This window comes from Myxocyprinus asiaticus, chromosome 26 (genome assembly GCF_019703515.2).
Source record: "Myxocyprinus asiaticus isolate MX2 ecotype Aquarium Trade chromosome 26, UBuf_Myxa_2, whole genome shotgun sequence".
NCBI lineage: Eukaryota > Metazoa > Chordata > Actinopteri > Cypriniformes > Catostomidae > Myxocyprinus > Myxocyprinus asiaticus.
This window is the reverse complement of record NC_059369.1, coordinates 30,807,961-30,925,369: the sequence shown is the minus strand read 5'-3', so window position 1 is coordinate 30,925,369 and position 117,409 is coordinate 30,807,961. Positions and strand designations below refer to the sequence as shown.

Below are 117,409 nucleotides of genomic sequence, written 5' to 3'. Positions count from 1 at the left end.
TTAAATGGACAGTTCACCCTAAACTGAAAATTCTGTCATTGATTACTCACCCTCATGTCTTTCCAAACCTGTAAGACTTTTGTTTAACACAAATGAAGATATTTACAAGTACAGCCATGTCAATTTTGAAGGCAAACAGCTTCAGCGAGTAACAGAAGTAGAGATTAATGATGTCAAATATTGTGTTAAAGATGCATTTACTGTGGGTCACCTGCATGCAGAAGAAGTTCCATTGTTTTTTCAGATTAAGTACATTCTTAACATGGACACAGACTGGTTATTGTGTGGCAAGCTGTTAATTCCTGAATAATTTTGTCAACATTATTATTCATACTGTGTGAAATATGAGAATGAATGGACTGTCCTCTCACCAGGTGAGGAGGTTGATTACCAGGCACTAGATACCTACAGTGTTGATGACAAATTATTTATTAGCACTAAGTATTCTTGCTGGAAAAACAACTGCCCTATGCTGTAAACCTCAATGTGCAGCACATGATATAGCCTGTTTAATTAGCTGTATATCAATGTATAACATTTCTTTTATTTTTCTGATTTGATTTGTAAGGATTCTACAGTATAGACAATTTCTTGTATTCTTGTTAATTTTTTTTTTTTAAAGGCGTTACTGTTTAAAATACTGTTTTATACCTCTGATTATATTTGTTGAGTAATGACTGATGAGCTTTTATGTGCGATGAACAATTAATTGTCTTGACTCACACCTACTGTTGTGAGATGATGTAATGCATTTCAAGTAATTCTCTTTGTAAAAAAGTTTATAAATAAAATTGCATATTTGTAAAATCTACATATTTGTAAGCCAGTTTCTTTAAGATATTTTTTAGCGCCCCATAGGATCAAAACTGCTTTGTCATTGGGGCGTACCCAGGGAATTCTTTTAATAAGGTACAATTTTGTGCTTTCATTGCAGTATGCACAATTGTTCCTTGGGGTACAAAATTGCCCCTTAAATGGTAAAAAGTTATAGGGTACAACTTTGTACCTTGCATTACAGGTACAAAAAGTTACCTTTCAGGGTACCACCCCAGTGACGGCCACTTGTACCCTAAAAGGTACAGTTTTGTACTTTTTTTTTTTTTTTTTTCTGACAATGTGGGAGTATGAGGGCAGGTTGTTTATCTCTCCATATGCATTCTGTAATGTAATTGACGACAGCTATGTATTTAGCTTGAGTGGTATTAATGGCATGTATTGACTAATCATTGATTGTGTGTATTTATGATGAGTGGTATTTAATTATGTATTCTGTGGATATTTATGTGTTTTAGAGATTTGCTGTGTAAGGAGTTTGTGTATACCGGGTGGTCATATGAATTAATTTGGTGTATTGTACAATCATTTTTAAATTCCCCTAATGAATATAGACTCGTTTGTTAATTATCTAAATGTCCCAAAGTCAATCTACTGTGGATTTGTTAGCAATATGAAATGTTTGCCAGGATATTTGTACTTGTATTAATGGGATCAACCTGTAGCTCCCTCCCACCCTGGGGTTTTAATACTTACATTCTTTAATACTTAAAATACTTATTTATTTGTATTTCTATACAGCACTTCCAATGAAATCGGACTTCTTTTGTACATGGTGTCAGTACTATAGACATATAAATGGTCAGGACACCCGCGACCTTAACATTACCAGATGTACCCCTAACACTTCAAAAGGACAGACATAATAATAATTTAACATTCCTTCGCTTCCACCATGTAACACTGAGCAAACGGCATAGATGGTTTAGAAAGACCAACAATTACAAACAATAAAATAACTCCAGTTGTTACACGACAACGAATGCCATATCAAACATATGTAACTTGATTTTGTCTTGATTAAGGTTTGCAAACTTAAAAATAATAAATGTATTATTCAGCTATATAGCAACAGAGAAAACATTAAAAGCATAAGATTACATGTTTACTGATAGTGGCACCTGGTGGCCAAGTTTGGTACCGCATGCATTTTTTTGAAGAGACATTTTTTTAAAACTTAGGCTCAGGAAGGAACTGAGACACTTTTTTCACCGTAATTTATTTTATATATATATATATATATATATATATATATATATATTTTGTTTTTGTTTTTTTGTTTTTTTTTTAATTTTTTTTTTTTTTTCACCTTGTGGTTCAGGGCTTCCATACATCAGTTTCTTTCTTTCATATAATTTTCATAAAGTAACTTGTAATGTAATTACTTGTAGTTTTTTGGCAAACTACTTATTTACTCTTACTTGAGTCATAATATTTCTCAATACTACTACTTGTACTCAAGGGAATTATTTCTTCAGTAGCAGTACTTTTACTTAAGTAAAAAAAATCAGTACTCTTTCCACCACTGATTATTCTGAGTTGTCATGACAACCAACAACTGCACAAGCTGAGTCTGAAATACAGTTTTACTTCAAGTAACACTTAAATGTTTGTTGTTCACCTATGTATCGCTGGTTTTGGCAGTTTTTACTTGGCATCTCAAAACCAGAAACAGAAAACAGGCTATTAGAATTATCATGGCGCCTCCCAGTGGTTGCTCAGGAAAATTGTGGATATGATTCGTCTGTAACCACATGCCTGGATATAATAAAAAACGATGCATGGAAAAGAAGTCAACATTCTGAGTGAGTTTGATTTGTACAAGATCATTTATCTTACTAATGATATAATGCATTGAGCACTGCTGCAGGTTAATTAAAAACACTTTCCCCTGCAGAATGTGCATTATTAGTGACAAGAAAACTGAATCCTTGTCAAAGTAGAGTGATATCTTAATTTTACTGGCAAAATGTCTCATCTGTGATCAGATTTTCAAAAGACATGGCCAGACGTGCAGTCCACCAATAATATTATTGCGACAGCAGTAGGAACGCCCACTAGAGACTTCACAATACAGAGACTAGCGACATCAAGCGATAAAGTCACTGCATGTTTGTATGGGGCTTGATGCACGCGCCTGTAGAGCGACCATTAAAAATAGCGCAAACGGAATGTAAGAAGGCTTACTGTGAGAACTGGACACTTTGACAAACTCAGTGTAAAACAGATTTCTGTCAACTGTAGGCGTGTTCAGTAATATGAGAATAAAACATATTGAGTTCTTAAGCCACTTTTTGTATTGTCTAATCATTGTTTTATTCATCTGACACAATAATGCCATTTATTTTAAACTGAATTTTAATTTGTATTTATATATTCATTGTATTTATATATGTTTGAATTATAATGCATTATTTATATGAATTATTTTTATTTGGTGGCCTTTCTCAACAAATAATGTTGTATGTGATTTAATTAAATTAATTAATTGGCATGTTATGTAAAGTTTTGTTCAAGATGAATAAATCAAAAGTTTTTCAATAACCATTCAATAATTAAAATGATAGTATTTGGGGTAAAAAGCCCCTTGTTGCAGGGCCTAAAGCCACATTTTTATTTATTTATTTATTTGTATTTTTTTATTTTTTTATTTTTTTTTTGGATTGGGGTAAAATATTTTCTATGAAACATTTTCAAAGTGGGCTCACATTGACTGATCGAATCACAGTGGAGATTCATTTGTTTATAGAATACTTCAGATGTTATGAAATGCCAAATGTGATTGAAATGAAATGGTGCTCCATTTTCTGAAGTGGTTATTTTCAGTAAATATATAATATTGATTTGTTTCTCAAAAAAGCATCTTGTGGTCTCAAAAGTATTTGCATAAGTAACACAATATCACTATAACCCCCGGGGGGCCTTTTACCTAAGTGTGGGGTAAAAGGTTATACAGTATATGCCCTGGTCTGTTTTGATGCCCTACAGTCATATTTGACAAAACAATGCCCAGCGCCATCATGTCAAGTTGCATATAGCTTTTTTTTTCGGGAGAGTCTTGCTGAAAATGGTGGTTTATAGATCTCGACTAGCTGCACCAGTCAGATCTATGTGATCAAGCCGGTGAACTTTGTTTCCTCAGCCCTAACTGAAAGTCATACATAAAGTTAGAATGAAATGTGAATTTGCTGTATTTTCATTTAATATGGAACAAGGAGATGACTTGTCATCTCCTTGTTCCATATTAGGCTTAAAAATCCCCAGCAGTTCCCTGTTTCATTGGTGCTCTTAAAGAGGCAGGTTTTTTTACTAACATAAATTTCCATCCCTTTACAAGTGGACGTCTGTTCCTTGCTTCATTGAACATGGATGCGCAATGGAGATCTACAAATCAGTTGCATGTAAGGCAGTCTGTTTTTTTGTTGTTGTTGTTGTTGTTGTTGTTGTTGTTTTTTTTTAGTATCGGTTATATATGGAATATGGATTATTTTGTTTCTTATATCTTTATAATTTATTTTTCTAATCACAGTTTTAGTGACCACCTTATGCATATTCACCACATTCTCTGTGCAAGGTATGGCAATACTATGATTATGCTTTAGATATGGTGGCATGTAATCTATTACTGCTTTTATTAAGTCAATGGTATTTGTCCCAAAGAAAATGGATTGTTATGCGAGTCTAATTAATATAAGTGGTTGAAAGTGTTAACTTTACAGATATAGTCAATCAGGCTGTCACTGTGATTTCTTTCAGGAAAGTTTACTTTGTCATAAGATACTACTATCTTTCCTATTTTATTTTTGTGTGCTGTTTTTGATTATGTGGCCCATGCCCTGCAACAAACTGGTGAGGTAGTCTGCTGTGAATCTCATCTCAGTTCATAATTGTCATAGAGACAGTACTGATATTGTAACAGCTACTGTATGTGCATGACTCACAGCTTCTTTAAAATATATATATTCAGAATAAATGTACTTCTTAGTCCTGTGTTATTAAACAAATTGTTTAAGCAACCCTACGTTTAAATTTATTTGCAGACATTTGTTAGTGTTTTCTGCAGAACATGCTTTAACTTAATCTTTCTGTGTTTGTGTGTAACCGGAACTCTCTGTGTTCATGTACAATCACAAGTATGGCCCTTGGAATCCTCATTGTCTCTTAAAGTTTTCATGAATCATTCTTTCTTGTCTATAGTTTTGTAGTTTTTTTTTGTGTGTGTGTGTGTGTGCGAAAACCCAGTCAACGCATAATAAGATGGTAGTGAATTGAATTCTGTTGCAACCCAAGGTTAAGTGTCTTGCTCAAGGGCACAGTGATTATAGAGTATTTTAACTCAAGTTTACTAGTCACTTCTAACTGGGTTATTAGCATTGCAAAGCCAGATCAATAAGCAACCAGTGATATTTGTTGTCATATAGTCGATTTATATATATGATCAGTTTACAGTATATATTTAGTAATTTGTAGAAGAGTGATATATTATTATTATTATTATTATTATTATTAACAATTTGAATTAATTTATCAATCAATATACACCCACAACCTATTTCATTGTCACACACTATCATTCATTCTTTTCTGTCTAGAAATGATGTGTGGATCAACACCCTACAATTCTATAACAAATATCTGTTGCTCAGGGTTACTGTATAAGAGGCAATCAAGTCTTACTCAGGTCAGTATGCTGAAAAAAAAAGTTGTTACCTGCATTTGTTACCTAAAGGATATATTTATACTCTAATCCATAAAGATTTATTTTGTTGATGTTTTTATGGGTAAATTTAGGCAACTTGGTCTCATAGAATCATGTTACTAAACCTACATTTTTGCTAAATCATTTTTAAGTGGCTCTTTGTACGTATCGTTGCAGTTTCCTGGTGAAATAAACACTTGAGGCATTACAACAACTTTTATTCAGTTTCGAACAAACTTCCAATTGCACACTATCAGTTAGTAAACATTTATTTAGCATTGTGTGAGGAACAGAGCGATATCATATGAAATCAAAATACTTTTATAGCACATGACAATTCAATGTTTGCAATACATATCTTGCTACATTTACACATTTAAGCCAAAAGTGTCATAGAAGCAGCACAAAATGATGTGGTTGCTCCAACAATTGCGTTTTTATCTAACATTTGCTTTCTATAACACAGTCAGTTAGGTTTAGGTTTAAGGTTTTGGGTAGGGAGGTAGGTTTTGTTGGTTTAAGAATTAACCTTAAAAACCTCATCTGTTTGGGGAAACATTTAACTTGCTTTTAACTCCACACAGTGGACATTTCAACTCGAAAATGCCAGAATATGTGTACTGAACCATGTTATGTCATTTTAAAAATGTTGCTGCAGTTACGTTATTTGCATGAAATCAGGCTGAATTTAGATGTTACCACTTGAAGAACATTTTAGGCTACCTGACATAACATTTTGGGAGTATATTGTTGCATCTTGTTTGTACAGTAATTTACTTCATTTGATATTATTTAAAAAAGACATACAAAAAAAAAAAAAAAAAAGACTGAAAGACTGAAAGACCACAATGCATGCCAGATCAATATCCAAGACAAGATGCAATTTAACTTTCTGTAGACCTCAGATATTCTTACTGTAAATTTCAATACACTTTTTAGTGTTTTGATGTTTTCAGGAACATAGTGAAAAAATATAGATTGTTGTGTCACTTCATCAGTCGTGTTAGTCCAAAGCAATTACTGAGCAGATTGCAAGTTGTGGAAGAATCCAGAAAATTGGTGTGATACAAGTATGGGGAACATAAACTGAAAACAGCAAACAGCAATATTAAGGTACCGGTATACTGTATATTAGACAAAGAACTGAAACACCAGGTAATGACAAACAATAGCAGGAGAGTGCAATGAAAAATATGGATTTATTGCAATCATGTGCAGAATGCCCAGTAAACCTGTGTGTCTTTTAGTGCTGTGGTGAATATGTCTACAGTTTATCAGATGAGAAGGTGCTATGCTGCAATGGAATCCTTCATCGCAACTTGCCTGAACAGTCAGAGTGTGTCGGAGGGCTTATATATACTCAAGAGCAGATGAAGTTGACTTGTGGCTCTGTAGTCTACGACCACAACGACGAGTCCTGGAAGTGTTGCTCGGGTCATCTCTACAACATATTCTAATTGGACAGGACTGCAGAGTGCTGTGGAACCCATTTGCTGGAAGATAAAACAAATCAAGTTTGCTGTTCCTCTGCAAGCCATGCCATGCTTTATGAAACCCAAGGCAACCACTCGTGCTGTGGGCACTATTATTATAACACATCCTTGTGGAGCTGCTGCGCTGAACATCTCAAACCCACACCGTCCAAAACCAGCATTAGACAAACTGTTTTGTCAGGTAACCTAAAACTCTGCTTTACTATATGCTAACATTTAAATTAACTGGTTTTACATGTTACCACTTTTTACAGGGAAGACTGGTACCTCTACTCCAAAGTACAATCTTAAGACACTATTGGAGCTGATCCCTGACATGTGCAATAAATCAGGTGATGACCTTTGTTTAAGATATGATGTTTTGTAACATGAAATACTAAATATTTCAGAAATATTGCTTTATTCCAAATATTAAAGCAAGCAAAATGAATTAACTTGCCTGTGCATGTGTGCTTGTTTCTAGTGTTCTTTGGCAAAGTGGAGAGTGTGGCACTTCAAAATCAATTGCGTCGCATTGTGTTGAGAGTTGTTGTGAAATTCAGTGTGACAGAAAATACAGTCAAAACAGAGCCTATACTTAATGTGGCACTGCATCACTGCAGCTCTCCTGCCCTGGAGAATGGCATGATCTATGGGAGGAAAACAGCCTGACCAATGATTCGAAGGAGAATGTGAACTACATGACTCTCTCCATCCCTGTTGACCCAACTTTTGACATTCACTTGGTTTTTACTGCATGTAAAAAAAATCTCACACAGGCCTTACTGTGGAGCGTTACTTGAACAGATTACTTGACCAGTTTTATCGCTATAGAGTTATCAGATGCATTAGGAAGTCTGTTACACTTTGCCACCCAATAACATTCCATGTTGTTGATCATTGCTTTTTGCTACATTGGCAATTTTTATTTTATCCCAAGAATGCATTGATTCTGTTTGGAGTGATATATTAAGCTAGTATATTTGATCAGGAAGGTCATTTTTAAATTGTGTAGCTACTGTTTAAATGTGACCACATACCAAGGAATTTGTTCTCTTTTTTCCCCAATGTTTAATTTTTACCCTAATATTTTTTTTAATCTAAATTACATATTACTGTATTTGTTTTTATCAGTCTCAGAAGTGTTTCAATTTACAGTTCCACATTTTGGTATTTTTTTTTCAGTCCATCTATAAGCTAAAATGTACTTTCAGAATTGCTGGATTGTTGATCATTTTTGTTATTTAAAACTAAAAATGGCTTTCATCCTAATTCGTGATTTAAAAGAAAACGCCTTCTTACATAAGTTTTATGAATATGATATTAGCTCAGCCATAAGCTTGTTGCAGTTATTCTTGTTGCATTGCTTGACTAATTTATAGATTTACTATACTATTACTAACATTGTATACTATGCAAATACATTATCTAGTATCTTTAACTTATATAATCACAAAGACTCTAGTACTAGTACTATCTAGATACAACCTATATTTATAAACTAGATACATTTGCAAAGACAAATTTATAACACAACTTTTTTATTTGTAGTGTTGCTAATGGTTCGAGGATGAGTGTTATTGAGTGCAGACATGGATCTGTTAAGCAGGTATACTGCCACTTCCAAATGTAAATTAAATCTGTTGTTTCTAAATAAATATACAGTATGAGAGCTGTGCTTTTTTTGTCTCAAATCATTGCTTTAAAACTCAAGCTTAGCTAATATAGTGGTTATGAAACACATGCACTGATTCCAAACAATGACACACAGTATAACACATGAACTATGACCCCAGGGTCAATGGTGTGAGTAAAATGCTGTATAGTATAATTTTCCAATTTACAAAGATCTGCGTAGGAAGCAAATACAAGAACAAACTCTAGTAAATTCATGCAAATATTGACTATTGCACAAAGACGCGGGCAGAAATTGAGGAATCCTTCTCCACAGTCCTGGGCACCTGGTGGAGAGAGTGAATGCAAGCAGACAGGTAACCGCACCTCAATAGAAAGGCAACCAACAGATACTTAAGCTTGCTCCAACTACACAAAAGAGAGAACTTCACTGTAATCAGCACACGTTAACAGTAAAAGACAACAATAAACTGGCAAAGAAGGAGAAGAAATACGAGGAATAAGAAGGGAGTGAAATTAGGAGAAAGCAGGTGGAAGCGGGCATGAAACTCATCAAACTCAAGTTTCTCAGCTCCAAGAGACTGTCACTTGTCAGCGCGAATTTTTAACAGGATTCCAAACTCAGCTGATGACTCTACGAGCTGCCAACAACCATGTTACTCAGTATATTTGTTCATTGCCTCCTCCCAGATCTGAACCGGTAAGATTTGCCCTTCCTGATAAATTTGATGGCTCTGCTGAGAAATGATGGGATTTTTGCTACAATGTTTCATTTATTTTTCACAGCCAGAAACATTCACACAAGATAAAACTAAATCAGCCTTTGTTATGATTCTGCTTACCGGAAAAGAATTAGACTGGGCCATGGCCATCTGGCACAGTGACGAGCAAATTCAAAACTCATTCTCATATTTCGCACAGCAGATCAAGGACATTTTTGAAAATCCTTCAGGGGGAAGGGAAATTTCTGTTTAACTGCTGCACTTATGCCAGGGTAATCAATCGGCAGCAGATTATGCAGTACAATTTCGTACACTAGCAGCTCAAAGTGGGTGGAATGATATTGCTCTCAAAACTGTTTTTCGTGAAGGACTGAATCCTATGTTGCAAGCTGAACTCGCTTGTAAAGATAAATCCCTTAATTAGTCTCAATTCATTACACTGGCTATCAAGACTGATAATTTAATGCGTACACACCCATGCTCTAAAGCCCCCATTAATCTGCCGCCGCCTTCTGAGCCCCATAATCATCCATCAAGTGAATCATGTGAAGCCATGCAGATCGGTCATGCAAGAGTGTCACCAGAGGAGCGTCATTGACGCCTTCAGAATCAACTTTGCTTTTACTGCGGACAACCTATATTCAATATTATGTATCCAGATCAGATCAAGTGAAAGCCTGTTTGTGTGTGTGTGTGCGTGTGTGTGTGTGTGTGTGAAGAATAGTTAGCATCATTTGACAATGCAATCAATATGTAGTAGTTACACATACCTGAAGCAGATGTATCTTGCTGTTGAAGTGCTGACAAGTGCAAGTGAAACACCAGTTGCAGTGTTGCCAGATCTCACAAGAGAAATAATAATAGGGTTCAAAACTGTGTTACTATAAATGCAAACTTTAATACAGTGAAAAAGACACTCTATCAGCATAACATAAATATACATAAATATTAAAAATCCAACATTCTTTTAAATGTCCATGTACTAAAATAAAATGTTTGATGCCATGAGTGTACCTTTATTTACTATTACTATTATTTTGAATGGCCATGGAAAATGAAGCAATGTGATAACAATTTAACCTGGTCGCAAAACGTAGTCCGTTAATTTACCTGATGAACTTTCACCTTTTTCTGACCCTTTATGCTTCACAGAGCTAATGTGTGCTTCTAAATCACTTGCACCTTTATTAGCAACTGACACATAAGTGCCAGCTTTACATGTCATACATTCCACGGATCTCGACCTGGACGAAAGCATGGGAATTTTTTGTGCAAATCTTCTGTAAATCTTTCTTGTGTTTCCACTCAGCTGTCATTTGCTGCTACTGTCAAGCAACAGTTTGATGCCGAACACAACAGCACTTCACGCGTTCGTGGAGAGATTGACAGGTAGGAATTTGGCCAATAGCTGCTGCAAGCCTCTTATAATTGACCAATTGGTGTGCGAGAAGGCGGAACTTACAAAGAGGTGTTTAAGCAATGCAAATATGCGTGCACACACAATAAAGAATTAGACCAGATGCACATCATAATGCAACTAAAGCCGAATCCCAGACATTTTCGCAAATTAGAAATCCTGGCCAGACGTTTTTTTAAGGTCCGAAAAAGAGGACATGTCCGGAAAAAAGAGGACGTATGGTCACCCTAGGTTTTTAGATGGATGGCGAGGCTTTTTAGGTCGGGTGGGATCTGTTATCTCTGATCCAGTTCGTTTGCTGGCTTCCATGGCTGCAGCATGCAGTGTTGTTTGCCTGCAAATTTGTTCAAATCTGGCAACCCGGCGGTGTCAAAATACTATTGGTGAGTGGGCAGTGGACGGGATTACACAGGCAAAAACATAAACAGAAATTCCCCGGAATGGAAACTTCAAAGTAGAATATACTGTCTGTAGCATTGTTATCGGAGAAGCCAGTATTTCAACTTAGCATGTTTCCTAATTCTCTAATGACATATTATGGTCATTTTATGATTTAGTACAGTAAAAATATATATTTTTAAGGATAGTGATCATATGAAGCCATTTATTATCACATAGCTGTTTGGCTCCTTTTTAAATCTTAATGATAACAGAAATCACCTAAATGGCCCTGATCAAAAGTTTGCAAACCCTTGAAGGCCTTGTTACAGACACACAAGGTGACACACACAGGTTTAAATGGCAATAAAAGGTTAATTTCCCACACCTGTGGCTTTTTAAATTGCAATTAGTGTCTGTGTATAAATAGTCAATGAGTTTGTTAGCTCTCACGTGGATGCACTGAGCAGGCTAGATACTGAGCCATGGGGAGCAGAAAAGAACTGTCAAAAGACCTGCGTAACAAGGTAATGGAACTTTTTAAAGATGGAGAAGGATATAAAAAGACATCCAAAGCCTTGAAAATGCCAGTCAGTACTGTTCAATCACTCATTAAGAAGTGGAAAATTCAGGGATGTCTTGATACCAAGCCAAGGTCAGGTAGACCAAGAAAGGTTTCAGCCACAACTGCCAGAAGAATTGTTCGGGATACAAAGAAAAACCCACAGGTAACTTCAGGAGAAATACAGGCTGCTCTGGAAAAAGATGGTGTGGTTGTTTCATGGAGCACAATATGACGATACTTGAACAAAAATGAGCTGCATGGTCGAGTTGCCAGAAAGAAGCCTTTACTGCGCCAATGCCACAAGCCTGGTTACAATATGCCCAACAACACCTTGACATGCCTCACAACTTCTGGCACACTGTAATTTGGAATGATGAGATCAAAATAGAGCTTTATGGTCACAACCATAAGCGCTATGTTTGGAGAGGGGTCAACAAGGCCTATAGTGAAAAGAATACCATCCCCATTGTGAAGCAGGGTGGTGGCTCACTGATGTTTTAGGGGTGTGTGAGCTCTAAAGCACGGGGAATCTTGTGAAAAATTGATGGCAAGATGAATGCAGCATGTTATCAGAAAATACTGGCAGACAAATTGCATTCTTCTGCATGAAAGCTGCGCATGGGACGCTCTTGGACTTTCCAGCACGACAAAGACCCTAAGCACAAGGCCAAGTTGATCCTCCAGTGGTTACAGCAGAAAAAGTTTCTGGAGTGGCCATCACAGTCTCCTGACCTTAATATCATCGAGCCACTCTGGGGAGATCTCAGACATGTGGTTCATGCAAGACGACCAAAGACTTTGCATGACCTGGAGGCATTTTGCCAAGGCAAATGGGCAGCTATACCACCTGCAAGAATTTGGGGCCTTATAGACAACTATTACAAAGGACTGCACGCTGTCATTGATGCTAAAGGGGGCAATACACAGTATTAAGAACTAAGGCTTTTGCAGACTTTTGAACAGGGGTCATTTCATTTTTTTCATTGTTGCCATGTTTTGTTTTATGATTGTGCCATTCTGTTATAACCTACAGTTGAATATGAATCCCATAAGAAATAAAAGAAATGTGTTTTGCCTGCTCACTCATGTTTTCTTTAAAAATGGTACATATATTACCAATTCTCCAAGGGTGTGCAAACTTTTAAGCACAACTGTATATCACCTTTAAGCAATTTTGTTCTACTTTGTTCTACTTAAAATTAATCCAAAAGTGATCGAAAAGTAGTCAGATTAGATTACCATTTGTGTAATCCTAAATATTACGTTACTAACTACAATTTAAGTGGTGTTAATTTAATCAGTACCGGATTACATTTCAGAAGTAATCTGCCCAGCATTGGGAATTATAAACTGAAAAGGCAAATTTGGGCAATTGTTAGACAATTCCTGGGAAAGACATGTGGTGGTTAAACAAAGTTGTGAGGCTTAGAGAGATGTTAAAGATGTCTATTTTGAAGACATTAGTTAGTTGATTAGTTTCAATTATATTTGATGTAAATCACAGAAACCTCCACTAGATGGCATTAAATATGAAGCTGCTCCCGGAAATGTGTGCTTCTTAAAATGTGTCCCCCGAAACAGCGATTCGATCAGTTGTTCCCATCTAAGAACATATACTAAAAACAAACATGTCAGTAAAATGAAAATTATACTTAGTTGCAGTATTATATGCAGTAATACGATCTAATCTGGATAATGGCTGTGTTGTATTCAATTTAGTGTCTAAATCATTTTTGAAGAAACTGGATGTAATACAGGCTAGGGTTTTAAGAATCTGCTGTGAAGCAATTAGAACATCTCCAGTAAATGCAATGAGAATATTGATGGGAGAAATGCCTTTGGATTTGAGGAGGGAGAAACTAGTTATAACACAGGGTGCGGTAGATAAACATCCTACCCATAGAGTTCTAGAGGACTGTTGGGAGTATAAATGTAAGGGAGGTAATAGCTTTGGGTGGAAAAGTGGACAATGGGCCAAAGATATAGGAATTAATAGTGTCATTTTGTCCTGCGTTGCCTTTAGATGGTAACCCATGTTGGAAAATCCCAAAACCAATGACTGATATAAGTTTATTTGAAGAACAGAGTAATGGGAAAGAGATATGTAATTACGGAAATATGGTGAGTACAATATTGAGTGAGAGATTTCATTAATTCATACAAATATATACAGATGGTTCCAAAGATCCAATAAATCAAAATGTTGGCATAGGAGTGTTTGTACCTACATTTAAAATAAAGATGAGTCAAAAGTTAAATAACTGTTTATCGGTATATACTGCAGAATTGATTGCCATAATCGTAGGTTTGCAATGGATGGAGCAAAAAAGACCGGATAAGGTGGTTATATGCTCTGATTCAGTTTCAGTCCTGAATAGTATTTTATCTGCAAGATCAGAAAGGGAAGATTTACTCTTGGAAGTCTATTCTCTGTTGCACAGGTTAACGGTTAATGAAGTGATGATACAGTTTTGTTGGGTACCTGCACATGTTGGGGTGTTAGGAAATGAGGTGGCTGATAGATTAGCCAAAAATGCACTTGGGAAAAGAGAAGTAGATATTCAAGTGTCAATGGGGAAAGGTGAGATGAAAGCTATAATTCAGAAGGAATTAAATAAAGAATGGCAGGGAAGATGGGATAGTAGTAGCAAAGGTAGGTGGCTTTCATAAAATCAGGAAGATAGTGGCAAGTAAATGGTCTATGGGAATGAATAGAAGGGAGGAAGTATTGTTAGCTAGGCTCAGACTGGGACATACAGGCTTAAACTCAACTTTGGCAATTATGAGTAAGCACAGAGAAAGACTGTGTGACAACTGTAGGACGTTAGAAACTGTGGAGCATGTACTACTGGTATGTGATAAGTATAATGAATATCGTAAAAACTTATTTGAGAGCATTGAGGGTAGATCAGTAAGTGTAGAGGATATTTTGGGTCTAGAGGATACACAGGTGTATAAAGCACTTTTTCCTTTCTACATGACACAGGTTTAGATAGAAGAATATAATATGGCAATACTTGGATTGGGACTGTGTGGGGATCTGGTAAAGGATGGAGGAGCTGAACACGCAGCGCCAACTGTTGCCGGATCCACAACATAGCTCTATGATCTTGGCAGAGCATCGTGTTTTTAGGCAAAAGGTGGCGGTAATGCTCCTAGGAGTGAACGGCCAATAACAAGAAGAAGAAGAAGAAGAAGAAGAAGCTTGTTTATTTTTTTTACAGAGCATAAGTACAAAATCCGTGGTAAGGATCGCATGAGAGTGCACAGGTAAACGTATATACTGGTTTCCTGCAGAGCTGGATCCTGTTTACAAATGTTAGCTTAGCACAGTCAATGAAATGAAGTGTGTGTTGTGTGTTTAACAGATATCGACGTCCACAGAGCTGTAAAATAAAGATCGGACAGTCATGGATTCGCTGAATTTTGAGTCAGAGATGGAGGCAGACGGGCAGGGCAATTATTCTCTGTTTCCAGCTCTGGACAGTATGACCAGCTTGACTGGAGCAACTGAGAGTCTAGACTCGTGAGTTTGGGCTAATGCTAATGGGTTTCTGATATATCAAAACATCCTTTTAGCATGCACTCAAGCCTTTCATTGGACAACAACTGTTTTATATAATTTTTTATGTTGGACTACTAACAATAGTATAAAGTGCCATGGCACCTTTGGACAGAATGCCATGGTAATGCCATGTTTTTGTGCCTTGGGATACCATGTAAATACTAAGTATGGTAAACATTCAGTAAAGTCGAATGTCAAAGTTCTGTGGTGTTACTGTCTGATACCATCACTCATGGTACTACTACAGGGTTTCTGATCTATCAGAAATCCACTTCTTGACAAGTCTTTCAATTCATATATATATAGTGTGTGTGTGTATATAATATATATATAGTGTGTGTGTGTGTGTATATATATATATATATATATATATATATATATATATATATATATATATATATATATATATATAGCAGCCCCTGATTCTTTCATTTTCCTAGTGGATTGTTTAGACTAAAAAGAGAGCAAGTTGCATATCTAGACAGCATATTTTGGCCATAATAAACAGCATATGATGACCAAAAATGTCATAATGTTACTATACTGAAATCAATTTTATTAAAACCTATTGTAGTACTAGTATGGTAATTTTATATATATATATATATATATATATATATATATATATATATATATATATATATAACTAATCCTTTTAAAATTATAATAAATCATAGTTAAACTGATTTAATCATGGTGAGGAGCTGGTTAAATTGATTAAATGATTATGGTTAAAATGAACTATTTTATTGAATTTGACTATGGTAAATTTTCAGTAAGGATATTTACAGTATATATAACATCAATATAAAATTTAGTTTTTGAACTGGATCATATGTATCATATCTGCTGCTCTGTTTCAGCGAAACCCCCTGTGAGGTTACAGACAAACCGAACCTTACATGGCTCGACGCTGCTCAGGTGAAGCTCTCCCTTGCTGAGTTATTTCACATTATATGTGTGACATGAGAATTTAGGCACACATAGATGTCTTTACAAGAATTGTTGAAATCAGATTGCTACCTGATTGCTTTTAGATTGTACTAGAAGAGGCTGGACGGCCCATGCACATCAAGGAAATCAAGCAGAGGATCATTGATCGTGGATTGGTGCAGTCAAAGTACAGAAATAATAAGAAAATAACATTTGCTTTTTTAGGTTTAAATCTTCAAAGCCACAACCACATACACAAATGCAAAGATAATCGCTTTTTTTTTTATTTATTCTTTTTTTACCCCCTTTCACAGTGCAAAGTCAAGTCTTGAGGCTGTCATGTATCGAGAGGTGAGAGACTCGCAACATTATCGTGCTGTTACCTGTCAATCATATACCATTTGTCTACTTTGTTTTTCCATTCAGTACCAGTGTTTATTTGTATGCATGATTTTATTTGTATATGTCTTTTTTATTATGTTTACTAAAGTTTTAAAGATAATTCTAAGAAAGAAAGGCAAGGTCAGAGTAGTGTGTAGCTGAAATAGCTTCATGGCAAAAGTCATTGAGACCTTTCTGTAGAATTCAGCATTCAGAATGCAGCATTTGCTTTAGTCTCATGGTGTGTTACAGACACAAAAAGGAAGCAGACGCTTCAAGAGGATTGAGAGCAGAAATGGAGTTTTTGCCCTGTTGGTAAGTTTGTTCTGTGATAAGTACATCACCAACTTCAGCTATGTAAATGAGGGCCTGGGTGTGGCTATAGCTAGCTGTCAATTTTTTTGACTGAATTTGACTTTACTTTAATTGCTTTTATTAGGACTTACTAGTGCCATTGTTTTGTTGTTGTTTTTCATGTTTGTGCTGGGTTTATTTAGTCCAGTTATTGTTTAATTAAATTTTTTTTTTTCTTGTTTGGAGTCATTATCAAAGCATGTATCAGCCTCACTTTTGTCATTAACGGTGTCAATTTATATTTTGTGTGGACAGCTTTGAAGGTGAAGTGTGTCATTTCTGCAGGACCTAATTAAAAGGTTAATTCAAAAAATAATGTCTGTTCTATACAGGTGCCTTGTTGAACAAACAGACAGTCTCACCCTGAACTCATGACATCTGTTGAGCCAGAAGTTGACATGTTGGACTGCTCGAATAAACAGAACTATTGTTGTGCTGTTTTGAAGAGTAAAAAAAACCCAAGTGTTAACACTCTTCAGGAAGTACAAATGGCGTTCTTATATGTGTCTTTTAACTGGGATAGGCAAATGGATTTGAACATGGCAAATTACCCACTTCACCTTTAAATTGTGTTTTCAGCACTGTAATATTTTTCAGACCAATGATAGGTCATTTCCTCTGTGATGTTTTGGGATAAACTCTTTCATTATTTGTTACTTGCACTTGTAGACTGATGAAGAGAGACAGCAGGCATTGCAGGCATTCTCTGCCCAGTCAACCTTCTCAAGTTCAGGGTCTGGCTTATCCCTGGGTACCCTACCTTCCCCCACGAGCCATGCTGAGCCCAGGCCTAAGGTCAGGAAAGGTCCTCGCAAGAACCAAAATGAAAAGTACAGACTGAAGTACCTCCGTCTACGCAAAGCTGCACGTGCCATGATTTTTGTGAGTAAAAGTTTTTTAATGCCAACTGTTTAAATATATTATAACATTGGAACATGTGCATTGGGATGTAGATATCACCATGGTAACTGTGCTTGGTTTGGTGCCCTTTGAATCACAGGAAAATGCAGCTCTATATGATGAGATTGCTCACCTGGAAGAGAAGTTTGTCCGGGCAAAAGAGGAAAGGAGGTTTGTTAAAGCTGACCCAATCAAGCATGAGTAGCCTAATGACTCTGTCGTAATAGTTAAAAAGTTTGAATAATCATATTACTTAAAAAAATAAAATAAAAGGAAACTGTTTCCGTTAATATTTAATATAGATGGGTCATTGACAAATAAGGTTGTCCGAGGTGATAAAAATGTGAAATATTAAAAAAAATATGGTTAAAAACACGTGTCAAGTTCATACATGTAATCTTTGAGTTCATGTTGTTTTTACAAATTGTTTGAAAAACATTTATTGCATTTTGTACAAAAAATTTTGATTTAATGACTTCACAAATGTCTTGCGGTGCAACCATCAAGTAAAAGGTAGTAAAAAAGGCCTCAGGACTGTTGCACCACATGACATTTTTTACTGTAAGCCCAGAAAAAATATCAAAATGATTTTGAATTCAGTAATTGAAAACATGTTCATCATACAAGAGGTGTATTCAGATAATTGTTTGGTTTGAAATGCATTTGTAATGTATCTGTATATCTGTATTTGTATGTCACTGACCCAGATGCTAATGCATACAGTGTGTACAGCTTTATACAGTAAACCAAAAAAAAAAAAAAATGCTGATACTTTGTTCATAATAGGCAATTATAATAATTTGTTTAATGCTATTGCATCGATGTTTTTGTCAATAGGGCAAAATAATAAGGAACTTTTTTTCATTAGCTAAAAATTCAAATATATTTGTTTATAATTTTCAACCTATTCTAACTGTTTCAAAGAGGAGTCATTTTGTGACATTTAAATCAGCAGATTATTCAGTGCACCACAGAAAACCAAATGTTTATGTTCGCAAGGCCTAATGACACATGCATGTACATAATCAATGAAAGTAATATGAAGTGACAACACAGCCCTAGCCAAATAGGGTAAGTGACAGTTCTGTCTCACACTGGCCCCGGACCATCAGGCCATCCTTATTGTTGAGCAGATCGCTCAAATATTGGTCAAAGCAATCAGTAGTTGCAGCCCTGAGAAACAGACCCATTCCTCTTTCACCTATGTCTTTAGATTCCTGCTGAAGTCTTTGTTGCAGTACCAGTCCGTGGCTGAAGGCGAGCCAATCCCAACTCCCAGCTGCAGCACACACACTCCGGTCACGCCCCAGTCCAGCACACCAGGTGGCGCTGTTCTCTCCGGGAGTCACAGCCAAGGCTCTGGACTTTCAGGATCTGAAGAGAGTCTCTTGAAGAAACCCAAGAAAGAACGAAAAGAGAGAGGAAGGGAAGAACGTGAGTGTTTTTTGTTTTTAAAGATGAGGTCATCTCACCGCTGTATTTTACGTAGGTTTTTCTATCATTTTGAGACTGTCAGCTGTAGATTCAGTGGTTACTCTTGTGTTTATTTATTTACTCAACTTTCAGTCTTGAAAAAGATTTGTAAGAAGAGGAAGGTGACAGAGGGAGGACTACGCAAGCTTGTGAAGCCCATCTCGCTGGACTCTTCCGGGAGACCGGTCTTTCCCATTGTGCTTGGAGGACTCACGGTTTACAGCCTGGGGGAGGTCAACCAGTCTTCTCAGTTCTGTTGTGATAAAATGTGATAAAATGTCAAAAGGTCATAACAGTTATTGGTTTTGTCAATAAAAAGTAGCAGCTTAGTAAATATGAGTGTATTTTGTTTAAAACAGCATTAAAATGGATAGACCATCCAAAAAATTAAAATTCTGTCATTATTTACTCACCGGGTTTAGAATGATATGAAGGTGAGTAAATCAGGACAAAATTGGGTGAACTATCCCTTTTAATGTTATAAACAAAATACATTCATATTTACTATATGGCACAGATCGAAATCTTTCTTGCTGTGTTTTTTTCCTCAGATCATCACAGATAGGGCTCTGTTTCATGACGAGACCGCTATCTATCCTGTGGGGTTTTGTAGCACTAGAGTTTTCGCCAGTATGAAGAACCCGGATCAGAAGTGCCTCTACACCTGCCAAATCAAAGATGGTGACCAAGGACCACAGGTGCACACATACACATCTACAATACACACATGCACAGGTTTATGTGATATTCATCCCTGCTAATATAGGAAAAATCCATCACTTCAATCCACTACAAATCAGGTTAATTGTTGGTCATAATAACACTGTTTTTCCAAAACTTGTATGACTTTCTGTCTTCTGCTGATTAAAAAGCAGATATTTCAAAGGGTGCCCTGTTCACTGATTTCAGTACAATATTATTTGACAGTGACTCACTGTAAAGGGATAGTTTATGCAAAAATGAAAAATCTCTCATTTACTCACCCTCATGCTTCTCCAAGTATGTATGACTTTCTTTCTTCTGCAGAACCAAACAAAGATTTTAGAAGAATATTTCAGCTCTGTAGGTCCACAGGCAAGTGAATGGTGGCCAGAACTTTGAAGCTCCAAAAAGCACATAACGGCAACATGACATCTATATGACTCCAGTGGTTAAATCCATGTCTTCATAAGCGATATGATAGGTGTGGCTGAGAAACGGGTCAATATTTGAGAAATGGATCAATAATTAAGTCCTTTTTTTAATTTTTTTTTTAATGTAAATCTACTTTCGCACAGCCTTCCTATGCATGTTCAGAAGAGTTCTTCTGTTTTTTGCCGATTCGCATCTTTCGCGCTATCACCACCTGCTGGGCAGGGAGGAGAAAGCAAAGGAAAAGAATAAAGAAATCATATTTGCACAACAGCCCAGTAGGTGGCGATATGCACAACGAATGTGAATCGGCAAAAAACAGAAGAAGAACCCTCGTTAACGTGCATAGGAGGGCTGTGTGAATGTAGATTTATTGGAAAAAGGACTTAATTACTGATCCGTTTCTCACCCATACCTATCATATCGCTTCTGAAGACATGGATTTAACCACTGGAGTCATATGGATTACTTTTATGCTGCCTTTATTTTCTTTTGGAGCTTCAGAGTTCTGATCACAATTCACTTACACTGAATGGTAATGGACCCACAGAGCTGAGATATTCTTCTAAAAATCTTAGTTTGTGTTCTGCAGAAGAAAGTAAGTTATACACGTGGCATGACGATGAGTAAATTATGAGAGAATGAAATTGTTTGGGTGAACTATCCCTTTAAAGCTTAAAAAGGGCCCAAAACTGGTCCATGTATTCTATGTGGCTCGTGCATCATATTCTAAATTTTCTGAAAGCATTTTTTCAGCTATAGCTCTCCTTTGCATGAGTGCATTGAGAGAAGATTGTTCACAATGCCTAGTGCTTAAACCTCACGAAAGCAAAAATGCTGCAGGTTCTCACATGCAAGTATAAGTGTAAGGCAGAAGGGTTTCAGACAATATGAGGGGTAGTAAATGATGAAAGAATTTCCATTTTTGAGTGAACTAATCCTTTAAGTCATTTGAAATTGAGGTATGTAAGTAAAATGCCCCTCACATGTAAGGTTTACTATAGTTGAAGACATTAGTGCATTAGGGACAATAGTTGTACTTCTGTTAACATGGCCGTAAAAGTGGCAATATTCCATTAACCTTATGAGGTTGTCAATAGAATTTCATAGCAGCAATGGGACAGATGAGCTGAAAAAACTATTGTTTTACTCATTCTTCTTATGTTTAGTTTGAGATCGCGCCAGAGGACGACCCACAGAATGCAATAGTGGCCTCCTCAGCTCTAACCTGCCATACAAATCTGCTCAAAGCCATCGCTGGCCGAAGGTAGAGTCCTGTAGGATTACTCATTCATGAAATTGCTTTTATGTATTGCATATACTGTTAACTGAATGAACTGAAATTGGTCTCTGTATTGCAAACATACATTTATCATAGTATAAATCCACTTTTCTCAATGTTCTATACAGGATATGTTAAGAAGAAACAGACACCCGTTGACAAAAAATCTTCTTGCTAAAATAATCTCATGATTTTTTTCAACTAGGGGCAAAACCTTGGCCAGTATTGTTCCATCAGGAGCAGACTTTTTTGGTTTCTCTCACCCAACAATTCAGAACCTGATCCAGAGCTGTCCGGGGGCTCGCAAATGCAGCAAGTCAGTAGCAAAGAATTTTACCTCTGACACTAGAATAATACCAAAGATTATGTGATCGTTGCAGTCTTAAAGTTTACATTTTATAAGAAGCCACAATGACATGTTTAAGTCATAACAATGAGTAATTAAGTCATGACATGAGCAGCCACTGTAAAAGTTTAGTCACAAATGCTCCCTGTGTGCAGTACAAAATATTGACTAAGTATCGCTGCCTGACTTTAGTTACCAGTGGGTGCGTTTTGAGGTATGTCGACCTGGCGACGGACAGGTGGCACACGGCCTTTCAGAAGATGATGCATCTGTTAACTTTGAGTCCTTCCAGCGATTGCAGAGCTGTGAGGAGAGCCTGACCAATCAGAACATTATGCCAGAACAGAGCATCACAGGTCAGCCAATTTTAAGAGTACACCTGACTTCAATGAACATTGCTGGAGCTTTGATTTCGACTGATGGGACTTGACCCATATTGTTGCATAATGATGCTGTTGCTGGTTGTATCCATATTAGGGGAGACTGTGGGTAATTGTAAAAAAATCCAATAAATATATCACAAACTACTATATTTAAATGTGCCTGTAACATTGATAGATGTAGTACGAGTATGATTAAATAATACTAGTGTTACAGTTTCTCCTAGTCTTCCCTACTTGAGTATGGATTGATTGATTGAGGAAATAAATAAAATGTTTTTTGTTTTGTTTTTTGCAGTGCGAACCCAGCAGCCCAACATCTCATCTCACCTGCTAAGCTCAGCAGCACTCCAGACCACTGTTGTAACTTCTCTCTCCAACACATGATCGTATTCAGACACTTACCTGACATTGTGCTCAAACTACAATTAGAGAGAAGCCCTGTATAGAGTAAATAAACTAAATTGAGGATTGAACTAAATTGATCCTTTTATACTCAGTTGTCATTTGGAATTCAAATCTGTATTGTGCCAAGTGAGAACTCATGCTTGGATGCATCTCTGCATGCGACTGTTTAAAGTAAAATTAGTCTGACTTAATTTTCATAAGAATTACAGCAAAATAAGGTCCTTGTCCTTCCTATTGACATTCTTTGTACTGTTAATGTTGGTTATTAAAGTGTGATGATTCTAGACATCACTGTGAAATACTTGTGAGAAACATAAAAAGGGGATGGCTGAATTCAGCCTTAAGCTTTGTGTTTTAGGTTAAACTTTCAACTTATTAAGACAGTTTGCTAAATCCCAAAGACTGGGATGTATCTTCTTAACTGTGCAACACAACACAAGAAAATACAAAAATAAAACCCTTAAAGCCTTTTTTTGCATTATGTTTGTCATGCCATGTATACTGGACAATGAGAAGAGCTCTCGAATGACAAAATTAAAAAAGAAATCTTTAGACATGAGATATACCTCCTGGCATTTGTAATGCCATGTCATCCGTCTTTATTTACTATATGTAGTTACAGCAGAGTGAGAGATCGGAACGTATTAAAATCTAGAAGTTTCATGCCCTTGCAGACATGTGGTAATAATTATCTTATGGGAATATGATAGAAACCGGTGTTCTTAGAATCGTTGGAGGTTAAAATAAAATACTGTGGAAAAGTTGTAGGCACTTGTGAAAAATGTTGTCCTAAAAAAAGGATGTCCTAAAAAATAATGCCATAAATAGTTTTTATTTGTCAATTAATGTCATGCAAAGTCCAGTAAACATAAAAAAAGGTAAATCAGTATTTGGTGTTACAACCTTTGCCTTCAAAACAGCACCAATTCTCTTAGGTACACACGGACACAGTTTTATTTAGTTGTTGGTAGATAGGATGTTCCAAGCTTATATCTATTTAGGTTCTCTCAGTCGCTACTGTCTCATCATGTAATCCCAGACTGACTCAATGATGTTGAGATCCAGGCTCTGGGGGGGCCATACCATCTGTTGTAGGACCCCTTGTTCTTCTTCTATTCAGTTCTTTTTGCAAAGGGAATGTTGAAATCAAAAATCGATAGTTCCTACTGATGGACTAAAAGCACAATATATAAAGACAAATGTTTTTGTGAAAAATATAAAAAAAAATAAAAGACTTCTGCACAGTACTGTACCCCATACAACCAATAATGGCACTGTAGTGCTATGGGATTGAAAATTCCATCATATTATTCACCTTGCTGGCTTATTTTGAGCATGTAACAATACAGTAACTAGGGTAAAACTGCTCTAGTGGAAGAGTGCTTGGTTTAATGTACATCAAATGCACATTAAATGTGAGGGAAACACTTGCCTTACACAATGCACCATTCACTTTCATTGCAAGGAAGTGTATATTATATGCATTTGATGTATATTAAACCAAGCAGTCTTCCACTAGAGCAGTTTTGCTGTAGTTACTGTATTGTTACATGTATGGAAAAAAAAAAGTTCAATGAAAGTTAATAGTGACATAGAGTAACGTACTGCCTAAAACATCCCTTTTTGTGTTCCGTGGAAGAAAATCATACAGGTTTTGGAACAACATAAGGGTGAGTAAATGACAGAATTACAAATTTTCTGTAAAAATATTCTTTTTTGGGGGGATTTGTTGCTACTGACTGTAGGCTTTTGTAAATGTTGTTTGCCACATAGTTGATTCTTTATGAACATACACAGTCTTTGGGACTTCACCCAGAAAATATGCTCTATTATTGACTTAAATGTCAGCTAAGATACAGGTTTGATCTTAGTTTTGGGAGTACCAACATTCTGCCAGGAAAAAGACTAAATTCAGATACTGACCTACTAGTCTTGAGTACAATGTAGTTAATGAGGTGAGGGCTGGGTATCCTGAGACACAGCAGGTGTGGAGGGAGTGGGTCCCTGCTTCATCACCGGGAGTGTGTGTACGGTAATGTGCTCATTTACGTGTTTTAAAAGGACTGAACTTCCTACATTTCCTCACGGATGGGTGGGAACAGGAAAGCAAGACTTATATCTGCCCATTCCCTGTCTGTTAGGGGTCAAAGGTCACATTTGTCATATCCAGGAGTCTGGTACTCTGTTGACCTCTGACTCACTTTCCCTAACACAGTAATGTACTACTACACACCTGTACACACTTTATATCCGTGTACTCACCCACATAAGAGTGATATTTGATGCCAGAAAGAATCGTTCTTTTGAACCGATTCTTCTCAATGATTTGGTCAAACCGGTTTGTGATTTGTAGACCACACAGCTGTAAGGGTTGATTTTGTTAAGGAGTTAAAGGTGCTGAAAATGATTTTAGCTGTTCTGGAACTTCCACGAGACTGAGCCCAGTGAGCCATTGAATTAGACATGCACCCTCTTTCCAAAACCCCGCTCTCTAAAGATACGGTTATACCATTGAGACCATCCACCGCAGTGCGTGTTCTCAGGGTTGTCAAATAAAACAGTAGCAAAATAGGGTCCTCAACTGATGACTGATATGAATATGGCTGAATATTAAACCTGAATGATCAGCTTCATCAACTGCACTCTGAGAACACGCAAAATGATTGACAGGCAGAAAGCACATCAGCGTTTTCTGATAGGCTGATCAAAGAATGTGCTGCCTGCAGACACGTTTTATTTTGATGTTTGCACATTCTAGCGTTCACAAAGAACTGTGAGGTATTGTAGGACACTTATTAGGACTATTTTCTCCATACCATTCCATTTAAAAATCAGTAACACCACCTTTAAAGGGGTCATGATATGCCTTTTTTATTATTTAAATGTTCCTTGAGGTTCAGTTATAATATTAGTAAAATTCTCCTGCTGATTCTCCTTTACGACTTGACAGTATACGCCCACTGTTATGATTGGCTCTCTGCTCTTTACTGACCTGTCATCTCACTGATCACCACTACTGGGCGGGGCTACGGAGGTGATAAGGTAAAGTAGGCATTGATGTGTTGTTATGGAGGTGGTCAGATGCAAATGTCTACCACAATGTGACATCACAATGTGGAGGAAGTTGAGAATGAATCGGTTTGGCAGCTTGGTTTCAACAAATGCTCTTTTTGCAGTGAGGAGGAAGTTTTGAGTTTTGAAACTTACAGTATGTTTTTGTAGTACTATGAACTCTTTCATGTGAAAAGATCAAGGAAAACTGTATTCCTCATGTCATGACCCCTTTTAAACTTTGAGATGGAAACAATATAGTTAACAGCTAATCTAAGTATGAACTTTATTGTTAATATTGAGATGACCATTATTAGTGATGTTCTTATTTGAACGATATTGAACAATAAATAAAAATTTTAATGCACTATATAATGAAAACGAAGTTGATAAAACAGCAAGGAGCCGTTCAGGCCGAATACGTTCTTACGCTAAAAAGAGCTTGACGCAGCACAATGAATAAGACAGAATGCAGGTGTCTCAAGAAGCGTTTTTAAAAGTTGAATCTCTTTTTAACTTGCCACAGTCCTGTGCGACATGCTGAAAAAACAACGACAAAAAAAAAACAGACGCGCCGTGATCAAGGCGGCTTGTGCATATTTACAGTACATAGAAAAACAAATGAAAAACAGAGCTGACACGAACGCAAAAATGTGTTCGGTATGAATGGCCCTTAACTAAACAATGAATCGTGGATCTTTTTTTTTTCTTCTTTTCTTTTTTTACTGGTTCATTGAAGCAAACTATCTGAACAAAACCATTCTCTAAAATGAATCAGACTTCACAACACTTCACATGAGTTGTAACAGACTGTAAGACAACAAAAATGAAACTGCCCACAAAATCATCAACATTGTGTTGATAGTTTCATGTCTGCAGACACATACTACAATTTATTTTTGTATGTGATGGCAATGGAAGACCTAAAGTGACTGCTGACCCACTGACACATAAACGGGAGTTAAGGGCAGGACCCTCTGCCATCAAATATCCTTTTATTCACTTCACGAAGCTTACGGAACAGCAAGTACACAGTATATTAGTGTGCTGATACCCAAAACACACCCTAATATACAGACTATTCAACAATAAAGCATATACACACACAGAAACACTTATACTTTGGTTGATAAATGCACTTTAATTACAATTTGTTCTTGCGTCAAATAGTTGAGTGGAAAGCACGAAAATTAAAATGAAAAAAGCCACATTTCGCAAAGAGCCAGCATACAAAAATGGCAAAATTGCTATGTACAAAATATGTACAATGGCGCTATATACATCCAAGTATTATAAAAATCATACATCTTATACATCTCTAACATGACTATTAGGAATATTTTTAAGTATGTCAAGTGGCACTTTTTCAGTCTGTGCTGTAATTCCTTCAGTTACTGATACAAATCCTCTATTTTAATGATCCTATAGGTATCAAAAAGTCTGAGTTCCAAGTGATAATGATGTGCATGGCTTTGTGGAAAGTTATGGCGAATCATCCACAAACACGGTCATACAAACACACTTACATGCTCACAAACACCCACACGCTTACAATCATACAAATGTGTACAAATATAGAGGGCACAAGTGTAAACACAATAAAATACATTTAAATATGCAGGATTCAAGGAAGTTGAATCACTGGCCTTAAAACACTCGCTGTTCTTTTTTTTTTTTAAACTCATTTGTGACTTGTCAGTATAGTTCCTTCAGCTGGCAATGGAGTGGTCTTCTCATTCCCTTCTCAGTTTCAAACTTCTCGGGTCTCTATTTGTGTAAGGAATAGCTCAGAGGTCAAGGTCCAACTACAGAGATTGATTAAAGGTGCTGTAAGTGATTTATTTGAATTTTTATGAAATGGCAAGCAGAAAATGTCCCTATTACCTGACAAATTAAATCTGTCAAAGACAATATTTGTCCTGAAATATCACAGATGTGACTGCTTCTTTGTTTAGCCAATCAGAAGACTTTAAGGTGCCTTCTGCCTGTCAATCATTTTCACAGAACAGCCCAAATATAGGAAGCAGGAAGCCGAAAGCATGGTAGTTGAAGTCAAAGGCAATGTTCAGCTCCAAAGCAGTTCTAAGTTTGTAACTTGTAAGTTTGTTGGGCAAAAATGCTATTTTGTTACCACTGCTTTCGACAACTTTGACAAAACCTTTTACAGCACCTTTAAGATTAACCCAATTAGAGCACTATCCTCCAAAGCCAGGAAGTCAGAGTCCCACCCAGTAGCCATCGAGAGGTCACACCTCCAGTTCCTGGTTGTCTGCATAGTGGAAACGGTTCAGTTTCTCTCGCTCACGGTTGCAGATATCCAACTTGGGCCCATGGGCTGGTTTTAGAGCTGGGGAGGGTGCAGGTGATGGGGGAAGAGTAAGCTCAATCTCTTCGCTGCAGAGCACTGGCATGGGCACCGTGGGCACTGAGGTGGGCACTGTCTGGGCAGGGGGGAGTAGGGCCACGCTATGGTCCAGGTTACGGATGAGAGTGCAGAACTGCCGCTGGTTATTAATGGCGTTGTCCTCCGGCGCTGAAGTGCGCAGCTGCTCTTTGGGACGATGGCGGTGGTGCAGACGGGAGAGCAGAAGCGCACATACAGAGCAGCTGCCTGCAACAAGCAGGGCAAATATGGCTAACAACACCATATAAATACTGAAGCCACGTCCACCCAGATCTGACACTGCTCCTGAATGACAAGAGAGATAGAGAAAGATCATTTCAGCTGTTTAAAGGCACAGTTCACCCAAAAATTAAAATTCTCTCATCAATTACTCACCTTCATGCCATCCCAGATGTGTATGACTTTCTTTCTTCTGTAGAATACAAATGAAGATTTTTAGAAGACTAGCTCAGCTCTGTAGGTCCATACTATGCAAGTGAATGGTAACCAAAACTTTGAAGCTCCAAAAAGCACTAAAATCAGCATAAAAGTAATCCATACAACATACAATCCAGTGGTTTAATCCATGTCTTCTTAAGCGATCCAATCTATTTTCAGATGAGAACAAAACAAAATCTAACTTATTTTTTACTGTACATCTTGCCATTGCAGTCTCTAAGCATGATCATGATTTCAAGCTCAATTACACGTCCTAGTGCTTGATGCATGCGCTCTGCAAGATGGCACTGGGAAGTGTAATCAAGCTTGAAATCATGATCGCCAAGGAGACTGCTGATGTCAAGATTTATAGTGATAAAAGAGTTATATTTTGGTCTGTTTTCACCTAAAATCGATTGGATCTCTTCAGAAGACATACATTAAACCACTAGAGTCATATGGATTACTTTTATTCACCCTTTATGTTCTTTTTGGTGCTTGAAAGCTCTGGCCACCATTCACTTGCATTGTGTGGACCTACAGAGCTGATATATTCTTCTAAAAAAAAATATTTTATGTTCTGCTGAAGAAAGTCATACACATCTGGGATGGCATGAGGGTGAGTAAATTATCAGAGAATTATAATTTTTGGGTGAACTATCCCTTTAAGACCACAGATCAGCTGGTGAAGAAGATAAAGTAAGGTATAATGTACAGGTGGCTGGTTATTTTTTCAAAATAAACCCTAACGGGTGATTAGGTCTTGTATCAACATTAAGAGGTTTATTTTGTGAAAATGGCTGGCTGGCTGGCTGACTGTATATTATCCTGCTAATAACACAGTCGATTACTAAATATATGAATACATGGACATATTAATTTGAGCTGAAATTATTTTATTATGTGAGAATAAATAAATTTTTATGTGAACTGCATAAACTGTAAACTGAGGTGAATACAGAATTCCATAACTGACCAATCAGATTCGAGCATTTCAGAGAACTGTGTAATAATTTTTTTTATATATTAACCCTTTTGTGACTCAGCCACCATATTTAACTATTTATGACACTAACCTTTGCAGTGGGGTTCATGACACGGATCCTTCAGGCTCATGCACTCTTTTCCATAGTAATCCTCAGGACAGGCACACATGTAGCCTCCTTCCGTACTGCGACATGGCACCCCTTTCGGGCAAGGGTTGGGATTACAAAGATCCAGCACTTTCTAAAACACAAAAACTGCAATTAACTTTCCTTAGCATTAGAGAATGGACACAATGCAGTATCGACAAACAGTATGCCTTAATAGTGATAAAGCCAGAAACTATGCATAAGTTGCGGCACAACGATCAAAGACGTCTGTCTAGCACGTTTATATAAAGAATTATGTTAAAAACAATGCAGACAGATGCAAAAAATTTCAGTGTGAACAGCCCCTAAGACTTAAATTACCTACAAAAAAAAGTTCTGTACATCAGCTGAAATTATTGCAGAAAACGAAGAAAATGAAGCAAGCTGTGCAACCACCATTATTATTAACCAAATAAGCACTCGCCTCACAATAGGTGCCAGTGTATCCCAGCGAGCAGTTGCAGAACATTTCTCTGCCACCCTGAGGCGCCATGCAGTGCCCTTCATTTAGACAGGGGTTGCTGTCACAGGAGTTCAGCACAGTTTGGCAGAGTTTCCCGGAGAAACCCAGTAAACACACACACTGAGAGTCCTGTACATGCCAAGCACATGTCACATATATTTAGATTAAATACAGTGAAGGAGCATTGGCTAAATCTTAAAGTTACTGCTCATCTTTAAGGTGCTAGTAAGTTAACTGAAGAAAATCACTGATATGGTACGAGAGCTCTGTGTGAACTTAACAAAATGAACAGTGTGTCTTACCTCACAGTGTCCTCCATTCAGACACAAGCTCTGGCAGCTACTGTTCCCTGTTGAATAGAAGATATTTAGGAAAATCAATAGCCAACAGAGTGAAAACATGCAGAACATTGTGCTTCAAAGACACAAAAGAGACTATAGCTAACTAAATTCACTTTGCACCACAGAATAAGACTTCATTAATAAAATATGAATGCAATAATGATTCTGTGGTAAGATCAGACTTGAGAAGAACTTGCCCTAAAATCATTTTCCACCAGCACTGAAACTGCCATAACTGAATGAAAAGTAACTTGTACGTTTTTCTTTTTTTTTTTTTGCACACTACAGCCACATCTCATACTCACGGATGTCACAGTTTGGCCCCGACCAACCGGGAAGGCAGTCACATAAGTATCCTCCAATCAGATTACGGCAGGAGCGGGCATTGACACACACACCAGTCTCACACTCATTAGTGTCTGAGGAAGAGGGCAGAGCAAAGACGCAAAGCGATCAATTGAAGCAATGTTCGGAATTGCATACTGCCTTATTAGACTTACTATTTCTGCAGTATGTAGTATGTACAGTGTGCATAGTATGCACATTTTTTCCATTAAATACCCAAATGACATACTAAATTTCCCCAAAATGTGCAGTGTCATACTGGTTTGGAACGACATGAGGTCATAAATGATATAATGGAGTAAATAATGACAGAATTACTGGATGGGTGAACTATCCTTTAAGACATTTTTACATATGATTAGATAAAAAAAGAAAAAAGCATAATAAGTGTTTTTTGTCTGACCGAGATGATAACTGGACGGCATCTGTTGAATTAAACATGCACATAATGAGGTATGACAACAATGTAGCACTATTGCTTAAAATCCTTGCATAATGCACACTGTTTCACATATTTTTTTTTTAAACGAGCAGGCAATATTCAGTGTTCCATAAATTATTCTTTTAGTAATTTTGAGGAAGTAATATTAGGAAATAATAAATACAATTCTTATTACTGCCCTCAGCACTCTGTTACCAAATTATGAGATGATATCATATTTTAACAGAACAGATATTTGCAAAAGGTGTTCACACAACTTTTTAAATTAAATATTTTTTTAACTAATTAGGCCTACAACAAAACTCATAGTGTGTATATTTAACTACACATTGTCTTATCCAACAACCATCCAGTACTAAATCTGATATAGGTCTTAAATCTTAATCAAAAGTCTTAAGTAGCTACACATAACAAAATAAATGTTCCTGGTTCAACTCGAGACGAACATGGTGAAATGAATTACTTTTGGCTCAGTAAGTTCAATAAAAAGAACCGGCTGGTAAGAGTTATTCTTTCAGGAGGTATAGCTGTATTTTTTGTGGAGTAGATTTAAAAGAACTGACACATAAGAGTCATTTGTTCGGGAATCGGACTTCATTGGTCGCGCTGTATTTTTTGTGCTGCAGATTCAAAAGAACCGGCTCATAAGAGTCTTTCATTCAGAAATGAGACTACACTGGTTGCGCTGTATGTTTCATGCTGTAGATTCAAAAGAATTAACTCATAAGAGTCATTTATTCAGGAATCGGGCTACACTGGTCGCACTGTATGTTTTGTGATGTAGATTTAAAAGAACCAGCTCATAAGAGTCTTTCGTTCATTAATTGGACTTTACTGTTCGTGCTATATGTTTCGTGCTGCTGATTCAAAAGCAGTGTTGCAGTGCCACTGAATGGTAGAAGGAAAAACTGCAAGAGTAATTTAGCACAGTGACCAGTCCACATCGGCAAAAGAATGCATGTTGGAGAAAGGTAAATGGAACCGCAAGTCATTTAAACCATTCAGTTTCTGTATTTTATTTTATTTTTTAAATGGAACCGGTTCAGAATAAGAACCAGTTCTCTGTTCCCAACCCTACTTAAAGGGATAGTTCACCCAAAATGGTAAAAATAATTTACTCACCCTCAGAGCATCCCAGATGTGTATGACTTTCTTTCTTCTGCTGAACACAAATGAAGATTTTCAGAAGAATCTCTCAGCTCTGTAGGTCCATACAATGCAAATGAATGGGTACCACAATTTTGAAGCTCCAAAAGCACATAAAGGCTGCATAAAAGTAATCCATAAGACTCTAGTGGCAAAATCCATATCTTCAGAAGTGATATGATAGGTGTGTGTGAGAAACAGATCAATATTTAAGTCCTTTTTTATTATAAATTCTCCTCCCTTCCCAGTAGATGGCGATATGCATGAAGAATGGAATGTGAAATTGAAAGTGGAGATTGATAGTAAAAAAAGGACATAATATTGATCTGTCTCTCACCCACACCTATCATATCGCTTCTGTAGATATGGACTTAACCACTGGAGTCTTATGGATTACTTTTATGCTGCTTTATGTACTTTTAGAGCTTCACATTTTTGGTACCCATTCACTTGCATTGTATGGACCTACAGAGCTGAGATATTCTTTTAAAAATCTTCATTTATGTTCAGCAGAAGAAAGAAAGTAGTACACATTTGGGATGGTATGAGGAGATATGGTAATGAGAGAATTTTAATTTTGGGGTAAACTCTCCATTTAATACTAAGGAGAAATACTGTACGTCGTACTACATACCACACCTACAAACTGGAGTCTACTTCTGACTACAAGAAATAAATAAGGCATACAAATTTTACAAATGTTCACTTAAAAATGTCTTGCCCTGAGACTGTTGTTGATAAAATACTCCATTGCTTATAAAATAGAAAATATTGCTTCTATTAACTGTACTGATTAAAATATACAAAAAAAGTCCCATGGCAGTTTATCAAATCACAAGTTTTGATTGGGTGTGTTGATTCAACTTACATTGTCCAAATAAATTAAATAGAATCCCCACACCAGGCCATTGAGGTTAGGAAAAAATTTTCCATTGAGAGGAAAAGGTTTTACTAAAGATTTGCCATATACAGTGGTGACAATAATCCACAATGGACTGAAACGTTTCTTTTCTTCTTTTTTTGTGTGCACATTTTCACTTTTTTGTTGTGCACGTTTGTATAATTTTGTTATTGTATATGGCAAATCTTCAGTAAAACCTTTTCCTCTCAATGGATCTTGGACTCTGTACCTCATTTCTTTTTGTGTAACCTCAACGGCCTGTTGTGCGGTTTTTTTTTTTTTCTATTTTTTGTCCTGATTAAAACACACATCTTGCCCTGAAAGACAGATCTCTTTGTGCTGCTGCTAGCGACTGTTTTCTGAGGTGTCACTGTGACACGAGTGCATTTGAGAGAGCAGTCAGCAGTCCAGAGAGACTGATACACTCCACAGAGTCAGAGCTGATCTGGGCCTCATGGAGCAATGGTGTGTGAGAGAGACTATCCCCCAGTCAACAACATTAGTGGCAGATCCAGCCACACGTCATCTTGATTTAACAATTAAATACACTGCACACTGTAGCATGAAATTGTCTGATCTGGGTTAGTGGATAATGGTTTGTGGAACCGTAATGTTGAGGCATGATGAATAACAATTTCAATGTGGGTTGCGCTGATATGGAAATTTTTAAAGACCCCATGAAATTAAAATGAGAGTTTTGAGGCTTTAAATCAATGTCTATTAGCTTTGAGGCCATATATAGACCTTATTCACGCTAGCGCCATCTTTGCCATTTTTAATGGGAAAATCAACAAGGCTGTGATGGATAGACTTACAGTCTCTTCAATGGGCTGTACTGCAGTTTAAAGTGTTTCTGGATCATTTCCAAACATTGATCAAATATCTGTCCAAGAACATTCAGTATACAAAGAACTCCAGACAACATGAGTTGTGAAAAATCAGATGTGATCTAGGAGGTTTTTTTTACAGCTTTATACTGTTTGTGCCACTGAAGAGACTCTAAGTCTGTCCCTCACAGCCTCGTTGTCATTCCCATTAAAAATAATAAATGGCACTAGCGTGAATAAGGTCTATATGATAGTGTACTGCTAAACGTTAACCAAATTCACTTACATATGCATCTAAAATGTACGGTATTTTTCTTCCTGGAAAACGGACCACAAATATCAATTGATGATTGATGTCTAATCAAATGCTTTGGAGAATAAAAATGTCTCTCTTAATACCACCTGCAACACACTAGCAAGTAGCAAATCACGGTTAATGGCTGTAATGTAATTTAAGTCTAATGACTGTTTAAAAAAGGGAGTGATCCCTTTGAAATGTCCCACCCAAACTCCCTGTTTGCATAAGAAACACATTATCACAGGACAGAAAACTGCACTCCTCAAGCCATTTCTTGTGTTAACATCCTTCAGAAAGCTGAGCTTCCTATCGCTGAATTTGACCGTTGTGATTTGATGGTTTAAAACCGCAAACATGATGGTGGTCCCATGTTTCTGTATTATATTTATGGTTTCATATAGTAAATCCCTTGATGCAGGGCAAGTCCACGTACCCTCTGAGAGTGAGATGAGAAGCACAAGCATTAACAAGTGAGAACAGGTGTTCACATTACAGACAGGTAATGACGATTTACAACAAGTTCAGACAGGTAGAGGCAGGTTTTGTCAGGAGTGGCTGCGGATGGGTATCGGGGTAAGGCCAAGTTAGGCAAGTGTGGACATGTATGGACAGCTGAGGACAGGTGAAGTTAGAGTGTGTACCGAGCTGACAGGTCCTGCCGGACCAGAATGGAGGACACAGACACTGGAAACCTAGCGGTGTCTCTTGACACGTAGCTCCACGCCCACATGGATTGGAGTCACACTGCAACACTGCTGCAGAAAGAAGAAGAATGTGTTCTCAGAATCAACATTGTGATTTCATTCCCATTAAACTGAGTCAAATACTATCTATCTATCTATCTATCTATCTATCTATAATTGTGGTATGTGTATCTGCATCTGTAGGCATGAGGATCAGGACAATGATAAGTGATGTGATAATTCTGTCTAGTTATGACATGGATCAGTGGTGTATTGGTTATGGGTATTCATAGAACTTATTCCTGGGGCTGCTTTTTTATTCCAACACTCATGCTTTGGATCCTGAACAAATATAGGTAAATCAAACACAAAGAGAGATAGAGAGTAAGAGACAAGATACAAGGGCTTTTGAACCTCTTTTCCTCGTACTTTATCTCCTTCATGTAGGCCTATTAATTCTCATAATACCTTATTTGTAATTTAAGCTCAAGACTCAAAGGTGAAGTTTAAAATGCTTGTTGCAAATTTCTACGATGACATACAGTGTGTCTAATATGACTAAATCATCTTAAAGGGCCAAATATCTGAAGACTTCAGAAGCCTCTGTTCAGGTAAATACACGACTATTGCTTTATTGCTCAACTAGAACCTTTGCTAAGTCTTTGACCCTGTTTACACCTGGTATTAAAGGAATATTCCGGGTTCAATACAAGTTAAGTTCAATCAACAGCATTTGTGGCAAAATGTTGATTACCAAAACATTTATTTTGACTCATCCTTCCTTTTCTTTAAAAAAAGCAAAAATCAAGGTAATGGTGAGGCACTTACAATGGAAGTGAATGTGGCCAAATTTTGGATTTTTGAAGGCAAAGATTTTAAGCTTATAATTTTATAAAAGCACTTACATGAATTCTTCTGTTAAAACGTATATATTGTTGGAGCTGTGAAGTTGTTTGAATCATCATTTTTACAGTCATTTTAGGGTTTTATGGTTTGTTGACATCATATCGTGATGGCAATGAAGTTGTAAAATCGGCCATAATGTTTACACAGAAAAGGTTAGTTTTATCACCCCAAAATCATATTAACACAGATATTGTTTGTCTTGTGGCTATACTTTTGAAAAAGTATTTTAACATTCAAAAATTGGCCACATTCACTTCCATTGTAAGTGCCTCACTGTAACCCAGAATTTTACTTTTTTTAAAGAAAAGGAGGGGCAAGACAAAATAAATTTTTGTGGTAATCAACATTATGCCACAAATGCTGTTGCTTAAGCTTAACTTGAACCCAGAATATTCCTTTAAAATGTGTTTCGGGTGATGCGATCACATGTGGTCAGTGCTAAATACAGGTGTAAACAGGCAGGGTGCAAAATGTTTTCTGATCAAATCACAAAAACCACATACGGAGGTAGTCAAAAACGCATATGACCACATCGCATTTGAGGTGTAAATGCTAATCCGTCCTGACAGCATCGAAGCACCGCCCCTCACCTGTCAATCAACCGCTGCGCTAAAATAAGAGGTTAAACTTTGCCGTTACGAGCGGCTTTAAAGGAAATAACCGTCAGATCATGAAATTTTAAAAAGCAAATGCATACGCAAGCATGAGAACTTAACAGATTTTCTTTAGTGTGTCTGATATCAACATGTAGTGACACAGATGGGAAGCACAAACATTTTAAGCATCTTTAATACAGGTAATCCACTAAAATAGCTGAGATTTCTGCTCAAATTGTTGCTTTTGTGCTTAGATTTTAGGCTTAGATTGTTGTGCTTAGATTGTAAGTAGGGGTGTAGCCCCGGTGTTCTGTCCAAATTCCCCCTATTGGCCGTTATCAATCATGGCCTCCTAATAATCTCCATACATTAATTGGCTCTATAACTCTCCTCTCTCCTCTCCACCAATAGCTGGTGTGTGGTGAGCGTACTGGCGAACTATGGCTGCCGTCGCATCATCCAGGTGGATGCTGCACACTGGTGGTTGTTGAGGAGAATCCCCTGTTCATTATGTAAAGCGCTTCGAGTGTGGTGTCATAAAAGCGTGATATAAATGTAACATTCATTCATAGAATTAATTTCAACTGCATCTGGGAGAAACAATGCGCTGGTTTAATTCTCACTTTTTTTTTTAATCTTTTATGACTTTATTTGTGGTTTATTATCATGCAGTAGCACACTGATATAGTGACTGATGTGTGTCATCATCAAACAGAGACCCTCCCCTTGAAATGCAAACACAAGTGGTCACAGGAGGTGCATTTAAGCGACCAGGTGTAAACAGCAATGTGTCTCGCCTGACCACATGTGATCGGATCACCCAAGACGCATCTTAATACCATGTGTAAACAGGGTCTTTGAGAGCTTTTTCTGTGTATTATTGCTTCAGAGGCCAGAATGTCCTTCAGTGTGACCCAAAAATTGTGACAGAGCCAAAAGACACAATGTCATCACTACCCTACACTGAGAGCTGATAAAAAAATAAATGAATTCAGCACATAGTTCAGCCTTCATAGATTGTCCTGATCATTTAAACCAAAGCATGTAATTTCAAATGAAATAAACAAGTCCACTGCTAGAATATTGTCAAGAAAATGTATAAATAAAGACGCTAGAACTGGTATTCAGACATAGCGGAGACTGACATATACCTGAACATCAAAAACACCTATTAGTGTAAATGCTTGAAAAAGTGGCTTTAAAAGCATCTCCAACTTTGATCTGATCCAAAATATCTTAGCACACTCCACACACTTTGGAAAGACCATGCTCTCTATATAGTCACCCAGTCTCCTCAATCCTGAGAAACCCCTCAAACCTGATCTCTCAGAGGCTTCAACTGTGCATCCCAGATGTGTGTGTGTGTGATTGCTAATTGTGTGTGGATTATTTAGGTGCAGTCCTGACTGAAATTGGCTGCAGCAGAACAGGAAATAGCAGCTGCCTTTGATTGCTGCTGATTGCAGTCTGCTCAGGTGTGTGCGTATATCTGTATGACTGCATGTACGTGTACCAGCAGCACAGGTGGGTCCTGTCCAGCCCTGCGCACACACACAGCTAAATCCTGTTGGGTCTTCAATACACGTTCCACCATTCTCACATGGAGAGGAGAGACAGGCATGCTCCACTGTTAGGGGGACAAAGAGGAAAAGACGAACACATAATATGAGCATTATCATACTGCACAGCATCATGTCTGTAAATCACTTAGATATAGATTTATATTGAAGGCGGCCCCCAAATCATTTCTAAGAACCAGGATATCAAAAACTTGGGGGTGGGCTCTTTTGACCTGGGCCATTATTAACCACCTAGCAACAACCTAGAACACCTTAGCAACTGCATAGCAACATGCTAACAACCACTCAGAACACACTGGTAGCCACAGAGCACCTCCCTGGGAACCACTGTATCTGTATGTAAAATAGTTTCATCAGGGCAGTACTTATATATATATATAAAATTGCAATTTAATCATTCTTCTTATAAAAAAAAAAAAAAAACCATCTTGCAGATTAAGGGTATGAAAGCTCATGAGCACAACTGTAATTCTTGGCTTGAGGCATCAAACATCAAAGCGTGATTCATGATGTAAATTTATCTCTTACCATCAACCCCTCACAGATACACATCAGAAATCACTCATTAACACAGGCTAAATTTAAGATTACAGAGGCGACAAGAACATACTTGGTAATTAAGTTAAACTCAAGCAGGGTGACACAAGGAAAAATAGGGACTGAAAGTGCTAATAACATGCAAAGGTCCAACATCCAGAGCTGTATTGGTTCAGAAATCAGCCATCTGATTTTCCCTGCTGTCCCTTATAAATGTATTAAATAATACAGCAAAATACCAAAATGTTAGAAGCAAGGAGTCAGCTTTGACTACATTACTCTTTTTGTTTTATTTCAGCACATCTTCGAGGGTCAGCTGTTATAGGCTGACTTGGCTGGCAGATTTTATAGTAGTGTTTTATTGACTCAGCTCACCAATGTCGCAGCTGCGGCCACGGAAACCCTCCTGGCACACACACAAGTACTCATTGGGTTCAGTGTTGGTACAAGTACCACCATTCTTGCATGGCTGATGGTTACCACAATAATTCAGATCTGTTTGTGTGAGAGAGATAGACAGACAGCAATTAGGAAAATTCAAATGTATTTATTTAGCAAACACTTTTATCCAAAGATACTTATGTATGAAAATAATACAAGCAAAGGCAATTAATCCAAGAATATCTGAGAATAATCAAAGAATTGTATTAGTTGTAAATCAAGCAAAGAAAAAAAAAAAAAAGGTTGTCTTCATAATTATTCATCAAAATAACTTGCTCTGCCTCTGAAACAACTTTCTTATCTGTCTGATATCATCAAGGCAACTACTTTTCACGATTCAAACAATTCCCGCTGGATAAAATCAAGTCCTGCCCTACAACATTTCTCACTATATATGCAGTTTCATCCAGAAATATGTCACATTTTGGAAGTAAAAATACAGTTGCTAATTACATTTAATGTTGACTCAAACAAATGAGAAAACTTGTGGTAAGAACGAAACCAATGCACATTTGTAATTATTTTGTCCTTGCCCCCAAAAAACAAGAAGCACAGTATTCCAACCAATAGAAAAAGAAGTACAAAATAAAGCCGTACGAGGAACACTTTCTTCCTCAAATACACACACACACACACACACACACACACACACACACAAAAACACCTACAGTACACCTACACAAACACATATACAAATCATTAGAATAGATTTGTAATAAGCATCATTATTAATTACACAAATGACCTCAAAATGCATTAATAGCATCAGACATAACGAAAACTGCTTGTGATACATAAGGTGACAATCTCTCATTTGTTGATACAGACTATCCTGCCATCCCAACATATCCAACAATACAATATAACATATCAACATCTGTAACAAGGACACATTCTGACCTTTGCTCTGAGCTCTTTTTCCATCAGTATGTGAATACTTGTTTGAAAGCTTTCCAAAATTTCCGTTTACCAGTGCGAACTGTTTATATATTATTTATAAACAATAATTTCAAGTTCATCTCTCATGAGGTTACACAAAATGCCAGTTTGGTCTAGACACAAATTGAGTTTGACATCCCAGACATTGTTTAGATCCAGTTTGTTTCATTAATCATACAAAATGTAACAAAGAGTTCACACAAGTTCATGCTTGAAAGGATGAGATAAAATAAAATGGATTGTTTCCTGAAGATTTACCCACAACACACAAGCATGCATAACTGGAAGAATTAAAAACATCCAACTAGACACACAAGCAAATTAAAACCAGCGCTCTGACTGAAAATGATGCAGGGCTGAAGAATGGCTCCTGAGATCTGACTTTAAAGGGAGAGTGGAGCTGCATCGCTGCTTACTGGCTACATAAGCCCCTTTCACACAAACAGCCTTTTTCAGGAGATTTACTGCATTTTTCAGGTTAGAGGTCATGTGTGAACACGAACCTTTTGAAAATACTGGTAAATTTTGCTCTGGCAGATTTCATTAATGAGAAGCTGTATTATTACCTATACATTTCCATATTGATGGTATGTGTGAACAGCACATGTGGTACATTTACCAGTAAAGGCAACCCAACGATTTTCCTGTAATTTACCTGGTTGTATGTGTGAACGAGGCTATAGACAGCATTTAAACCATCATGGAGCCTCCTAAGTGACCATTGTGGAACACTCCACATTGGCAGCCCACCGCAATGCATTCTAGGATTGCCTTCTCCATGAAGGATACATGCCATACTGCCTTAGAATTTGCCCATAACAATGGCTGTGTCTCGTTTGGAAGGCTGCATCATCCCGAGGTTGCATTTGTCGGCCGCATACGTCATCGAGGCTGTCTCGTTTCAGAAAAGCGAGTAGGACACTTCAAGTGCAGTCTTTGAATGCAACTTTCTTTCACGGGAATTCGGAGGATGCATGAGGTGTATCCTTCGTGGGCACTCACAACCCACAGCTCTTTGCTTCAACGGAAATGTCTAAACAAAATGACACCAATTTGCCCGTAAATATGATGTTCAAATGCAAGGAATGTTAATTCCCAAGTTGAAGTACCTCAGTAGACGGGTGCAGAGTATATAATATGTATAATTATATTAATATATAATTCAAATAAAGTATTAGACTAAAACTACACCTGTAAAATCTATTTTCTTTTCTGTCTACATTATTATAACTATCCTAAATTTTACCTCATACATTCCCTTCCAAAGGGAATTTGTTACCTTCTCACTCAAAGCGCTGGTGCTTTTTAAAGAGTGGCGTGCTGTCAAAGCAACCATGTTACGTTCCGTTTCCGTTTGTCCTATGAAGGCCATCTCGTTTAAACGAGACTTGTTTAAAGGAGGACGCTCGGTATACTGCAGCCTTCAAAGGATGCGTCCTACCTAGCATGCAGCCTTCCAAACGAGACACAGCCAAGGAATCTTAGGAGGCAGTATGAATTAAATGCCTACCTTTTTGTAGCAGCGCACCAGTAATGCCTTAAAGAGCTAATGAAATGCCTTTTTTACTATTTTAATTTGTTCCTTGAGGTTCATTAATAATATTAGTAAAGCCATATATCTGTAAAACATGATAATTTTCCACCCTCTTTAGGACTCTTCAGTATTGTTGCTGCTTCTCCTTTAAGACTTGACAGGAAATGGCCACTGTTATGATTGGCTCTCTGCTCTTGACTGACCTGCTCTCTTCTTGCCATCTCACAGTTCACCGCTACTGGGCGGGGCTACGGAAATTATAAGGTAAAATGGGCATTGATGAGTTGTTGTGGAGGCAATCAGATGCAAATGTCTATAACAGTGTGACATTACAATGTGGAGTAGGTAAAAAAAAACAAGTCGTTTTGGCAGCTTGGTTTCAACAAATGCTCTTTTTGCAGTGAGGAGAAAGTTCTTAAACTTACAGTATGTTTTTATAGTACAATGACCTCTTATATGCTAAAAGATCAAGGAAAATTTGATTCCTCATATCATGACCCCTTTAAAGTTCTGTCTCTGTAGGGAGCTTACAAGGTGTAGGAACATGTGTGAAAGATCGAAAAAGTTAAAGCTACAAAAGGTTCTATGACCTCTGTTCATCTTTGTGCAAATGTGTAATCCTTTGTGTGTGCATGTGTGTGTGTGTGTGTGAAAGTCTGTTTTAGACTCCACCTCTAAAGAAGTGCCCTGCCAACGTTTTGTTTACCTAAGGCTATCAGCTTACACCTCTACAAAACCAAGGCGAAACCCCACGCATGGGTCCATTTCAGCTAAACTGGATCTATTTACACAAACGTTGCGCAGAACACAATAGATAAAATGCCGCTGGAATTTTGTGAAAATGTCTTAAGGTTATGTTATAGCAGTTGATTTGTGCATGTATGTTGAGATCAGTGAATCTGATGACGGTGAATACATGTAATAAATTATAGTAATGATTCAACATATAAATACCAGGGTTCCCACATTTTTTTAATTAACATATTTACATGACTTTTCCATACCCTTTCCGGTTGTTAATGATTACAAGATAAAGATTTTTACTAGATAGTTAAATAGTCAGACAGACCGTCTTGGATAGATTTAAGATTTGACTCATTTCCATCAAATTTCCAGGCCTTGAAATCACTATTTTATAATTTCCTGATCTTTCCAGGTTTTCTGTGACTGTGGAAACCTGAAATGCACACACTGACAAATACATGTACACAACTACATACATATTTCGTCTTGTTGCAGGTGTCATCTCACCTTTGTCACAGAGCAGACCACCCCAATTTGTGTCACACACACACTTCCAGGGTTCAGTGCAAGTGCCATGATCACACCCAGGAAATGTCTCACACTCATCGCACAGATCACCCTTCCAGCCATAATGACACCTACAGACAGCAAGAGAGGGGGTTATAAAAGAATAGGAATAAAGAAGCGTGCAAAAGTCACAAACAAAAGTGAACAGATATTGAATCTGCCATGCTTCAGAGCTCTGTTGAGCATGTACAGAGGGTGTGTGATATTTCTCCAACTGTCTTATTGCTCTGACTCACTTGCACTCTCCGGGTAGATCGCAGGAGCCGTGATACAGGTGACATCCCTGCTTGCACACAGCTATACAGAGATACATACACAGACAGCATTGCTTCAGATTAATGATGATGTGAATAGCACAGATGGCTGACAAGTGGCATAATAATAACAACAGTCTATATAAATGGTTTAGACAAACTTAAGAAGACTTTCACCCAAAGTTCACTGAAAATGTATCATTCTCTCATCATTTACTTACCCTCATGCCTTCTTATACTTGTATGACTTTCTTTCTTTTGCGGAACACAAACTGAGATTTTTTTAAGTAGATTTTAAGTGGTTTTGTCCGTACAATGTAAGTCAATGGAGTCCACTACCTTTAAGCTCCAAAAAGGACAGAACAGCAGCATAAAGGTAATCCATACGACTCAAGTGGCTTAATCCATGTCTTTTGGAGTGATATGATCACTGTAAATCTTGATTAATCTCCTTGGTGAATTCATGAGAGAAACTCATTCACACTTCCTCACGTTGGCAGGTGAAAACACTTTTCAGTCCTTTACAGTGACAAAGGAGCTGAATTTTTGTCAGAAGACATGGATTAAACCTTTTATGCTGCCTTTATGTTCTTTTTGGAGCTTAAAATGTTTTGACCCCATTGACTTGCATTGTATGGACATAAACACATCTATATCCTTCAAAGAAATCTTCATTTGTATTCCGCAGAAGAAAGAAAGTAATTTGAGTTTGAGATGGCATAAGAGTGAGTAAATGATGAGAGAATTGCCATTTTTGGGTGAATAATTCCTTTAATCGTCTATTGCCAAATAGTTAATGAGGTCATTTGATACTCCTCTTATCATTACACAATTACTGTTGACATAATGATTGCTGAATCTTTTAACTTAGGATATGGTGGTCATGTGGGCTCTTCCTGATAATAAGTGAAACTATTAGGATGTGGACTCTCAGAGGAGACACTTCTCTCTCTCCCTAAAGTCATTCTCTGCCGCTTTAAAGGATTTGGTGTCTATGAAATGGTGTTAGTCTAGTTGCAGTCTAATTATCCTAAAAGAACAAAAGTGGGGTTTGTGAATCTTTCATAAGAATCAGGTCAGTTTCATATTTTGGCCTCATTTACAGTATGCTGCTTTCATAAAGTACATGAAAATGTCGACCTACAAGTCTACAAAGTTAGTTTGAAGTACTTTAGAAGCAGAAGTGTCTTAAGACAATGTGCTGGAGCCACTCACCCTGTCTACACTCTGGTCCAGTCCAGCCCTCCTTACACACCTTGACACCAGAGGGGTCACAGTCAAAATGGCCGAAAAAGTCGTCTCGTGCACGGCAGAGCTTGTTGCATAGTGGGCCGTAGTAATTGGTATCGCAGCGGAAGCGCAGGCTATAATTGAGAGTGAATGCGCGGCCGTGGTGGCGGAAGGACTGCCACTGTTCACTTGGATTCAGCATGGATGATAGCAACACTCGCTCTATTAATTCCTCCCGACCTGTAGGGGTGACAGAGGAAGGTAAAATAATAAAATTACATATTTTCTCATGTTTACTTACATCTGGGCTTTCTCATGACTTTTCTTTTGAATGGTCATCAATGGAGAAAGATGCATATTTGCTTCAAGAATGGTGTAGTTAACTGAACTGATCCATGCTAACTGAACCATGCTAACCAGCCAAAACTTGACATTCAAGAGGACATTTTTGAAAAAGCTATCAGATGAAATGTACCGGCGAGTAAGAGTGACACAGAGTGTAAAGTATAACACATCACAACTGTGATGGCAGCATAATACTGAAGCTCACAGTCAACTCTGAGGGGTGATAAAACATTGAATTTGTCCTTTCTTCTTTCTCTCCCAGTCCCTGGTGTGTTTTACTGGACAGATCTATAGAACTGATGAAAGAGACTGTTAGCCTGTCTCATCTTGAATCCTGTTGATATTGCATTATCTCTTACAGAGCACTCTGAATGTGTATCTATAAAAGAAAGACAGACAGACAGACAGGCAGAAAGAAAGAAAGAAAGAAAGAACTTGGTTCTATACAGGGGTCTTCACAATCAATCGGGGGCAGGCAAAAATATATATGATTCTTTCTAATATTAATAAATAATAAAATATTTAATAATAAGTTGACTTTAAAGTTTAGTTAAATGTTTCATTGTCCCTCCCACATTAAAATTTATATTATATGTTAAGGTATATGACTCTGCACTTCAATAATGATTACTTTAATTGATTTGCAATTTAAACATTACAAGTATGATACACACTGTAAATATGGTACTACATACATTATAGGCCAGGCTTCAAATGCAACCTTGGCCTAAGCATTAGCCTAAATAAGGTTAAAGACCCCTGGTCTAATAGATGAGAACATCTGGGCTCAAAAACAAAGGAACGAAAACAGGGAAGAGTGAAGGTGTTCAAACAAAGATAAGTTATCCTAACAACCACACACACTCAATAAAAATAAACTCACTGCTAAACCCAAGTGCACCCACAAAACAAAAAACTTCACACACATACACACACAGAACTGCTCGTCATGGTCTCATCCTCTTCTGTTAATGGACTGCAGAAAAAAAACAGTCAGTGGTCAATTTATACACCATTCTACTACAGTCAGAGAGATGGTAATGACTATAGCAGGGCAGCAATGAACACAGTTTATCACTGACATGTTCATGCACATGAATATACATGAACGTGACTCTGATCTCACACACAATCACATAAACACAAGCATGCGTAATCTCATACGTGCAAGATAAATTATCAAAATTCAGCCATAAAAATCTATGTTGCACAAGCTAAGGTCTTTGAACTGTTATATGTTAAACAATTGGCTCCCTCACATGTAACATATTAAGACAATCGGCTTGAATGGTGTAAGCTGATTGGTCTTGTGACATGAAATCTGGTAGCCAAATCTGCTTGCATCTTTATCTTTGTCTAAAATGTATATTGCTCAGTTTTGTACATAAGTGTGCTGCGAGTGTTTTTCTCAGAAATCCACCTCCACCCCAGCTCCACCAGTCTAGATCAGCTACATAGAGATTGTTTGTAATGTCTATGTGTTCAGCAGCATGTCATACATGCCCGAAGCAGAATGTTTTGTGTTTGTCTAACTGTGCAGTAGCATCAGCATGTCAACATGCCTAAAGGCGGGCGTACACGGTGTGATTTTCGGCTGTCGTGCGAGCTCTCGACCGTTTTTTTTTTTCCAGTTGGAAGAGATTGCATGGAAATCATTGGTGATCGTGTGGTCGTGGCTCGTATCGTGTGAGAGGAATTACGAGCGGAGCCGAGTAGCTTACGAGCAGCTCATGACCTCCCGATAATTTTTAAAACTGTCTAAAAAATGTGGCCGCTGTCGGCTTGAATTCGTGAGGTGTGTGCGGTTGAACGATCCGATTTGGCGATCTACCTGAAATTGACCAATCAGGAGAAGGTGTCACAACTCACACGATCAATGAAAACTGAATGTTCATGAAGCTTTTACACACATGGTCATGTTAAAACTGTGTTTTCCCATATTATTCACGACCACATCACTGGGAAGGATTTTGTAGAAATGCCATGCTGTTCTCTGCTCTTCAAACAAATCATTTGCCATACAGGTTGCGCTAGAAAACAATCTTTATCACTCTGATGGAGAGAGTTTTAAAATTTCCATCATGGTCATATTTGCATTCGTTTCAGTTCTAGGGCTACATTTAGGGGGATATAGCATCTGTTATAATTGTAAATACACGATAGTGGATATGTGATAGAAGATTTTTTTTAACTCTCCAAGCACATGTCTAATGAAACAAAGGACTTCTAGATTGAAAGTTCTACCTGTCAATCAACCGCAGTGCTAAAACAAGATTTTTAAACTTTGCTATGTGCGGCTTTAAAGTGGCTTTAATGGACAAGACTTCTTCAGCATGTCTGCTATCAACATACAAGCAGTGACACAGATGAGAAGGATGTAGCCTACATCTAAAGCTGAATAATACAGGTAGCCTATGCGCAACTAAAATAACAGAATTATGCACTAAATGTCACGTTTGCGCTTAGATTAAATCTAAGTATAACCGTCAGAAAAGGTGCGCAAATTTCTTTTTAATTTTGTAAATTTTTTGCACTTTATTATCACGTAGAAACTGGCAGCAACACACTGTCGTTATGATTGATGTATGCAGTCATGAAATATCACAGCCTCCCTTCGAAATCTGAATCTATCAAATGTTGGACAGCATTTGTAATAATTATTCCAAATGTTTTTATTTGTAATCGGCAGATGAGTTTTCAGCTAATGCAACCCCTGGCCATGCCGGTCTTCTTTTGTATTTATAAATCGCAAGCTACGAGGAATTAAAGCAATTTCCTCCTTTGGCTATATGTCTTATAATGATAGCACGAAAATTCATGCACCTCCACCCCATCTCCACCTATTCTCTAGATCCATTATCTAAATAAGTAAAGTCCGGGGGGGTAATCAAGACTCGAGTCGAGTCTCGAGCTACGAGCCCTCCAGTATACGGACAACAAGCCAAATACGTTTACTGCTTCAACACAAGATTACATTAACATGCGAACTACTGAATTTTCAGATAAACTGACTCGTAATGTGTACAGGGGCTCACGACCTCCCGAGTGTCAGAACTCGACCATGTGCACCTAGTTTAACTCAGTATGTCTGCGTATTTTCTAGCAGTAGCAAGTCTCAGTAGTTGCTCTGAAGCAGCAGCAGCAATGTAGCAGATCTAGTCTGCCAAGACCAGTATCCTATCAATGTGTTATACCCATGATATGCCAAATCTTTCCGAAAGTTGTCATGGCTGAACTATCACAAAATATCCATCAAATCCATTAGACATGAATTAAACACTCGATCTCATTCCTGGTCCTATAATCTTATGATTTCGAAATCAAATAGCTATCGAATAGCTTCAGAAGACTTGGAATATAGCGTATATGAGTCATTGGGACTAATTTTAAATGCTTTTTTAGCTTGACAGTATAAACCACCATCTACTTCACCATCAGAAGAAAGAAATTCATAGACCTACAGGTTTAGAACAACATGTAGGTGAGTGAAGAGAAAGAATTTTCATTTTTGAGTGAACTGTTCCTTTAAATACTACAACATAAATAATAGAATGCTCTTTCATGAACACTTGTTTACATCCGTGATAATCTTTTAAAATGTTTGTTCCACACAGCTGAGAAAAGGTGCTTGGCCTGAAAAATGAGCTCAATGCACGTCAGATGTTGAGCTGTCTATGTGAATTCAGAGTGAGAACTGGGGTTATGCATGTTTGTGTATGTGTGCTTACATATATCTGGACAGAAGATGTCTCAAAGATGCTGAAATAGAAAACTGAACAACATTTGTGTTCTTGGCACTCGTTCAATCTTTCTTTCTCACACACTCTTTCTCAATGGCATAATGGGTCAGGACAGACACTGTTAAAGACCGTTAAAGCTATATGACACTCAGATACTGTACATGGCTCTGTTATAAGTCAGAGCCGGCAGAAAAATAGCTCTTTAATTCTAAACTCATTTCATTTTGACTTTCAGCTCAGCCCAGCTAAGCCTCACCTCACCAGAGACAGGCTCTAAATCCAATGAACGAGAGAAGGGATGGATAAAGTAAATGAAAAGACATGACAGGAGCTGGAGGGCATTTTGAATGAGAGATTAAGAGAGAGGAAAGAGACAAAAAGAGATTGAGAAGAGAAACAAGGTGGAAGAGAGGTTAGAAGTAATGAAAAGAGAAGGTAAAAGAAAGAAACTTATAAAATATGTAGTGTTGATATGGTGGTCTTGGTCTCGAGACATAAGGTCTTATTACCTGGGTCTGTGTCTCAAAACTTACTGGAATAGTTAATGAAAAAATGAAAATCTTGTCTTTATTTACCCACCCTCTTGTTGTTCCAATCTTTATCCAGCTCTGTTCCATGTAGCTATTTTATAGTGAGCATGGCTGTTAGGATCCTTAGGAAGACTTGGAATATTGTGTAAAAGTCATATATTTTATGGTATTTGTTTTTTTGTTTTTTTTTTTGTTTTTTTTGGAATTTGAAAGCCATGTTCAAAGTGAACTGTTGTCATATGGGGGAAAAAACCTTCTTCAAAAATGCTTTTTTGTGTTCAACAGAAGAAAAAAAAATGTCATATAGGTTTGGAATGACACAAGGGATAGTACAGTAAATAATGTCAGTTTATTTTTTTAAGTGAACTTTTCCTTTAAAGTCTTGGTCTGGATCTGGATCTCATTTTATGGTCTCTGACATAAGATCAGACATATTCCAGGTAAAAATGATCTCAGCTACTAGTCAGCACTGTATCTTCAGCATTATAGAGAATTCACAAGAATTTATTGGCTCTGAATGGCTACTAATAGCCACAAATTGGCTCAGTGTTTGCTGTAATTAATTCAACATTTATTAAAATGGACTGCCTGGTTTGTGGAACAACAGGTCCTGGTCTGAATTTGGGCATTGAGGGGTCAATTTTTGGTTTTGGTCTGGGTTTTAAGACGTCTGGTATTGATCTGGTCTTGACCCCAACTCGGGTGTTTATTTGTGTTATGTGTATGTAATATGTTTTGGATCAGTCTGTGTTTTGTAATTATGATTCTCCCCATTTTTTTATTGTAAAATATGAAGTGGCAATACCAAAATGATACAAATTTATCATTTTATGAAGCATGCACATGTGTGTAATTTATGCATTTATTCATTAAAAAGTCACCGAACATAATCGGTGTGTGTGTGTGTGTGTGTGTGTGTGTGTGTGTGTGTGTGTGTGAATGGGTGAAATGCAGCAACATATTTTCAGTCATAGAGCTTTTCTGTAATTATAAGGAGAAACAATCAGAAAGCAGCAGAAAATGAAAGAGTCACGGAGAGTGACCCCATGCATCACTCAGCCCTCTTGTAATCCCCAAGAGAAAGCAAGAGGGGGAAATTGAGGATTGTCTCTCTGTGTTGTTTGAGAATTGTCCTTCTTTCTATTTTCTTTTCAGTATTAAACTGCAACAAATCATTTGTGTTAGGAAGCATGTTATCCATGGATTTTATTTAAGACACAGACACACACATCATCATCATACCTGGCTCTGATGTCTCATTGTCATGGTCCAAAGCCTCAATCACCAGAGAAAAAGATTTCTAGACAAAGGAGACAAACAAAGAAATGTAAGCTAGTGAAATCAAAGTTTGACACAGTAAATTCAGTAAATACACTAAAAATACTGTATAAATACAATATTAAAAAAATACAAATAAATTAGTGTAGTCAACTTTTTTTTTAGTTCATGTATAACAGCAAAAAGCAACTAGATTTTTATATTTTCTGTAGAAAATGAGACCGGTGCTTGACCATGTAAAGGTTGTCGCCATGCTGCTACGTTGTTCTGGAAGTTTTTTTTTAATGCATTGCTATGTGGTCGCAAGAGTGTTCTGGGTGGTTGCTAGGTGATTGCTTGAAGGCCCAAATGTCCGACCCATCCCCCATATGTCCTTATGATATTCTAGTGCCTGCAGTATACCGGCTTGGGTCAATGTAAGTTTGGATGTTTGCACCCATTTTATCACCTGCCAGGTGAAAATGTCAGATTGCTCTAAAAAAAGATTTTTTACAACCTGCACAATTTGAGGGTATCATTCATGTCTGTTGCATAAACGATGCAGACTTATGCACTTGAGATTAATTGTGTGAGTGTGAGTTGCTCTAGCAAGTACCACTTATAAAGTAATTGTCCATCATTGCTGTTTCTGATGTGCTCCTTGCTGAAATCTGCTTTTGAATCTGTTAGTTTGAGCTCTAATTCTGATATCTTCTCTAAAATCCAGAGGGGAACAAATTGTGGCACTTTGAAAACAAAAAACAGCCCAGGAAAGAGAAGAATGTCACCATCGATTGGCACTACCACAGAGACCTGTCTGTCTGTCTGCAGTCACTCTATACACCATCATCCCCAGTCAGAAGACAGTCATGAGGACTTAAACAAATAGAGTAGACTTAAAAGACTGCAGCATTGAGCAAGCAGCCCACAACAATACAACTTGATTTAAAGGGGGAGCTGACAAATCTGTGAGAGCACAGACTGAGAAAAAGATAGACTGACCGAGAGGAAGAGAGGACAATTTTCTTCTTCCTCTCCGTATCCCCTAAATGAATAATTCAAAGCCACACTCGCAATCTCCAGTGAGAGAGGTCCAAACTCTGCCATGGAAATGACACAGCTGCAGCATTCTGGGTAACGACACTCTAAAAGGCAGCGTGGATGTGCAGTCACGCCTGTCTCATAAGTGCCCACCACAGAGGAGAGGAGTGGTGGAGCTGAGCAAGGGATGAGAGAAGAGAAGTCACAGAGGCAGGAGAGAGGAAGCATGATGAAAGTGGTGTTGAGAGAAAATGATTCAGTGATTGAATGACTGACTGGGAAATGGACATGAGATGAAGAAGAATGACTTCATCTGACTAAAAAGCCTCATGTGTATCTCAAACTAAAGCACATAAACAAAGCAGATTAGATCTTGAATGTACAAAAGGGGTAAACAACTTAAATTCTCAAAGTTCTTTATATATATATAGAACCTTGTATTATATAGAACCTTGTATTAAAGTACTAAAGTTGTATTTTTTTATATTTTTATGGAGCTATATTGCATCATTTTTTAAGCTTGTTAAACGCCAGTCCCCATTCTTTGCAATTAGGGTAAGATGAGCCCATGTATCTAAGCAACTGTACATATTTTTAGTCATGTGACCTTATGATCAGGAAGTATCCATCATTTCTATCTGGCTGTGAAGAGGAGAAGCACATGGGAAAAGAGGTAAGTTTCTTTTTATAGAAAAAGTGTTTTTGCTGGCCAAAGTAAATTTTTTACATTTGAGATTTTCTGATTGTTGTGCCAAAGCAAATTTATTAAGGTACAAAATGACATATCATGCATAATTGTGTATATCCAGTGTATTATAAATACCCATTATTTGAATAGCACAGTATTAGCCCTGATGCACTAAGCTAGGTGCTTTTTTCCAAAATGGTCACTATGGGGCAAAAATAACCTAAGAGCTGGGGATATTTAGGCCACTAGTTTTTACTAAAACAAATTTGTTCTAATAACTAACTGTTCTGTTTATGATGTTTGCAATTAAAAGTGGACCTAAAAGAGTGAGATTTTTTTCTTTTCTTTTTTTTTTTCTTTTTTCTTGCAAAGATAAGGTATTTACTGAGGCTATGCTTTGATTTATATCGTTCCATAATTTACATGCAATAACAATTATTAGAGTCAGTGTTAAAGGAAACAAGAGTAAAGTAGGAGATTCTAATTAATAAATAAATAGATTATAGATTAGAAATTATTGACAAAATAATTTGTGGAATTGTATTCAGTGTATCACTAGAAAAATTCTATTGATCAACTTACCCCCAGATGGCTCATCTTACCCACTGACCAGGAGCAACTTACCCCTAACCCTGGGCAAGTTGACCCAATGGATCACTTATTTTTAAAAGGCCATGTGTTTGAGACTTTCTGTCACATGCTCATTTTTATAATATCAAGTGATAGCAGACACCTTGAAATAAAGGTAGCTCTATTCATTTTAACTAGGTCTAATTTTTCCAAGTATAGGAGACAACAAATGTAAAAAAAATCTTACCCCACTCTCCCCCTACATGAAAAAAAGCAAGAAAAAAAAAAAGCCTTGATTCTTCAACATTTCTCCTTTTGTGTTCCACGAAAGAACGAAAGTCGGTTTGGAACGACAAAAGAGTAAATTATGACAGTATTTTCATTTTGGGGTGCATATTTTTTTGTTTTGGATGCTGGTCCCCAGGAGGATGGAATGCTGTAACTTTTGTCCCCACCAAGCTTCTCAAGTACCTTAACCTTTGGCCAAACAACATCACCAGAACAAACATGTTGACTGGTCTGCATTTTTGCATCAACATAATGACGCTGGCCCACCAGCTTGACCAACATCAACCAGCACTAATCAGCCTGGACCAATATGGAAAATCAAACTGGTCTAAACTGGTCTTCTAAGCAGGGGCCTCATTTTCAGATGGCCACAGGGAGAGCGATACAACAATTTGTGTCAATAAATGTGCCAACAATGCTGTGCGCCTAATAAATGTTCCATAATGAGCTAGGAGTCATTACACAAAGTAAACATACATGTTTCACACCCTCAATGGCCCCTTTAGAGACAATGACAGCACTAAGACAACACCATATTTATACTTGATAATTACAGAGGTTTAATTTGTGTTGTAAAAGTACGCACATACGTTTGCACACTAAAATTAGCAAAAGCTCTCCACAACTCAACAGCACTCTTTAAAATATTAACCTGAGTGGCAGTCCAAACTCTTTCTTTTCCCTCTTAACACAATCATACTTTCACACACACACACACATAGACACACAGCATGCACTCAGTGCCCTAAAAGCTCGAAGCATTCACAGCACCCACACCCTTAAATAAACAACCAGAACAAAGGCAAATTTCTCAGACACACAAACAAAAATATCCACCTAGAGTGGTCCCCTCTCAGACCCTTGAGCCCTCTCTCAGCCCCCTACAATGAGATAACCCAGACCACTCGCTCTGTGCTAGACAACCTTATAAACAAACACACACACACCTCACACAGGAGACCTACCTGTAGGAGAATTTCAAGCTCCTATTCAGCATAAAAAGCCACAGAGCCGAGACTCTCCATTATCAAAACATAACTCTCTCTTTCTCTTTTCTCTGCATTAAACAAAAATACCAATGCCACTGGATTGGATCTATAACACAGATCATCTATAATACAAATAATATAGATTATAGATAATAGATAATAATACAGATCATCTATTATACAGATAATACATTTTATGATCAGCAAAAAAAAAAAAAGCTTTTATCACTGAGCAGCACCTATAGAATAACATTCTGTAATAGCTAAAATGTCAGGGACTATAAATAAAATAACATTTTAATGAGCATTTCTGGGTTCAATATTTATTTTATGTAGTAACTGTTTTACAAAAGCAATAAGGAAAGATACACATTTTCCCTTATACCTATATTCTTGATGTTGATTAAAAAAATTTAAAAAAAAAAATAAAAAAGAGGCCGACATGTTATTTACAGCTGACTTCCCATTTGGCACATGGCACATGTATAAAAAAAATAAATAAATAAAAAAAACATAGTAGTACCATGACACTTTTGGTTACTTTTTTGTAAGAGTAGATTTCTTACACAAAAATCAGTTCTTCATGTTAATTTACAAAAAAAATAAATAAATAAAAATAAAAAATAAAAAAATCTAAATTCAACAATGTTTTCACAGAAACAATGGATTACATTTAAATATATTAATTTTATTTTATTCTTATTCGTTTCAGATTCATTTAGCAGGAATAGAGGTTAAACTGTTTTACAAAAGCAATAAGGCACTCAAGGCTGTATTGTGAATATAGTCACAACTCAAATACACTTGTGCATTGTGCTTTACAACATGCAGCTTGTGACTATATTTACAGTATTGCATAGCCTCTTCTATCTTATGGCTTAATTAGAAAATCAGCATACATAAAACAGTTTCAAAATCAAATTCCAGTCAACCATATTCGCTTTAAACAGACCACATCTTTACCACATCTATATATTTTTTTAAAGTATGGTAAATTAAAACACTGTTTAATACAACAGTCAGACGTCCCAACAGAATCCATATGACTGTACACCTGATGGGAAAATGCTATTTGAATAAATAGCATGTAGATCTAATAAATATTTACTTGAGGAAGCTTGTTCGTGTTAAGCCCATCATGCCATGTGTTGCTTAGCATATCTGAAGCGTGGTGTGTAATGACTGTTGTGTGTATGTGTGTGGGTGAGTGGGTGGATGTGTTTAGGGAGCCGCTGATATTCTCAGCTCACAGTCTGTGTTTTGGCTCTGGGACATCCTGGCGGATAAGAAGAGGCATAAGAACAGAGAGGTTATGAAGCCAAGCTCTCTAAAATAAAACCACACTCATAAACACCCATTACATCAGTGCTGGCCCATCTCCAGAACTGTATTACCCATTTCTCCTTTCCTCTATTCTCTCTCTCTCTCTTTCTTTCTCTCTCTCTCTCTTTCTCAGACTACATCGGCACTGAGTAGGCCAATGGACCTGTAGCTGTGCCAAGGTCATTTACAGGCATACACACAAACACACAGGTGAGGGAGTCACACAAACACACACACATGCAGGAAGGGTGTGCGAGTGTCTCCTGTCAAGGGTCAAGTTTAGAAATCTGCTAAATCACAGCTCCACCGGTCTACCACACCTTTGGCTCTGGATGAACTACTGTCATTTCTGTTCTAGTGAATTTATCTGTGATGTAAGTTTTACATCCTTGTGTTATGATTAATGAGTCATGAATCACTATCATCATCAAACAGGGCAAAGAAATGTTATCTCTTTAGAGCAAGTAATACAGGACACAACTGATCATACCCTTGCATAAACTACCCTAACAAAATGTTCTATTGCGATAGAGTCCATGCTGGTGTTGGTATCAGATGGCAATACCATGTTACTTGGATATGTACCATATTCATGTGCAATGGTATTTGGGTATTTGACATGTCTTGCGGTGTCATATACTATATTCCATCTAAAACTATTTTGAACAACATTTTATTAATTCTTTCATGATAATGCATGCAGTTTTTTATCAGTTCATCTTAACTGAGAGACTATATGGAATATTTGTGCTTTTAAATCATTTATTTGTCACACTACAGGATAATTTAAAATGAATTAGTGTTGGCAAAGAGGTGTTTATAAAATGGTAAAATAGAAACCAGTCACATGACCAGAAAGATATACAGTTTTCCTTATACGTTCATACACATTTTAACTTAAAATGTTGATGTTGATAAAAAGTAAATGGACACATTGCGTGTCAAATACTGTACCAACTGAGTCGTGTCAAAAATACATTGCTTTTTGTGACATTTTTAATTAGAGTAGATTTCCCAAAATGCAAAACCCCAAAATATGATCTTTAATTTAAATTGAACTTTAAATTTAATTTTTAAAGAAACACAAATGAGTTTATTAAAATGAATTACATTTCAATGTATTTATTTTTTCATTTATTAATTTAGCAGATTTGTTTAGCAGGGGTTGAAATAACCTTTTTTATCTACTTAAGTATTTTGAAATCTGCTCCAATATAGGGTGTATGCTCATGCAAACTCATTTAGTAATATGAGTTAAGCCACATTTATTCCAATAATGGTGACTTCAAAAGACTTTAAGAATGACAGAGCTATAATTATCACTTTGTGTTAATGCATTATTCTTGAGACCTGTGGGAACAGTCTACATTAGAGCAAAGACTGTCCCATTACTAAACACACACAAACACATCATGTCCTGTTTATCACATCTGTGCCGCTGTTTCTCATACAATCATGCATAATCACACACACACCCAAAATAAATAAAATAAACTAGCAAATTAACGAGAGGGGAAAAGATGCACAGATGCCGGAAGATCCAACAATAAACAACATCAACAAAGATAAGATCTCAGAGACAAAACTTTGCACCACTCAGGACAATCATTGCGAGAGTGATGCAAGAGTGCCCTAATGACTCTCAAAGAGGGAGGATGTGTGTTTGTATGTGTATCTGTGAATAGGCAGTGTCAAATGTATGCCACTTTCCACAAATATGACAAACTTTGGTGTCCCATTATATTTTTAGAGGCACAAGAAAGTATCATATCAGCAAGATATCATCAAATGAGATTAGAGATAAACATTAGATAAACTTTTATGTAAAGTAGCTAGTTTGAAATGGGTGTGTTTTTAGCCTGTCCATCTCAACCAACTGTTCAACTCTGTTTCCTAAGTTATTTCAAGAACAAAATGATCAAACAATTTTGTATATATTTTTATATTTATGGGAAATATAAAATTATCAATAACTACAAACTAACATTTGATCCCAAACTAGTAAGAGGGATAGCTTATTTTAGGCTAAATTTGCAAACCTGTTTGCAACCGTGCTAAGGGCCGTTCACAATCACAATGAATGCTTTTTGGCTTCTTTCTCCATCGTTTTTCATTTGTTTTTCTATGTAAACATGTGCTAGATGTCTTTGACATTGCATTGCGTTTCACTGTTTGTTTGTTTTTAGCGCCACATTTTTTAGACCCTGTGTCAAGTTAACAAAATCTTTAACTGTTAAAACATGCTGTTGGTTGAGCTGCATCAAGCTTTATTTAGTGCAAGAACGTATTCGGTCTGAACATCCCCTTACCCATTCTGGCATAGTTTTGTTTTCATTTTAATTTGATTATTTTTTATATATTTTATACATTTTGTCAACTTAAAATAAAACAGATAACATAATATTTAGTTTAAATTTTTTGGCCATATATAGCCTTATATTTACAGCAGGAAATGAGGGTGATAGGGGGAAAGTAACATGAGATAAGGCAATTACGCAGGCCAAATTTGAACCTGGGACTCCGTAAACCAACAGCTATTGTAAGTGATGAGCAAGTGCGCTACCTTCTGTGCAATATAATATTTACTGTGACCTCCTAAGGTTGTCTAGCAACATTTTTTGAAGGTTAAGCATATTCTTTCACTGACTATTTGTTGAAAAAGAACATTTTTCAGGCTCTACTTTGTCCTCTATTCGTTTAAAGTGCCATTTAATATCAGTTCCCATTGTGTCTCCTCTAAAATGTTAAAAGTGTTGTGTCCCATCCATTTTCCTGCAGTAGCTGTGCCCCGATGCCTTTGCTATTACCCTCCCTGCATCAAAACACATGAGGAGCTACACCAAAACAGTTTCACGGAATACATCAAAAACCATCATTAACCATCACTGTGGATGACTAGCTGCCAATCAAGAGACAAAAATATTCTGGACGTAAACCTTAATATACAGTGTTCTCTATTTCTCCCTCTGGAATGAGATGACTGGTATATGCATATGCCCTAATTTCATGTCTAAATGGGATGTTATTTTTGTATTTCCAAAAGCCTTGGGCAAGGGAGACATTTGACAGTGTAATACAATTGGATGCATGTGTATGAAAGAGCTCTATTCACACTTTAAAACTGCAAAATTGCACCGCAGTGAATTCATAATGAGGGATTCTATCTCAAGTTCCCTTGCACTGCATTTCACTGCATCCAGCTTCTCAGAATAGCAACACTTCATGTAGTTAAATCGACCTCGAAACTTGCAGGACATTCTCAGTTTAGCGAAAGACATGCTGATCACAGATAATAGATTTATCCTTCCTATCATTTTAGAAAGTTATCTGAAATCATATAGCAGTACCACATCTGCAATCCATCATCCATTCAGTAACATTCAATAAAGAGGTTTGGCTGACATCAGAATGAGTGTAGGGTGGGTGGTTAAGACAAAGATTAAGACTTCTTTTAGTCTACTGTGAAGAGTTCAGTGTCCAGACATAAGCAGTCTGAGTCTATTTCTGTAGCAAAGTTATTTAAGGCATTATTAGAAATTTGAACAAACTGACCTCTCATACAAACCAAATATACCTATGATGATATCATCAATGTATTTATGCAGAAAGTATGGCTATATTTTCAATAACAAAAAGAAACAAGATTTTTAAATTTTGTGAAAATTTTAAGAAAATGTGAGTGGCGCTAGCCCATCCAAAAGTTGTTGCCATGATGCTAGGGTGTTATGGGTGGTCACCAGGGCACTGCTTTGTGGTTGCTAAGGCTTTCTGATCACTTTAGCACATCGCAATGTGGTAGCTAGGGTGGCGGTTGCTTCCTGGCCCAAGTCAAAAGAGCCCACTCCCAAGTCTCGGGTCCCTCCTACTATCAGATTTTTTTGCCCATTTTATTGTCTATGAAGCAAACATCATAAGTCAGATTGCCTGGAAAATAAATATCCAACCTAGTCTCATAGAATGAATGTTACTATAACAAAATTTTTGCTAACAGACTTTTGCGTGTCGCGTTCTACGCTTCGTCACAGTTTCGTGGTGAAATTAACACTAGAGGTGTTCCAACAACTATGCGTTTTATTCACTTTCACACGAATCATGACAACAGCTTTTTATGTCTTCATAAACGTCATGGTTACTTGTGTAACCTCCGTTTCCTGATGGAGGGAACGAGACGTTGTGTTGATGTAGTGACACTAGGGGTCACTCTTGGGAGCCTGAGGCACCTCTGGTCTTTGATAAAAGGCCAATGAAAATTGGCGAGTGGTATTTGCATGCCACTCCCCCGGATATACGGGTATAAAAAGGAGCTGGTATGCAACCACTCATTCAGGTTTTATGCTGAGGAGCCAATATAAGGTCCGGCCATTTCAGCGGGTAGTTCAGCGCTGTGGCAGGAGGGACACAGCATCTCGTTCCCTCCATCAGGGAACGGAGGTTACACAAGTAACCATGACGTTCCCTATCTGTCACTCACTCGACGTTGTGTCGATGTAGTGACACTAGGGGTCCCTATACGAAACGCTACAATTGGCTGAACTGTGTTACGTGAACTGGCAGTGTGTGGTGGGCAGACTACTGTGTGCCTCATAGCCAGCACACCAGGTCGACACGTAACCTCCCCCAACATAGTTATGAGTGTCGAACGGCCCTTTTCGGGGACAAGTCAACTACCCAAGAGATAGAGACAGGCTTAACCCAGTCGTGGCCTCTTTTCCCCTTCTCTTTTTTCCATTCCCTAAAAAAGAAGGGAGATTATCCGACTGGGCCGCCAGGTCTAGTCGGGGGGTGTCCCTCCCAAGAGGAAGACACAGTGGAGACCACACCTCGCCCAAAGAGAGGGGGGGAATATTTAAGTGGAAGGATATGTCACATGTTCTTTCCAACCATGTGGAGAGTCTTCAAGGTAGATCCTGCCCAATGGGGGAGGAGTTACTACAAACATGGAGACTGGGGCAGAGGGGCTCTGCCCAAGGAAGACGCAGTTTGCCAAAAGGGAAACGAATTAGCGGAAGATATATATTGCGTGGGGTTAGCCTTACAGGGAACCGCCACAGGCGGAACACCTACCCCAGAACAGGACTCTTAGTTAGCACGTGTACTGGGCCGGCAGCGAATCTCTCCGAAAACTCGACTGCCACAGGGCTCGGAGGAAGTCAACCAGGGAACAAACTTGTGAACACTACTGGGAATTAATGGCGCAAGTCTTCATCTCAAAAGGAGGTGGAAGGCGCTATGTGCAAGTGATACACCCGGCCGGCTATCCCGGGCTCATCCGCTTGTGTTGCGTGCCACTACCTGGGACGAAACCGGTTCCACCCGGAGGTTGTAGAACCTTGCAAAGGTGTTGGGTGTTGCCCAGCTCACTGCTCTGCAAATGTCTGTTGGAGAGGCACCCCTGGCCAGGGCCCAGGAAGCCTATATACCCCTGGTAGAATGGGCTCGTAGGCCTTCCGGGGGCTGCATTTCCTGGGCAACATATGCCATAGTTATGGCGTCAATGAGCCAGTGGGCGATCCTCTGCTTGGAGACAGCGCTTCCTTTCCACTGTGCACCAAAGAAGACAAAGAGCTGCTCAGAGATTCGAAAGCTCTAAATGCGATCCAAATAGATGCGTAAAGCGTGCACCAGACACAGCGATGACAGGGCTGGGTCTGCCTCCTCCTGGGGCAGCGCTTGCAGGTTCACCACCTGGTCCCTAAAAGGGGTGGTGGGAACCTTGGGCACATAGCCTGGTCGGGGTCTCAGGATCACGTGAGAGTAACCCGGACCGAACTCCAGGCATGTTTCGCTGACAGAGAACACTTGCAGGTCACCTACCCTCTTGATGGAAGTGAGTGCAGTCAGGAGGTCAGTCTTCAAGGAGAGTGCCTTAAGCTCGGCTGACTGCAAAGGCTCAAAGGGGGCTCACTGTAGACTCTGAAGAACTACAGAGAGGCCCCATGAGGGAATGAGGCGTGGTCTGGAGGGATTCAGCCTCCTGGCGCCTCTTAGGAACCTGATGATCAGGTCGTGCTTCCCTAAGGACTTACCGTCAACTGCGTTGTGGTGTGCTGCTATGGCGGCAACGTACACCTTCAAGGTGGAAGGGGACAGCCTCCCTTCCAACCTCTCCTGCAGGAAGGAAAGCACTGATCCGACTGCGCATCTCTGGGGGTCTTCACGTCGGGAAGAACGCCACTTAGCGAACAGACGCCACTTAAAGGCATACAGGCGCCTCGTAGAGGGGGCCCTACCCTGAGTGATCGTGTCTACCACCGCAGGTCCCGTCCAGGGGCCAGACATGGAGATTCCCTTCGGATGGTCATGATCACTGTCTTTCGTGTCTGGGCGCACAATACAAGTTCTTATGAAAGCAAGCGCGACCGCAACGTTGCCATGGTCATGTTCTCGTAGTGAGAACATGAACCATCCACAAACGCTGCCTCCGTGTGGGTCGCGCCCAGACACGAAAGACAGCGATCATGACCATCCGAAGTTGAGAGATAATGACCGCAACCAGGAATAACACACAATCGGAAAGGCATCTTTAAAAAGATGCGTCTTTAAAAAGACGTTCCGTGTGTGCCGCTCTTTTAGAGAAATATATACTCTTTTAGAGGAGGAAAAGCTCTTTCAGAAAATATACTCTCTTTTTTCTGCCGAAGCGCCCAGGGGCGTTCTCTGCAGTGCACTAGTGCAGAGGAGGGAGAAGCCGCTGAAATGCGCCGTCAGATCCAGCAGACGTGAATGAACAGTAGTATTCAGCTCAATGAGCATGACCGTTCGGCTCCGAAGAGAAAATCTGAATGAGTGGTTGCATACCAGCTCCTTTTATACCCGTATGTCCGGGGGAGTGGCATGCAAATACCACTCGCCAATTTTCATTGGCCTTTTATCAAAGACCAGAGGTGTCTCGGGCTCCCAAGAGTGACCCCTAGTGTCACTACATCGACACAACGTCGAGTGAGTGACAGATAGGGAACAATTATTTTTCTCACTATTACTCACACACTGTTATGTTATGATATCGAAACACTTTTATTATAATGCATTATTTGAAAAAAATGACATTTTAAAGGAATATTCCAGATTCAATACAAGTTAAGCTCAATCAACAGCATTTTTGGTTTAATGTTGATTACCACAAAAATTTATTTTGACGTGCCCCTCCTTTTCTTTATATATATAAAAAAAAGTGAATTGGGCCAATCTGTAAACATTAAAATAGTCACCATTTCAAAAGCATAGCCACAAGATATAAACAATATGCATGTTATCACTATTTTAATGTGATAAAATCGCTTACCAACATTTTCTGTGAAAAAAAAAACATAAAACAACTATAAAAAATGACGATTTAAAGTTCAAATAATACACAAGTTTTAACAGATGAATTAATGTAAGTGCTTTGTTAAAATTATAAGCTTCACATTTCTGTTTAAAACCTCTGAAAATTGGCCTCATTCACGTCCATTGTAAGTGCCTCACTGTAACCTTGATTTTTGCTTTTTGTTTTTTTTAAAAGAAAAGGAGGGACGAGTTAAAATAATTTTTTGTGATAATCAACATTATGCCACAAATGCTGTCGATTGAACTTAACTTGTATTGAACCCAATACATTTCTTTAATGCTTGTATTACAGACCCACCTACAATTTCACACTTATTCCCCATGTTTAGCTTCTACGGTAGCTGACCACACAGAGTGCTGGACTTTGAACTCGGAAGTCCGCAGTTTGGTTAGTATTAGGACACTATTGGTTAGGTTTCGCGTTAGTAAAGGGTAAGTATGTCTGTTTAATTTACCTCTCATTTGCTTTTAGATCACTATTGGCTATGTTTAGGTTAAAGTTTTAGGTTAGGGAGGTATGTTTTACTCATTAAAACCTCCATCAAATATTCACATTAAAAAAACTTGTCTCATTATGACACCATTTCACTCGCAGTTGGCGCCCCCACTGAACATTTCATTGGGAAACTGCAGAAAACCTGTTATAAAGGTACGTAATTTCATTTTGCAAAAATTATGCCACAGTCATTTAATGTTCCTGAGACCAGGCTGGGAATAGCACAACTTTCTTCAACAAGCCACATGATTTGAGGTATCATGTATGTCAGTAGTGCAAACATTGCAGGACAAATTATATCCAAAATAAGGTTTATAAACAACATTAACAGTACTCTTAAATTTGTTTTTATATTTTTGTTATGAATTATTGTCTGGTCTCTTAATTCAAATGGACTGAACAGTAAATATGGCTACTTTTATGCAGGATGAGGGATATAGTATGTCCCCAATCCCCTATGAGAACAAGTTTGTCTAAAAAAACACCTTCAGGCTTATTTAATTATGAAATATGAGATAACTAAATGAGTTTCATATTCCTCTCTGTTTCTTTCCCACCCCTCCATCATTTGAAGAACAAGACTTCTATTTCCATCTAACCCCTGATGATGGCTTTTGTTAAAAGGCCCTTTTCCATTTGTTTCTGCCCTTTCGCTCACCCACAACCCACCATCCCCTCTAAATATCTGTCCATCCATCCATAAACATCTATATACCAATTTGCATTCATCTTCATGCTCATTGCTTTCTCTCTATCACACAAGCACGCACGCACACACACACACACGCACGCACACTCTCTCTTTCTGTCACTCCTTGTTCAATGAGTGCCATGTTCAATGGCAGCCGAAATACAATATTGCAAAGCTTATGTAACACTTTAAAAGTTATTAAATACAAACAAACCAAGAGAAATTCACATAGGTTCTAAATGATGACAGGAGAAGCATTTGTGTGGGTACAGGAGGATATCCCGACTGAGACAGCCTGTACAAACACTGCTCATTCCAACAGGAAGAACTCCATCCCTCTGAGAGGAATTTCCCTTTGTCTGTCATTCACTCACAGTTCTTACATGCTCTATTTTAACATAACCCTCTATCAAGCTTTTCATTGTTTTACTCCTCAATAAAAACCAAGTGAACATATTGAAAACATTCCTATACTTTGTTCCATGTAAAAGTTATCCCTTTATGTGTTTGTTAACTGTCATTGATATTAAAGATAGGCCTACTTAAAAATGTATAAATTCGATTGCATTGGATACATTGTAAAACATTTGATGTAAAATCAACAGTAACTTACTGACAACAAATAGCCAGCAAGCTGTTGTATTCCATACCACAGTAAAGTTACTGTAAAACTATCTACAGTAGTTTACAGCACACTGTATAATGATTTACAGTATGTGCTGTACTGTAAAATTAATTATGGTAGTTGATTTTATAATGTATATTAAAATATAGTATAGTAGCTGTACAGTAAAATTAATTATGGTAATTGTTGTATGTTGTATATTAAATTGCAGTGTCCATACCATAGAACTAACCACAGTAATCACAGTTTTAGCTTACAGAGTAGAGTAACTAACTTCAATCGATTACAAGTTTAAAAAATAATTAAAAAATTGAGACCTTTCTGCAAACAGAAAATGTATTACACAATGACAACTCAAATATCACATAAATGTTACTCAAAAGGTAAATTATGACTACACACATACAGTAAAAGTCCATTCAAAAACTTCAATATTAAGTTGTCCAAATGACTGAAAGAACACTGTCCCATTCTTTGCCAGTCCGGACCTAGAGAAGAAAAATACAAAAACCAACTAATATCATGAAACTTCAGTCTTGTTTTTATATTAACATTACATTTAAGCTACAAGCGCGAGAATGCACTCTCAACAACCAAGGATGTGCATCATTCAGAAAGGACTGAGATAGATGTTACTTACATACATATTGAATAAAATTCAGAGCACAACATTAACACATGTTATATTTGTACTTAACAAAACTTTATTTTAGATGGACGGGTCAAATAAAGTGGCCGGTATAACTCTGAAGCAAATAAAAGATAAAATTAAAAAAAAAACGGGGCATCCAGGGAGTTGCGCACATTCGACCGGTGTAAAAACATTTGTTCACAGACAAGGCAGTTTGGTTACTTATTGTACTTCAAAACTTTTAAGTGCTTAGTTCAATACTAAACAGAATGGGCGTTATAACTAATGCTAGTATCTTTTTGAGAATGTAAACTTTATCGTTACAAAGCTAGTTGTCAAAAATTACATGCAGATCTTTATTGTCAAATGATGAATGTTTGAAAAAAATATTCTAAACTGTTAATGCTTTGTGCGATTTTTGTTGCTCACCTGGTTTAGTCGGAAAGAGATTGCTTTGCTTTTGCTCCTCTCAAGGCTGAAGTGACAAGGAGTTGAGTTCAGGCTTAACATCCATAGGTTGCCAGGTGCATTCACATACAGTTCTACTTTTTATGCGACTGTATGAGTAAGTCCAATGCAGAGAAGACATCTCTTGGGTTTCGTCTTTATGATAATAGATCATTAAATGATACCACAAATTTCCCCAATAATTGTGAATGTACAGGTTTGAGATTGGGCCAGTTTTCATGCAATTTAACAGTAAATTTCTGTAATTATGTTCCCGCAAATTTTTTCCTAAAAAATACAGCTCGGTTTGACAGTTACACACTGTAAACAGTTTCAACAGTAAGGCACAGTGGAAAATACAGCAATGATACTGTCAAAACAAAAAAATTGACAGCAACATACTGTAAAACAGTATCTACAGTAAGACGCAGTTGGAAATACAGTAATAATACTGTCAAAACAACAAAAATAATTTACAGTGTATGAAAATATCAAACCAATTCAAACAAAATGATGTTAGTTTATCAGAACTAACTTCCATTTTTCAATTACTTTTAACCAACTTCTCCCAAGGTCATTTTAAGTGGATGAAGTTACTGTACATAATTTTGAACAATACAGTATATACACCGATCAGCCACAACATTAAAAACCACCTGCCTAATATTGTGTAGGTCCCCCTCGTGCCACCAAAACAGCGCCAACCCGCATCTCAGAACAGCATTCTGAGATGCTTTTCTTCTCACCACAATTGTACAGAGTGGTTATCTGAGTTACCGTAGACTTTGTCAGTTCGAACTAGTCTGGTCATTCTCTGTTGACCTCTCTCATCAACAAGGCATTTCCATCCACAGAACTGCTGCTCACTAGGTGTTTTTTGGTTTTTGGCACCATTCTGAGTAAATTCTAGAGTCTATTGTGTGTGAAAATCCCAGGAGATCAGCAGTTACATAAATACTCAAACCAGCCCACCTGGCACCAACAATTATGCCACGGTTCAAATCACTGAGATCACATTTTTTCCCCATTATGATGGTTGATGTGAACATTAACTGAAGCTCCTGACCCGTATCTGCATGATTTCATTCACTGCTGCCACACGATTGGCTGATCAGATAATCGCATGGATGATTGTTGGTGCCAGATCTCCTGGGATTTTCACACACAACAGTCTCTAGATTTTACTCAGAATGGTGTACGGTAACTCAGATAACCACCCTTTACAATTGTGATGAGAAGAATATCATCTCAGAATGCTATTCTGACATGAGGGTTGGCGCTGTTTTGTCGGCACAAGGGGGAACTACATAATATTAGACAGGTGGCTTTAATGTTGTGGCTGATTGGTGTATTTCTTCTTGCTTTATCATTTGAAATCTAAAAAACAAATTTTTGTGAAGTGTTTTGCTTGAAAAGTGTGTTTAAAGCTTTCTACATTTCTTTAAAATAAATACCATTTGGGTTGATTTTTGGTATAGTGCAACAATATTCTTACATTTTTAAGTGTGCTTTGAGTGTCCAAACACTTTTTGGGGCCACCGCATTAAATTTAATGCATGCCTCATCTACTACCATACAAAATTGCCTCACGTCGATTCTATAACAAAGACAGATGTAGTGCAGGCCTACACATTGACCAACGCAGCCAAACAGTCCCCCAAAACATCAATACAGTAATTATGCACGTTCACACATACACACACACACATTTACCCAACCCCATTATAATTACACTTGTCGTTCCTGCCCTCTCTCACACACCTACAAAGAGCAAGAGCAGGTGTTGCCATGGAAGCTGTAGCATTCCATCTAATTCTGATGGCAGCACAAGGAGATAACAGCACCACAACAAGGTATCAAGTGCCACAGAGGGTTCTGAGAGCAGTAAAGACTAAATTAGAACAGGCATATTAACTATCTCTCTACTTTAACCCCACTCCCCTGAGAGAGAGAGAGAGAGAGAGAGAGAGAGAGAGAAACCAGGGTCTGGAGGGGTTAGCTCAGTTATTTGTGTGCACTAGAAATGCTATGTAAACTTCTGTACACACATGGATTCCATCTACAAAACATGGTTGTTCATCTCCACACGGCAAAAATATAATTTTCTTAAGGTATTTTTGGCTTGTTTTCCAGTAAAAATGTATAAACATCCTTTAAACAAGATATGTTTACTTAAGAAGCAAAATTACATGGGAATATATTAAGCCTTGTTTTCAGAGAAATCTAACCACATTTAATGAGGTTCATGCTTGAAACACACCTTAAGTTGAAAAAAAAGTTTCTCTTTCTTACCCCCAAAGTCAAAAAAAAAAAAAAAAAAAAAAAAAAAAAAAAAAAAATATATATATATATATATATATATATATATATATATATATATATATATATATATATATATATATATTTAAAGCATAAGGCTCACTAAATTTATTTAGATTCTGAAAATCAGAATCATTTACTCACTCTCATGTTGTTCCATACCAAAATGACTTGCTCTATTTATTTTATTTTTTACTGTAATTTTAACAATACTTTACCATAAAAAGTACATGTACTCCCTTGTGAAACATAATATACATTTTTACTGTTAATTATTTGGGGAAATCATACTTTTTACATCTAAAAATCTTTTCTTTTTTGTTTAAATATTTTACTGTAAAACTACTTAAATATATTCTAAAAATGTTACCGTATATTTTAAAGTAACTAACTACCCATTAACCAATTAAAGTTTTTTACCATAGCATTTTTACAGTCTTTTACCATAAATTTTTTTAAAACATTTTTTACAGTATTCTGCCTAACAACTGTTCGTAGTTCCATGGAAGAAAGAAAGTCATATTTGAAAAAGCATGAGGGTGAGTAAATGATTAGAGAATTTTTTTAATGCACTATCCCTTTAGCATCTTATGTAATTTTGCTTCTTAAGCACATTTAGTTTGTTTAAAGAATGTTTAGATATTTTTACTGGGAAACAGGACAAAAATAATCAAGAAAGTAAGACGATTATTTAGAAAGATTTATTCATTTTTATTTTTATTTTTTTATTATTATTATTTATTTTTTTGCAGTGGCAAATCTAGTGCTGGGTATTTTGTCATTGTTTAATGTACTTTATTTCCAAGCTGTTTACTTATTCTGAAACTATTTAACATTCTCTTCTATCCCCATCTTCCTTTTTCTCTCTTGGTCTTTGAAAAGGATGTATGGTTTCTGCGGAGGTTCTGAGAAGCCTTTAGGCGGTTTGGCATTTGGTCGCAGTGCGGCCCACGGACATTCACTTGAATATTCAAACACATACACACTAGCATTGTCAAAGAAGCAAAAAAAAAAAAACTATACACATACCAAACACTAATACACAACATACTTAACAACACACACTGACCATCACTCTGCCAGACACTAAAAGAGTGCTGTATAAAAGCACATAAATGCAGTATCACTGAATACTGCAGTACAGTGTAAACTGCCTAGTATTTTTAATTGAAACAAAATGCACTATTGTACAATAAACATTTGAAATAGTGGTATGCTGCTTGTCACATGACATCATCACATTGCATGTTTAATTCAGCTACTGACATTCAGTTGTCAACTCAGATATAAACAACAGTTATTTTGCATGCAGAAATGTCTTAACTTATGGCAGTACAATCAAATGCTCAGTCAAGAAAGATATGTTAAAAAAACACAGTTGATTTTACTTCATCACACATGGAAATGGAAGGTCAAATCGAGACTTGAGTCCATTGCAGTGTGCTGTTTTATACTGCACATTTTGCCATGTATAGTAGATATTCCATGCACATAGAAAACTCAGTAAGATCATTCCATACTATGCACAGTATACATACTACATACTCCATAATAGTAGTACAGTAGTGTGCTGTTCTGAAAATAGCGACAATCACAGCTAACGCTGACCTCTACCCTGCCCCCTCTCCAGATCATGTCTCCTATTTTTCTGTGCTATTTCTCTCTCTCTCTCTCTCTCTCTCTCTTTCTTTCTCTCTCTCTCTTCCTTTCATTCCAGCTATGATTACCAGCAGCCAAACCCTCCCTCTCTCACTTTCTCTCTCCCTTTGTCCCCCCATCCCGTATTTTCCCCTCTCTCTCAAAGTCAAATTCTTTCTGGGTTAATTGGCCTGACAAAGGTATGTGATTCCTGAGCACTAAAAACAACAGACCCCTCGCGTCGCTCAATGACAGGGCCCAAGGCAGGGGCGGGCGGCCCCTTTTGTCTTTCACAGGAAATTACCTCGTCTGGCATGTTAAAATAAAAACATCACAAGCGTGTTTAGCATGTGCATGTCTTTGGGTATGGTAATGGGTCGAGTCATCCTTTTACATGAAAAGGGAAGGAGCTGTATTTAGAATACATGGTGGTCACATTAAAATACATCATCAGCACCAAAACGTCACAGTACATATTCATGACAAATTGGGCAGAATTCTCTTAGAATTAATTACCCTTGCATAAGATGCGTGTTTACATTGAAAATAATTCATTCATTTAAATACACATAGCACAGCACTTAAACAGCAAAGATTGTGCCAGTACTGATGAAATACTGCACACAAAAGTGGCACAACTGTTTAGTGAATTCGCCTCACAGCTAGTCTGAAGGAGCCTTGAGCACAAGTAAATAAATGAAACAGCCACTCACACAGCCAATCAAACCTGCAGATCATCACAGCGATCTGCCCCATTCTGCCCTTTAGAGCACCAGTTAACTAGCCTGGACACTAAACCCTATATTTCACCCTCAGCCAGGAGAGAATTGGGAAACAATTGAGGTGAAAAAATAAACTGATTTCAAATTAATGAGAGCAGGAAAGGTCGTAAAAGATAGACACGGAAGTGTAGAGGAGAGAGCGTGAAGACATAATGCATCAGGCACAAATGACAAGGCTTGTGGAAATGAGAATGGCCAGTTAAAGTAACCTGCCAATCAGAGTGAATTGAGAATAATTTCACAGATCTCAAACCTGCGTTTAGTCCCAGCTTTTCAATAAGTAAATGGCTCACCGTTAGACAGAAGGCAGTCTGATAAAAGGACAAGGAACTGTGGTGTTGGAGCAGATAAGACAAGAGAGAATAGTCTAGTTAACAAGACGGTTCCCAAGAGCATATAGATGAAAGAAGAAAAAGAAACAGAGTGAATGAGAGAGAAAGCATGGGAGAGAATCTGTGGGTGACTGACTTTTGGAGGAGGACAAAATGAAGAGGGAATAGAGCAAAAGAAAGGGTGAATAAATTGAAAAAGTGAAATAAGAGGAACAATACAGCAGAACATAAAATTATCATAGCACAAAAATTACAAAGCAGTGTCAAGAATGACAATATTTTCCCCCTGGAAATGTAAGCGCAGCGTAGTTCTAGCGGGAAGACAAGCAGCTGTACATCATTGCACGATTAGCTAGGTAACTCCTAGCCAATCACATGTAAGCCAATGCTTTATAAGTCTGCTCATAATCTATCACATTGCTGTTTCATTGTGCTAACACTCCACCACCCCACCATCACCAGTTGAGTCCCGTCCTGCACAGGGGTAGGCTCCTCGCCCCTGCCTCCTATATCCGGCAGGATATGACGGTTCCGAGTACAACTTCTTCAGACTGCCAGAACGGGCTTATGCCAAAGCTACATTCAATTTCTGTTTTATATTCATCAAATAAATGTCATCTTAAATTTCACTCAAGTCTGCAAGTCTTCCTGATAGAATAGATTTTTAGGGTATTTAAAAAAATATAATAATTCAGACATTTGGCAGCTACAGATCATTGCAGTGTCTGGAAAGGGAATAAACCCATGCTAAACTCATAACTACATACAGTACATAGTATATTATTAAGGTCTGGTAAAAAAGAGGGTCAACTTTTAAAAGCCCATCTCAAGACACCTGTGTTCTGTTATATGCGTTGCACTCTTGCTTTTTTCCCACAAGAACGGGTTCTGTCTGAACAGCCCTTTACGGAAGTGACTACCACATTCTAAAGGGACGGTCAGACAGCTTTGAGCATGCACATTTTTTTTTGGACAACGCCACGATAGGATGTCACGCAGGAGGGCTTCTGGTGTAAGTAAATAATAAATCACAAATAACAGATAGTATCATTAAAAATGTTCAAATATACTGTCTACTCACTTTCCTGCAACAATAAAACACGCAGCTTTAAAATATGTATTCTTTGAATTGAGCCAAGAGGACAGCGTGTGACGTTTTGATCTTCAATTGTTCAAGCGTCCTCTCGTCGTACGGATTTGCGGTTCAGAGTTCACCAAACTTGAACTTTGGTACACGTTGTACAAAATTTCTTCACGAGGCTGCATTTCCAGTTTCCCTCGTTCAGATGCGTTTGAATGGGAGTGAATGGAGTGCAAAGTGTAGTATGACCGCCCCTTAAAACTCACTTCTAAAAAATTCAAGTAGAGGCAACCTAATTTTCCTTTACTTCACACGGAACCATACTGAACGGCTAGTTGTTAATTCAGAGACATCACTGTCTTTGGGCACTGACAGCTTGTCTAAGGTCTGGCAAAAATCACAGAGATGGAGATACAAGTCTTGTCTCATTCACAGATTTTGATACGGTCTTAGACTTCCTCTACCAGTCCTGTGGTCTTGCAGCAGCAAACAATACATTATGCTTCAGAGAGAGCATGCTTTTTGCAACTTAAAAGCAAGAACAAAACAGCGCTTCTATTGACGGCAGTTTACTAAGGACTGTAGCCCAGTAATATGTCTTCAGATGGTAATATTTCTTTCATCAAAAGAAACACCAAATAGGTGAAACTACTGGCATCCTTGTTTCTTGTTTACAGCTTCAAGACGCCTAAATGTCAACTGCTTAACACTATGTCAACCATCCCAATTTCAGGAGTGACTCCTGTATTCTGTACATATGGAGCTATGTAGGGGGATTCACTGCAAACTTTGCTTTGGCTAAACAAACTTACAAACATACACACTTAAATTATGTCCCTTTTGATTGAAGGTGATGAGAGAACAAGACCAGCATCTCTCCCTTCTCAGAGCTTATTATTCAAACTCCCACTTCAATCCAATTTGCACACAAATGAGAGCGTAGTGTCCCAGCATACTCAAACCCTATTGTCCCAGAGCTAGGATCTTATCTTCAGCACATGCACGAAGGAATCTTAATGCAATTTGTTTTCGTCCTCCGTCACTTGACATGTCGATTAGTCAAAGCGTGTTTGTCTGTGTGTGACTGCAGTCTTTAAAGGTGTTTTCAGAGAATGTGAGTTTGCATATGGATGTGCATTTGCAAAAAAAAGAGCAAAGATGAAATGAGAGAGAGAAGCAAAATTATAAGATAGCTTAGAAAGTTCCACAGTCACTATAGAATCTCCATACTTTCATTATCATTTTTATAGCCTCAACGGCCAAGTCCACAAAAAACGGTTTTCAGTTTCCTTACATCATCGTTTTTCAAAGTAGGCAATAATTCTAGGGAGCGTTTTCGAAAGTCTATGTTTTTTGTGGAGGAAAACACCATTCCAGTGTGGATGAGAGGCATAATTGTAGCAAAACCAGCATGTTCTGAAAACAAACATTTGTATAAGTGTGGACGAGCCCTTCAACGTTCTTTCAACTCTCTGACACATTATTTCAGGACTAATCCTGCATTCATGTTGTGTCGGAAATATCGAAATTATGAGATGACATTTCCAAAATACTACTTTAATTATTCAAGTCAACGGACATATTTGTTCCTATGGCAATGCTCATAACCCTAAATGTATGCATGTGCAGCTTTATTTTTGATGACAGTAAAATATATGGTTACTACTGTATATCCATTCACTGGAACATGTAAAGGTAGCAAAATAACTTCTGTTCCTATAACTGTTTCAGCCCATGTCATTTTGATTGTTCTTACATGACGTCATGTAACTGTTACTTCGCAAAGTCTGGGCTTTCATAAAATTCAGATTTTCAACTTGTACAAGTCAGGAAACGTCCTGGTTACTTTCATAACCTCCGTTCCCTGATGGAGGGAACGAGACATTGTGTCCATGTAGTGACACTAGGGGTCACTCTTGGGAGCCCCAAACACCTCTGCTTTTTGAAAAAAGGCCAATGGGAATTGGCGAGTGGAATCTGCATGCCACTCCCCCGCACATACGGGTATAAAAGGAGCTGGTATGCAACCACTCATTCAGGTTTTGTGCTGAGGAGCCGAGACAAGGTCCCGGCCATTTCAGCGGGTAGTTCAGTGTTGTGACAAGAGGGACACAACATCTCGTTCCCTCCATCAGGGAACGAATGTTATGAAAGTAACCAGGACATTCCCTATCTGTCACTCACTCGACGTTGTGTCGATGTAGTGACACTAGGGGTCCCTAGTGTCCCTAGGGGTCCCTACAAAACGCCACAACTAGCTGAACTGTGTTACGTGGACTGGCGGTGCGAGACGGGCAGACCACTGTGTGCCTCGTAGCCAGCACACCAGGCCATCACGTAACCTCCCCCAGTGCTCGAACGGTCCTTCAGTAACAAGTCGACTGCCCAACAAATAGGGACAGGCTAGCCCAGCCATGGCCTCTTTTCCTCTTTTTTCTCCCCAAAAAGAGTGGAATTTGTTAACCGACTGAGGGCCATAAATGTCTATGTCGGGGGGGTGTCACTGCCAAGGGGAAGACACCACGGAGACCACACCCCGCCCTGAGAAGGGGAGGGGTATTTTGAGTGGAAATACGTCAGTTGGTCTTACCGAGTCTTGTCGGAAGTATGTCATGTGGAGAAGTTGCATGGTAGGTCCTACACGAGGGGGGAGGAGTTTCTACAAATGTGGTGACCGGGGGCAGAGGGGCCTCTGCCCAAGGAAGACGCAGTTTACCAACAGGGAAATGATTTAGCGGAAGATATCACATGGGGCACCTACGGGGAACCAGCACATGTTGAGCACCTACTCCAGTACAGGGCCTAATTAGCACATGTACTGGGCCGGCAGCGAGTTTCTCCACAAACTAGGGATAAGGAGGAAAGTCATCCAGGGATCACAGCTTGTGAACACGACTGGGAGTCAAAAGCACATGTCTTCATCTCAAGGGAGGGGAAAGGCGCTATGCGCAAGCGGTACACCCGGCCAGTTATCCCGGAACTTACCTGCTCGTATCTGACAATACACGGGAGAAAAACCAGCTCAACCCGGAGATTGTAGAACCTCGTAAAGGTGTTGGGTGTTGCCCAGCCCGCTGCTCTGCAGATGTCTGCCAAAGAGGCGCCACTGGTCAGGGCCCAGGAGGAGTGGGTTCGTAACCCCACGGGGGGCGGCACGTCCTGAGCGTGATAAGCCATCACGATGGCATCAACGACCCAGTGGGTGATCCTCTGTTTGGAGACAGCGCTTCCTTTCCACTGTCCACCAAAGCAGACAAAGAGCTGCTCGGAACTTCTAAAGCTCTGCGTGTGATCCAAATAGATGCGTAAAGCACACACCGGACACAGCAACGGCAAGGCTGGGTCTGCCTCCTCCTGGGGCAGCGCATGCAGGTTCACCACCTGATCCCTAAAAGGGGTCGTGGGAACCTTTTGCACATAGCCCGGTCGGGGTCTCAGGATGACGTGAGAGTAACCCAGACCCAACTCCAGGCATGATTCGCTGACAGAGAATGCCTGCAGGTCCCCTACCCTCTTGATAGAAGTGAGCGCGGTCAGGAGGGCAGTTTTCAAAGAGCGTGCCTTAAGCTCAACTGACTCCAGGGGCTCAAAGGGCGTTCCCTGTAGAACCTGAAGGACTACAGAGAGGTCCCACGAGGGGATGAGGCGCGGTCTGGAGGGATTCAACCTCCTAGCGCCTCTCAGGAACCTGATGATCAAGTCGTGCTTCCCCAGATACTTACCATCCACTGCATCGTGATGTGCAGAAATGGCAGCCACATACACCTTCAAGGTGGGACAGCCGCCCCAGCCAGTCGTCGAGATAATTGTGGATGCGGACGCCCACTTCCCTTAGCGGGGCAAGGACTGCCTCTGCGACCTTCGTGAAGATGCGAGGGGACAAGGACAGGCCGAAGGGGAGGACCTTGTACTGGTACGCAAGGCCCTAGAAAGCAAACCGCAGGAAGGGTCTGTGTCGAGGTAAGACAGAGACGTGGAAATACGTGTCCTTCAGGTCTACCGCCGCGAACCAATCTTGATGCCGTTTTTGCGCCAGCATCTTGAACGGGAGTCTGTGCAAGGCCCGGTTTAGTACTCACAGGTCCATGATTGGCCGCAACCCACCGCCTTTCTTCGATACGATTAAGTAGGGGCTGTAAAACCCCTTCTTCATCTCGGCCAGAGGGACAGGCTCTATTGCACCCTTCCGTAGAAGGGTAGCAATCTCCGCACACAAGGTAGCAGTGTTCTCGCCCTTCACTGAGGTGAAGCGGACTCCGCTTAACCTGGGCGGGCGCCTGGCGAACTGAATCGCGTAGCTGATTCGGACGGTCCGGGTCAGCCATCGCGACGGGTTGGAAAGCGCGAGCCACGCGTCCAAACTCTGGGCAAGGGGGACCAAGGGGACAATCACATCGGACGTACCAGCGGGTGGTGCCTCGAACCCGTGGCCATGCTGAGTCCAGAGGCATCGAAGCACTTACCTGGCTCCTGACGCCCACCATAAGATTGGTCGAGGAGGGGGGAGGAGGAATAACGTCCCTGCAGTCTGTCGGAACCAAACCGGTGTGGGCATGTTTGTGAAAACAGCTGGGCGCGCAGGGGCAGGGGGTCCGCCGCTGGAGCGCCAAACCTGCCAAAATGGGACGGTGGACGGTGGTCGTGATGATGGCCGTGCGCACCTGACATGTGACCCAGGGAACAAGAAAACCACTCTTTTGTTGAAGTTTTGGGTACTGCAGCCTCTTGGGCATGAAAAAGATTCTCCTCCCGGCCCTCCACCGGGGATGGAGTGGTCTGTCCACCAGCTCCATAGAAGTGGGTCTCCTTGTCCCTGTGTCGCTCGTCTCAGGGGCGCTTCGAAGCCTTCCTTGGGTTCTTGGTGGCCGGCCATGAGACGGGTGGCATCTGCTTCCTGAGGTGGACTCCACGCCGGGGCCAGGCCACAAGGGCAGGCTGTGGCGGAGCCGGTGCTGTTGCTGCAGGAGGATGCCCTTGGCGATGAACAGATGGGGTGCGGGGTCTTGAGCCGCGCCGGGGCAGGATGTGCTGTATAGCCTCCGTCTGCTTCTTCACCACCGAGAACTGCTGGGTGAAGTCCTTGACGGTGTCGCCGAACAGGCTGATCTGGGAAATGGGGGCATCAAGGAACCGTGCCTCATCAGCCTCTCTCATATCGACCAGGTTGAGCCATAGGTGGCGCTCCTGGACCACCAGGGTGGACATCACCTGCCCGAGAGACCGCGCCATGACCTTTGTCACCCGAAGAGCAAGGTCGGTCGCCTAGCGCAGCTCCTGCATCAATCCCGGGTCAGAACTACCCTCATGCAGTTCTCTTAGTGCCTTGGCTTGGTGCACTTGCAGGAGAGCCATGGCGTGCAGGGCAGAGGTGGCCTGTCCAGTGGCACCGCAGGCCTTAGTCACCAGAGACGACATAACCCTACAGGCGCTGGACGGGGGTCTCAGGCGGCCCTGCCAGGTGGCGGTGTTTTGCAGGCACAGGTGCATCGGGGCAGGGCGTGGCCGTGAGCGGCGCTCCGGGCCCAGGAACCAAACGTCAGGCTGTGAGAGTTCAGGGGGGGTGGAGGGTTCCACTCCAGCCCGACACACGCAGCCACCCGGGCAAGCATGACTGCCAGCTGCGTGTCAGGCTGCGACTGGACGACCACACTCAAAGGTGGGAGCCCAGTCGAGTCCTCAGCATCAGAATGGACAGCCCGCTCTCTGATGCTGCATTCGAGAGCTCATCCACTTCGCGAACGCCGAAACGAGATCGCAAACTCACCCTAAGACGAGCCAGCAGTCTCATCCCAGTGGGGCAAACAAGCATTCTGGGGAATGGGAGGTCCGTGGGGAGTTACCCGGCGGAGTGGCTCCCATTGGGGTCCCCAAATTGGCCCCAGTGCTAACCGACACGGCCTAAAACCCGTAGGTAGAAGGACCGAGGCGGGGAGCCGCTGGGGTGGTCTTTCCCTCTAACGAAGGAAAAACCGCGACCACAACGTTGCCATGGTCACACTCTCGCAGTGTGAACATGACCCGTCCACTAACGTTGTCTCTGCGTGGGCAGCGCCCAAGCACGCAAGACCGCAATCGTGGCCATCAAAAGCGGAGAGGTAACGACCGCAACCAGAAAATACACACAAACGGAGAGGCATCTTTAAAAAGATGCTCTCCATTAATGCCACTCTTTTAAGAAGGGAAAATATACTCTTTTAGTAGGAAGAATATACTCTTTTAGCTGCTGGAGCGCCCAGGGGCATTCTCTGCACTTCAGTGCAAGAGGGGGAGAAGCCGCTGTAATGCGCCGTAAAACCAACATCTTTTCGAGGTGAATGGATCGGCAGAGTAATTCAGCTCGCTGAACACAACCGCTCGGCTCCAAAGAGAAAATCTGAATAAGTGGTTGCATACCAGCTCCTTTTATACCCGTATGTCCAAGGGAGTGGCATGCAAATTCCTCTCGCCAATTCCCACTGGCCTTTTTTCAAAAAGCAGAGGTGTTTGGGGCTCCCAAGAGTGACCCCTAGTGTCACTACATCGACACAACGTCGAGTGAGTGACAGATAGGGAACTCATAATTAAAGTAATTGAAATGCTGCATTGGCTAATTGTAATACTTTTTTTCAGATGAAATTCAACTGAAGCATTTCAACAGAAACCTTTGGGTACATTTTTATCCACTCAAATATATTCTCCTGAATTTACTCATCTGAATTGACGCAGAGCCATGGGAAAATTGCTCTTCCATGTTCAAATGACAGATGGGACTCATCATAAGCACTGTCTGGGATCATGTCTGGACATGCCCACTCTGTTTACACGCCATTTAGCCAGGCATATCCCCCTCAAGAACATTACATTGCCCCATTTAAAGCACAGGATTACAGGTTTAATGAAAGTGGTATGGAGGAAAGAATATAAATGGTGGTGGTGTGTTGGAATCTCCTGAAGTCTGTCAAGAATAAGCCCAGGTCATTTTTTTTCCATTGGTTTTAGAATGAAATAAGAAAATATATTGTGCATAAAGAAAATGAAGTCTATTTAGGACCTTTAAGATTTTGGCCATTGTGACATTATTTAAACGTATTACAGTAATGAGAATCTATTGACAATCATCTTCAGGAACAATGAGAAATGATTAAAAAAAATAACCTTCATTTTCTTTTGGGCTTATCTAATTTCTTATTCTTTCCTTTTGATTTTTAGATAAAACATGACTCTGAGATGACTTTGTGAGATTCAACCATTCCCTTTACTAGGCTACTCTGCAGAACAGTGCCTGTAATAACTGTACAGTAAGTTTTGTTAAAATTGTCAGCTAAATGCCAAATTACTAAAATTAGTATTCTAACCAAATCTGGTTTCAGTTTTGATCTCAGGTGCTAGAAATTAATGACTGGAGGGTTACTAAAATAAATCAATAACAATTTTGCCCTTTAGCACAATGTGTGTGCAACCTCTGGGGAACTCTCTTTTCAATAACCATAAAGTTAATTTAAATAACAAAAAAACAAAAAAACAAAAAACATATATTGACTGAATTAATGATAGATCAACTGTGACCAAGGCTTAAAAATCCAGAAGCTCAAAACATAAATAAATAAAACACTTAGGCCAATGCTTATGAAAACTGGCACCCAAAGTATTGCTGGGACAGTGATAAATTGCTTCAAATATCTCAGGGTAGGCATCCAATCTTCATCTCATCAGATAACCTTCAGGACTTGGTAATCACACTCACTTAAATTCAGCAAACATGCAGGAAATTAAACACCCACCAACTCAGCCCAAAACCAAGCAGAACTGACATACCCTTTTGCAAATGTACAAACCCTGTTGCTGATGCTGATTCCTTTACCATTTTTTCCATGCTGGTTGAACCGAGCAAACTTGAAGATTATATAATTGCCTTCCTTGTAATTGAGAGTAGATTAGATTTGGACATAAGTATGTTTGCATTCATGTAGGGCTGGGTAAGTAGTTGTTTTTCATTTGATGAGCAATGTCACAACCTGTCCCAATAAAGGGATAGTTCACCCAAAGAATTAAATTTTGTATTCTTATCTTATCATTTACTCACCCTCATGCCATCTCAGATGTGTATGACTTTATTTCATCTGTAGAACACAAACAAAGATTTTTAGAAGAATGTCTCAACTCTATAGGTCATTTCAATGCAAGTTAATGTTGGCCAGAATTCTGAAGCTCCAAAGAGCAGATAAAGGCAACATAAAAGTAATCCATTCGACTCCAGTAGTTTAATCAATGTCTTCTGAATTTATCTGAATTTATTTGTTAGTTTCGGGTGAGAACAGACTTTTTCACTATAAAACTTGCCATTGCAGTCTTTAGGCATAATCGTGACTTCAAGCTCAATTACACTTCCTAGTGCTAGACGCATGCGCAGAGCGCTAGATGGCGCTATAGGAAGTGTAGACCTACAGAGCTGAGATATTCTTCTAAAAATCTTAATTTGTGTTGTGCAGAAGAAAGAAAGCTATACACATCTGGGATGACATGAGGGTGATTAAATGAATAAACATAATGATGCTGACACCTTTTTAAGGTTATTTTTTACTGCTAGTTTTGCTCCAAAATCATAGAAAATTATTATTTTGACCCACCCTCTGCAAAATAATGGATTACTCAGTAAAGACTGATCCATGGAATTTAATATTTTGGTTTTGACCATCTTACATGTATTTCTTTCACCAGTAAAAAAAAAAAAAAAAAGAAAAATTGGACCCAAGGACCTTTGGTTATGTTGGCACAGAATGACCCATTCGGATGGTGATTATTCACAGCCCTTTGCTATACTCCCCCCAATAACCCACATTGACCCCCAGTCCCAGATTATCTGGCCCTCTGCCTTTTATTGCGGTTTGTGGGGTGAGAGAAAGGTTATGACTTTGGACACTAAAGACACCAACAAAAACCAGTGATTCCAAAACCCTACAACCTAGAGTTCACACACATCAACTTCCTCTCCATTTCCATTCATCCTTCTTATAAACACCCACTCTCTTTTCTTTTCATCTCTCTTCATAACGGAAGAGAGGGATAGTGATGATCTCATTTTCTGTTTGACCACATAAAGGCCAACATCTTCAATCACAGCACCATTAATCAGGAAATGCTAAACAATAGAGGAGCCACAAAGTGTTACAGTATGACAACACAGTTTAACAGTAAAACACACTGTGTGGGTCATCACTCAGCAATCGACACTTTCTGTGTGAACAGAGAGAGGAAGGGAGAGAAAGAGAGGATCAGAAAGCAAGCAGGAGGAGAAGAGAGAGGAAGAAAGCCAGGGAGCGAGAGAGAACAGCTCACCTTTCCTCATAATAATTGCACTCACCTGTTTGTCTCCTCACCTGAGGCTTTTGGATTTTGATACCCCCCTCCCCTCCCTCCACCCTAACCACCACACAAAGATGGACAGATAATACTGTTCTTTCACCCCCTTGATGCCCACAGAAATCCATTCACTCCCTCTCTCTTGCCCTTCAGCCCTGCCCTGAAACTGATCCAGACAGTCTTTTTTACAGTAGAGTTTTCTCACACTCACATTAGTGACTCTTTAAAACTTCTGACACACTATTATACACATGCAAACATACATGCATTCATGAATACCTGCATTGCATGTACACACATGAATGTATCTGCATATAAAGTAGAATATATTAACGGAATACTTCACCCAAAAATGAAAATTTGGTCATTATTTACTCAATCTCATATCGTTTCAAACTCTTATATGACTGTAGTTATTCCGTGGAACACAAAGGATTTATTTATAGGGGAATGTCTGAGCTGCAATTTTCCATACAATCAAACTAAATGGTAAAGAAAGATTTTCAAGCCAAGCTTTTCACTGAATAACGACTTAAATTTCAGCATTTTCCTCTAAAAGATCGATCAGAAGAAGTGGAAAATAGTGCATGAGTTGTATGGCTAACTTTTATGATGCTTATTTGTCCTTTTTGGAGCTCGACAGTCTCTGTCTCCATTCACTTTCATTGTATGAAAGAGAGCAGCTGAGGCATTATGCCTAACATCTCCTCTTATGTTCCATGGGAGATAGAAAGTCATATGGATTTGGAACAACATGAGGGTGAGTAAATAATGACTTTTTGGGTGATCTATCTTTAACTTCAATAAATGTTTGCAAAAATTTTGAAAAAGTTTTGCAGTTGGAATAGAGAGAAGTCCCATCAACTTGAGAGTGTGTGAATTCAGAATAAATTAAGATTAGAAATTAGAGGGCCTCGGTAGCTCAGCAAGTATTGACGCTGACTACCACCCCTGGAGTCGCGAGTTCGAATCCAGGGCATGCTGAGTGACTCCAGCCAGGTCTCCTAAGTAACCAAATTGGCCCGGTTGCTAGGGAGGGTAGAGTCACATGGGGTAACCTCCTCGTGGTCGCGATTAGTGCATGGATCGCGGGGAGTAGCATGAGCCTCCACATGCTGTGAGTCTCCGCGGTGTCAAGCACAGCAAGCCACATGATAAGATGCGCAGATTGACTGTCTCAGAAGCAGAGGCAACTGAGACTTGTCCTCCGGCACCCGGATTGAGGTAACCGCGCCACCATGAGGACCTACTAAGTAGTGGGAATTGGGCATTTCAAATTGGGAGAAAAGGGGATTTTTTTGAAATTAGAGAGAAATTTGCCCAAGGCTCTCAGACTTGGACAGCTGGCCTGCATCCGATGATTTCCCTCTCCACCACCAAAGCTCCAGCTGGCTTTGTTTTATTGAAAACATTATTACCACTCAAAATGAATGTAATCACAAACATAATACCAGATTTCTTGGCCTGATTGTGATGTCCTGCCTAATTGACCTGCCAACCAACCACACTGGACAGATCCTAAAACTCCCAGACAATAATAATCATATTGGCAGAAACAAACATACAGTAGGCTCTGTTCCAAAAACCTAGTAAGTTGCCTGTGTAGACAGCATTTTAAAGCATCGTAAGTGTCTGCCGACAGGGCTGGACGATATGGCTCCAAAAATTATATCTCAATATTTTTCAGCCAATTGACAATATTCGATACGTATCTTGATAATTATAATTATGCTCTGAAATCACTTTAAAGTGATTTATTTTTGTTTTAATTTCAACTAAACAGCCACTGTGCTCAAGTAGATTCAAAATGTTTAATGCATTAAGTAAAAATCAGCATATTTTTCAATTTTTTTAACTATATGAACACAAGGAATTGTAATTAAGTGTTTTCATTTATATGCACCCATATACAATGATACATAGCAGTCTAATAAAAAAACATTATTTACCTAAATATAATTTTACTCAAAACATTTTTGTGAATGAACATGGAACCCAGTTGGATATTATACAATACTGAATTATTATTGTGGGACCCAGTCAAGTTTATTGTTTTTATATAATACTGAATAATTATTTCTATTATTTTGAGGATTATATTTTATTTCTATAACAGTAACTTGTTTCTGTCATATTTATTTCACCTAGAGCTTTTATTTTGGCAGAACTCAACGCAGTGTCAGTGTATGACAGTTTAGTGTTTCTCAATACAAATCTGGTGAGATTTCCTTTTTTTCTGTAATACTGTGTCGTGATTTTAGATTTGTATTAAAAACTTGTTGCGGTTACAAATGTTTGTAATTGCACAATTGTGTGAACATGCAGCACTTTGCTTTCACAATGCACGTCAACCACCCTGAGACCTCTGATAACAGTGTATCATGCGAGCTTCTTGTCATCAATAGCAGGCATGCAGCAGCGCATCACCCGTTCCCTCTAAAGCACACACAGACCATGTATTCATGTCATAAATTTACAGCCTTTTGCGGTTTAAAATTGGCTACATGATGATTCTGATGTTATTCTGATTCATTGTGAAATGAGTCTAATGGTGCGCTGTTTAGGAATTCTTAATTTTATATCATCAGCAAAATCATCACAATTATATCTTGAATATTCAATATATCGCCCAGCCCTAGCAGCCGACATGATGGTGTTCCAAAGATCTAAAACACAACATTTACTTGTGATCAATAACCCCTGTCTTTTCAGCAGGCCATTTCAGTTATGATGCTGCCTCAGAAGGCAGCTGTCTATGTAGGCAGTAGACAGCAAGGCAGCACAGTAAGTTGTGGCACAGTAAGTAAAGGCCTCCAATCCCCAGGATTCTCCAGACACCAAACAAACAAAATCAAGCAATGCCTTCAAACTCTTTTTGCAATGGCCCATCAGTCTCCTCCATCTGCCAAGTTATTTTGAAGTGATTCTGTGGCCCGGAGCAGGTTGTAATGCTGCACAGTACATACAGGGAAGGGAAGTGGAGGTCATGAGACTCATCTTTCGAATATTGGGGATTTCTGTGACTCATCAGAGGGATTGATACACAATCCCTCCATTAAAATTAAGATTCTGATAATAAAAATAATACACTGTGTATGACACACCATTTAGTATTTTTACATGACATTCATGATCTCAAGATAAACAAAAGAGAGGCAATTTATGAGAGATGAGTTGGTTAGACGAGTTTCCTTTTTGGGGTCTTGGACATCTTTCCCTCTCTTCATGTTTCAGTGAGGTCTAGTTTGGATGAAGTTGAGAAATTACATCATGAAAAACCATACCAGTGTTAAATCACTGTGGTCTTATTAAAGATTTGCTTTTAAGTTTAACGATTAATGCCTTATAACTGTAGCGATAGTGGGTCTGTCTGCTCTGCAACTTCCGAAAGTATATAAACTAACGATGCCAAAATGTCTTGAAGAGTAGAGTGAAAAAAATAAGAGATTATGTTTCACATAAGAGAGAAGATAGAAAACAATGAGACATACTGATAGAGTAAGAAAGAGAAAAGAGTTTTTAGGTTAACAGAAAGTGGAGTGGATGAGACACATGCTGTGGGCAAGGAGACAATAGCTATGTTTCCATACAACTATTTTTATCCGCATTTTGAAGTTGCGCATAAGAAATCCTGAATGGAAACAATTGATATGCGAATAAACTCTCAAAAAAGCCCTTGACATTCAGAAGTATTTAACCCACAGCTGGACGTTAAAGGGGGTCCTCACAATCCGCCAGAACACCTTAGAGCGTGGACACTCCCAGGTATACAGACACTGGCAGCGTATGGGGATCGCAGCCATTTCAGCCCTCATTGTATCAGATATTACATTTATTCTGTGGAGTGTCCTGGCAGAATTTTATAAAACCAGGTACAATTGTTCCAATCCTGCAAATTAAACTTTTCTCGAAGCAAGGAGGTCATTCAGCTGCTCCATCATGACAAGGCGGCTCCCTCAAGATAATGCGCATGACGTAGTGGATGGAAATGCGCAACAATTCGTATTTTCATAGACCTTAGATACAGTAGCGCCATCTTTGATTTTTAATGGGAATGACAACGAGGCTGTGAGGAATAGACTTACCATCTATTCAATGGCACACACTGTATAAAGCTGTAAAAAGCTCCAAGATCACATCTGATTTTCCACAACTCATGTTGTCTAAAGTTTTTTGACTACTGAGCGGTCTTGAAACTATATTTTTTCAATGTTTTGTCTGCGGAATGATCCAAAAACCATTTAAACTGCAGGACAGCCCATTGAAGAGACTGTAAGTCTGTCCCTCACAGCCTAGTTGCCATTCCTATTAAAAATCAAAGATGGCACTGCAGTGTCTATTAGTCACATTTTTAGTAATGTGCTTAAAAAATGCAAACCATTTAGATGGAAACCCAGGTAATGAACAGAGAGTAAATCTCTCACTTAAAATTATATAAATATATACATTTTAGTAAGAGAAGTCTAGCACAGCTATGAATGAAGTCTCCTGGGAGTCGAGAAGACAGTCAATTATGCACTTTGGAGGTCATTATACAAAAATACTGACTGCAAAATGCCATGATTGACCCATCAGAATTAAGTAGGCCTATCACAGAGAGCCATGTAATTATAATATACTGTACATTGCTAAAAACTAGATGCTCTTATCTCCTGCCTACACAATGCAAATACATAAAATTAAAAAAAAAAAAAAAAAAAACGTTCAGTCACTTATCTCATAACTATGCACTGGTGCCACAATCTTTTACTCTCATTCTCTCTTTCACTCACACACACACACTATATATCTGCACTAATCAATGAGTGAGAGACTCTGTGTAATCAGTTTAAAGATCCAGGCTGGAGCGAGCCAAATGCTGACCGCATCACTCACAGCAGTGAAGTTTAGTAAGGATCCCTGGCACAGCGTGCCTAAGGTCTGGCCAACAGTTATCCAACATTACCACCTCTGTATGCTCGCCATAATGCCAATCAGGTCAGATCAAGGTTAAGCGAATACTTCCTATCAGCAAGTTTATAAAAATAGCACATCAGCTTAAACCCTAAAAAAATGGACTGGTTTTCAGACTGATTTCCCAAAAATCCCCTCATCTTATATTGCTTAGACAAACCGATAGTCCTGCCCTAAACTCACACCATTGGTTGAGGCAATGTTGCTGTGTCGGGTTGGTCAGGATGCTCAAACAAACAGGGCAACTTTTTGATTATGATGATATTACACTTTTGGGAGAAATCAACCTACAAATGGCTTAATTATAGTTGCCTCTAAACATTAAGCTTGGATAGGAGAATGCATTTTTACACTGAATGACTTGACATTGCAAAAATTACACACTTCACCTTTAAAGGTGCAATATGTAACAATTTTCATGTAATATTCGCCCTTTTTTTGCCAATGTGTGAAAGGCTACTTAAAAAATGAGCCCTTCCCGGACTTCCTAGGTTGTCTATTAAAGCCTGTAGACTGATTTTCATGCAAAGGGAGTGGGTCACTTTTGCCGGGAAAATCCACAGGATGTGACGTTTATGCGCACTCCCTAGAGCCTTGCCTCAGACAGTAGCTTCTCTTCCGCTATTCAACAGCGACAACAGTCTGCAACACTGGGTAACATTATCTTAGAGATGGAATCCAGCAAATGTCCGGCTCCCAGCACAGTACCAACTCCTACACAAACTCCGAGTAAGCCAAAAAAACATTTATCAACTGAATCCCTTCTGGCTAAGCGGGAACGTGATCGTGGTCGAGCGAAAACTAGAGTGAACATTGGCAGGGCATTTGATTCCTTGAAGGACCTTCGTTGGGTTTTAGGGATCAAAACCGACCCTGAATTGGTATACTTCTTGTTGGACAGGTAAGCTTACATAACAGCAAAGCATTTGAAATATAGTGCCATAAGGATTGATCTGTGTAATTTTAGCTAAACTACAATAACACATGAAATGAATGCTAGACAATGTTCAAGATTATGCAAAAAGACCCATTCATTAGTGTAACGTAACTTTGTTATACAGAAAATATATACATTCTTATTATAATAAATATTATTATAAAACTATAGCGCATCGATATATCAAAATTGTATATACGTAATAATGTACAGTCTATATTATAAACAGCTACTGTCATCATCCACCAAATTTAGCTAACAGCTATTAATAAAGCTGCCTAGCTAGCTAACGCCGACATAGGCTATCGTATAAATGCAGTCAATGTCTCATGCAAAGAAAAGTGATTACTTCAAACTCGCATAGTCAGACCTATAGCCACACTTTGTTTTAGCCCTGTTCCGGCACTGGAGAGTTAAATATAATATACATTCTCAAAGTTTGTAGTAAAACAATCATAACTGTGTAATTTTAATTATGCTACCTCATCTGTCAGCATGATGCCGGTGGATCACGTTCAGTCTCTTTGTACGTTACATCATTGTTTTGGTGGATGCTCGCTTGCATCCCTATGGAGTGTGTGCACGAGCGCGAGCACGAGCAACAGATAGCTGGCTGCAGTTCACTTAACGGCCACAGGTGTAATTAATAACAAGGGTTTCTGAATTTTACATACTGCACCTTTAAGGAAACTGTCTCATAACAACTTTAAAAGGAATAGTGCACCCAAAAATGATAATTCTTTCATCATTTACTCACCTTTATGTCATCTCAAACTTATATGACTTTCTTTCTTCCAAGGAAAGCAATCGAAGATATTTTAATGGAGATATGATGTCTGTATGTTTCCTACAATGCAAGTGAATGGTGACCAAATTATCTAGCTCCAAAAAGGACTTAAGGCAAAATAAAAGTAATCCATAAGACTCCAGTGGTTAATCCATGTCTTCTGAAGCAATCCAATCGATTTTGGGTGAGAACAGAACAGAATATTACTCCTTTTCACTATAAATCTTGACATCAGCAGTCTCCTTGCCGATAATGATTTCAAGCTCGATTATATTTGCTAGTGCCATCTAGCGTTCTGGGCATGCATCAAGCACTAGGAAGTGTAATCGAACTTGAAATCATGACCATGCCTAGAGACTGCAATGGCAATATGTACAGTGAAAAAAAGGTATTTTCTCACCCAGAACCGATTGGATCGTTTCAGAAGACATGAATTAATCCACTTGAGTAGTATGAAGTACCTTTATGCTGCATTTATGTCCTTTTTAAAGCTTAAAAATGTGGTCACCATTCACTTACATTGTATGGACAAAAAGACATCTCAGTTAAAATATCTTCATTTGTGTTCTGCAGAAGAAAACAAGTCATATGAATACATAAGGGTGAGTAAATGATTAAAGAATTATCATTTTGGTGAAATTTTCCTTTAAGGGTGCAATTCAAAGTTGCTGTGGATAGTGGCAAAATGCTTCCATACAATCCTTCAAAAAAGATTTGTTTATCTTAAAATCTGAGCAGCAGAGGTGATATCTCAGCAACTGAGACAGTTTAATAGTGACACATAAATGGTGACGTGACAGCAACCTTTTAGAAACACACCCCTCTGAGATACTGAAAAATGCTCAGTCATCTCTATAAGAACAAATTAAGAAGCCTGCACATAGAATCAAAATGTCTGCAGCAATCCATGGCAGAGTTAAACAATATATGATGTATCTAGAAATTATGCATTAACTTTAACAGTGTTGCAATAGGGATCGCCAAGATGGTAAATTAAGGAATGTTCTACTCACTGGCCACGCATATTTAAATGGAATAACAATTTGTCCATTTCTGCTGTCGGTTCCCTCGTTACCATGATGATGTAAGGTGTGGGAGTTGCCACCCAGGACAGTTGTGCTGCCAGTGCCATATGTGCAAGTGCCAGTAGGTGCGACCCGAGCCTGGTACTCCTTTAGACAGGCCTTGAAGAAGGTGTCACACTGATCACCTGATGAACAGCGTTGCCCCCCACTGGCCAGGGGGTCACAGCACTGACCGTTCTGCAGAAAGCCCTGAGGGTTCAGCCACTGTCGAACCTGCACCTCAAATGTGCCCACCGCACACGTCACCTATGAAAGTTCAAAACAGGGAGGTTACAAAATGGAAAATAAAGAGGAAAACAAAACTGAAATGAGTACATTAAATCATTATGGTGGGAAGCAGCAGTTTCACCCTTAAAAGTTATGAATTTTAAATTCTCTAGCTGTTACTTGTTCATATTTCCCTGAAAAGAGTTTTATCACATCTAGATGTTAATTAGTCTTTCTTTTCTGTATACAGGCAAGATTCACTAATGTTTTTGAGGCAAAAACATGACCATTAAAATGATCAGTACTAGTTATGGAAAGTATTAGTAAAGTATGTCTATCATTAGCAGTAAAATAACTGAAGCCATACTATATACCTCTTAAAACTCATTTGTGTTTGTGTACATTCGAACATGGCGCATCAAGATGTGACTTGCCAAGTTTGACCAAAGTCCCTTTAAGGCAAGTCGGATAACTCGGTTGTCATGTTTGTAATGCCTCTGGACAGTTCTTTTCAGTGGATATTATTACAACTCCTATCTTCTTGAATGGGGAAAGACCGAAATTTCCAAAATGGCTGGTCAAGATTGTGATCAAATATCAAATTTTAAATCAGCAGTAAAATCTAAAAACAATGGTATCATATGTTGTGCTTTTTCAGCTCAGATTACACAAACAAAAACTGCATTTTTTTTGCAAAAAATGCTCATGCGCATTCTCTTTGAAAACTGATAGGCGATGAGATAGTCTCTATCAAAAATCTCTCATCATATACGTTTTCTGGATTGACGTCAGTGACATCAAACTTCGTTGACATCAAACCTGGTGCGACACCTCTTGACTTGGCTTTACTGCTTGTATGATCCTTTTATGGTGCTTTCCTGTCATTTTTGGAGCTCGACAACACCCCATTCACTTTTATTGCATTTTGCACATTGTGCTAAACTCCTCCTTTTGTGTTCCACAAGAAAGTCATATGGGTTTGGAGTAACACAAGGGTGAGTAAATGATGTCAGAATTGTCACTTTTGGGTGAACTAACCCTTTAAGTCATGCATTACCACAAAAGCAGAAAAAAGATACTGTGGTTGCATGCACACAAACAAACTTGCCTTGAGTAATGCCCAAAGGCCCTGATGGTTTGGATGACTAAGTGACATATGTGAATTCAAAATATTCAAATCTGTTTTTTATGTTTCCTTTACATTCAACAACCTTCAAACAAAACACAAGAGAACCCATTAACCTAGACAGATAATGACTCTAGTAGTCTTTGCATCTAAAGGCAAATAAAGACACAAAGAAAAACTTAGATAACATTGACTGAATGCAAAATCCCTCTGTCTAAACAGACAGCTCCAGTCCTCTTCCCCACTGTAATCACCCTCTTCATTTGCACCCTCACTTTACTTTATTATCTCAATCTTTTCCCTTCAGGTTATTTACTTCTTTTGTTCTCCCTCTCTCACACGCTTTCTTTACTTACTCCCTTGTGTTAGCTACTTCCTAGTCTTCTACCCCTCACTTCTATTCTTTTTCTATATCATTACCCCTCCCTTCTTTACTCTCGCTTTCTTCCCAGGGGGGAAGACATTTACAACACGACTCCTATCTTTCCCTCTCCGAATGTATCATTCTTTTCTTCTCTTCTTTTTCACCTGGGAACAGGTCTCTCATTGTTATGTTCTGACTTTTCTGTCTTCATTGTTGCAATTCCTTTATTCAGTTCTAACTTTTTCATGACACACATACATACTGCTGTAAATCTCTGCAGAGGGGTGGCTGGGCATTTCAGGTTCTATCTCACGGTAGGAGGAAAAAACGGATTTTCCAAAGAAAATCTCAGAAAATCCATGTCCTTTTTTTCCATAAACCCATTAAAAGCTTTTTGTTTTAGCAACTAGATCTAATGGAAAAGACAGCTAAACTGAATATATGCAGCCTGCTTTTATGGCACAAGTCTATTAGAAATACTTCACTCAAAAATATCTGTACTTACTCACAATCATGTTATTCCAAACCTGTATGCTGTGGTTTTTTCCCATGGAAGACACAAGGAGACATTTTTGAAGAATATTTACACAGCCCTTGCCATGTAATGACAGTTCATAGTGACATAGACTGTAAAGTAGAGGTAGATCTAAATATGGGTTTTACCGATTAATCAGTGCTGAATCCAATAGTTGCTTTTTGGAACTATAGGTTATCGGCAAAAATCTATGCCTACAGTTGCACATTCCTTTTACCTCCACATACATCGTGTATCCAGTTTCATATATTGTAAATAATAATAAATAAATAAAAAAAAACTCATCTAGTGATATATTTACACAAAAGCCTTGAATATAATTAAATCTGGTGAACATATATTCTGTAAAATCTTAACTTGGTAAGTAATTATACTTAATTATACTGTACAGCATTTTAATGGAGCCAAATCGCCAACATTTCAAAATAAAAGTCCTAAAATTAGTGTATTTTGGACTTGGACTTTTAGCCTCTATGTATGTGCGTGTCGTAGTAAGGAAAGACAAATTCATTTTAAAAAAACTAATTTAAATCGATTATAAAAACCATCGACTGATTAATCGGTTATCAGCCTTTCCCACCACATTTGTTATCTGTATCGGCAAAACCCACTATTGGTCGACCCCTACTGTCAAGCACCAAAGTAGCACCATAAAGTAGTCCATATGACTCAAGCCCTCACGTCTATGGCTGCTCTTCACACAAAACTAAGGCTTCTGAAGACTTTTATAGTGCACAAGTTTTATCGTGGGATGTTTTAACCTTTTTGGAGCTTGACAGACATGGTCATAATGAACTTGTTGTATGGCAACAGCTCTTCAAAATCTTCTACTTCTGTGTTCCACAGTAAGATAACCACATATAGCTTTGTAATGGCACAAGTAATGACAGAATTTTCATTTTTCAGGTACCTCTTCCTTTAAGGTAAGGCACTCTTTCAATTTCACTGGAACACCAACATGATTACTTTGACATGAAGATGCAAATACAAGGAAAATCCTGAAGCATCTCACAGAAACAAAGATACACACACAAAAAGAGACAGATTCTCCTGTGAATGAGGCATTCCGAGCAGAGTCAGACAGTAAGACTCGGTAGTGCCTGTCCTCTCCCCTTGACCCCACGGCTTGGCAGGCCACTGAATGGGTGCACTGTCCTCCCATTGCTGCGGCATGGCATGTTGTCCCATTCCTGCTCCTAAAACATGGACACATCAAACACTCAGTAGATAGACCACCGGCCATCACTCTCCATCTCTCTTTCTTCTTCTGCCAGGGTCATTCCCAAAATACCTGTATTTCAGCAGGCTCTCTTGTGGAACTGCATCACAGAATTCATTACCAAGACATTAAAACCCAACAAAGACTCATGCTGAACTCCAGCCGTCCAACATCAGAGACAAAGAGATGCTGCTATTCAAAACATAGAGGATTGGTGCATAACATGAGGGGACGACGACCAAATTGAAAGGCTGGGACTGAGTAACGATTCAACCCACTTACTATTTCAAGAGTCCCCACATCTTTTGCCCAATTAATTTCCAAGACTTTTTCAGTCTTTTGTGATTACTGGATTTTATAGAAATTGCACTCACAAAGATACATTTCAAGCCGATTAAATGTTTTCGTAATGTGCATAATTGGAAAAATCTTAATTCAGTATGCCTTTTCAAAGTCTTTTTAAGATTTTAGTACTTTTAATCATTTTTTTCCAGCCCTGGAAATCTCAATTTTAAACTTCCCTGACATTTTCAGGTTTTGCATAAGCAAAACCTCTATATTATCACACTTGCCAATATCAAAAGCAAACCCTAATCTGTTTCACTTTCCATTCCTGATTAGTCATTTAACAAAAAATCATCTTTATATCATCACATAACTTTTCCATACATCCGGCAATTCATGAAAGACTACTGTTCAAATATCTCAGTTGAAAAGACCATCACTATCCAACACAGAACTAAAGAACACAGCTGGCCTATTTGACACAGTTCTGCAACAGTTCTCCTTATCAAACATCATTTCTACACATGTGCAGCCTATGCAAAACTATTCTTACCCCCCAAAAACAAAGCATTGCCACTTTGTCCCTTTTTTAAAACAACAATGTAATCCTCCATTTTTTTTTCCTTGAGTTTCTAGCTCTTTTGCAGTATTATTTATGTTGTTTTGTTGCAAATAGCTGTTTTGTGTGATGTCACCATTAGGGTGATCTGTGTCCCCTTTGTTCAAGTTGGACCCTGTTTACACTATCTCCATTTCCTTGTGCATGTGCAGTTGAAGTACAGGCACATATGCAATTCAATGGAGAAATAAGGTTATTTGATGACTGACCTAGAATCAGTTATAATCTTCATTATTTAAACTGTGTTATTACATGACCTATATTTGAGTCCATTCAAATAAAATTAAGTTGAAACAACAACATTTAAACAGCAAATCTGAGTTAAAGTATGTAACATTTTCCATGGTAAAATACTTTCTCCTATCCCAGCTTAACATGCAGAGACAGCTATAAGTAAGCCATTCATAGGTTAATTTTCTCGAAACGTGTAAGCACTGCCTTTCTGTAGCGCTATAATTGCTCTGTTTGATTTGAGCGACCCGCTTAGACCCGCCCCAACAACGTTACTCAACCAGTGGCGTAAGTTGTGGGCAGGACTATCTTTGTTAGACACAGGGGGTGTATTTAGATAGCTGTTTTGAAAAAAGGTTTGGTGGCGCTAGTGGCTCAGAAATTACATACTTCAGCTTGAAATCTCCTTGCATCTATTTACCTTAAATAGTAAAGTTCATTCTATATTAATACCAACTTAAGTGAACTTAACACAAGTTTTGGAGATGCCATTAAGCCGAGTCAACATATTAGGGTTTTCAGTGTAGAATCTGCTTTTCTTTTATCATTGGATCTTTTTTTTTTTTTTTTTGCAACATACTGTTGAAAAGTCTTGAGATTATCATCCAATAATCTTTAAAGCATTCTGAAACCAAAGCTCATGTTGTACAAAACTGTAGAATCTGTAGAAACAAAATATGTGCGGTTTTCACACGCCCTTGGTGTCAGGACTGGTATGTTCAGTAGCCCAGCAGAACACACATGCAGTAAAAGGGTTCCCATACCCAGGGCCTGCCCTCCACAGCAGGTGATGTGTCATCTCTACCGTAGACCAACAGCCCCAGCGAATATTTCGAAGCTTGGAATAGTACGTGGATGTGGTGGGAGGTGTATGGAGTAGAATCTTATATGGTGTCGAATATTATGGCCTTCAGAGGTGGATGACTATACACTGCTCTTTTCAAATGCATTTTGGTTTTAAACAGTGAGTAAAGTCGGTATGTTCCTTTTCAAACCATATTCCTTACGAGAGATTCTTAGCAAGTATAAACATACTGTATGTGTTCTCTTTACTAAATGCAGCACAGCCATATGGATGGAATAAATGGATCAGTATAATCAGATGTTTTCTGGGAATGCAAACAAAAGCAAAATCACATGGTCACATAGAGGCCCATTTTTCTTTACAAAATCACCATGGCTGCTACTTTACTGTCTAATGTAAACATAATGAAATTAACAATAGGCCTCTCTCTCTCTAAACAATGATACATAATTCTCTCAAACAGGGTATATTTTATACACAAATATGTTCAGCCTTGTTTTTAAATTCTCTGGTTACAGTATAAACAGATAATTTGTGTGCAGAAACAGCTATATAACAACAAATTCCTGTTAGATTAAGATATTTAAGGGCAGCACCGCTGAGTTTTGTAGTATAAGAGCCATTATTAATTATGAGGGGGGAAAATATCAGCATGAAAATGAGGAAAAACGCCCAAAAGAGCGACAAGTGCAGCGCGCAACAAAGAAAGATGGAACAACAGGTGGCTCCAAACGGTGGCAGCAAAACGCAATAGGTGCAAATCTGTTATTAAGAGATGTTAAGTAAGAAAAACAAACGCGGATTGTCTCTGGACAGCACTGGGGAGAGAAAACAACCGTGAAAAAAGTCAAGGCAGGGTAAACGGCGGCTGAAAATAGCGCGTAATCACCGGCTTACCTGCGGCTGCAGAGCGAGTGAGACCAGAAAAATCACAGTCCATTGCTGTACCCGCTCCACATCCCTTATCATCGCCCTAATGTCACTCCTTCTGTCCATGCTCGATTTGTCCCAGGAGTGCCAACTCTTTCGGTCTCTATCCATCCTCATAGCAGACATTTGGGGACTTGTTCTGCGCGTACCGAACAGCCTGCTTAGTGACACTTTCTTCACACTGTCAATCTGTCCATCGTGAAGGTCACTGCGTGAAAATGAATTAAATAAATGTGCTAAATGATGCACAGGTAGATGATCAGACCACTGTGGTGGTTTACCTATCTGTCTTACGCACGGGTCCTTTCCACACTCCGACTGGAGTCCAGGGTGGGCTCTTTTCTTCCTCCTCCTCCTCCTCCTCCTCTTCTAGCTATTGCTCCTTCCACCTGCTGCAGTTAAGAAGCTTTGAATGTCCGACCTGCTGGCTCGCTGACTTGAGCTTTCATCTCATTTACTTTCCCACTCACTCACTCACTGAACGCGGCTGAGTGCTTTACCCTCGCGTAACCCAAGTACGCGCTCAGCTGGGCTCGTCCAATGTTCTCCCGAAGCGGCAAACTATAAACCTGTGATGGAGGTTTAGCAATCGTGATGAAAAGAGAGAACGATTAGTGAAAGACGATGTGCGTTTACACGTGTTCTGTGTGGGAAACACTAGCGTGTGTAGTTGCCAGCAGAGGGTGTGTCCTCTGCATGGGAATATCCGTCACCTTTGTGTTGTACAGTATACCAGGATCCTGGCTGTCTTTTGTAACGGGGTGCGCAAGTTCATGGATACATGTCTTCCAAAAGAACAATTTTTGGTTCCCACACTGTAAAAGTGGTAACCTGCACCTGTTACCTTAATTGTTACCTGATCTAACCCTTAACATTAGTTTTGTAGTTGCATTCCGGTGGATTTGGTGATGTTAAACTATATTATATGACTTGAATAAAAGATGTTAGATGTTACCACGTGAAGCACGTTTTAGGTAAACTTTTAACAGTTTAGGTTTTCAGTGCAGAACGTTCTAGGAACGTTAGATGTGTCAAAATTTTTGTTCCCAGAACATTTCCAGAATAGAGCTTTAAGGTTTTTTTTTTTTTTTTTTTTTTTTTTTTTTATAACAGAAATACAACGTTTGACTTACAAAAAAATAAAATAAAAATCTAGAGTTCTGACAAACTTGCCGCTAATTTCCCACACATGCAGATGAGCTTGCGATTTGCCGCAAATGTTTGCCAGAGGTTTGGTGCTCTTCACCGGTAGTGGAGAACCTGCATCAAACCTTTGGCGACAATGAAGAATTTGCCGCAAAGCTCATTTGCATGTGAAAATAATGAGTGTCGAAGTTTGCCAGAACTCCCTATTTTTGTAAGGGATTGTTTTAAGGTGTGCATAATGGTTACACTAACGTTGTCTTCACGGCTAAATTCCGGGAACCTCTCTGCAACTATACTGCAATATTACATAAATAATCCTAGCAAACAAAGAACCTTCCCCTAACATCAGTGTATGGTTCCCATATGGTAGACCAACTATTAACGTTCTAGAAACGTTCTTTTCAGGTTTCTAACCTAACATTCCCATAACAATGTATAGAGGTTTTTTTGTGACAGCCTAATGATAGATTTATAAAGAACATTATCCAATTTTAAGTAATATTTGTAGGTTTTATTTTGCACAATCATATTTTTTCCAGTAGCCTACTTTATCATTATCGTTATATATTTCATTATTGTATTTTTTTTTTTGTGGTCAAATTTAAATTCTTGACGCTGCAGAGAGCCCTTACATAAACTCTAGAGTCATGGCAAACTAGCCGCAAACTTGCCACAAATTTGCTCATAATTTTCACATGCAAATGAGCTTGTGATTCGCTGCAAATGTTTTCCAGAAATGTACAGCTCTTCATTGGTAGTGAACCCGCAATAAACCTTTGGAAACAATTGACAATTTACTGCAAGTTTGAGGCAAAGCTCATTTGCATGTAAAAACGATCCGTGGCGAATTTGTGGTGAGTTTGCTGCAAATTTGCAATGAACTCTCGATTTTTGTAAGGGAGGTGTTTGACACTACAACGATGCTGTCAGATTTGTATTAATTACCACAGGGGGAGGTATTGGGGGGGTGGTAACCCCCCCAATAATCAAAACAAGCATGTACAACACCCCCCCCCCCCCACAATATTTATACCATGATCATTGGAAACATGTAAATTCTTCATACTGTAAACCCCCCCCCAATATTCAAGCCAAATCTACACCCTTGATTCAACAGATGCTATCATGTAATGCACTGGACTGGTAGGGACATTCTTGGTAGGGTTTCTTTTCATGTGGACTCCCATGGTAGGAATAATGGGTCTCAAGCTTCACTTAATCTTTGAGCATGATCAAAGTGCCGCAGCGCCCATTAAGACCCTGTCAAAGGCCAGACAAAAGACACGGACAGAGGCCCGTTATGTGCAATACTCATGCCCAGTTACGTTACCGCCGCATCATTAAAGTGGAGGCAGTGTGCATTCTCTGACTTAATCATTAGGTCGTAGGGTGAAGACAAAGCAATAAACCCAAACTGGCTATTCAGGGTTTGGGCTGCCAAACAGTGTTCATGAGGCCCTTTTACTTTCAAATGAATATGGATTGTTGAGCATTTTGTGAGAACTGACTATGTTTTTGTGTTTACAGTAAGATGTGTGTCCTTAGAGAAGACCACACACATTGTCTAGGCTTTTCATAGTTATACTGCTGAAGAAATAAACTAATACTTATTACAAATAAAAATGAACTCTTTGTAATTCTTGGACCAGTTTTATAAACGTTTCCACTAGTGACAGAATGCTTTATACAACAGTTAGTCCTGTCCTTGAATCTGATTGGACGAGAGGCATTCCAAGAGTGCTAATATACATTCCAGCCTACAGTACTGGGGCACTTCACAATTTGCTCACTGCTTCTCTATGTTCATGACTCTCCAAATAGTGGAAATCCCAAAAATTGTGATTTGTCATTCATTTTGAAGAGTGACCACTTCTGGAGATTGCATATTTACGGCAGTAGGTCGTGACAAATGAGCGACTTTTCTGTTATGAGTGAGTCATTCAATTATTGATTCAACTGATTTGGTAAAAATGCACCTTACAAATATGAGATGCTTTACCATCTCCCCACGCTGTCTGAATATGTATGTTATTTGACATAAATGTTGAATTGATGTTAGCTAAATTTGGCGTCACACTGGCAGACTCCAAACAACTTTACTTGGGCCTAGGGTGTCACACTTGCCGATACAAAATGATGGAGGGATGACAGACTCAACTCAACTATCTTTCTCTGATTCCCCATCACGTGAAGCTCGCCAAAATAACAACAGGAGTACTATGTGCGCATAAACAATTGCAATAGAGTGATGCAAATCATGTACTAACTTTACCTTGTGAAAGTGTGTGATTGTATATTTATCCTCGAGGCTTGCCATAAAATGCGCCTGTCCCTATGCAGCTTTTAGTGAATAATGATTTCTGATTTCATAAGTCATTTTAGTGTAGGAGAACCCCAGGAAAAACACTTGGAGACAGAATCACTATGGATTACAATCTGCATTTGCGATCACAGATGAAACGTTCAGATCAGCATGAAGTCTTCTCAGTTCGTCAGTAAAAGAAGCGCATTGGTCACTTGACGATAACACAATAGTCTGTCTTAGCGACAGAAAGATTTTTTTCTAATAATTTTGGTGTGCTTTTCCAGGTGCTGGAACCATTAACTCAGCAGGGAGTCCCGACGGTCAAGGGATTAACTCACTCTCCATCTCTCACCTACTGGCCAACGTTTATGTAAATGAAGCTTACGCTTGAAAATCACTGGAGATGTCGACAAGAAGTGCTTAAACTAGTGTTAACATATTGCATGCGTTCAAAACCTATGTACGTCTGCTGAAAAACAGTGAATTTTTCCATCTGAGACAATTACCCTTTGAAAAATTCATACACTAGATGGCCAAGTACATATAGTTCATAATGCGCATAGTGAAAGTGCACAGTGTAGCTAGTGTGTAATTTAGGACACAACTACAGTCATTCATTTCTAAAACTAGTGATAGAATGTTATATACCAACCCATGTTTGACCATTGTGAGATTAACGTTATAGGCTATAAACCGTAGTGTACCTACTTGGCCAAGAAGTTTACAATTTCCAAAATCTACCGAAACCTTGTTATGGATAATGCATTTTTTTTTTTTTTTTTTTTTTCTGTTTTCAAATATTGTTGAGTGAATCTTCACAAAATATTGTTTAAAATTGTATAATAATTTAATTTCAGCAATTTTGTGTACAGATCATACAGGCTATACTATAAGAATAGCCTATGGCATTGCATTGGCCATCAGCCACCCTGCTTTATTGGCTTTTATTGAGAAGAAGAAGAAAAAAAACATCCATGAACCGCTAGTTTCCACTGTGTGTGCATACATGTTGGCATGGATACACAGACCGCTTCACAAAGCAACTGCTTTATGCTGAAAATATAATAAGCCGATTTTTATTGACTCGATCCTGTTTCCTCCCCCAGTTTCGACAAGATGTACTTACTGACGTTCACATCCCTGGCAACCGGTTATTTCCCAAAGTAGAGTGACCAGGGGCCAGAACAGAGGGCTCTTCAAGTCCGGATGTGATTAGCATAGTGGCACTGACCTTAGCGCGAACTTAATTTTTTATGAATTTTAATCGCTCTTTATTCCAACAGACTCTAAATCAGCCAGCGTTAAGAGCTGTTGTTGGCAGTTAATGTTCTGAAAAACCTTATAGACGGGTTTGTTATCATTTACAGCTGTTGGTGGGAGTTTCAACTCAACCGAACCAAGAGTTGCACTGTGCTTTAAGAATCTGTCGCCATCTGGTGGCCATAGTTTGAACAGCCACTTGGTGCCTATGAACATCAGAAAGGACAGATGCCCCCTACATTCTCACATAAGAACACCTGCAAGCACATCCATTTGCTCTTAATTTGTCGTGGTAGTAATAACCCAAGTACAAATTATAGCACATAAATTATCTAATTATAGAAGAAGCCTTTATTTTTGTCACACATTATACATTTTGCATATATACAGTGACCCCCCCCCCGCATTTCCCAGCTAAGCTGTGGTCAGAGCACAGGGTCAGCCATGATATGGCGCCCCTGGAGCAGATAGGGTCAAGGGCCTTGCTCAAGGGCCCAACAACCCCCGACCTTCTCGTCAGTAACCCAGAGCCTTAACCGTTGAGCCACCACTGCCCCTAAGTAATAAACTTAGAATAAACAAAACCCTTAGGCATAGACTTGAACCCATTACAGCTCATTTTGGGGGGTTCTGTTATGGGTGTAATAGGAATTATGACATAAAGGTGCAGTGATAAAACAATGTACATATGTCATTTCTCAAACTAACCAACCTGTCATTTGATCATATGATCTGTGTGGGAGCAGCTTTGTCCCACACATTGCTGGCATAAGATACAGTATGTGTCTGTTCTGTGACTGAAAAGGGGCAGTGTTGGTGGACAACAAACTGCTAGGCCTGATGCCAGTCACATGAAACACAATTGGCAGTAGTTAAGGTCAGGTTTTTCTCAAGGAAAAACAGCATAGTATGCAGATGCTTGGGGAAAATGCAGAGGAATGCGTGTTTGTGTGCACAAGAAAAGTTGACCTACTCATTTAGGTCACAGCACAATGTAACTGAAGGCAGCCCTTACTAAACAGCTGACAGTCCAGAGTTCCTCAAACTTAAAGTAAATTACCCCTTGTTCAATACAGAGAAAGACTCCTAGACCATGAGAGACTTGTTTTCTTTCTCTCACTAATAGTAATCATTCACTACTTAAAATTAAAGAGAGTAAGTATATAAGCACAAAACTTTTTAGTGAGTTTGTGAATGTATTAGATGCCTTAATTTCACTTTCATTCATCAACTACATGGGGAAATACTTCCATTTATGAATTATGCACACTTGTAATCTTGGGGTTTTGGATACATAAACAGTTTGAATGCAACATAAATGGGGGAAAATGTACAAAGAGAGAATTCTTAGTAAATAAACTTGAAAGGAGTCTCACCACCTACAGTAAGTGTCACATACACTTGCTCTGAAAACAAAGGCATGACCTACTCACATTTTTATACTGCCCCATTTAAATACTTTTTCAGCATTTGATGTCAAAACAGTGGTTGTGTCCCCACCTCCGCCTGCATATAAGCCAATCTAGCTGTTGATCACTGAGATGGGGAACAGAGAACATCCCCTGAGCAAGCTGTCATGTACTTTAAAAGGATGAATGACAGTCAAGGACAACCACAAGTAACAAGGACTGGCGCTTATTACAGTGGTTACACACTAAAGAGAGACAGGCCCATGGCTGACATCTTTGTGAACTATGGTGAAGTTTCAATGGAAATCACGACTGCTTTATCATTAACTGCTTCTGAATACATGTGAAAAAGTAGAAAAGGCTTGAAATACTGTACCAAAACAAATAAAGGAATGAACATGAAGTCGTCCGCCAGGACAGTAAGTGTACTACTCAAAGTTCAATTCACATTTTTATAAAGACCAAAAGAATGCAACTTTTACTTTTCTGACTGTAATCCAAGTCAGAAATGTTCATTTTGGTAGCTTTTTGTCGGGCCACTGTGTAAATGCATAAACATTTGTGTTCCACAAAGTGCAAAGACTGGTTCACTTCCCTGTTCTGATCCATCAGAATGCCAACTGCGTAAACAGATCAGATCTAAACCTAGAAATCTATATGAAAACTACAAAGCCAGCATCAGTACTTAAAGGAACAGTTCACCCAAAAATGATTATTTTTTTAAATAGTAAAGGACTTAAATATTCATCCGTTTCTCACCCACACCTATAATTTCACTTCAGAAGATATACAGGTGCATCTCAATAAATTAGAATGTCGTGGAAAAGTTCATTTATTTCAGTAATTCAACTCAAATTGTGAAACTCGTGTATTAAATAAATTCAATGCACACAGACTGAAGTAGTTTAAGTCTTTGGTTCTTTTAATTGTGATGATTTTGGCTCACATTTAACAAAAACCCACCAATTCACTATCTCAAAAAATTAGAATATGGTGACATGCCAATCTGCTAATCAACTCAAAACACCTGCAAAGGTTTCCTGAGCCTTCAAAATGGTCTCTCAGTTTGGTTCACTAGGCTACACAATCATGGGGAAGACTGCTGATCTGACAGTTGTCCAGAAGACAATCACTGACACCCTTCACAAGGAGGGTAAGCCACAAACATTCATTGCCAAAGAAGCTGGCTGTTCACAGAGTGCTGTATCCAAGCATGTTAACAGCAAGTTGAGTGGAAGGAAAAAGTGTGGAAGAAAAAGATGCACAACCAACCGAGAGAACCGCAGCCTTATGATTGTCAATCAAAATCGATTCAAGAATTTGGGTGAACTTCACAAGGAATGGACTGAGGCTGGGGTCAAGGCATCAAGAGCCACCACACACACAGACATGTCAAGGAGTTTGGTTACAGTTGTCGTATTCCTCTTGTTAAGCCACTCCTGAACCACAGACAACGTCAGAGGCGTCTTACCTGGGCTAAGGAGAAGAAGAACTGGACTGTTGCCCAGTGTTCCAAAGTCCTCTTTTCAGATGAGAGCAAGTTTTGTATTTCATTTGGAAACCAAGGTCCTAGAGTCTGGAGGAAGGGTGGAGAAGCTCATAGCCCAAGTTGCTTGAAGTCCAGTGTTAAGTTTCCACAGTCTGTGATGATTTGGGGTGCAGTGTCATCTGCTGGTGCTGGTCCATTGTGTTTTTTGAAAACCAAAGTCACTGCACCCGTTTACCAATAAATTTTGGAGCACTTCATGCTTCCTTCTGTTGACTAGCTTTTTAAAGATGCTGATTTCATTTTCCAGCAGGATTTGGCACCTGCCCACACTGCCAAAAGCACCAAAAGTTGGTTAAATGACCATGGTGTTGGTGTGCTTGACTGGCCAGCAAACTCACCAGACCTGAACCCCATAGAGAATCTATGGGGTATTGTCAAGAGGAAAATGAGAAACAAGAGACCCAAAAATGCAGATGAGCTGAAGGCCACTGTCAAAGAAACCTGGGCTTCCATACCACCTCAGCAGTGCCACAAACTGATCACCTCCATGCCACGCCAAATTGAGGCAGTAATTAAAGCAAAAGGAGCCCCTACCAAGTATTGAGTAAATATACAGTAAATGAACATACTTTCCAGAAGACCAACAATTCACTAAAAATTTTTTTTTTATTGGTCTTATGATGTATTCTAATTTGTTGAGATAGTGAATTGGTGGGTTTTTGTTAAATGTGAGCCAAAATCATCACAATTAAAAGAACCAAAGACTTAAACTACTTCAGTCTGTGTGCAATGAATTTATTTAATACACGAGTTTCACAATTTGAGTTGAATTACTGAAATAAATGAACTTTTCCAGGACATTCTAATTTATTGAGATGCACCTGTAGATTTAACCACTGGAGTCCTTTGGATTACTTCTATGCTGCCTTTGTGCTTTTTGGAGCTTCAAACTTCTGGCCACCATTCACATTGTATGGACCAACAAGAGCCGAGATATTATTCTAAAATTGTTCACTTGTGTTCAGCAGAAAAAAAGACAGTCATACACATCTAGGATGGCATAAGGGTGGGTAAATAATGAGAGAATTATCATTTTTGGGTGAACTACCCCTTTAAAGAAAATTCAACTTGTGTACCATTTAACTTTTCAAAATGGCAGAATTTTTTGATAGGTACATTATTCATTTGTAACATATGAAGGAAAGATGAACTAAACTCAACCAAAAGTTAAAGCTGAAGTTCTGCACCACTAGTGTCACAAAATAGAACTGCAAAATTACATTTTCAAACAGCTTTTTCACCCACCTGCTGTTGATGAAATAAACAGTGGAACAGAGGCTTACCCCAAACTCATGCCATTGGTCGAGCCAATGTTGTCATGTCGGGCTGGATGAGCCGCTCAAAACAAACAGGGCAATGTTTATAGTGCCAAGAAGGCACAGTTTACAGTTTTTAAGGAAATAAACCTATGAATGGCTTACTTATAGTTATGTCTGCATAATAAGATGGAATAGGAGAAAGTATTTTAAAATAAAAATGAAAAATTAAACACCTCAGCTTTAAACAGTCTTAATTTGCAATTGAGGATTCTCTGAATGTTCTGTACGCTGTGTCAAAAGCCACAATATTAAGTCCCAAGTGAAACAAGCAATGAACAAAACAGGCAAAATACAATATGTAAAAGTAATTTAATTAAAACAATAAAGCTCCAGGTACAATGTCTGGGGACCAGACTCTGGGTGCAATGCTTTTCAATAATCAGAGTAAAAAAAAAATCCAACATACTTACAAATTCACCAAAGCCGATCCTCGCAGAGAAGAGGAAATGACAACAAAAAGATAAGACGAAAACTTTACATTTCACTCGGTCCTTACCTTGTATTGCTGAGTATAACTAAAATGACTATGGCAAGACTAGCCAGGTCACTTCCAAATAAAAAGGCAAATTTACAAATTTCCCTTTCTAAAAACCCTGAAACCTGGTTAAAAAAAATGCAGGCTTGTGTAACTGCCATTAGTCATAGGAGCTACATGTAAGTGTTTGTGTGTACAAAGAGGTTATTTCTTTGCAAAGGAGATTTTCATAGCATTGTTCTGTGTGATCTTAAAGCCTTGCAAAGCTTCTCTGGCTGCACCCGCCTGCACCTCATTGTCAAACTCCACAAAGGCGATATCGTGACGACCAGGTACGAGACGAACTTCTTTGAATCCAGGGAACCTGAGAAGACAGACATCATAAGAGACAAAATATTTTTTTAAATGATCTGGAATTCAGCGCTATAATATGTTACCAGCCCCACTTTGATTAAGGTTCATCATCCACAGCTTTGGAAAAAGCACAAGATTTATAAACAAAGCATGCAATTACTCACTGGTTGAAAAGCATAGATAGCATAAGTTCGTTGGTCTCCTCTGGAAGATTGGTAAGAAACAGGATGTGGTTGGGAGGGTTTTCCGAAACCTACGAACAAAATAAATGTTATGAAAAAATATCAACCGAATACAGGGGATTTATTCTATTTGTAATACATACCTGCTGAGGCATCTGGCCTGGCATTTGTCCTGGCATCATCTGACCTGGTGGCATGGCACCAGGAGGCATCTGTCCAGGTCCCATGCCAGGTGGTGGCATCATACCAGGTGGTGGCATGTAGGGAGGCTGGCCAGGCATTGGCATCATGCGAGGGGCTTGACTCATGGGAGGCATTCCCTGTAAAAGACACACAAACATTAAATACATACATCAATAACAGCCTTAAAAAAGATCAAGTGACACAAATTGAATTCTATACGGTTGACCAGTGAAGCCGCCACTCCAAAGATCATAACTATACTAACAGGCACAGCTGCAGGTACTCCAGCCATAGCAGGTGTGGCAGAAGCATTCTTTTTCCCAGCAGCATCAGGACCCTTAGGCTTTTTCTTCTCTTTCTTACGGTCACGCTCCACAAATGTACCCTTCATCTTTGCAATAATGTCAGAATCCTGCTTTGCATACTGAATACGCTGTGAAACACATTGAATAAATGCACTTTAGGCCAGACATTGGTTTAATGTAACCAAACACAGATTGCTTTATTAGCACCTTATGCAAGATTAATAGGATCATACCATAGGTTTATCATAAAACGGGAAGCCCTGCATAGAGCGCAGAGCGTTGGAAGCACTGTTGATCTCCTTGAAGATCACAAAGGCCTGACCCTTCATTTTCAGTGCAGTGGAAACAAGGATGTCCAGGATTTGTCCAAACTGGGAGAATATAGCATAAAGCGACTTCTTCAGTTCTGTTAAAGGAGAAAAAGGACAGATCGCTCAGAACATTGGTGTGAAATCAATGTAAAACAAAGCTAGAAAACAGCCGAAGGAACATCCATACCATCTTTTTTGATCTTCTCGTTCAAATTGTTGATGTAAATAGTGTGGTTCAGACGCATCTCCTGGCCAGCCATGATTCTGTAATAGAAAAACACATATTAAAACCTCTCCAGGGAATATGAAACATCAACAAGCGTCCATCAAACAGCTGAAATGTAAAGAGAAAAGCAGCTCAATAAAATGACTTCTGAATGACCAACTAAACTTTCCCCAACTTTGTACTGAGAACACAGCAAAAACTGGAAGCCAATCGAAGTATAGTCAAAAGTCATGAATCATGAAGATACAGAAAGTGATTTATTCTAAATTAAGCTAGAGTAAACTGTAAAACTGTGCATGACCGATCTACCTCGTTGCTCAAAGAGGAGCTAGCGTGTTAGCTAGCTGATTAGCATTGCAACGTTACTTTAATGAAATACAATTTATCTAGCGAAAGCAAACGTGTATTTTGAAATAAAATAAGACAAACTACATTCCCTTAATTCAACATAGACTAAATTTACTCACATTATTAAACGAGCTCAAAACAGCGTGACACTTGAAAAAATGAACGCTACAAATCAAGAGAGGGAAAAAAAGCACGCTGCATCTCCTAGAAACCCCGCCTTCCCGAAAATATAAGGATTCGATTGGACAGAAGGTCTTTCAGCGAACCTGTCGATTGGTAGCCCAGTAACATCCGGTTATTAGACCGTTTTTGATTGGCTACTTTGGAGGAGGCGGTTCGTGTTGCTGTGAACTCATTGGTGCGTTGATGGCAAAGCTCTTTATTTTGTTCGGGTGTCACTTTGAACCAGGGCTGTTCGATTGCAGACATTTGGAAATCGACTCTGATTCCTAGTTTTGGAATCAATGGAATCGATTCCAAGAGTTGATTCAAGACTCATTTTTTCAATTCCGAAAAAAAAAAAAAAAAAAAAAAAAAACGGTAAAGTTAAATATCATAATAAACGGTATCTGGGATACATCCCCAGACATGCATACTTCCCCCCAATGAAATGCACTCTCTCTACCAAAACATATTTTTGAACGCAACTGTGCTCAACTCATAAGGAAAAGGACATTTTCCCTGTGCGTCATCACTACAATTGGTGTTCTTTGCACTATTTATAATATCATGAACAACATTTACTACTAATAGGTCCATTCTAAAATTAAATCAGGGCCTATATGCACATACCAAATCCCATGAGATACATTTCGATTTCCTATGAGTATTTCGAAGAACTACCGCAAATAATCTTAAAAGCACCATTTTACCTACATTGAAAATGTCTGTTATTGCTCACGAGTTCTTGTTTAGAAAGAGGTTTAAATGATAATGTACAGTAACTGTCTACTACCTTTTGTACACAATAAAATGTCCAAACAATACACTTCAGTTTTATTTAACAATCCAGTTTGTTGTGGTTTATTTCATACAATATATAAAAAATATATTTCATAACGTGTATTAAAAAATGTTGTCTTGAATTTGATTTCATAAAATAATTTTAATGTAAAATGGTGTAAAATGTAGGCTAGTTAATATATATATACACACACACACATACACTACACTTGACTGAAATGTTTCTCATGATCTTAAAAATCTTTTGATTTGAAGGCATAAGATTAAATGTTTGAAATTAGTTTTGTAGAAAAAATATAATTGTGCCAACATAAACAGCACTGTGGCAGCAGTGGAGTCATTCAGGTTCCTGGGCACTACCATCTCACAGGACCTGAAGTGGGAGACCCACATGGACTCCATTGTGAAAAAGGCCCGGCAGAGGTTGTACTTCCTTCGCCAGCTGAGGAAGTTTAACCTGCCACAGGTGCTGCTGATACAGTTTTACTCAGCAGTCATTGAGTCTTTCCTCTGCACTTCAATAACTGTCTGGTTTGGTTCAACTATGAAATCAGACATCAGAAGACTTCAAAGGACAGTTCGGACTTCTGAGAGGATAATTGGTTGCCCCCTGCCCTCCCTTCAAGAACTATACACTTCCAGAGTGAGGAAAAAGGCTGGAAAAATCACTCTGGACCCCACTCACCCTGCCCACTACCTTTTTGAACTGTTGCCTTCTGGCCGACGCTTCAGAGCTCTGAGCACCAGAACCATCAGGCACAGGAACAGTTTTTTCCCTCAGGCTATCCATCTCATGAACAGTTAAATTGCCCCATTGAGCAATAACTATGTGCAATACACAGTTTAGTCTTTCTTATATTTATCCAACACATCCAACCTCTTCTACCATTTCATTCCTCTGAAGAGAGAGAGAAAAAAAAAACATGTGCACTGTACATAATAGATTTGAATTTGCACTGTACATAACAGATTTTATTAGATTTGCACTACCCATGTGTATGTGTGTGTGTATGTATGTGTGTGTCTGTACGTATGTGTATAATTCATTTTTATTTTTTATTATTATCTATGTCTTGCTGCTGTTTTTGTATTGTACACTGGAAGCTGCTGTCACCAAGACAAATTCCTTGTATGTGTAAGCATACTTGGCAATAAAGCTGATTCTGATATTAATTTCATTATAAAACTAAAATGTAATAATAAAAAAAAAGTTTTTGAAATTGATGACTTGGACCAAATAATAAAGAAAAGCAGCCAATAAGTGCCCAACATAGACGGGAACTCCTTCAATACTGTTTAAAAAGCATCCCAGGGTGATACTTCAAGAAGTTGGTTGAGAAAATGTCAAGAGTACATTTCTGCAAAATCTAGGCAAAGGGTGAGTACTTTGAAGATGTTAAAATATAACACAGTTTTGATTTATTTTGGATTTTGTTTAGTCACAACATAATTCCCATAGTGCCATTTATGTTATTCCATAGTTTTAATGACTTTACCATTATTCTAAAATGTGAAAAAAATAAATAAAATAATAATGATAATAATATTATATATATATATATATATATATATATATATATATATATATATATATATATATATATATATAAAGAATGAGTGTTTCAAAACTTTTGAACGGTAGTGTATATATATATAATATGTATGCAAAAGGTTTTAAAACACTGTAAAAATGTTGAGAACGAGTAGAGAAGCGTTAGATTCTCGCTTTTAAGTGCAGCACATCGATCATTTAGACTTGAACATATTTATTGATGTGAACTAGGACGCTAACTTAACTCTGCCATCTCCTTGTTGTAGACTTGAGTTATAACATCGGGGAAGTTGTTACTGTATGTCAATTTACTGTCACAAATTTGGCATGTTAACTGATTATAAATTTAATCCAAAGTAAAATACCGGCCAACTATACTGGAAAGTAGATGTGTTGAAGGGCTTGTGTGATTACTTCATACAGATGAACAACAGAGCGGATTAACAGATGCTGACGGACAACAAAAGACTCAAAATGCAGTCATTTTATAAGACTTTTGTAAATTGTATTAGTGCTGTTGTGCTTCTGAAATGTGTAGTAGTTCAGTGGTCGAGGAAATAAACACAGTCTGAAAATATTAACCGGTTTCCCCAAAAGGAATCGAGTCCAGCTTTGGAGTCGATTCCAACGTTTCGAGTCGATTCTCAATTCCCAACGCCTCAGAATCGAGGAGTCGATTCTTTTTGGAATTGATTCCCAGCCCTACTTTGAACAGAAACGTGTAAAATGCTGCTTCTAGGAAATATATCGTTCAATATATTGCTTTTAATTGTATTTGTTAGGAGAGGTATCTGCATACATTTTAAACATGTTAAACTTATATAGCCTGTATTTTTGTTATTTGTTTGGACTCACGAACATAGGTTTATGTCCTTATTTGATATTCCTTTGGTAGGAGCACAGACTTTGCCTTACTGCTGAGACAAGAACCGGTTCGTTCAATTTGGCAAATATTTGCATGTGTATTCATTGCAACATTATTTTGATATCACATTATTTGACACCTCATCGAAACTTGTGTATATGGCATGCTCATGAGGCTATGTCATTTACAATACTCTATATATGTTGCTTTATGTTCGTTCGTTCAATCGCAAAAACGGGTCTTCTTGCCCATTAGTGCCTGTGGAAAGTTTTTAATTCACTCTTATCAATTATTCCACAGTGTGAATGCTTATTAGAGCGGTATGCCAGCGGAGAACCTTGCAGCACCCCCTCCAGCCCAACTCCCACCTCAACCTTCATCTTCATCATTCACTCGCTCAGTGTCAAGCAAGAAGTTTTACCAGGCTATTGCTGAAGGAAAGGCCCCTGTAGAGGGGGACCATGAAGAGGCAAGGATTATTATTGGACAAAGAGACAGCAGGTGAGGTACAGATCAAAATGGCATGCAGCAAAACTTTTCTTTTAAACTGAAACTCTGCATACTAACTAATTTCATCACACCATTTCTCCATGAAGTTTTAGGAAGGATCTACAGTGGTTGCTCTTCAATAAATATGTGCCTTTGCTCATTCAAGATGGTCCATAGTAAGTTTTCAATGCACTAATCCAGTGCCAGAAACAATTTCCTAGAACGGCACAATTTGAGTCAATCAAACGCCACTTTTTAAACACATCACTGCTATTGTTTAACTGATTGAAAAGTTTGTGTGGCTACATATCTGTGTTCTGTTAGATAATGATATTTAATTGCTCTTGTTTGTGACCTAAGATGTGGTCTTGTGGCCTTATGGATGGCAACGCATTTACTGCAACCTCCAGACATGGTATCCATGGAGACAGTGACCCAGGCTGCAAAAGACAAAGGCTACACTGCATAAGAAGAAATGTTTTCTGGTACTTAGTTAACCACCTCTTTTAAAGGTAGCGGTCATACTCAGACAAAACATAATTTAAGACATGACTGTTTTTTTTTTTTTTAATGGATTGATGAGTACATGCACTTTTGCATTAACATGTAGAAGAAACTGGACACACTGTTTGGCAATAGTCTTAAAAGGGTAGTTCACCCAAAAATGAAAATGTTCTAACCATTTACTCACCCTCATGCCATCCCAGATGTGTAGGACTTTCTTTCTTCTACTGAACACAAACAAAGGTTTTTTAAGCATATAGGTCCATACAAAAGCAAGTCAACAGAGTCCAAAGCTCAAAATGCACATAAAGGCAGCATAAAATAATCCATAAGACTCCAGTGGTTAAATCCATGTCTTTAGAAGCGATATGACAGGTGTGGGTGAGAAACACCAATATTTAAGTCCTTTTTGTAATATAAGTTCTCCTCCCTGCCCAGTAGGTGGCGATATGCACAAAGAATGTGAATTGCCAGAAACAAAAGAAGAAGAATGTGGAGATGAAAGTGAAAGTGGAGATTGATAGTAAAAAAGGACTTAAATATACTTCAATCTGTTTCTCACCACATTAATCATATCGCTTCTGAAGACGTGGATTTAACCACTGGAGTCTTATGGATTACTTTTATGCTACCCTTATGTGCTTTTTGGAGCTCCAAAGTGCTGGTCACCATTCATTTGCATTGAATGCACCTACAGAGCTGAGATATTCTTCTAAAAATCTTCATTTGTGTTTAGTAGAAGAAAGAAAGTCATTCACATCTGGCATGGCATGATGAGAGAATTTTAATTTTTGGGTGAACTTTCCCTTTAAGAATATCTGTGGTTTTGTAAAACATGCCAGTGCTTTTTTAGACATTTACATGCTGTAGCTTTTTTCCTTTTTTTTTTGCTGTTTGGAATTAGCCAGTGACATGGCCAAGCTGGCAGATGAAGTATGCGGGTGCAGAGTTCAGAGGTTATCAGGGGGCATGATGGGAGACAACACTGCTGTCATTCTTAAACACCTCACTGACGGGCAGCCTGTCCTCATACCATATCTTTACTGCTTACGTTTTTGATTGAGTCCATATTCACATAGAAATGTTTCATATGCATATTACACTGTATAATATTTATTTTATAGATTGCAGTTCTTTCCTTGACTGCTTTGTCACAGATATGATGAGGATTTTAATCATGAGCCCTGTCTACGCAAAGGCCACAAAGCCCATTGGGCAGTTGTCTCAGGTGAGACAAATTAATCAACCAACAAACAAACTCATCAGTTTATGAAGTTAAACCATAATAAAGTGATTTGATTTGATTTGATTTGATATTTTACTATTTTTTGCAGGTATATTACCGGGTTTAAGACAGGGGTGTGTGGACAGCGAGCAGTTTCCACCTGATGTCATGCTGCCCTGGCTGTATCTCTCTCAGAATGGGGCTGTCATTTCATGGCCCACTGATGGCATTGGCTAAACAGGGGAAAGTCTACGTTACCAGCTGTGGTAGTTTGAGACAGTTGCACAGAGCAATGCTCAGCTCAAGGTAATTGACCCTCAGAGAGCCAGTGATGGAATGTGTTATGTGCTTCCTCGTGGTGGCGTGCAGGAAGGTCTTGTAGGTCAAGTGGTGCTGCTTCACACTAATACACTGATGGGCTGATCAAGAATAGCACCAAATACACATTTAAAGACTATATGAGCTCTTTAGAGTTGGCTGCCAATGGTTTTGCAAACCCTGTATTTCAGTCTTTATCCACTAGGTGTCCTACATTTCATTTATAAAGAATGCTAAACTAAATGACAATAAATGGGGGGACTCTAAATGAAATATCATACAGTTAAAGGAATCGTTCACCCAGAAATGAATATTCTCTCATCATTTACTCACCCTCATGCCATCCAAGATGTGTATGGCTTTCTTTCTTCTGCTGAACACAAATAAAGATTTTTAGAAGAATAAATCAGGATCCCCAAGGAGACTGCTGTGTCAAGATTTATAGTGAAAAAGGTGTTATGGTTTGGTCTGTTCTCTCCCAAAACCGATTGGCAGTGTTGTGTAAAGTATCCATTCACCATACTTAAGTAAAAGTAAAGATACCTTAATGGAAATTGACTCAAGTAAAAGTTAAAGTAGATCATGAGAAAAATACTTAAGTAAAAGTAATAAAGTAACTGATATTAAATCTACTTATCAAGTAAATTGCATTAATTACAGCACAGCTTATTGTACCCATGGCAACTTATTTGAGTGGTGGTGCCGTGCTTGAGTCAGTATTAGGAGTTAACTCAAGAACTACTCTCACCAATTCAGCCAGTAAACAAATGTATTATTCATATGGTGCAATATTGTTAAAGTAAACAATATGAATTAATGGTGCATGTCTGAATGATCGTATTTACAAGATGAGAGCAAATGAACGCTACCATAAAGCTGTAATTACCAATGTGATTTTCTTCGAGCACCAGTTTCCGAGCTGAGTGCGTGTCAATTAAAGAATCATGGCAAGAATCAAGCAAAGTGGTATTGGACATAATTCTGTTTTACTTGTGGATTTTGACTGTACAGTTAAGATTTTATGCATTTTTGTACCATTGATGAATAATAAAGCTTGGCAGAAAATAAGATTAATTGAGCTGGCTTATGAGGTGACAGGCTTCTGAAACAAAACATAATTTATCAGTTTATGTAGTGGCACAAGAATGATAAAATAAGGTTGATAAAGCATCAATTAAAAGCATTAAACTATGTGAATCATAGCAAAAAAGAAAAGTGAAAAAAAGAGATCACCCCCCCTCCCCCAGAAAATTGCAAAATGGGCCTATTCTTTCCTACAAAAATCACTTGAACGATCATTACATCACAATTACGACTTCTGAACTCATAAGCAACCACCCACCCTAGCAACTGCATAGCAATGTTTTAAAAACACAGAAAACAACTTAACAACAACCTGGCAACCACCCAGAATAGCCTAGCAACTGCATAGCAATGTGCTACAGACATAGAGAACAACTTAGCAACAGCATAGCAACAACCTGGCAACCACCCAGAACACACTAGCAATCACAAACTGTAGCAATGCACTAAAACACAGAGCAGAGCAGAGCACCAATATGCCCCAGCAACCACCCAGAACACCCTAGTACCACAGAATAGCAAAAAGTACTGAGAACACCCTAGTTTCGCTTAGGCAAGCACCATTCACATCTTCTTCAGAAAAATGTAGGCTAAAAAATAATTATTCTTCTGTTACTGTTTCAGGTTAAATGCGTTTCGCAAATGTTATTGTTAGAAATTTGTTAGACATGAGTGCATATGTTCATTATTATTATTATTAACCTTTATTTAACCAAGAAGTCCCTTGAGATTAAATCTCTTTTTCGAGGGAGACCTGGCCAAGAAAGCACACCATACAAGATAAAAAAAGTTATAAGGTCAACACAACAAAAACAGACATAAGACCAAAATAAGACACATTAATGAAAACAATGGACTATGATTACATAATCCAGCTTATGCATAGCAATTGCACTCTTCAGTCATACAATTTTTTATCAAAGATTTGAATTCATCCTAGGTAACAAAGTGATTAAGATGTAATGTGTTCTGGAGGGAGTTCCATGACCAAGGCGCAAAATAAGAATAAGCTGTTTTACCAAGATCAGAGCAAATCCTGGGTACCCTGTATAGTAGCCATCTAGAGGAGCAAGAATCATAACAGCTATTGATGAGTGACAGAAGATTGCACAAATAAGGAGGTAGTTTTCCCTGTATGGCTTTATAAATAAAAAATACCAGTGATGCTGTCTCCTTGAGCTTAATGAAGGCCATGAGACCAAATTATAAAGTACAAAATGATGTGTACAAGACAATGAATTGCTTATAAAACGAAGAGAACAATGATACACAGAGTCTAAATGGCGAAGTATAGAGGAAGCAGCATGCATGTAAATAATATCTCCATAATCTAGAACACTTAAGAATGTAGCCTGTACAAGCTTTTTCCTAACTGCTAAATTAAGGCAGGCCCTATTTCAATAATAAAAACCCAGCCTAACCTTCAGCTTCTTCACTAGGTGTTCAGTATGCACTCTAAAAGAGAGCCTATCATCCACCCAGATACCCAAGTACTTATAAGATGATACTTTTTCAGTTGAGTCCCCTCCTGAAGTATAAATGCCAACAATATCTGAGGTCTGGGAGTGGGCTCTAGAAAAGATCATAAATTTGGTTTTCTTAACATGAAGTACCAGCTTAAGATCGTACAGTGAGACTTGTAGCTTTTGAAAAGCAAGCTGAAGATCAACAACAGCCTGGTTCAGAGAAGAGGCAACTGAGTAGACTATCGTATCATCTGCATAAAGATGCACTTTAGCTGTAGACATGTCCCACCCAATGTTGTTGATAAAAACAGAAAATAACACAGGGGCTAAAATTGAACCTTGGGGGACTCCCTTAGAGATTTCCAAAAAGCTTGACTTATGTTCATCTGTGTATACACACTGGGTTCTATCTGCAAGGTAGTTCTTAAACCAGTCTATAGCCTTGTCAAACAACCCGACATCACTGAGTCTGCCTAACAGCAGCTCATGGTCAACAGAATCAAATGCCTTTGACAGATCAACGAATAGGGCAGCACAATGCTGTTTTCTGTCCAAGGCATTGATAATGTCATTTGTTACCAACATAGCTGCAGATATGGTACTATGACCTGACCTAAAACCAGACTGTCTTTCACTTAAGATATTATTGTTAGCCAAGAATTGTTTCAATTGAGAGTTTACTTGAGATTCTAGAATCTTGGCAAGAGTAGAGTTTGGATAGTTGTTTAAATTTGAAAGGTCCCCACCCTTCGGTAAAGGAAGAACATAAGCTGCTTTCCAGATTTTAGGGATGGTATTAGTCTGGAGACTCTGATTAATCATTTGAGCAATCGGCTCAGCAATAAAATCAGCTGAAAGCTTTAGAAGATAAGGATCCAAATTGTCAGGTCCAGGCGACTTTTTTGGATCAGTAGCCTTCAAAGCTTTACAGATCTCCACACTAGAAACAGGTCTAAATACAAAGGGGTCCCTATAGGTAAATCAGTACATGATAAAAATGTTATAAATTTAGAATTAGAGCTCCCCAATCCTGCTACATATGTATTAAGAATATACCCCACTGATATAAAATGCTCGTTAAAATGCCTAACAATTTCATCTTTACACTTAATTTCAGTTGAATTAACCAAAATGTGCTCAGGGAGGCCTAGAGTGGAATTGAGACATGACAATGAATTGATCTGTTTCCAGAATTTAGTAGGATTGGTTAAATTTTCTGAAATAGATTTTAAGTAATATTCTGACTTTGATGTTTTAGTCAGACTTGTACATTTATTTCTCAGGGCTCTAGAGGAAGTCCAATCAGCAAGGGAGTTCTAGCCTTGGCCCATGAGACGTTCCTCCCAGAGATCCTACATTTCTTTATAGGGGCATGCTTATTACAAATCGACATGAAAGAATTGTAAAAATGTTCCCATGCATACTCCACATCATGGATTAAACTGACTCTTCCAATATCACTATTGTATAAATCATGCAGAAATGCTTGTTTTTCAAATCTTAAAAAATACCTTTTAAAAACATAACGAGGTTTTAACTTGGGTAATTCTAAGTTTCTTACACAGGCAATGGCACAATGATCACTGACATCATTACAGAATACTGCTGTTGAAGTATATTTGTGAGGCACCTTTGTAATAATGAGATCCAGTAGAGTGGATTTATTTAGATCTTTTGGGTTGAGCCTAGTAGGAGCATTAATAAATTGCGTGAGATTTAAAGAATCACACAGTTCCTTAATGCAATCAGAAGCAGAGGAAAGCCAATCCCAATTTAGATCACCAATGAGAATGCATTCAAAGTCAATTAGACTGTGTAAGGCATCAGAAAGAGTAGAGAGGGCTTCTTTTGTCGCTAATGGTGGTCTATAACAGACAATGACAGTAAAGTGAAGATCTTTAGATATATTTACCTTAACAGCAAGCAGCTCAATCTGTCTGGCTTTAGATATAGACTGTGATATGGAGCTACAAAATTTAGATTGAACATAAATCGCCACTCCATCACCTTTATCAACTTTATTGGATCTATAAACACTGTAACCATCAATTGCAATCACATTATCAGGTATTGATTTCTTTAACCAAGTTTCTGATAAAACCATAATATCCATATCCGTTGTAACAACCCAAAGATTTATCATGTCCATTTTGGGAAGAAGACTTCTAACATTAAAATACACAAGGCCAAAACCAGATCTACTTTTAAAGTCTGTCGGCATAAGTATATTTTGCATAGATCCAGGGTTTGGTTGCACATTCCCAGATAACAATAACAACAACATAACAATACATTTTAATTTCCCAGTATGTGTATTGGTAATATAATCAGTGTCTCTGGCAATAAAATGCAGAAAG

At 38.6% G+C, this 117,409-nt stretch overlaps 4 protein-coding genes across 5 annotated transcripts; 2 read left to right on the top strand and 2 right to left on the bottom strand.

Moving 5' to 3' along the window:
* The first annotated feature begins 14,849 nt into the window (after positions 1 to 14,849).
* tbrg1 (transforming growth factor beta regulator 1) lies at positions 14,850 to 23,345 on the top strand. Of its 2 annotated transcripts, XM_051657131.1 has the most exons (15): positions 14,850 to 14,992; positions 15,091 to 15,248; positions 16,151 to 16,208; positions 16,325 to 16,407; positions 16,535 to 16,571; positions 16,854 to 16,916; positions 17,625 to 17,837; positions 17,956 to 18,026; positions 19,069 to 19,289; positions 19,422 to 19,561; positions 19,880 to 20,026; positions 21,629 to 21,726; positions 21,947 to 22,057; positions 22,280 to 22,443; positions 22,766 to 23,345. In XM_051657131.1, the coding sequence occupies exons 2-15, from the start codon at positions 15,133 to 15,135 to the stop codon at positions 22,852 to 22,854; spliced, it is 1,611 nt and encodes a 536-aa protein (XP_051513091.1). In that variant the 5' UTR covers positions 14,850 to 14,992; positions 15,091 to 15,132; the 3' UTR covers positions 22,855 to 23,345. The 2 variants fall into 2 exon arrangements, with proteins under 2 accessions (XP_051513091.1, XP_051513092.1); XM_051657132.1 differs by lacking the exon at positions 16,854 to 16,916.
* Positions 23,346 to 26,915: 3,570 nt separating this feature from the next.
* On the bottom strand, positions 26,916 to 95,979 carry LOC127416881 (protein jagged-1b). Its single transcript, XM_051656469.1, has 14 exons — positions 95,183 to 95,979; positions 88,823 to 89,140; positions 50,512 to 50,569; positions 44,640 to 44,894; positions 43,407 to 43,467; positions 43,111 to 43,241; positions 39,321 to 39,440; positions 38,342 to 38,455; positions 35,285 to 35,398; positions 30,990 to 31,103; positions 30,646 to 30,692; positions 30,305 to 30,472; positions 29,824 to 29,974; positions 26,916 to 28,615 (listed from the first exon to the last, which is right to left on the bottom strand). Exons 1-14 carry the CDS (start codon positions 95,339 to 95,341, stop codon positions 28,173 to 28,175), a joined length of 2,253 nt encoding a protein of 750 aa, XP_051512429.1. The 5' UTR covers positions 95,342 to 95,979; the 3' UTR covers positions 26,916 to 28,172.
* An 8,514-nt stretch (positions 95,980 to 104,493) lies between these two features.
* On the bottom strand, positions 104,494 to 106,804 carry snrpa (small nuclear ribonucleoprotein polypeptide A). The gene is made up of 7 exons (XM_051656470.1): positions 106,707 to 106,804; positions 106,201 to 106,277; positions 105,936 to 106,108; positions 105,663 to 105,830; positions 105,358 to 105,534; positions 105,197 to 105,285; positions 104,494 to 105,042 (listed from the first exon to the last, which is right to left on the bottom strand). Exons 2-7 carry the CDS (start codon positions 106,271 to 106,273, stop codon positions 104,883 to 104,885), a joined length of 840 nt encoding a protein of 279 aa, XP_051512430.1. The 5' UTR covers positions 106,274 to 106,277; positions 106,707 to 106,804; the 3' UTR covers positions 104,494 to 104,882.
* Positions 106,805 to 109,823: 3,019 nt separating this feature from the next.
* Positions 109,824 to 113,257, top strand: actmap (actin maturation protease). The gene is given in 9 exon segments (XM_051656811.1): positions 109,824 to 109,889; positions 109,998 to 110,034; positions 110,268 to 110,468; positions 110,564 to 110,632; positions 110,817 to 110,941; positions 111,865 to 111,994; positions 112,118 to 112,188; positions 112,295 to 112,367; positions 112,431 to 113,257. Coding segments are annotated over 7 exon segments (825 nt in total). The 5' UTR covers positions 109,824 to 109,889; positions 109,998 to 110,034; positions 110,268 to 110,289; the 3' UTR covers positions 112,609 to 113,257.
* The last annotated feature ends 4,152 nt before the right edge of the window (positions 113,258 to 117,409 follow it).

Excerpts from the sequence above, each read along its gene's own strand:
- snrpa (XM_051656470.1), bottom strand. The coding sequence starts at position 106,273 with ATGGCTGGCCAGGAGATGCGTCTGAACCACACTATTTACATCAACAAT. Across the intron at positions 106,109-106,200 it reads CGAGAAGATCAAAAAAGATG|AACTGAAGAAGTCGCTTTAT; the intron begins GTATGGATGTTC and ends CTCCTTTAACAG. Across the intron at positions 105,831-105,935 it reads CGTTTTATGATAAACCTATG|CGTATTCAGTATGCAAAGCA; the intron begins GTATGATCCTAT and ends TGTGTTTCACAG.
- tbrg1 (XM_051657131.1), top strand. The coding sequence starts at position 15,133 with ATGGATTCGCTGAATTTTGAGTCAGAGATGGAGGCAGACGGGCAGGGC. Across the intron at positions 16,917-17,624 it reads ATGGAGTTTTTGCCCTGTTG|ACTGATGAAGAGAGACAGCA; the intron begins GTAAGTTTGTTC and ends TTGCACTTGTAG. Across the intron at positions 19,562-19,879 it reads CGGTTTACAGCCTGGGGGAG|ATCATCACAGATAGGGCTCT; the intron begins GTCAACCAGTCT and ends TTTTTTCCTCAG.
- LOC127416881 (XM_051656469.1), bottom strand. The coding sequence starts at position 95,341 with ATGTCTGCTATGAGGATGGATAGAGACCGAAAGAGTTGGCACTCCTGG. Across the intron at positions 43,242-43,406 it reads GATCTACCCGGAGAGTGCAA|GTGTCATTATGGCTGGAAGG; the intron begins GTGAGTCAGAGC and ends TGCTGTCTGTAG. Across the intron at positions 35,399-38,341 it reads AGGACCCACCTGTGCTGCTG|CAGTGTTGCAGTGTGACTCC; the intron begins GTACACGTACAT and ends TTCTTTCTGCAG.